This window comes from Magallana gigas, chromosome 1, assembly GCF_963853765.1.
Source record: "Magallana gigas chromosome 1, xbMagGiga1.1, whole genome shotgun sequence".
NCBI lineage: Eukaryota > Metazoa > Mollusca > Bivalvia > Ostreida > Ostreidae > Magallana > Magallana gigas.
This window is the reverse complement of record NC_088853.1, coordinates 13,942,581-14,064,476: the sequence shown is the minus strand read 5'-3', so window position 1 is coordinate 14,064,476 and position 121,896 is coordinate 13,942,581. Positions and strand designations below refer to the sequence as shown.

General features: G+C 32.5%; 8 protein-coding genes and 1 long non-coding RNA gene across 11 annotated transcripts; 5 read left to right on the top strand and 4 right to left on the bottom strand.

The window, feature by feature from the left end:
• Positions 1-4,219: 4,219 nt before the first annotated feature.
• On the top strand, positions 4,220-11,891 carry LOC105324616 (uncharacterized). Of its 2 annotated transcripts, XM_011423736.4 has the most exons (4): positions 4,220-4,369; positions 4,770-4,820; positions 9,945-10,389; positions 10,646-11,891. In XM_011423736.4, exons 2-4 carry the CDS (start codon positions 4,800-4,802, stop codon positions 11,806-11,808), a joined length of 1,629 nt encoding a protein of 542 aa, XP_011422038.3. In that variant the 5' UTR covers positions 4,220-4,369; positions 4,770-4,799; the 3' UTR covers positions 11,809-11,891. The 2 variants fall into 2 exon arrangements, with proteins under 2 accessions (XP_011422038.3, XP_034321582.2); XM_034465691.2 differs by lacking the exon at positions 4,770-4,820 and having other exon boundaries at positions 4,235-4,369.
• A 2,768-nt stretch (positions 11,892-14,659) lies between these two features.
• On the top strand, positions 14,660-18,214 carry LOC105324668 (peptidoglycan-recognition protein SC2-like). Its single transcript, XM_034465690.2, has 6 exons — positions 14,660-14,754; positions 15,552-15,792; positions 16,054-16,099; positions 16,202-16,429; positions 17,446-17,559; positions 17,921-18,214. The coding sequence occupies exons 2-6, from the start codon at positions 15,568-15,570 to the stop codon at positions 18,124-18,126; spliced, it is 819 nt and encodes a 272-aa protein (XP_034321581.2). The 5' UTR covers positions 14,660-14,754; positions 15,552-15,567; the 3' UTR covers positions 18,127-18,214.
• Positions 18,215-19,466: 1,252 nt separating this feature from the next.
• LOC136275618 (uncharacterized) lies at positions 19,467-20,473 on the bottom strand. The gene is made up of 2 exons (XM_066085223.1): positions 19,778-20,473; positions 19,467-19,481 (listed from the first exon to the last, which is right to left on the bottom strand). The coding sequence occupies exons 1-2, from the start codon at positions 20,432-20,434 to the stop codon at positions 19,467-19,469; spliced, it is 672 nt and encodes a 223-aa protein (XP_065941295.1). The 5' UTR covers positions 20,435-20,473.
• A 2,141-nt stretch (positions 20,474-22,614) lies between these two features.
• LOC105323062 (uncharacterized) lies at positions 22,615-39,272 on the top strand. 2 transcript variants are annotated; one of them, XM_066083631.1, is made up of 15 exons: positions 22,615-22,880; positions 24,625-25,395; positions 25,492-25,794; positions 26,194-26,460; positions 27,365-27,670; positions 28,572-28,856; positions 30,465-30,749; positions 31,260-31,295; positions 33,520-33,633; positions 33,795-34,007; positions 34,537-34,830; positions 36,354-36,540; positions 36,668-37,330; positions 37,478-37,682; positions 38,995-39,272. In XM_066083631.1, the coding sequence occupies exons 2-14, from the start codon at positions 24,792-24,794 to the stop codon at positions 37,680-37,682; spliced, it is 3,762 nt and encodes a 1,253-aa protein (XP_065939703.1). In that variant the 5' UTR covers positions 22,615-22,880; positions 24,625-24,791; the 3' UTR covers positions 38,995-39,272. The 2 variants fall into 2 exon arrangements, with proteins under 2 accessions (XP_065939703.1, XP_065939706.1); XM_066083634.1 differs by lacking the exon at positions 25,492-25,794.
• An 18,880-nt stretch (positions 39,273-58,152) lies between these two features.
• On the top strand, positions 58,153-67,215 carry LOC105323063 (peptidoglycan-recognition protein SC2). Its single transcript, XM_034465684.2, has 5 exons — positions 58,153-58,409; positions 58,571-58,616; positions 58,720-58,941; positions 65,365-65,478; positions 66,961-67,215. Exons 1-5 carry the CDS (start codon positions 58,179-58,181, stop codon positions 67,164-67,166), a joined length of 819 nt encoding a protein of 272 aa, XP_034321575.2. The 5' UTR covers positions 58,153-58,178; the 3' UTR covers positions 67,167-67,215.
• On the bottom strand, positions 59,777-62,582 carry LOC136275258 (uncharacterized). Its single transcript, XR_010713794.1, has 2 exons — positions 62,080-62,582; positions 59,777-61,676 (listed from the first exon to the last, which is right to left on the bottom strand). It is a non-coding gene; the product is annotated as an uncharacterized lncRNA (long non-coding RNA).
• A 21,742-nt stretch (positions 67,216-88,957) lies between the features above and the next one.
• On the top strand, positions 88,958-90,857 carry LOC105323064 (keratin-associated protein 6-2). Its single transcript, XM_066083579.1, has 3 exons — positions 88,958-89,062; positions 89,659-90,392; positions 90,793-90,857. Exon 2 carries the CDS (start codon positions 89,666-89,668, stop codon positions 90,380-90,382), a length of 717 nt encoding a protein of 238 aa, XP_065939651.1. The 5' UTR covers positions 88,958-89,062; positions 89,659-89,665; the 3' UTR covers positions 90,383-90,392; positions 90,793-90,857.
• Positions 90,858-96,588: 5,731 nt separating this feature from the next.
• LOC105323065 (keratin-associated protein 19-2-like) lies at positions 96,589-99,500 on the bottom strand. Its single transcript, XM_011422024.4, has 4 exons — positions 99,490-99,500; positions 98,388-98,493; positions 97,456-98,044; positions 96,589-96,677 (listed from the first exon to the last, which is right to left on the bottom strand). Exons 2-3 carry the CDS (start codon positions 98,477-98,479, stop codon positions 97,465-97,467), a joined length of 672 nt encoding a protein of 223 aa, XP_011420326.3. The 5' UTR covers positions 98,480-98,493; positions 99,490-99,500; the 3' UTR covers positions 96,589-96,677; positions 97,456-97,464.
• A 6,887-nt stretch (positions 99,501-106,387) lies between these two features.
• On the bottom strand, positions 106,388-109,544 carry LOC105323066 (keratin-associated protein 19-2-like). Its single transcript, XM_066083570.1, has 4 exons — positions 109,459-109,544; positions 109,041-109,224; positions 106,760-107,155; positions 106,388-106,471 (listed from the first exon to the last, which is right to left on the bottom strand). Exons 2-3 carry the CDS (start codon positions 109,181-109,183, stop codon positions 106,786-106,788), a joined length of 513 nt encoding a protein of 170 aa, XP_065939642.1. The 5' UTR covers positions 109,184-109,224; positions 109,459-109,544; the 3' UTR covers positions 106,388-106,471; positions 106,760-106,785.
• Between the last annotated feature and the right edge of the window lie 12,352 nt (positions 109,545-121,896).

Genomic DNA, 121,896 nt, shown 5'->3' with positions numbered 1-121,896 from the left:
ATAAAACCAACTTTCTGGATAAGCTGCTGTATATTTTTGGGCAGTTCGGACGGTCCGATACACTAAAATCGGGTCGCTGTTTGATGTTCTACGAAATTTCAGAGGAAATATGGGCTAATTTTGTTTGCGCCATTGACAGCAAAATAAGAGAGGTGCCGGCCATAAAGGCTCATTGTTGATGATTTCTAATCTACACACATCGATAGAACGCCGAAAAACTCCACTTTATCACAGGTCCTTGAGGACAGGGTCGACCCCCCCCCCCCCCCCCCCAAGATTATGGACCCCGGGACTTTATTATTATTTTTTATTAAATTACTAGTATCCTTTTATGACACATTTCTAATCTAATTTATTCATCCATTGCCCAAAATTACATAAAACAAACATTTTTGGAAAAAAATCAGACCCTCTGTACATATAATATGTACAGAGGGTCTGATTTTTTTTTCAAAAATGTTTGTTTTATATAATTTTGGGCAATGTATGAATGAATTAGATTAGAAATATGTCATAAAAGGATAATTTAATAAAAAAGAAAAATTAAGTCCCGGGGGTCTATATATTTGGGCGGGGAGGGGGGGGGGGGGGTCGATCCTGTCCTCAAGCACCTGTGCACTTTATGACTTAAAACACATCATAACAATTGTCCTTCAGGTTGCACACCACTATTAATTTTACTATATATATGCTTACCAAAATTACGCAACTGAAGATACGGGTAGCAAGTTTAAAACAAACTTCTGGGAAAATTCCTCTTTACAACTTTTAAAACAATTGTTCTTAAGGAAAATAGTGTTGTGATACCTACAGCGACCTTAGTAAAATCCCGGACTGCACGAAATAATCATGACGATGCCAGACTCAAAGTCTCACAGAAGACGATTTGGCTGTTTCTTTTAGCTAACGTACTTTTGTGCGGGTTATGAAGGTAGCGATCATTGCAGGAAAAATTTACATAACCCGCTAACGCGGTTTATATGTATTTTTCCTGCAATGTCGCTACCTTCATATCCCGAATGAATCACCAAAGAAAGCATTTTATTGTTTAAATAAATGTAGAATTTTGCTACTTTATATCATGTGCGGATCTAAAAAGGGGTGGCTCCACACCCTTCGGAAAATTCTAACTTTATATGAAAAATCATGTACAATGACTATACAAAAATTAGGCATCGGACCCCTTCCTTCGGCAATCAAAATTACCCTTCAAAACTTTCAGGATCCGCGCATGTATAATATCTATCTGACTCACGTATAGATGTGTGCTTTTGAGAGATTAGCAGTTAGCCAGTTATATTTTTTTGTGAACGCATAATAATCTTTGTTACTCTAAATATGGGAGTAAAAGAAGTTGCCTCCCTTAATCTTATTCGGCATACTTCATGATAAAACGAAATTACACTCAAATCAATACAGATTCAGTACTAGGAATACTAATAAGTACATGTAATAGAGTCAAACTTTGTACTCCTGGTTACCATGGTGACGCATTGATACTGGTTCTGCATGGCTACAGATACGTGTATATATATATGCGCGGATCCAGAATTTTCGGGGTTATTCAAATATTGGTTTTTATTTTTTCAATCATATGATAAACTATTTCAAATTTGTATGTGCATTTGTATCTTGACATATTTATGTATATGGCGTTTAACATAAATATATAGAAGACACTGTATTGAATGTATGGAAACATACATAATTATACATATATACATATACATATATACTATTTAATTGTTCATGTCTGTCTTAGCTCTTTCAATCATCCAGCTCTTTCCCTCTTGTATATGTTTATTGAATGTTTTATGTTCATTGGATGTTGTATGTCAACAGTCTTCATGTTGCCCCTTGAGGGCCCTTAATTGGTTAATAAAGAAATTGAAATTGAAAATTGATATTGTATAATCGATGCATGGGGAGGGGGGTATTTATTAAAGTCAAATGCATGAAGTCAATAAAGATTTCTTGACTTTTATTAGACTCTAGAGCAATAATATGAACTTATTCAATAAAATCATCATTAATTTTGTCGGACTGTGTTATGGTCAGTTTAGCTAGTACTGATTTGGAATGCCCGGAAGTGACCCGCAATTCACTAAAGTGGTAGTATCATAAGAACCCCTGTAAAAATCGCTACCTCAAAGATAGAAATATTTTGGGACATGCACAGATCGGTTTTCTGACATGATCTCCTTCCTGTTGATACCTAACAATCAATTATAAACTTGTTTTTCACATATTTTTCAACTAAGTACATGTAATAAAAAGTTATTCGGAATACCTTCCAAATGACTGTAACTAAATAACAATATATATTTACACTCCTACAAACAAAAACTTGAGTTTTTACACAGTGGTCTTTTAGTTACAGATAAAACAAACAAACAAACAAAACACAAAGGCTTAAATTTAAGCTCATAGAAAAGCAAGTTCATATAGAATCTTCAGATGCTTCCCATGCGCGGATCCATATTTTTTTCCTGAAGGGTGGGGGGGGGGGAGAGATATTTAAGTTTGCGGGGGATTCCGAGGCATATCTCGGTAAAATGTAAATAGATACACATATATCTACATAGGAGAAGGCATTATAAATATTGGCTACGAAATATTTGAATAAAATCATAACTATATCAGAGGGAGGGGATATTGCTATGCAGTGGTTTACCTGTAGGATATATTCCTGGCTATTTTTAGATTCTATGAAATCTATAAAAAGATAAAGGGAAAAACTCATGAAACCCAAAATATATAGAATTTTTTCCTTGAAAAAAAAACACCAAACCCCAATAGTTTATAACATTAAAAAACATATGTAATAGCTAACGAATTATATCTAAAACGTTCAGGTAGAGCTGATGGTGGGTAACTTATTGACCCCGCCTTTAAGAAATGATCTGTAATGTTTACAAAGACCTAACTGAACTACATTTACCTGGCCTAACCCCCTAGCTGTCAGTTTGTTTAACATTAATCAGATTGTGTGTAGGTGTTAAAGGTAAATTTTGTTATCGTCGTCATTTATGGCATTTCGAATCTTCACTCCGAAGAAATATCCGTTTTGAAAATAAGATATTAAACAGATTGTCTGTATTTTGCATATAACAGTAAGAATATCGTTGATGAAGTAAAGAATTAGGATAAATGTGCTAATAAAATTGAATTAAGACGACACGCTCCTCAATTTTATATAACATTTTCCAGGAATTTGTTAATCGTTTACTTCTACTCCGACAAGCTTTCTTGCAAAAAATTAGGATATCTTACCAGGCATTTCTGCAAAATACTAGAGATTGCAATTTCCTATATAATCTTCTTGAAAATACACTTGAATTGCTGATTTAAAAATAAATAAATATTACAGCACAGCGAAATTCACTATATTGGGCCGGGCTTTGAACTCACAACCTCTAGAACCTACACTCCTAGCAGAGAGTGGCCACGGCTCTAACCACTCGGCCTTCTAGGCATATAACCATATACAAGTAAATTTTAATCACTTTAAAAATCATTATAGAAATAATAATTTTTATTTGAATTCTTAAATCCAAGGGGATACAAAAAAGATGCTCGAGGAACGTGTCGTCTGACCTTAAGTTAAAAATGGAATGCATCAGCGAGCACGTGAACTCATTTAAAGCATTTAGAAATTACAAAAAAATTACACAATACGCGTGTACAACAAAACCCATATTGTACACGTGTGGTTATCCCCCCCCCCCCCGAATTTCTGTACACGAATAGTCTCTTACGTCGATCGTAAACAGAGTTTGGTGTTTAAATCGGGTATAGTTTTTAGTTAGATAAAATACTGTAGGCATACTAGAAGTTAGAAGCTAAAATTATTGGATAAAGGCTTTATCTTAAATCACAAGAGGAATATGTATACTGAAAAGTCCAACCAAATAAAAAAAAAAAGAAGTTTCATATATATTTTTTAACATCTTCAACTATACCCATTATACTTTGCGCCTTATTAGATTATTCTTTCACATGCAATGTTATCTCTATATGCGTAGAGCAATGCATCTTCAAACAACTGTTTCCAAATGTGTATTATATTACGGCAACCAAGCAGCATAACGCCGCGCCGCCCATTGCAGACATATACCCGGGGAGTAACACATTGATAGATATCTTGATAATCCCAGGCTACCTGTGCATGCATACACCTTGACACATATTTCACAAAGACTCCTGGGGATTTCATTGGAAGCTATATTTAAACCATTATTCAGAAGACCTAACCCGGAAGTTTCTTCAGGTACTTTGTAGTATTTGGAATTTGGATTTAAAACGAAACAACGATTTATTTAATACATCACCCTCCTAAAAAAAAAGCACAACGTGGGACACAATTAAGGTAAGACCGAATAATCCTTGTCCTTGCCCCTTAGGTATGGAAAGAAGGTCATATTGTGGTGTGGGGGAGGGTGGGTTGCAACAACATTAAAATCTCTTGTACATATAAACCCACCTTTTAAAACCTGCGGGTTGCCCCTCTTGGTTTTAGCTATTCAAGTGTTATATCTAATCATTGCTTAAAGGAATGTATAAGAGGTAATGTAAAACGATAATAAATTTACTCTTTAAAAAGCTTATAACTATTTAAAAAAAAATTCAGTGTGTGTATGAGAGAGAGAGAGAGAGAGAGAGAGAGAGAGAGAGAGAGAGAGAGAGAGAGAGAGAGAGAGAGAGAGAGAATATTATACACAGATAATAACAAAAGTTGAACAACCTTGTTTATTAATTAATACTTTTAGATCCACATGTAACTGATCGATGACGATGTTATGGAGCCATCACTATATCAGGTATGCAATTGTTCTGTCCAAGACGTAATATGTAATTGTGATTTAAGGTGATATGGGACACCTGTCGATACTGATGTGGATAAAAGGATGCTACAATCAAAATGCGTTCACTATTTTGAAATTTTTAAATTAAACAATATTTGACCAGAAAAATATATTCATATTTTTTCTGGAAAGGGAAATATTATGAAAGACCCAGCGGGAATCAAACTGTTGATTTGCAAATTCGTTGCTAGCACTCAAACCCATTGTGCTATATACTCTGATAGGTAACCATTTTGGAGGTAAACAATTATATAAAATTTTACTTGATTTTATTTCGATAGAAAGTATATCACCGTCTTCCATGCACATTATATCTAAATGTGCTGATCTGTCAATTTTAGAAATGAAAATCAATAGTATTGATCTGTCTGATTAACATTATAAATTCAACACATGTAAAACTGATAACAACCAACGGTAGAAACTCTCGGCCTAAATCAGAAGGATTCATAAGTGCATGCATATAGAACAGATTAATCAAAGAAAATAAGTCGCTATTGAATCGTGCTGTCCCCTCTGTTAGAATCGATATTGCGGTAAATTAAAAAAAAACCCAACAAACTTTCATAGCATTTTGAAACATGAAAGAAAATGCTAAATGTTTTTTTCAGAAATGGTGGAATAATATTTATTCACTGTAGGAAAGCCGATGACCGTGATATATATTCGGTCATCATTCGCAAAAACTTTAATCTCGTACAACAGCTTTATTTCCTTAATTTTAAGTAAGTTGTGATAGGCAATAGCAAGTTTTCATAAGTGTACATTCATTTTATATTGGAAGTTACACAGACATGCTAACGAATGAAAAAAAAATCTTGAATGAAAATTTCAATTTAACCGATCAGCTTGTCCGACATGTTTTGATGACTGTGATATATATATATATATATATATATATATATATATATATATATATATATATATATATATATATATATATATATATATATATATATATATATATATTACAGTCATAGGCTTTCTCCCCGTGAGTATTGTGTATAATCTGGTTTTTAGTTCATTGTGAGAGAGGAGGGTGTGTGGGTTAATTAATTTATATGACGTTACAGAACACATAAAACTTGAGTAGTTTCTAAGATATGACCAGAATAACATTTCTTCAAATATGAAAATGTACTCTAAATATGCAAACACTTCAGGATAAGTTGATAAGTGTGGGGGAGCTGTCAGATCAGTCACTACATTGTTTACACGGGCGCTTGTTTCTGGAGTAAAGTTCCCTCCTATGTCATAAACACGACACGGTTATTTTTTGAAATATGGTGGGAAACATTTATGACAGAAGCAAGTGTCTGCGATAATCAACATTGTTAAATAAAATGTTTACTTAATTGTAAGATATAACACGTGGCCATATTTTGTATGTGTTATACTTATAGAACAGCGGATTCATATGGCTATTTTTTCAGTTTCAATTAGTATACGTAACTGTTTTAATAACTCATAAATTAATGAATTTATCAACGACAAGTATTGGTTTTTAGTTTCATACATATTTATTTCCAAAAAAAAAAAGGTTCGTATGTTTGTTATTATTACCAGAATAATACATTAACATTACACACATTCAGACAAAAAAAAATCATCTGGTTCCATAGCAACGGAGTAGTGAAGAGGTCTGTCCCTTCCACGTTGAGAAACAACGATACCTCATGCACTGTAAAAACACAATTCAAATTTAAAATGAAAAAAAAAACCTTCCTTGGGTGTCTTTTAAAAAAAAATATCGTACGGCATATCAATTTTCTTCATTTCTTTGAACGCATGGAATGACTCTGATTATCAAATATCCACGATGACACATTTTGTCTGTTTTTTTTCTCTCCAAGTTAAAAAATAAATGTCTTCCTTGGCTGGTATTCAGAACTACGAAACCTGCATAATTGACAATGCACTAATAAAAAAAACCCTTTAGTTGGCTGCAAGGGTAGAGATGATGTCACGGGCCTTCTAATAATATGTACAACGCACGTAACAGTCATTTTACGGTTCCCGCGTCGGTCAAAATATCAATTTGTCCTTTGCTTATTTACGATCTAAAGTTAAAATATATTACAACATGACAAATAATTTCATAGAAAGTTCAAATACGGCAATTTATGTTAAAAAAAGATGTACGTAGCAATAACGATGCTTGATATTTAAAAAAAAGATATTTTTTATAATTTAATTCTTATCGGGTTGCAAAATCCTCGCATGTCAACATAGTTATGTTACATGTTTACATAACTATATTGCATGTCAACATATTTATTTTGCATATCGACACATTCAATAAAAAATAAATTGAAGGTATTAAAAAGTTGACGACAGAAGGTTATAATATGTACAAAAACTGAGTAGAATCTGATACATATGTAATTAACACACTTGAATTTATTCAGTTTATTTACTGAAACCATTAAAATGGAACATGAGGCTCAATGCAAGCTATACATATACAATTATGTACAAAAGTCAAAGACAACATAAATACAATCTAAGTAATATATAATCATATACATTATTCAAGGTAATATAAGTAAGATCCATTTCAATACTATATATATATATATATATATATATATATATATATATATATATATATATATATATATATATATATATATATATATATATATATATATATATTAACAAAATGGCGGAGAATAGACAGCGTCTTATATTTTCTGAATAAATAAACAAAGATTTCACAACAACTTTTCATTACACATGTTAACATTAACACAATTTTACAACAACAATTCGTCAAAAACTAACATATTGCCTCTAAAGCAAATTGGACTTGTCTCCAAGGCCTATTGCAAACACATAAGCCACAGTTAAACAAAATGTGTTTTACATTTTAACCCCAACCCCCACTCCATTATTTTACAGCAAATACTAAAGAAAATGCACCGATTCTGAACATTTTTTATGCTATAAACTGTATTTTTACACATGGTGAGCGCAAGCTAAATAGAATTCATACCAAGCTAAGACACAATTCCATACTCAATTATGATTTACACAAAATAAATATTATAGAAAGCGGTAATTGTCGGTGTGGATCACCCGAAGATGCTTACCATTTTTTCTTCAAATGCAAAAATTATACAATCGCTAGAGATATTTTTTTTCTTAATCTGCTACAACTAGATCATTTTCATATAATTAATACTCGTCTTTTATTATGGGGCGATGAGTCATTAATCCATTGATATTAACAAGCAGTTATGCTTATTAGTTCAATTGTACATCAACGAAACTGGTAGATTTGTTTAATATAGTTTATGTGCATGTTTCTTATTCTCGTATATATATCACTTATTTTCATTTATCATAATAACAATTCTATATCATGCAATAACAGTTGTAAGTTTTGTATAATTTTTCTATTTAATGGTAAAGACCTAGTAAGTTGTCAGAACTTGTGTCCAAACCATTTGTATATATGTATCTTATACTGTGGTTTCACCAATTTTCGTTGAGTACCAATTTTCGTGAATTTCGTTTTTAAGATGATCCATGAAATCAAATGTTCATTGAAATGCAATTTCTATTAACATTTTGTATTGATGGGGTCATTGGCCACTAATTTACATATCCTTGAAATTGTGATTTATCCACGAAAATTGATACTCTTGAATATTAATGAAACCACAGTATATATGTATACAATAAAATATGTTAAAATCAAATCAACTGTATTGGGGGATGGAAAGGGGGACATCGACCATAAGCTTTCCTACCCCACCCACACATATAAAACCAATTATATATTTAGATTTAGGTTTTTCAGGCTAAAGGATTTTCCAGTTTTTCTTTCGTTTTGTTTATTTCAAAAAGTAAAATAAACGTTGACTGCCAAAAATATAGTGTTTAATGTCTTAGGTTCTAAAATAGAAAAAAAATTCACTGAACGTTGAATGTGACAGAACAAGCTTAAGGTTACAACTACCTGTAATTGTAGACTCATGCAGACTCATGCATGACTTCTTGCACTGAATACACATGTAGCTGCAGTGGTGACAGTCAATGTGTTGGGACGACTGTGCATACAATAAGTCCATTTAAATCCTTTGTAGCAAGATTTCATGTTACAGCGGATTATGATGTTGTAATTCATTAATAATACAGAATAGCTCGTTGTAAAATAACGGAAACAATCTTATGGCAGCTTTAGAATTTTTTTTTTAGATATTTATCTCCAAGCGGGGGAGGGGGGGGGGGGGGTAAGTGTGTTACTTGGCAGTTTTCTAGCAGATAGATGACCATTTAGCGAGCTAACAAAGACAAGTCCTTTTTTTTAAATGAAGGACCAATAGTCAAGTTTTAAACGCAATCTTGCAAAGCGAATCCCCCTTATTCTCTTCTAACCAACATTTGAAATGTTATATCGCTCTAAAGAAAGGTGCGCTAGGATGAAGTTTACTAAATGGGTATAGTCCACTGATGCATTTTCCATAGGTAGTAATGTTAAAGCTCTGGCTCTGGCCCTAACTTTCGTTCAGCAACAAGAGACCTTTAGAATGAAAGCTTATCAAATTGTATCTCTCCTGATAAAATCTCGTGGTGTGAAATCAGATTCGTTTTTTTCCGGCAAATTGCGTCTGTATTGAAAAAAGTCTGAAAATAAAATTAAAAGTAGCGAATTTCACACAGTTTTGGAAAGAGTGTACATCAAACAATTTCAATTCTTTCCTTCAGATGATAATTTAATTTTGACACTTTTAAACTGCAAATCCTCTTTTCCGACATATGTTAGCATTCTGATTTAAAATGTCCCAGTAGATGTATATATACACTTTGCAAGTATAGGAACTATTTTGGCTCTTCATAGAATAAAAATTAAGCCGAATAAATTAAGATTGGGAATATAATTTATTCACATTTTCATTCATTCATCACAGTTTTCTAAGTTTTTTTTAGGCTTTAGATACCAGGTAACACATCTGTTTTGCGTAAAAATGGATCATAAACTTTACACATATGAAATGTACAATGTACTTCTTGATTTCCATTACAACGCGAATAGAAACATTAACTTTATATTCTTTATTTTTTTTTCCAAAGAGAGTAAAACCAGGATTTTCGGAAATCGTTGGCGAAAATATTGAAGTCGACCTTGATCCTGCAGGAAATCCCGTCAAAGCAAAATGGAACTTTTCAAACTCGTGCGGTTTGGCCTTTTCTGGTTCCCCTTTGGGTGACAACCGGAAGTATGAAATCATCTTTAGCGGAAGTGGGCACGCAAGAATCGGACTGACGCAGAACGACCCCGACCACATTCGAGACATCCAAGAGGCCGTGAGGAAAAATCAGATTTTGTTTGTTTCAGATGTTCGCTATCACAAACGACAATGTGTTGTTGATATTATGAAGAAGGACGGGATCGGTGGATCCAAGTTTGTGACCAAATACAAGGACGACAACCCACAAATAAAGGATCTTTTATCTTCAAACGACGTTTGGGCTGTTATTTATCTCAAGTTTGGAAATATTACTGCGGAAATTAAAGGTAATTTTATTTAAATGTTACAATTACTTTTTTTTAAAAGTTACCCCCCCCCCCAAAAAAAAAAACAAAAAAAACAAAACAAAAGGTATTTACAGTATCAATGTATCATTGAAATAATCATATTATTAAATCAAGTATCCCAAAACTAACATTAATTTTACATTTGAATAACGGGTATGTTTTCTTTAAATACAAACAAAATGATTTTTCTCACATTCCGAAATCTGATTATATTCTTATCTTTTAATTGCTAAAGACAAGGACAGTGGAGCAAGTTTAAAGTTTCATAAAAAGCGTGACAGGAACATCAAACCTACGGACTTAATGATTTCTTTAAGGTCATCCATCCCTTTCGCTTACGCATGTGCAGAAAAGGGCATCAGTAGGGGTCAAGGCATTCGCGTCCGTGTGGAACACATTAAAAACATGCAAAAGAAACCAAACTCATTTCATCTGGGCATCGGAATTTCGGATAAAAAGTTAATGTCTGGTTCATCATTAGACATTGCTCCTTTTTTATTTAAAAAATTAGAGAAGGATGAATGTTTGGGCGAGTTCTTCGTGTGTATTTCCAAAAAAGGAAAGTTCCATTTATGCAGAGGGGATTTGTGTATATATAGCAAAGCGCTACCCACAGAAATGAACCTTGAATTACCAATGTACGTATGCTTTGAGATTTTTCGTGTGCAGATTGAGTTGATGGACACTTCTTACTGTGAGCATTCGGAGGCAGTAGAGAATCCCGGAGAGGAGCCAAAACCAACAGAGAATATTCCTCCCGAAACGACGGATCCTTCCTACGTAATTTTTGAAATGTTCAACGCTATTCGGATAGTCGACGAGGACATAAAATCAAGGAAAATGACACCAGAAGTCCGGAAGTTTTCTGACGACTTAACAGAATATGTCAAGCATATTTCTCTAGATCGGTCAAATGCGGAATACCTCACACCAATTAGCACAAGACTAGCCGAAGGAGAGGGAAAACCTACCTTAACTATTAACGATTTATTGAAGAAGTTGGAAGGGATTGAAAAAACAATTGTGGAACAACATTTGGAGAGACAGCAAGACTATATGAAAATATTAGAGGCCATTAAGGTTAATCGTGAGAAAATCGCGGAAAAAAGAGTTGATAGCGGAGTCTTCACAAACCATCTCCAAAATACTTGTGCCGATTTCATAGCCAATGTAGATGCCTTTCCACTATGTGACCATTTGTTGCAAATCGGAATTTTCCACCAAATTCAATTTGAAACCATTTTGGATGAGCATAAGCTAAGTCGACAAGACGCCAACCGGTCTTTGTTTAGGATTTTAGTAAAGAAAGAGTACACGCCCGAACAGCTCCGAAGTATATGGAAGGCATTTAGTGTAACAAAACAGGACTCTTTACTTCCAAAACTCGATCCATCGTAACATATTGAACAATCTTATTACAGAAATTTGTTTGTTGTTTGCTTTGTTGTGTATGAAATGCGAATAAATACAATCAACTAGTAGATATCTTATTATCTGGTGATGAAAGACAATATGATTAATTTTCTGTCTTTTTTTTTTAGTTCACATTATGTTGAAAAAAAAAATAAACTCATCACGACGTGTCAAAACACGTTACCTAACGGACACTGTTTTTAACGGTCAAAATAATACGTACTCTCACACCATAATACCGCTGTATCGCCAGCTGCAATAGTTGAATTACGAATCTGACAAGATATTGCTAACAGGTATATATATATATAATATATACGTGTATAAAATAAATGGTGACTGTCTAGAAATATAAGCTATATTTGGGCGAGGGTAAGAAAACGTGACCTCTTCACGTTTTCGACCCAAGCTCAAATATCCATTATATTTCAAGACAATCGTGTATTTTGTTTATCCTGCAACAAAATATCACATTTTGCGCCTCAAATGAGCTTTGCCGTTACAATGCATTTGAACGTCGGTCAAATGCACGAGGCTATATTTGGGCATTGACCGAATATAGCTTTGGTTTATTGGGTTACCTTTATTCTGTCAATGCAAGGGGTAGTTGTAGGATAAAACATCGGGCAAGTTAAAATTTATTCAGACGAGGTACAATACCATTTGATCATTTACATCTTTTAATTGTATTAATGACTACAAACACTGTCTGGTATATATAATTTAGACTTCAACACACGTCTTTTGATAACCAAAAATGTTGCGGACTATATTTTGAAAATCATTAGCTATTTGTATCTACAGTAAAGAGCAATCACACATTTGTCCAATGGAAAGGTATCATTCCAGCCCAAATCAAGATGAAAAAGATTCTTCTTTCACTAAAAATGAAAATTATATAAGTTGAACGTGACATCGCAAATGCACCATGTTATTACTTTAAAAATCAAAGTACTGAAAGTACTAAAAAGCGCCAACCTAGCTTGGTTCTAAGAAAATTTACTGTGTGCAAGCGTAGGCGGAAATGAGCCTTATTGAAATTTTGGTTTATGTTTAATGAATATCAATTTAAAGTATCGAAGGCCAGATTTCTTTAAATATATGTTACTTTCTGAAGATGATGTGAATTAAAGCTGAACACGACTTGTATATGGATACTTGCCTGAAAAAAGATATGTTAAAATCACAAATTATACCTTTTGAACAGTAATTTATCACAGTTTTTGACATTTTCTTGCAAAGAATCGATTTTATCTTTCTATATTTTAGCTTCTGAATACGCACTATATTTTTTCATCACTGCGTAGCATCCCGTGCTGATGTACGTAAGCCCCGCAAACCAATCGTATCTACTCGGCCATTTCCGTAACCCAGATAACTGGTTCCCTATACCTCTTACCAGTTTAAATGATGTATATTTCTGCTCATAGAGGGCAGTTATTCCCTGCACCGGAAATAGAAGTCTAACGACAATAAAGCGCTGAGCTATGCTTAGCGCTTTAAAAAGGAAAAGTAAAAAAGATAATATTGATTTCAATGACTGTTCGACGTGACCGCTTTATGATATTAACTTCAACTTCCTGTTCACTGCCTCCATTGTTTGGCTTCCTTTACCTTTTAAAGTAGAAATATACGTTGAAAGCGGCAATTAACAGCAACAACGTCTTGTATACAGGTTTTTTTTTGCCCCGTGTAATTTTCGCCTTTCTAAATTTGCCAAAAAAATTCGCCCCATCTTGAATTCGCCCAGACACAGTTGTGTTCAAAGAGAGATATTATGAGACATTGAAGTTCACCCAGTCTTAAATTCGCCCGCTGACAACGAGGGCGAAAGGGGCGAAAATAGAAAGAGGGCAACTATTTCACTGTTTACAGTTTTTAATAGTTTAATTTGAAGCCGTCTTGCCTGTTATAGTTGCAACAACGACAGTCAAGATGTTTGCATATTTGCGCATAAACATAGTCCAATTAAATGCTTTGCATGTTACAACTGGATGGAGTTGATGAAAGGAAACCAGGCCGCTGTAAAGAAACAATGGTAAACTTGCTTTCATCTCGTTTTGTTTTTCCAAAAAAAATGTTTCTTCAAAATTTCTTTGGGCTTCAAAACGTTTACTTTGTATTTCTTTTTATTAATTTAGCATTTACTTAGCATTTAATGACAAATTTGGACATTGACTTCAGACAAATAATATCATACAATCATAAGGGCCGAAACATACCATTTTAAAATACAGTTAATGTACATCAGATCGAGAACGATAAACTGAGAATAAATATCAAATCCTCGACGTTCGTATCTTGTCACTCTTCGATACAGAGACAATGATAGTAATCAAAAGGCGCGTGTTCTCCAATAGAATAGTCTGCAAATCTGTTTGTTAGAGTCTAAATTCGATGTCTTTTCTACAGTATAAAAAAACTTTGGATATTTGTCTGTTCTCTTTCATTTGATCGCCTTGAAGTGAAATTTACTTTCAAACAACATTTTTTTCTTACTCAAACGACAATAAAATCTCGAGAAACATTATTTAACCAATACAAAAATAATTTTTCTCTCTAACTTAAACATTTAAGACAATGAAAACTCGAGAAATATTATTCAACCAATATGAAACAAAATTTTTTTTTCGCACTAAAACAATCATAACGACAATGAAAACTCGAGGAATATAATTTAACCAAACAACGTATTTATCAGCATTGACGCAAACTGATTCAGCCACATATGTGTTTTAAAATCTGATCTGTACGGAAGAATATATTTATCGTTCATGATAAACACGTGATAGCACATATTTCTTTCCGTAGTTTTGAGATATAGAATTGTTATCTGCGAGACGAGAAGGAAGAGTGTTTTGTGACCGTCCAACATATAAAATACAAGATCCGGGTCTAAAACAATAGAAACCATCCGTTTGCTGTCAATAGGTATGTTGTTTAGTCATTTAGTATTTTATGCCCGATTTCAAAGACAGGTAATATTTTGTTCCCCTGAAGAGCTTAATGGGGTTCAGTAAGTAAGTTTGGAGGGTATTTGCTACAACACAAATCTTATCTTACAAAGTGTTGACGTATTCCCGCTAAAATATAATATAATTTATTTAGTGCTAATTTTGTTATTTTTTCATGTGTATGTGTTTAATAGAAAATGAAAATAAAGTAATAAGTTGGAAATGACATTAAAATTAAATTTTTTTAATACGTTACCTATACCTACACCGAACTCTAAACTCAAATGTGTAATTTTGCAACAAAATAAATTTCTTTTAAAAAATATAACGATAGGACGTCAAAAGTAATATTTGTGATATGATATACATTTATGAACAGCGATTTAATGTTTCAGTCAAATATGGTTAAACAATTAAATGAATGAATCTTAGCATTCACCAAAATTTTGGTATAATTTAAGTCCATTTGAAAATAAATTGGAAAGTGTATACTAACTAAATCAATGGAGTTGTAATACATCTTTTGTTTATCGGTTTAACTCCCTCTCCCCCACCATGACCATTTGGTGATTTTTTTTGTCCTTTAAATTTCACTTATTAGCGTTTAAGGTAAATAAAGTAAGCAACCACACTCATTCTGAACAAAACCATTCACTTCAGACTAAAAATTGACGTATCCGATAATGCTATATTTCTTATTGCAATGTCTGCAGGCAAACTTTATTTTGTTTGATACCTTCACTCATTATCTTTTCATTCTATGATAAATAACAGAAGACACGTTCTAAAAATGGAAATAAAGGTTCAATTTATTTCCGCCTGCATCCTTTTCCACCTGCAATTTTCAACTGCGGATGAATGCGCATGTGCAACCGGAAACGTTCATGTAAGATCTGGTGCCGGAACAACACATTCAATTCTCGGGACTCTACCCACTGACTCCTGCCTCGCCTTCAAGGGACACCTGTCGACAGTTAGTGGCACTCACTGGGCCAACGTGGACTACCACGGACAGGCGAGTGACTTCGGAATAAAGTACTGTATTGATTTGATTGATTGAAAAATCCAGAAGACGTCATAGCCTGCTAAGTTGTTTAGTGCGTTTTGCATTTTACGGTTTAAGTCGTAAACGTGTATGTAAATAAATCAAGAAATGTTTTCTAAGTAGTCAATAAATAAACATAAGAACATATGTCTTAATTATGCAATATTAGAGGACAAACATATACTATTTAGCAAACTGAAGTTTGATATCACTTATATATTTTTTATATAGGACGGATGGATATCTTCAACTTACCTAACTTTCAGAACATGTTCACGTGAGTTAAAGAAATTAAAAATCAAAATATTGGAATTAAACAGCAGATTATTCAGTATACGTTTTGAAGCTTTTCAATATAAGTTAAAATGTATCTTTTAAGTATCAAACTCTCACAACACTGGTACGGGACCCCACTCTACAACCGGATGTCCTCCTATTGTTAGCCGCAGTGAATGGCATGCGCGAGCACCTGCGCATCACATCGGACCACTTCCGGCTGTTCCTGGTAACGTGTACATTCACCATGGAGCTACTCACGGATGTCACACAAAGGTGGACTGTATCAAACTCGTCCAGTCGTATCAGAACTACCACATGGATACACACGGTAATGACAAAAGTACTGAGTCACTGTACAGTTCCTACTTAATAAGTTATATTTATCAACGGTGTCTCTTAAACTTGTCATATAAGATCTACTATATGAATGCACGCGGTAAAGATGAAAATATCTGTAATATGTGTAATGTGAAATTGCTGCTCTATAAGAAAGATAATCCTTATAAATGAATTAGACATATTTCACATGTGCGATAAACAAAACACAGATGAATGTCATTTTAAAGGAACAATACTATTACATACTAAAAAAAATCCCATTCAAAACATAATATATTCGAGTTCTTTCATTGTTGTTAAGACCTTTTATTTTGTAATGTCTTTATTGTTAGAAAATGAATGATAAAAATTTACCCAGCTATGTTTCTTTCAGGATGCATTGACCACTTCTCGCTTTAACTATGTATACAATTTATATTCCCTTTACTTGTTGGCCAGACAGTAGATACAGTTATCCTGTTGTATTAACTTAGTAGATAATATATACAGTATTGGATAACCAGACGTTGAATATATACATCTATCTTGTTGTATTAACTAAGTACTAGTATACTATGATACTACAATATATGTTAGCTAGTCATTAGATATCTATCTTTTTGTGTTAATTAGACAACAATTTCTGCAATATACTTTGGCCGTGCAATAGATACAATTTTGTTTTGTATTAAGTTAACCATATCTGCGAATACACAGATTGGCCAGACAGGAGATGCAGTTATTTGTGTTGTATTTCAAATAAACCATATACATGTATATTTCCCTACATAATGCAGGTAATTTGTTGTAATAAATATACCATACATAATATATTATCTCCTCTACATGTTGGCCACACATTGGGTACAGCTATTTTGTAGTTTTAAGTAGACCATATATATGCCTCTTCATGTTAGCCAGACATTTGATGCTTTTAGTTTGTTGTATTAAGTAGACCATATATGTTCCCCTACATTATAAAGTTATTTTGTTGCATTAAATATACCATATACATTCCCTCTACAGGTTGGCCAGACATTGGATACAGCTTCATTATCGGGGAGGACGGTAACATCTATGAGGGGCGGGGCTGGAACACCATAGGGGCCCACACCTACAACCACAACTATGACGGACTCGGTATGCAGACTTTAAATTTTGCATTTTTTGTACTTTGAATTTAATATAGCACATTCATTGTCATTTCTAACAACTATACAATTCACTCACGTACTTCAATTAAAAATATGATAAATTGATAAGATAACATATTAAGAAAAAAAGATTAATACAAAAGCGTCGTTTATCCGATGTCATGTTTCTTCTCAATTATATTTGATTTCATTTTTTTCAACTTTATTATGTTAATACAGTTTTTACCATGATTAGCCACAGCGTTTCTTCTTAACTGTGGTCAAATTTCAATCAATGATAATGATAAAAATATTTTTCTCTAATCTTCACAATTATCAACATTGAAACATATCCTTGTCTCTTGAAGGTTTCTGCGTCATGGGAGATTTCACTTCTCATGTTCCTAACAATCTGGCGATAAACGCAGTCAAGAGTCTGATTGACTGCGGAGTGAAAACAGGAAGGATAACCCAGAACTACGTGTTGAAGGGTCACCGTGACGTCGGTCAGACCTCATGCCCGGGTGACAAGCTGTATGCCTTAATCAACACTTGGCTCCATTACCATCATTAGAAAATGTCCAAGGAGGCTACCGTGACAGTTTTTAATACTTTTGATTGTAATTGAAAATATGTGAATTGCTGAATTTATTTAATAATGCTGTTTGATGTTCTCCTTATACCAGAAATAAAACTTTACGTACACTTTACATTTCATATCCAAAAGATATGTATAAGTTCATATGTACGAAAATAGAATATTTTATATAGAAAATCATAAGACATGAAATGTGAACTTATTTTGATAACACAGTTATCATGACGACATCTGCTTATATAATAATTATATGTAGAATTTCAATGGAAAATAATGAATATAGGCTGGTAGGATGGTTCTCAACTCGCAAATGAGACAACAAAACAATAGGGACAGAAGGATTGAAATCCCAATTAAGAATGTATTTCTTACCCAAAAAATAATGGAAAAAGCAATTGGCCTTTAAACACTTTGTTTTTACCCTCCAAAAAAAAAAAACAAAAAAAAAAAAAAAAAACAACAACGAAACCCCCCCCCCAAAAAAAAAGCCCCAAACAAAAACAAAAACAAAACTTGATCATGGGCAACATCGCTTACCTGAACAACAGTTCCTTATAGTATTCTATTTCGAAGCATACCAGAATGCTATTTTTATTTTAAACTTTGAACCCCTCTCTGGGGCCCCTGTATTGGTCCGGGGTCAATGATTGGCTTTAAAAATTTATACTCTACACTTTATGAGGATCCATACATAGTAATCTATTAAACTGTAGCATTGTAGTTCTTGAGAGGAAGATTTTTAAACATGTTCCATCAATATTTTTATGTTAAATTTTGAACCCCTCTAGGTGATCAGTATTAGTCCAGTGGTCACAGCTTTAATAACTTAGAATTTAAATTATTTAAGATGCTTGCATAACTCCGTCCTACATGAAAAGATATGATTGCACAAATTGAGGCATTGTAGTTTTCCAGAAGATTTTAAATTATCTTCCCTCTATATTTCTATGTTAGACTTTTTACCCCTTCTGGGCCCCAGTATTAGATCGAGGGTAACGGTTTTTATAATTTAGAATCTACACTATTTTAGGATGCTTATATAGTAATCTAACAAATTGAAGCATTGTAGTTCTCGAGAAGAAGATTTTTAAACATTTTCCATTTACATGTATACTTCTACGTTATACTTTTAACCCGTCTTGGGTCCTTAGTTTTAATCCAGGGGTCACTAACTTAAAATCATTGAATCAAGGTTGCGCGCATAGTAATCGCACAAATTATCGCATTGTACTTGAAAGATTTTGAAAACATTTTATCTATTTATTGCTATGTTTGTACCCTCTTGGAGCCCCAGTATTAGTCCGGGAGTCACAGATTTACCGATTTAGAGTCTACAATAGATATGGGTGTTTGCATAGTTATCCTACAAGCCGTTGCACTGTATTTCTTTAAAAGAAGATTTTTAAACATGTTTCCTATAGATTTCTATGTAAACATTGAACCCCTTCTAGTGTCCCAGTATTAGTCTGAGGGTCATTGCTTCACAAATTTAGAATCTTCACAATTTTAGGATGCTTACAGAGTAATCTCACAAACTGCAGCATTGTTTTTCTCGAGAAGAAGATTTGTAAATATTTTTCATATATACTAGTGGTTTGGGGTCACGGCTTTTACAATTTAAAAAAACCAAGCTTTTGTCTGCAAAGAAAAAAGGGCCAATAATTCTAGTTGAACTTAGTGCAGCCCAAACAGTGACTTTCTCACAGTTAAGAGGTTTTTCCACATAAAAATTGGGTTTTGCCGAACCCCAGAATCTAAAATTCTGTTTATTAACAACATTATTGAGATGGAAGTGGGCTTCATCGGAAAACCATATGGCATCTGTTAAATTTTCAGAGTCTGGTCTGCTTAAAATCCAATGGGCAAACTCTAAACGACTTCTAATGTCTGTCTCTTTTAAATGCTGCATTACACTTATCTTGTAAGGAATCAGTTTTAAATCAAATTTGAGTATCCTATGAACACCGGATTTACTGGCATTGCAGTCTAGTTCATGCAGTACACGTCTAACTGATTTTTGTGGAGTTTTAGTAATAAGTCTATCAATGGCATCAATGTTCTCTTTAGTACGAACACTCCTTGGTCTCCCAATACCAGAATTGTTCCTTGTGTCACTTATAGTGCCTTTACCTTCAAACTTCCTCACGAGTCTGTAAATTAGCATTCCGTTGAGCATTTTCATTTCAGGATGTCGTTTTCTCATTGTCCTTATGACTAAAGTAACAGATTTACACTCATAGTAAAGTTTGACAATTTCTGCCAGCTGTTCACATGAAGGTTCCATCTTGATAAGTGTGATGACATCATTATGACGTCATAATTACCTGATCGTTAAACAGAATTTCCCGAACTTTTCAAAAATAAAATTAAAACTTATACACTAGATGTTGACAAAAAATCATTAAAATTGCTTTTAATCTAATAAAGTTATTGATAATTAAAAGTGTAACATATGTTTTGGGACACCCTGTAATTATGAATAATGTTAAGCTTTTGCTTTGTGTAATTTTGGCATTTATGGTGCAGTGGTTCTTGATAAGTAAAGTTTAAAACATTTTTCCTGTATATATTTCTATGTTTAACTTTAAACCCCTCCTGCATGGGACCGGTCCAGTTTTGGTCGGGAAGGGGAGGGGTGAAGGGGCACGATTTTTACATTTCAGAATCTTCATTATATATACAGACTTAGATATTGGAATTTCTTTTTTTTTTTTAGAAGATTATTCTTTAAGACACACACCCTATAGTCACTGTTTCGTAATTTTCTCCTGTTTGAAAAGGGTTTAGCCCTTAATTTTACAATTTAAAATCCCTTTCTATAATGATGCTTAATGCTTTGTACCAAGTTTGGTTAAATGTGGCCCACTAATTTTTGAGAAGAAGTAAAAATATGAAAAAAAGTTTCCAGACGGACAGACGAACGGACGGACAGTCGAACAACCTTTGGTTCCGGTGAGCGAAATACGATGCTTCATGTAAATGTATGCGCCTCCACCATTACTGAACAGCAATTACCATTCTTCGATCCTTAGCCATTTAGCCATATTAGATGACTCTTAATTATCTGAATTTTTTTTAAATTCACACCAAAAATCTGCCTTTTATATCAGCCGATATAATATGTAAATATGTTAATATAACGATCAATTACTCAACAAACTGCTTGGCTAAGTGGTTCAACGGGGGTCTACTAAATAAAGGTAAAGGGGTTTGAGCCACCGATACACCGGTGCAACATTTTTTTTAACATATGATCTCAACTTGTATATTTTTTAAATTATATATTTATTACATTTCATCCATCATGGGCAAATTTGCAATACGTTTGTAAAATGCATGGATACCATCAATTAATTTATTTTTATTTCATTTCTTTATAAAGATTGAAGAACAAAACAAAGAAAAAACACGTTAAGGCTGACGATCGGAGAACCTTAACACTAAAATAATAATAAGATCAAGAATTTTATCGCCTTTTTTAACCCTCATTAATGTATTACAACCAGAAATTAGTCTCTTTCAATATATATATCAAACGCAGAAATCTGTCTCAGAAGTTTTGAGATACGGATACTTATAAATAAACGTTTTTCTGATAAAATGTTCCATCATTCATATACGTAAACAAAGGCTTATCATCACAATTTAGCCAACAATACGGTACTCTGCTTATATCAATAGTACTTCATTGTTTGATTTTTAACATTGGTATTTTTAGTACATGTCATGTTCTTTAACACATTATGTCAATTGAAAATAATTCTAAAACCCATAACAATACAGAATGGAAGAATAAAACATTTCTTCAGTATCCCAACCCCGCTCCCTAGAAAAAAACTCCCAAAAAACAAAAACAAAAAACCCCAACAAAACACAAAACAATCAAACTCTGTTGCTTTACATAAAATAACTAGTTTTCATTTTATTGTTTTATTTTAAGAACATATAGCGATAACATTAATTTTTAATCAAACCAGGATTCCCTCATAAATTAACAATTCATTTTAAATTGCACAATTTATCCCCCCCCCCCCCCGCCGCCCCTCTCAAACAAACAAACAAACAGAAAAAAATGAACAAATAACAAAACAACAACCAAAAAAAGAAAACAAAAACAAATAGCATGAGGAGATCAGGTATAATGCACACCAAATGGTAAATTGGGTTTTGGGCAAAGCTGTATCTTCTACGTATCATTTCCGGTTCAGCTAGGTTCTTTAATGTCATATGCGGAAAGTAATCGGAATTTCTCGGGCCTTTTCGGCAGAGATCGAAAAACCATTTTGAATATATAATATAGGAGAAATGTTGAGACGTGATCTAGTCTTCACGAAAGTCAATGATATTTACTAAATAATACCACAGAAGCGACATACAAGGTATTCCAGCCGATACTTATTTTAATAGGAAGCGACCCCATTTGGTATAAAATTCTAACATCCATTCGGCACACCTCGGCAGATTCATTCCGGAATCGACCGAGGTGCGCCAAATCATCCAGTATTGTTAATTTTGCCAAGACTGGTCCTCTGTCTGTATCGCACACTGCGCTTATCAGACGGACGTAATCAGTCTAGTATTATGCCGAGCTCTGCCGGAAAGGCCCGATAAGTTATGAATGATTCAGACATAATAATACCTCAACAATGATGGCGGCTGTGAATAATGTCTTTAATTTGTGTACCAAATACAAAGGATATGGGATGAATAAGAGAATTGGCAGTGTTTCTGTAAGCAACTTATTACCAATTACATAAAATGTATTAAATGTTAGTCAAATGTGTTAGATTAAGAAATAATTCTACTTTCGATTTTAAAAAATCTAGGACAATGCCATTCTAATTTAGACTAGCTTACAGTGGTATTTTATAATTGTTTGTGTGTAATAAGTTTAAGATAAACTATTTTTATTACAAATGCTATTTTGAAAAAAGAAAACCCACAAAAAACTATGGTATGCAAAACTACAAACAACAAGAATTGTCTAAGTTATTCGCACGAGTGCTACTAATTGAAAGTTTAACGGTATCACTTTTACTACATTTTCCCGTCTGCTGTTGAAGTTACACCACTGCCGTGGTTTAGTATAGGATACTGAATTTATAGAACCGAGTATTTAACAGTTTTACAATTTGGCACATACTAATAGACACTTGTCTTTCATATGAATTTATTGGTGGGTAGAAAGTATAAAGTTTGCTGATTTGTTGTGTTGTGTATACAGGAGTGATACATGAGTGATCGAAAAATAAACTAAAAGCTAAAATGTCAATTTTTCAATGTGAGGTAAATATTAACACATATACCCGACGGGCAAGTGCTGGCTTTATAAAATGAATAAAACAGACTGATACTTTTGAAAAATACTGCCACAGATGTGATTTGGCATAAAATATTTAAGAAAATTGAATTTTTTTTCAAAAGACTTTTTTTAAAAGACGTTATCAATTATATTTTATAATATTTCATGCTTGTCAGTTTTTTTTTCCAAAAAGGCAATTTAACAGCGGATGTGTCCGTTTATACTGACAGATTGAGTACTGTTTTAGCAGAAAAGATTTTGTGTAGTTAACTCGATTTTCCTTTAAATTGTTCTTCTTTGAAAGCCATTATTTTGTTTTCTTTGCTCCTTGAATTATTTTTCCCTTATCCTTTACATTCGGCGAAAACTTCATATTTATCGATTAGTTGATTGATATGCAGAACTATTGATTATGTTAAACTATAGCACGCAGAAATAAACTAATTGATATTTACTCAAATCTATTTATAAATAGACTGCATGATTTCAAAATCAAGTTTGAATGCAAGGTGTTTAATACATCATTTTTGAAAAAAAAAAGAAAACCATTCAGAAATTTAAGTTTCTAACTTTTAAGTTGGTTTGAGTTTAAACACATCCCATAAGTTTTTTTTCTGTTTTAAAAAATCAACTTAATTCACTTTTCATTGCCATCGCCCCCCCCCCCCCCCCAAAAAAAAAACATCCCTACTAGCCTACTAGGTTTTAAACTCAACATTCATATGCATTTTCTTTGCCAAGTTGTAAATGTAATAAGGAATACTATGCTATTTCAACTCCCTTTCTTTTTTTAGCCACACACCTAAAAAGACTCACTAATTATGATTCAAATCACATTTTCACTTTAAAAAATGAAAACCCTTTGTGTTATTTCTTGAGATGCGCTTTGGTAATACATAATTTTGTAATTCTATTAAAACAACATTTCTGAAATGCATGGGTCCTAAGTAAGCTATTTTCGATTTCATATAAAAAGAAATTTTGAATTTGTATAGTGAACGAAATGGTGTTTAACTTTGGTACAATTCCTAATAATATAATAAAAATGCAAACTGCCAACCTTAACTTAAATACACTCGCTAAATGTTAATTATGAAAACCTAGTTAATACAATGTTAATTAAAATCATATCAAATGATATTATATGTACACTGTAATGTTAATTTTTCCAGTGAAAGAAATCGCTCAACACTCTTACAGCCTTTTAACGTGTTAAAGGTTTATGGCCATAAGCAAACACATCAGATGAAAAAATCAACAACAAAAACACGAGACAAACAAAATTTGTTTTGAAAACTTTGATAGACAGCTGAAATAAGGAAGTAAATACAATTTGAACATGACAACTCCATGTTCAACAGCTACGAACCATAACTTCAATATTGTTATAAAAGCCAGTTTGGAATTAATAAATCTGCCTCTTATAGACATTTTGGCTAACCATGTAAAGGATGTAGATCTTTTCAACAAAATCAAATCATGCCAAACTCTATTATCTGGAAGAAATCAGCTTCGAACAGACCAACGTAGAATATGTTTTCTCACGCCGCCTGCTAAACCTGATTACAAACAATTTGATGTAACTTTGCTCTACAAACTCATAAGGAATTTATGTCCTTCACTAAGACCAACACAAGGATGGGGAAATAAGCCACAGTCTACTGATACACAACTTGGTGATGACATCGAACGTCTCAGACTCTTCAGAAACAATTATTATGCACATGCAGTTTCCAATACAATTCCTGACACCGAGTTTGAAACTTTGTGGAAGGATTTAAAATCTGTCATCAGGAGAATTCAGTCAAACAGTCAAACGGCATGCAGTGTAAATTATGAACAGGAATTGATAGCGATAGAAAACTATAAATTTACACGTGGTTATTTGAAAAAATGTGAGGTTCTCTTGAAGGCCTTTTTAAAACTGCAAACAGACGAAAGAGGTAAGAATATTTTACGAAAAGTATTAGTTTTAACATTTGTACATTATAACAAAAAAGTGCACTTTTGCATGTTATTTACATGTATATGTTAATCAGATAAACCAGAAGTTATTATCGAAGGCAAAGATGAAGTATTGTGTGGAGATATAGCACGATTTGAAGCAGTTTTGAAACCAGACTCATCTTGTTGGTCAATCATATGGCAAAAACGTAGAGGAAAAGTCACAAAAACTATCGATACAAGCACGAAGAAGTACAGTGGCAGTACAAACAGAAAACTTGTCATTAAATCTGTTTGTAAGAAGGATGAAGGGGAATACCAAGTCTTACTCGCACACGAATCAAATGGAGACAGATACTTAAAATGTGGAAATACTATTTGTTTACATGTTTTCGGAGGTATACCATTTGTTGAAATTTAAAAGATTTTTTGTAGTCAGAAGGAAGATACACTTCAAATTGAAACCGGTTTCATTATAATCTTTAGGAGTTTTGAACAATCACCATATATACATAAGTACTTACGTATTTATGGTGATTGTTCAAAACTCCTGAAGATTATAATGAAACCGGTATAGTTTTGAATCGGCTTTCTGTTATCTTTTATCTATCTATCTATCTATCTATCTATCTATCTATCTATCTATCTATCTATCTATCTATCTATCTATCTATCTATCTATCTATCTATCAATCTATCTATCTATCTATCTATCTATCTATCTATCTATCTATCTATCTATCTATCTATCTATCTATCTATCTATCTATCTATCTATCTATCTATCTCAATTACAGAGGTGCCATATTTGAATGACCTTGCAGTTACAACAGGAGATGAAGGAATCATTATTCATTATGAAATTTCCGGACATTCGCCGGAAGTCCAACGAATAGATTGGAAAAAAAATGGCCAAGCACTGAATACAAATGTGTGCAAATATATTGGGGGAAGTATTAATGACAGTAGTTTAACAATCAGGTTACCTACCGAAGAAGACAAAGGACAATACACCTGCATAATTACCAATGCAGTGGATTCCGTGTCAAAGGATGTGATGTTGGGTAATGTTCATGTTTTCCATTAACTTTTCACATTGTCACTCTTCTCATACTAAATTATACGATTGCAAGGGTACCTAGAACAATACAACGACTAGATAGTTTGAATAAGAAGCGGTATTAGTAGCAGTCAACTATTTACATAGTGCTATATTCTATTGTCATGTGTACATGTACATAACAAAATGAAATTGGATACATGTGTATTTAGCGATGGTTAACTAATTAAAAATGATGGACAATTTTAGCTAAAATAGCGTAACAGACTATTATTATATCCAAACTAGCTCATATTATATACAGACCAAAAGGCAGTTAACTGTTTGCTATAATGTATGGTATATACATTCCATTTGATGATGCTTTATTATAGTACATAGTATACTTGTCAAACAATTAGGAACAGAGGATACGTTTTTTATAAACAATTAATAAAATGTGTTAAACTTAAATTTTACTTTACCATAAAATAAATAATAAAATAAAAATAAATAAAAAAAATTACGAATCTCGGATACATTAATTTTTTTAAACGGACTGAAAAAAAAAATTTGTTAAAAACTTGAAATAGTATTAATAAGAAATTAAAAGAAAGCTTTTAACCATACATACATGTATTTAGATTCCTCGTTCCGATCATTTAGCGTTTCAGTATTTTTTAGAAACATTCTCTGTAAGTTTTCTCAGGTCTACCATTTTCTCAATTATGAAAATGTTGCTATTACAAACTCTTTGAAAAAATGAAATATATTATAGCCAAATTGAGATAAATAGTAAGAATTATATGAATCTATGCTAGTCCTTAAATATTTATAATTTACATCATCAAAAATATTTAGCATTTATTTTGGACATCCATTTTCATCAATTTCAAATTTGCGTAAAATTTACCTTGATTATTTTTTAGACGTTCCAAGTGTTGATATTGAAGTTAATCCAACGGTTTATTTTGGATCAAACGCAACCATTACCGCAGTAGTTTCATCAACTCCACCACCAGAGCAAGTTATATGGCAGAAAAGCAAAGATGGAAATAATTTTCACTGCATTGACATCACAAAACCGAACTATTATGGAAGTAATGACATTCCTTTTAAACCGTTACTTGTAATTCCAAAGGCAACTTTCGATGACAAGCTGAATTATCGTCTTCTGGTTAGAAATAAAATAAGAGAGAGTATCAGTGAAACTGTGCACCTCAACGTTACAGGTAGTAAGTAAGATTTTTAAAAAAAATTTGCATAGTTAAATTTGAAGTGTAAATATGTAATTTGTTACAAACATGGTAAATAAATTGGTGTATCGGTCAAGTATACACAGTGTTGCAAATGCATATATAGAAATAATTTAATTCTGGTTGTAACACGCTTTCTGATTGGCTAAAATTATTATATATCGTATATAGAATGTTGCCTACGTCATAGTAAGACTAACGTCAAAAACGTATCAATACGGCTGACGTTACGTTTGAATTTTGTACAATTTTACGTCATTTTAAAGTTCAGATGACCGTTTTTATCTACATTGAAGAGTATAACAAATAAATTATAAGCAATGAATTCAATATTTATTAGTTTTATACGATATAAAATGGTTTGAAACAGTTTCTACTTTTTTATAAACCGCTTCGCGGTTTATAAAGCGTTAACTGCCCCAAACCATTTTATATCGTAAAACAAATAATATTGAATTCAAAATGGTTTGAAACAGTTTATGCTTTTTTATAAACGGCTTTGCGGTTTATAAAGCGTAAACTGTCCCGAACCATTTTATATCGTATAAAACAATCTCTATTAGTTTTATACGATATAAAATGGTTTGAAACACGCTTTTTTTTTTTAAATAAACGGCTTTGCGGTTTATAAAGCGTAAACTGTCCCAAACCATTGTATATCGTATAAAACAAATATTTATTGAACTCATTCCTTAAATTAATGCCAAAAAGAAGACAAAGAACTTATTTTTTTAATGCAAAGGTAACAGAAAAAATCAATCGATATGTGTTTTGTTTTACAAAGAAAACAACTTTTTGAATAAAAAAATCTGTCGTTTATGATACTTATGCTTTTGTCATTGCATGATATTTATCAGACTAGGACAATTTATTAACCTAGGTCCTCCCAACATAACGACAAGTCAAGAAACAAACATAAAATGCAAATGTTTAAAACTGATTGGAAACGTGTCCCTCTATGACGACTCTCCTGATATTTTGGAAGTGTTTTGGACAAAAAATGGAGAGAAGGTAGATACTCGGGGAAGTGGTGGGAGACTATCGGAGATGACCATTGGCAATCCGTCCCTAATCATCAGAGACGTCAACGTTGATGATGCTGGCAATTACCAACTCACTGCCGTCAACGCTGTCGGATCAACTACCAGTGACGTCATTGCTCTAGGTATATATATCAACATTTATATCATGCACAGGATAAAACTCTGCCTAATGTAAGGCGACTTAAGGTAGTAAACGTGGATAAAAGTACATTCAAATCAAAATACCCTCACCGATTTAAAATTTTCAAAGTTTACAATATTTTACCTAAATATGTTTTAAAAAAATGTTGGAAAGGTAAAAATTAAGTGATTTGAACCCATGACTTACAGATCCGTGGTTCGCGCTCTAATCCAGTGCATTACGTTGCAAAGTACTAATTTTGGAAAAGAAAACATTCATAAAAGTATATGTTTCCGGGTAGAATGAGAATTTGTACAGAGGAAAAAGTTTAAAAACACTCTCTAAGTGCATGTTTTACATGCGTGATTCTATCTGATTTCTACAATTCTTTTGTGTCAGTAATCAAAAGTTCAAGATTAACTCATTTAATATAACGGAAGAACTATTTTCTGTACAGCTTATTCTGGTAAAGATGATTGTAAAATTATTTCCTCCAACAAAATGATGATTATTAGGAATTCAAAAAAGAATTAGTTCAAATTTGTTTTTAAAATCTTAATTGCACGCTTGTTTTAGTTAATAATCAATGGCCAGGGAGTTTGGTCTGTATATCATTCCTTGTGTTTGTTATAAGGAATGTATTGTCGTTCATAGGAGCGGTTTCTGGTGTATTTTTTGTTTGTTTGAAGGTCTGGTTATAGTTCTCCTCATTAATTTATGCATCGGGATATATTATATATCTTATATATTATTGGGTCTTTCATTAGAAGCATAGTTTCCATGCCTATTTGTTTGATTACTGAAATCAATTATTTTAATAGCTTTTATAGGTGAAAATAAGCAACAGCTAAGTTTTATTCTTTCAACCCAAGATGCGGCAATGATTACCAACCATTGCCATTTATGAATAATTAATTAATTAATTATATTTATAATAGCATAGCCACAGAGCCGTGAATCTTGGTCTTGGTGTGTACCAAGTCTTTTGGTACTAGCAAAATTTCATTGCTCGAAGTGTGGAACATGTACTAATAGATGTATTAAAATGAAAAAAAAATGATAGTTTGGAGTAACATTTAAATAATAAAACGTGTTTTAAAATTGTTTTAGTAAAAATTGATATGTTAAGCATCATGCACTTGCGAAAAATCATTCAAAGCACATAAACGCATCTTGAAAGGTCGACAATTGTATAGGTAGTATACAGTCATTCTAAAAAAAACTGTTCAATATTTGTTTAAAAAAACCATTGCTTTCGTTTTTGAGTGTGTTAAAAGATAGTATTTTAACAAAATTCAATACGAGAAAAATGACTTTATGTAGCTTTGACCATGTACAGTTTTCAGATTATCACGCGAAATAAATTCCGCCTAAGAAATTTGTAATGTATTTTTATTGAACTTACCATGCTACATTTTTTATCGTAAGCATGCAATATTTATTTTTTAAATACATTTACTTGAAAAAACTTCATAAAGTTTTAATAAATGTATGATTTGGGTGTTTACTATTGAATAATATTATATGTCTATACCAAAAAAAAATGGACTTGTATTGCAATAGTTTTCACAGCAAAAATGAAAGATTATTTTTTATGTTATTTTGAAAGATGTCCCTGGAGTCTCTTTTGAAAACACGGAAAATAAGGAAAATGGTACCCAAAGGTACGTTGTGACAATTCAATCGGTTCCTTCACCTCTTTTCGTACAGTGGAGCTCAAAAGGCAAGAATGAGGATGTGTATACACCGATTGATTGTAATGGAGAGGACTACAAGGGCACAATAAACACTATTCCTCATCCAGTGTTAGTTGTGAAGAAAAGTCATCTTGAAAATTACAACTACCAAATAGAAGTGACCAATTTCTTTGGATGTACTGTCAAACAGATATCAGGTATGGTACTATAATGTTAGCTTGTACTGAAAATAAATATTTATTAAGAATTTTTTTTCACTGTATAATACATGCAGATGATAAATACTTAAATATACAATCGTAAGTAGGTAATAAATAAGCTGATTTGATAGGTAATTTTTTTTTCATAAGATTTTTATTTTTCTCAACAATCATTTCAGACGACATATAAAACAATTTCTACTAATAAAGACAGATATGCAAGTAATAATAGTGATAGAAATGACAATACTGATAAGATTTCTGGTTATGATAAACATTGCTCCAACTATTCATGGTGTTGTCAAACATGTTTTATGTACATAACTTTATAAAGTATTGGACAAAATTATTTCCTATTTTAAGTTACATATCTTATATAGGTATCTTGCTCTATAAAAAAGGTTTATCATGTTAAAAGGGTTTACAAATAGTTTAATTAGGAATTATGACAAATAGTGCTTTTTTACAGAATATGAGGCAATTGTTTATTTTTATTACTTTTCGTAGATAATCAACATCATCCGACAGAAAACGTAACAAAAGGTAAAGCATCGAATTTAATTATTATTTGAAAATCGCTCATAGTCTGTGTTCCATTTGTCTGCTAACTAATCGCAAAAATGTCTTACATAAAATTTACGTTGCACAAAAGATTCCACTAGCTTGCGATGAAAAATACTACTTGCAAAGAGGTTCAAGAAGCTCTTTATGTAACATCAGTTTAGTTTATAGAAGAATACATTTTAAACATCATATCAACTGTTTACAGGTTATAATTTTCCCTGACTATAATAGAAAACAATAATACTCCTAATCATTTCAATGACGCAATTTACGGCGGCTTGGAAGAGCCAGTTAAAAAAATTATTTGAACGGACAAATAAGATATTAAATCGGACGAATTAGGGAATTAGCTATTTGTTTGGACAAATAATTATGTTATATTACGATTTGTTCGGACGAATTAGGATTTGTTCGGACGTATTAGAATTTATTCGGACGAATATTTAAAAGTTATTCATGCAAATAAATAACTTCGTCTAAAAAAATATGTAATTTGTTCAAGCGAATCATTATTTGTCCGAACTAATCGTAATTCGTCAAAACAAATAACTTATTTGTCCAAACAAATGAGATTTTTTATCTGGTCCTTCCAAACCGTCGTATTATTTACACATTTCTCTAAAATGACTTTTAACAATTTCTTGTTTTTATAACAGAAATTAAACTGCTACTCAAATGGATTTTTATGTTAAAATCACTAGAAATTAGAGAGATACTGAACGTTTCTGTAACCTTCAGAGGGAGATATAGGGACAAATGGAATTATATATATATATATATATATATATATATATATATATATATATATATATATATATATATATATATATATATATCTCATACGTGTGGTGTATATTACCCGTGTGATAAACCTTTGCTATATCAAACGGGTGATGCTTTATCAAATACTTCCGGTCCGAACTATTTTTGACACAGCCCCTCGCCTCAACGCTTCAGTGTCATATTTTCGAAGATTTGCTACAGTACTTTCAACATAACTATATCTACTACAAAAATGGATTTAAAATGGATTTTGTTAAAGATTTAAATTAGAAATATGAAGGAAAACACATAACTGCGTAGCACAGGCGTCGGGACCGGAGGGCTACCGGCTATTGGGGGGGGGGGGGGGTGGCTGGCTTACCCCCCCCCCCCTTTTTGCAAAATTAAACATAACCGTAACCAAAAGACCCTTTTTCCTTGTTTGTCAAGATTTTTGATAAGTTTAGCCCCCTTACAACTTTCAATTTGCTTTGTGTAGTTTATAAAACTGCATATTACGTTAACTATGAATGAGTTCATTATACTGACGACGCGATGAAAACAGAGCGCCCCGGTTGTGTTTACACAAAAGAACTTCCCGAAATAATGTTTCATAAGACTTTTATTCCACCACCAGTAAGCATCCACATTCACTATTTTTATTTCGAATCATTTGTTTATAAAACATCAACAACCGTAACGGTTCCTCGTTCGATTCAATTCAAACTAACGAGCATTCCCAACTTCATGTGTGTCAACAAACTTGATTGTTCAAGTTTTCTGAGTATTTCATTTAATCAAGTAAATAAGCTGTAAGAAAAATTATTTAGAGCTAAGAATTCATTTCAAAGTTTATCTCAGTGAAACATTACATTAAATCAGTTATATTTATCTCAGAAATGACGTACTAAATTGTATTGCGCAAGGTCACAATAACCGTATAACACAACGTTGCATCATCGGTTTTAATTTTTGAAAAACATTAATGCATCATATAAGGGACTGTCTCGAAAGCTTCAAATTATAAATCAAATTGTATGAGATAAATAGAACATCTATATTGTGTGATTTTATATTTGCTTTATCCAACTCGTTGAAATGGTTATATTCGCTCGGCAAGCCTCGCGAATATATACACCGTTTCAACTCGTTGGATAAAGCAAATATAAAATCACACAATATAAATATCCTCTCTCTATCTCTATCTCTCTCTCTCTCTCTCTCTCTCTCTCTCTACATTCATTAAATTATTTTCAATCTGTCAAACTATAGATGATGATTAATTCATAGGTAAATCTTTACAATACTACCTCATGCTGGGAATGTTTCTTCAGATGAACAAGGAATCTGATTTTAGTCGAACACGAGGCAATTGAACAACTCCCAGATGTGTCGCTGCTTTGAGTATTCATCATAATAATCGTCTGTATTTGTTTTGTAGAAAACAAACTATACAAAGACCGGGACGAAGGAATTAAATTTGCTAAACTCAGTAATTATTTAGCGAAACATTTCCCGCATCAGGAATTCCAAAGCCTCAAATTAATTTTACTGGGTAAGTATTTATTCTAACTTATTAACTATAATTAAATAGTCACGTGCTTACATATACAGTTATTGTTTGCAAATGATAAATATGGTGTCAAAATTACATTATTTTTTGATAAACAGGAAACATATAAAATGATAACTTTACTAATTGTTTATGTGTTGTAGCTTCTGAGAAAGTCAAGAACGTATCAGCCCTAATGTCAGCAAGCTGTGCATCGGAATGCTTTACTATTCTTCACGAGGAAAACCTCTTCACTCAGAAGGATGTCATTTTTATGCAGTTCCTTTGCAAAGAGACGGGATGTGAAGAACTATATTCACAATGCATTAAATATGCATTAACCAATAAGGCATTGTGCTACTTTGAAAAACCTCCGGGTATGTTTTGATTAAGAAATAAATGTTCATAGAAAAAATTCACGGATAAAGCTGAACTTAACTTCGCACTGTTATTTTATTTCTGATGTAAAGAACTAAAAGAATAATCTTTTTGTGTCCAATTACAAGTAAAAAAATTAGAGTTTTTCTTAATTGTAGCTTAAAGTGTCAAATTTAAGAAGGTAAACAATAAATTTAGTAAAATAATTTATTTCCTGTTAAAATATTCTTTGACAATTCCATGACTTTAACATTTTATAGTACGTTTTGTTTCTACGTTTATACGAGTTTGTATTGTAATCAATTAAATTAACACTTGGTAGTTTAATATATTTTATTATAAATTTGTTTAATGATATGACGAATTCCCGAGTAGATCAACGGGGTCCATAGGACTTCGTCATAACCGATTTTTTGCTGTTAGGTTTAGTATTGAGTATATTAGCTTAAGTTTATTATGCAGTTGCACTTTATTGACTATCAAATAATGATTGATAATAAATCACGTTTATATTTATATTTAATTCAGACAATGGATACAAAAACGTACAGTTCCACGTACGAGGAAACCTCAATGATTACACCAAAGAACAGGTAGAGCACATTGTTGAAGCTGTTGCTGACATAGTGGAATGTGAGACACAGGAACTTTACGTAAATGGTGTTAAACCTTCAAACAGCTTTTTCCTTGTCCTGTCCTTAAAGGAAGATTACACCTGGAAACTGTCAAAAATGAATGAGAAAGACTCTCACAGACTGATGAATCTAAACATTGATTTTTTCATTATTGACTTTAAGACCATTTCCTTACAGAGTGTAAAAGGTAAATCATATTTTTTATGTCTATTGTTCAATTTCAATAATGGAGCTCTATAGATTAAGATGTCTAATTGAAACATTTTTTGTTTTGTCTGTAAAGCATAACAACGCTCATTTTCAATCTTTGAATAACGTAAAAAAATATTTTTAGCAAATTCTTAGGTAAGTTATTTTAAAAGTTTTCGATAGCTTACCTATGCTGAAAGCTTATGTTCGTTTCTCTGATCGGCCTCTGTCTGTTGTCTACTTGTCCGTTATTTCCTTAAATAGTTCGTCTGTCGATCTCTTCTTAGAACAGGTTTTTAAAAAATGTGCAAAATATATTTGGTAATTAGCGTCTAAATTTGTTCAAATGAAGGGCAACATCCCTTTTCAAAGCAAAACAACAACTTTAAAGAAGCTTAATTTCCTCATTTATGATTTTTTTTCTTCAAAAAATGACTCCCATAACATTTGTGAACAGGTCCAAATGTAGTTAAACCTTTTCTATAAAATTAGCATATGATTTATCATTTACCATGTTCTTTTTAAGTTAAGAAAGGCATACATTTGTGGCAGTTTGGAAAAAGAAGGTGTACAGAGAATTTTAACTTTGCTTTTACAATTACTCCTGGAGTCAGAGACATATTACGTTTGGGAGGGGTGTATGGCTAAGTTAACACAAAAAATCTCCTAAAGGAAATTTAGGATCAGATTTTTAATTAAATGCTAGAAACATCAGTTTCGAAAATCTTTCACCTCGGTCAAATTTTAGTTCGTTTGTGTCACAGTGTTACAAAAGTTTATGCTACTTTTAGTGAGAGCACAAGAGTTTCAAGATGGCGGAAAACGATGAGCGATTATGAGTTTGACGTATGCAAATTTGAATTTTTTGGGTTCATTAATCATATATTACTCACAGAGTAGATTAACTTAAACTTTTATATATTAACTGATATTTTTACATTTTAAATAGAGTTAGAGATACAATGTAAACGGTAAAAAATTAAAGCAATAGCTAATGCTGGATTGGTGGAAATGTTAAACTCTACAGGTAAAACGCGACAATGATAGTTTTAGTTTTTCTTTTTAGTTAATTCTTTGTTACTCATCAAATATTGCATCATTGAGATGTTTACTTCAATTTAAAATTGTTTTCAGACCGGGGGTAGGGGGGATATTTTAGGTTCTGAATGACAGGGAAATTTTAAGACAGATTTGTACAGATGAATGTTTTTAACAATGAGATTAAACTTGTAATTGTAAGTACATGTACTCTAAAATTAAGTAAACATGTAAATCTAAGACAGTTAGCCTCGGATCAGCTGAGAGGAGAAAACTTTTTTTTAACACTAGAGCAACATTCGTCACTTTATTCACATTCATTTAGTGTAGTCGTTGCGCAGGCACCAACATAAGTTACTAGAATCAGTTCAATCAATCGCGCCCTAGGTGACAGTCAGTTCAGGTACTTTAATTTTAGAGCAGTTAAGATGGAAGTTTCATTTCAGCTCTGATTAAATAAACAAAATGAAATACTTCTTTTAGGTAGAAGCCCCATTGGCACTCCAAAGAAAGAAATGCAAAATTTTCCGAAATGCAGAAAATTACAAACGTTAACAGCTTATTATTCGAATTCTACTTTGTCGACTCAAAATGAAGGAAGAGTTTTAGAAACTGATAGAGATAACAAAGGCAAACTTATTCTGGATCTAAACAGTTCACTGGAAAAAAGGTATTTGAATTTCTAGAAAATGTTATTTAAAAAGGACTCATGCAGCAATAATGAAACAAAAACAAAATATATTTAAAGTGATATCCGTGTTCTATAAAATATTTTAAATAGCATAAACGTTTTGCAGAGACAACACAAAGAGAAAAGAGAAATGTCAAATTTGTATTGGTATAGACCAGCCTCACGACAAACCCTTTTCAAGTAGTAATGTACAACATCTTGAAACAGAGTCCTCGCCATCAACATCACCTTTTGTGGGCAGTAGGGTTGATTCTGCTGAAGTTCAAATTCCTTACAAAAGTGATGACAAAAACACTACAGTGAAAAAATCACCCATCAAACGAAAAACATCAACGCTTTTCAATCAAATGACACTCTTTGAAAAAAATCTTATTGCATATAAACGTTTTTATCGTCCTCATCAAACATCTACTCAGATCGGTAAGAACCCAATGTACTCAAACACTGACAGCTGTGCACAGTCAATAGTAAAAAGACAACTACCTGAGTGCAGTACACGGGGCTTGAATACAAAATCTTGTCCCGCTAAGAATTGTATTCATTCACAAAGAAAAGATAATTCTCTTCAGACTGAAAGTAAGGGGAAGTTAAATTCCTCAGGAGAGCTACAAAGACAACAACAGTCCTCCTCAGTACAAACCGACCAAGGATGTTGGCATACATGTCTTGAAACGGTTTCCAAATTGTATACACGAGCTGAAAGAGAAAAAGCGAAGAAGAGAAAACACTCAGAGGCATTTGGACTAGACAAAATAACTACACCAAAAAGGTATTCTTTTCCGAAATAAGTACTTAAAAACAGTACTTATAAATAAGCAAAATTAATAATAAATAAATTTTCAACCGATTTGTCCAGGAAATGTTTTCTCTAAAAGTTATGAAAGTATACCGTTATTTTAAGAATGCTTTTTTGCAGAAGCAAACAATCTATTATTCGAGATGGTCTATTAGGTATTGGTATTGGCCAGCCTCAAGACAACCCCTTTACGAGCAGTGATAAACAACATATTGACACAGTGTCCCATTTAAAGTCGCCATCAACAGCACCTTTTGCGGGCAGCAGGGTTGATTCTACCGAAGATGGAAGTCTTTACAACCGTGAAGACAAAATCCCTATATAGGTAGTAAAAAAACACATGCACTTATATAATCACAGTGATCGACAGTTATCAAATAAGACTCCATGAACAAGAACTTTTACGTTTTGAATCTAATTCAAATGAGATTTTGCATCCTTTTTCAACAGTGATGACAAAACCCTTTAGTAAAAAATATTTATTCAAGAAACCTAAGATTTAAACAGTGACCGAAGGGATTACCAAATAGAGGATACACATAATAAATCTGATTAATATATCAGCTTTCGGGGAGAGGGTATAAACCTATAAAAGTTTGATAAAGACAAACTTATAGTTTCTCCTTATTATTGTTCTCATTCTTAAAGTGTTTTAGGCCAACATCGACAGTCTTAATATTCGACGAAAAGTAAACATTGAATAAGTGAGTCGCATAGTAGCCCTACTGGCGAAATGTACAAAAAGAACCCAAATATGACATTTTTTGGTACATAGGAGAAGGGCCTTCTTATAGTGAAATTATATTGAACAATATCCGAATCTTAGAAAAATTAGATTGCAAGTAAGTACACAAGCTTTGAAAAAGTAAAAGTAAATAATTTTTTAGAAAAATTTGATTGTCTGGGGGCAAGTAACAAATTTCTAAGAAAACCCTGTTGTAAATTAAATGGTAAGAAAAGGGTCACGAACACTTAGTTCACATATTCAATGGTTTAAAATCTTCACATAGAGAACAACTGATGTGTTAAGCTCTACCCCTTGTTTGATGTTTTAATGACCGTAATTGCGTGTGCAAAAACATCTTATTCAAGATGAATATTGGGGAAGAGAATAAAAGATGTTTTTCAGAGTTTTAATAGTTTAGAATCCAGCAGGCTAGACATTTTGATGATATAATTACTTAATATAAATGACACTGTGCCTCCTGCCTTTTTCAAATATTAGGATATTTCAAAATTTGCTTCGCTGATGATTTCTTTTTATTTCTTTGTTTGATTTCTGAAAATATTACATATTAAAATATGTCTGCCCCTTCTATTTTCAATGCTACGTGCATAATTAAGGATATATTTAATACTTCTAAATCACTATATTGATTTTAAATGTACGGAACATCCATGATTAAGGATGGTTATTGTTTCTTTCCATTCATGTTACTTTGAACAAGAAAATATTTTGATTGGGGCATGGGAAGGGGGAAATTAAAAAACAAAATCACCTTATTTACAAATGTGTAAATGGAGAGCGAAACAGAAAAATATAAAACAAATTCTTGTTACGTAGATATTGACTGGAAAGTAAACATACTGTAACTAGATTTTGCATGCTATTTTTTTGGTTCGTGATGTGACGGCAGAGTGCACCTGCGACAGAATGTGAAGTATCAACTTCGAGCAAAGAGACGCTGCGAAATAGGACAGGATGGCGAATCTAACAGTGGTTGTTTAATTGGTTTTCTGTGAACTGCCTCTGAACTCGTGATCTCTCGGTGCGCGTATGTCCCATCGGACTGTCTTATGTAATCGTACCAATCATTTCCGTCAACTGAATTTATGTTTAATATTGATTTAATCTATGATTTTTATGTGTAATCTATTAAATGTATAAAAGTTGATAATTGTTTTGACTGGTGTTCTTTGTAAGTATGTCCCTATTTTTAGATATGGGGTTTCCTTACAGTAAACGTTTGACGCACTTTAAACACTACAACACTTGTACACTGATAGACGTTTTGTACTCGATCAATAAGAGGTCTTTAGACCATAGTTTTTCATATGTTTAGACATTATTTTTCTATGGGATCGATGAAAAGATTTCCCAGGAAAAATACGATCAGCCCAAACTTTTGGTATATTTTTTAATCTGTTTTAATTGTCCTTGACCATTGACTTATCATTGTCGTTTTAGCAATGCATATAAGACGTCACATAAATTGATAATGGATAATTGGGTATGGAATCATAATAGATGACCAGCCTTTGTAATACTTCATGAGAAAAAATATAATTACGTTTTACTCATATGTGCATCTTTAAGTGTATAGCTAAGAGTATGTGCGAAGAAATTTTATAAAACATCTGCCTAATGGTTGTGAACCTGTGTCCCAAAAGCGCTCATCAGACGCAGTGTTTGATGTCATCACGTGTAGATGGTGTCCCCGATGATCTATTGATGATTTATCAGGTATGTAGAATTGATACACAGTGTTTATAATGGATCAGATATTAAATTAAGTATTTTACACAGCAAAATGTGCCATATATGTTTCACATACGCTAAACATTATCTGACATCACGTACGTTTAACGTGATTTAAGTACCACGTGTGCTTAAAGTATGTTAATGAACATATCTGAAACGTATGTTACACGTGTATTAGACATACATGATACATGCCATACGTTTAACGTATGTGGATCCAACATTTGTTTTTCATATGAATTACATACGTATCATATGTATATTGCTTAAAATTAAATGAATAGAATATTCTTAATTTTTCAGTTCATTCTTGATATACTTCATCTTGCGCTTGAATCACCTTAATTGATTACTCAGTAACTTCAGTGAATCTTTGGAAACATTCATCTTGCATTTTCAGTACTTGTTAATCTAAAATTAAAGTTAGAGAAAAAGACAGTTTCAAGATTAAAAATGAATTTAATTCCTTCAAATAATTACATTTAGATTTATTTTGTTGTCATTTTTCTGTGCTTTAATAGTTTCTGAAAAAGAAAACAAAGAATTTAACATTAAATTTTATTATATGATAAAGTTAAATTTGCAAATGCCTCAGTTGCTTTTTTATTCAACAATATTGTTAAAGAATAACAGGATTCATTTAGATTTTATTGCAAATACAACATGGAAAAAGCTTACAATTGTTAATACTTTTGTCTTTTATTTGCAAGCTCACAGAGAGAGAGAGAGAGAGAGAGAGAGAGAGAGAGAGAGAGAGAAAGAGAGAGAGAGAGAGAGAAATAGATAGAGAGAGAGAGAGAACGAGAGAGAGAAAAGAGAAAGTCAATAACTTGTTAAATTTGACAAAAAAATTTTGCTTCGTGTATATTCATCCTGAAATCTGTCCAACTCCACACTTTTTAATGTTTTTCCACGACAATGCTTGTTTGAACTTCTTTCTAAAATATTAATACAAACTTAAGTACATACAATCATCAGAGTTTTTTAAATGCAACATGATAAAAAATATAATTTATACATGTAAGCGGAAAACAATTTATACAGGGAAATATTTTTTGATGCCAATAAGCTTGAATCAATTGGGTAAAATGATATTCTAAAGTACACTTACATATAGTTTCACATAGTCCCAAAAAGGTGTGTGTGTGTAGGGGTGGGCAACACCTTGATAGTTCGCTTTTTGTTTGTAAATTTATTAAAGAAAAATCTTTGCTGCAACAAAAAGGGGGGGGGGGAGCTGGATACATGCCTGTATTAATCATTATCTATATAGAATTACCTTAATCTGTCACCAAATTAGCAACCACATTGCAACTGTCTTTGAACTCGAGAAGAACCTTTAGATCTTTTAGACTTATAAAACATCTATAGGACAGCCCCAATTATATCACAAGAGATGACGTAGCTACTCCAAAAGTTGTAAGAGGAGTTCTGGGAACCATACTTTAAAAAAAAAACACGTCATTTTTTGTTGCCCACTGATCCCCTTAATAAAAAAAAATTCTGGAACCTGATCACACTTCAAAATCACGCCCCCAATCATATTTTAGAAGATCTCTCTTCAATCAGAAGTTTGACAATGGATAATAATAATATAAATTATCTAAAAATACTAAGTGTTAACTGCCAGGGCCTCGGAAACAAAAGTAAAAGAAAAGATGTGTTTAACTACCTTCATAATAAAAAATATAACATTTCTTTTCTGCAAGATACACATTTTGTACAAGAGGACGAGGAAATGATACAAACACAATGGGGTTTTGAAGCTTACTTTAGTTCCTATAGATCTAATGCCCGTGGAGTGGCATTTTTTTTTAAAAACAATTTTGAATTTAAAGTTAATAATGCATTTTCAGATATTAATGGTAACAGTCTAATGTTAGATGTAACTAAAGAAAATAAACAATACTTGCTAGCAGGATTTGGGTAATGCTAAATGTAATGGTAATGCATTGCAATGCATTACATGTTTTCAAAGTAAAGCTAGTAATGTGTTATGCCACAAAATTAGCATTACAAGTAATGGTAATGTAATTCATTACTTTCCAAAATCTATGTAATGCTGGCATTACATGGCATTACTTTGCATTACTATGCTTATATGTCATGCATGTTCACTTTAAAAAATGTGATGAATAAATGAATAGCTGAAATTGAATTTGATTAACTTTATTATAAAGAAGAAAGAAATAATTCTTGAAATAAAAATATTTTAGTTGTATTAAAGAAGATTTATAAAATTTTATTTTTAAATTGTTCATATAACTAGATATAACAACACAGTTTCATGATATTTTAAGAGTGTTGTTTTTTAAGAGTTTTAGATCATTTAAACAATTTACTCCAATTAGTTTGCACTTCAATAAAGATGTGTCAACAACACACTATGCCCCCAGGATAACATAAGTATCAAAACAATCTATTGTTATAAGAAGTGCAAAACACCCCAATCCCCTTCCCTATGCCATGTCCCAATAGAATAGGGCACAGACATGCACCTTTAAGGGCAAAATGAATGCACTGTCCATCCATGATGAAAATCAAAATCACTTCCAATATTATAACCCATTTGAAAATAATTTCTCTCTCTCTCTCTCTCTCTCTCTCTCTCTCTCTCTCTCTCTCTCTCTCTGTTAAACATGTATATTAAGTGCGTTAGTTTGGACTGATAGATCTAGAAAATACAAGATTCATGTATTTTTTTCTATTTTTTCACTTAATATATCCTAAGATAAAGATTGTCAAACAATCTTTCAGTCCCAGCTTCCACTGCACCTGTAGAACGTTTATTTATAGTATAGCTGGGAAGATTTTCAAAGTAATAGGATGCAGTTAAAAGATGAAACCTTTGAAACTTTGATCGTAAAGTGCAACAGAAATCTTTTGTCTTTTATAAAAAGTGTCGTCAGCATAAAGAAATCCGATTAAAATATATTAAGAAATATAACTGGGAAAAACCCTCTGTCTATAAATTAATACAATTAAGTGTCCTAAATTATAAAGATTTGTGTTATCTGGGGAAATATCTCTATTTAGCTTTTTAATACCCGCAAAATTATTCCATAAATTGTTTTCTGTTATGCACGAATTCTGTGTCTCTATATCATATCTGACATTGTATCATGCCAAATGTCTGGAAATATTTTTTTACTTAATATGTAATTTGTTGTTCATAATGCCACAAGATCATTAAATTGAGAAAATAAAGAATGACTCTTGTATATGTAGTCATTGAATTTGAACCTGATACTGAACATTAACCTGTAGATATATGTTAAAGAGTGTTTCATATTATTTGAAACATTTGCAAAAACTCTTTATTAGCTTTACTTTTTTAAAACAAAGTAATGGTAATGGTAATGCATTACTTTACTCATGTAATGGTAATGTAATGCATTACTTCAAGAAAATCAAGTAATGGTAATGGCAATTTAATGCCCAAATTCATAAAGTAATGGTAATGTAGTGCATTATTTTACAATGTAATTCGCCCCAAGCCTGCTTGCTAGTAAATATATATGGGCCAAATGAAGACAATCCACAATTTTATAAAGATATAGGACAAAAAATTGAAACAGTATCAAATAATCACTACATTATTATGGGTGGTGATTTCAATATGGTTATGGATAAGAACTTAGATACTATAAATTATAAAAACTTGAAAAATCCCAAAGCTCGGTCTGAATTAATTAATCAAATGGAATCACTAAATTTGAGTGATGTATTTAGATGTGCAAATCCACAATTAAAACGATTTACCTGGAGGAAAAAAATCCAATTAAACAAGCAAGACTAGATTTTTTTCTTATATCATGTGAATTATCTCACTTTATACAAACTATTGAATATTAAAATAGTTACCGTTCAGACCATAGCCCAGTTGTGTTACATATCAAAACTACAGACTTTGTACAGGGCAGAAGATATTAGAAATTTAACAACTTTCTTTTCTCTGATAAAGAATATATACAAACAATAAAGACACTGATATTTGATATAAAAAGACAATATGCTGCTCTTGTCTATAACATTAATGAAATTCAAAATATCAAAAACTCAGAAATAGTATTTCAAATATGTGGCAGCCTATTTTTCGATACATTATTAATGGAAATATGGGGGAAATCTATCTCTTTTAGCACATACAAAAAAAGAAAATTAAAAGAAAAAGAAAAAAACTTGAAGATGAGATTAAAAACTTAGAAAAAAAATTAGATGAGTCGAGCAAACAAATATTGGCTGATAAGCAGATAGAATTTGAAACTTGAGAGCACATAAACTTAAAGGAAACTATATCAGATCAAGGGCACAGTGGATTGAAGAAGGAGAAAAACCAACAAGATATTTTTGTAATTTAGAATCGCGAAACTTTATCAATAAACAATTATCAAAGCTAGAAATTTAAAATGATCAAATTATACAATCACAAGAAGAAATTTTAAATAAAACAAAGTTGTTTTATGAAAATCTATACCAAAAAAAAAGGAAACTTAAGAAAGATATTATTTAGCTGAAAAACTTAAACATTACAAAGTCAAAAAACTAACAGATCAAGAATCAAATAGTTAAGAAGGTCCGGTCACCAAAGCAGAAATTAAAAAAAAAACTCTAAAGCAAATGAAAAATGAGAAAAGCCAAGGTGCAGATGGATTTACTGTAGACTTCTTCAAATTTTTCTTGGCAGACTTAGGTGAATATATAACAAGATCAATAAATGATTCTTACAATAAAGGAGAATTTACAAATACACAAAAATTAGGGATAATAACTTGTATACCACAACATGATAAAAATAGACAACTTTTAAAGAAGTGGAGACCTAAATTTTATTACACTCCTCTCAGTAATTTACAAAATTGCTTCAGGTTATATCGCAGAAAGGCTAAAAACAAAACTGCTTACAATAATAAATGGTGATCAAACCGGTTTTTTAAAAGGAAGATTTGTTGGAGAAAATATTAGAATTGTATATGATATTATGAGTTACACTGAATTAAATGATATTCCAGGCCTATTGATGTTAATAGATTTTGAAAAAGCATTTGATACAGTTTCATGGGACTTTATATTCCAAACTTTAACCTTCTTTAATTTTGGAGTTTCAATCAAAAAGTGGATCAAGTGTTTTTATCAGATAATATCCTCTTGTGTTATTCAAAATGGTATACTCTCCCAATATTTTAACCCTCAAAGAGGCTGTAGACAAGAAGACCCAGTATTTCCATACTTATTTATTCTTTGCGCAGAAATTTTAGGTATTTTAATCCGAAATAATAGAAATATTAAAGGAATTGAGATTGACGGAGAAGAATGTAAGATACCACAATATGCTGATGATACATCCTTGATATCAGATGGGTCAGCATCATCTCTAGATGGTATACTACAAACATTAGACTATTTTGCAGAAAAATCAGGCCTAAATATTAATTTCAGTAAAACAAAACTGATTTGGATAGGTAGCAAAAAATTCTCAAAAAATGTTTATCACCACACAAGATGGAAATTTAATTGGGAAGAAACAACGTTCGATTTACTTAGAATAATATTTTCTGTTAACTTAGATGAAATGATGGATCTTAATTATAACAACAAGGTGGAACAAATAGCAAAGTTAATAAAACAGTGGAAAAATAGAAAGCTTACCCCTCTTGGAAAACTATCAATTATTAAAACCCTTTTTATTCCAAAGATGAATCATTTGATACCAACTTTACCAAATCCCCCAACTCACTATATAAAAAATTTTGAGATTAAACTGTATGAATTTTTGTGGGATGGTAAACTGAACAAAATTTAAAAAGCTGCAGTTATACAAGATTATAAAGATGGCGGTCTAAAGATGATAGAATATTCAGATTATATAATTGCTCTCAATTCTAGTTGGACAAGACGACTAATATCATCCACGGATTCAAAATGGAAGAAATTATTTGAATCTGATTTGTATTTTACTATACCAGAACTTATGAATTTTGGAATACACTTTTGTCAAAATTCTAAAAGATAGAACAAGAAATAAATTCTGGAAGGATGTCCTTCAAAGTTAGATACTGGTTTATAAAGCAAATATTTCAAAACAATGTAAAAACATATCAAATGACCACTTATGGTATAATCCGGATATAACAATTGATAAAGAAACACTCTTTTTAAAAAATTGTTTTGATAATGGGATAAGATACATTAGTGACATATGTAATGCAGATGGTAGTTACCTTCCTTTTCACGATTTTAACACTGTTTACAATATAAAATTTAAATTTTCTACAATATTCAGGTCTTATTTCAGCAACCAGAAGTTATCAAAAGAAGGATGACAGATATATAAGAAAGGATTATAATCTAAGACACCCAAATACAGTAATAATTTTATGAACTCAAACAAGGGCTGTAAGGAAATGTATAATGCACTTATCTCAAAAAAGAAAGAGTTGCCCACATCTGAAAAAAAAATGGGAAGAAAAGGGATACTGCTTTACAAGAAAAGAATGGAACCTTATTTATAATTTGCCATTTAAATGTACTCACGAAACTAGGTTACAATGGCTTCAAACCCAGTTACTTCACAGAATTTCTGCAACAAATAAATACTTATGTAATTGCAATTTAATCACCTATGCTTCATGCTCTTTCTGTGGACAGTTAACAGAAACAATAGACCATTTATTTTCTGAATGCTACCTCATAAAAGAACTTTGGGACAAAATTAAACACTGGCTTAATGATTTACAGTTAAACGTGAATTTTTATAATAAATCTATTCTGTTTGGTAAATATTTGAACAGTGATATACATCGCTTTGAAAATCTTTTAATCTTGATAGTAAAACAATATATATATGCCTGTAAATTTAGTTTCTCTAAACAATTAAACGTAGAGGCACTGAAACATACCATTATTAACAGACTTTATGTTGAAAAATATATTCTTCTTAAAAACTGCAAATACCAAGTGTATAATAACTATTGGTCAAACATCTTCAAAAAGCTAGAATCATAGATAATTGCTTTCATCCGCTTTCTATTTTGTATCTCCTACCCCCTGCTTTATTTTTTTTTCTATTTTTTCCCTCCTCCCCATGGGTGATTTAATCAAAATCATATGCCGGTAAATCCTGATTTATGGAAACACACTTTGTTATATATGCATGTGTATTATGTTTGTGTCTATGCCAATGTACATGTCATACATGCATTTATTTAAGTCTATACAAGAATACAAGAGCAAGATTAATTTATAGTAAGTCAGTGAATTTCCTTTTTAAACTTATATAGATAAATCACTCAATTTCTACCCCTCCCTCATCCCCTCGCCCCCATTATATACCCCCAAAAAAATAACAACTTTCATGACAATATTAAAATTATATTGCTGATAATGTACATTTGTGTATATACATCTGTATAATCATATTATATTAGAGAAATGTATCAACCAAATTAATTATAAGTTTATACATGTATGTCTTATATCACTTGTATCTGTTCTTTCTTTTGTGAAAGTTGTATTTAAATAAAAAATTTTTTTTAGAAGATCATTTGGTTACTGCAAAAAATTGCAGACGTTTTTGAAACCATTTTTTTGTAAAAAAAAAAAAAAAACCATGTCATTTTTCAGTCATAAAATGACCCCAAGGACAAAATTGAAATATCCGAAACCTTATTGCGCATTATTAGAATACCTTAAAGCATATTCCAAGAGATGATTTGTCTACTGTTGAAAATGTAGGAGGAGTTCGAGGAAGAAGGTTTTTTGTGAAAAAAACATTTTTTTTTACCAATTATTTGACCCCCAGGCCTACAAGAGAATTTTTGAAACCTTTTTACAAAACAACATGACACCCGAAATCAAACTCCAAAAGTTCAGTTTGCTGGTTTATAAGATGTAAGAGCAGTTTGAGAAAGTAAAACTATGTCAAGTTAAGGTATGGATCTTCGGTCTTCATGACCAGGAGTTAAGCTATGTTGCCAGCATGGAGAGCCCCTACGCGGATTTCAAATTCCAAGGAACTTTCCTATCGAAGGTGAAATTCTAACTCACTGGGAAGAGCGACATGTTCAAAAGTGGGTATGCCCTCATCATGTGCTGGGTCACAGATCAGAGGATGTTTGAAATTAAGAGCCACTTTCCATATAAAATTATCTTATCTATAAGGGGACAAACCCTACCATCTTGGAGGCAACTATTGCCAAGGCAACCAGCTAGATAGTTATTGCCACTATTTTTATTTGCCACCACTGCATTATTCCTAGGCCTTCGACATTAGATGCTGTTTCCCTCGTTGGTGAATGCTGCTCCTTCAACTGTGGAGAATGTTCACCCAGTGACTAATCCTTCCTCATTTGCAGAGCTGTCTCGCTCGTTGTTGGAGCTGTATTCTCGCTCGTTGTTGGAGCATTGTCTTTCGATGGAATTCACAACAGTAGCAACACAGACTGACCTCATCAAGAACATATCCTTTTATGATTCTCTACAGAAACCCCAGTCTAGACATTATCATGCAGACTTATTTGTATGATGATTTTAATATTCTGGTCATACTTCCCAGTTAAGACTCTCTACAAGTTTATATCGTAAAATTGTGTATCAAACTAGATCAACAGTACTGCCTGTGATCATGTGTTAGCCAAGGAGTGCTTTAAACTGCTACGCAAACACAGTTTTTTTTTTTGCAAGCTAGAGAGTGAAAATCGTGCACTGAACTGTAACTTTTGAGCTGTTGGAACGCAAGGACCTCTTCATGGATCAGTGAATTGTGAGCTTTAATTTTATGAAAGGTGTCAAGTTTAAAAATGATATTTTATAAACTTTTATATGTGAACAATAATCGGAATCATATTATTTTGCTTTGTGATTTGACATGTTTGTTATTGTTATTTAAATGTTTTGTTATAGTTATTGTATGTATATTAATATAAAGTTCTTCTCTCTTACTTGAACATTATCGGGTTTTATATTTGGCAACCACATGTTATACATGTATATGTATAACAAATAGTTTATACTTTGAGTCAGTTTAAAAAATACTGTGTACAGTTTTATTATATTTTCTTTTTTAAATTTTAAAAGATAATAATTAACACACAATAGAGACTTATGAATTTTTTTTAAAAATAATGTTGCAGCTCATATTATATTATCATGTAAATTCTTTAAATATGACGTCATCTGCAAATATTTTTTATCAGACAGAAAAGCTAATGGATAAATAAAACACAGGAGTCGACAGTCTTATCAATACACAAGAAATTAAGCCAAACCAATTAAAACATATGCATGGGTCACAGGGTCTTGTGTTGTAAAATGAAACACACCTAAACAAGTAAGTACCTCGGAGGAAAAACAACGTGCTCACAAAGCTCAGCTCATTGCGTTTAGGTTTTAGACTATCGATTTCTTGTGGGACTATTCCAAACAGACAAATAAAATTCATATTATTAAGGAAAAAATAAAAAAAATAATATCGGTTTTCAATATAATTAAAAAAACGATATCATAGGCAGATTGTTGTTTAGTTTTTGTTTACTATAGTATTCTAAGGTCGACCCGCCCCCTTCACGAGAAAAATAACCCACCTCCGATTTTTACGTTTTGTAACCTTTGTTTATTTCTGTTGTGCCAAGACTGCCCGATGACTTATTTCATCGTTTCTTAAAAAAATCCGAATGTAATAGAGGACACGACTACGAAAGCCGAGAAGGATCATTCGAGATTCGAGATTCGAAATACGAGATTCGAAATACGAGATTCGAGATTCGAAATTCGAGATTCAATATCTAAATTAACCAATCAAATCAAGGATCTGAAAATATGTATCCTAGCGACATCAAACTGTTCTAAATAAAATTCATACGTACATGCTCTTATATACAAATAAATGCTATGTTCACTTCTCCCTACCTAACTAAATAATCATTTGTATTTACTTTTACACAGAATATCTAAGTAGACTAATAATAATGCAGTGTGCTTCGCGGATCTAAGTGGTTTTGTTTGCCCTGGTGCATTTCCACCTGATGCGTTTGAACCCCAAGGTATTTCACCACCATTAATAGTTTAAAACCCCGGTTTATTCACCCCTTTTGTGTAAAAATGCGGTTATGGTAGAGAACTTCATAAGTGTAGCTAATTTTTTCTGTATGGGGTCCTAGGCCTATTTTTAAAAAAATTACTATGTAAATGTAATAAGCTCCAATTTTCCCGAGGAGGGGGTCCAGATCCTTTGACCCCCTCCTTTCTAGATCCCCGCATGAAGATTAGTACATGTATCTAAATAATCTAAATATAAATAATCTGTCCTGTTTCACTAATAAATATAAGCATTACTTATCGTTTTTATGTATGCATACAGTGATACACTAGTACTATGATTATAAACAAATCATTGAGATATTATCACATCATACGGAATTATTAATCAATACAATTTTTTTTCCTTTTCCTCAGTAAACAACTTATTATGAGTCTTACTTTTGGAATTGTTTTCAATTTGGAAGGATGCCTACTCTCTACAATTAAAAGTAGGGATGATAGGGTGCCAATTTGTTCACATTGCCGATTTCTTGTGCAGAGAACAGTAAAACCCTTTATTTGATTGTGCATGAATATTTCAAAATTAATTGTTGTACATATATTTTGTTATAATTCATTCATTGATATATCAACAAGAAAGAATAAAAGCATATGTTTCACAGCCAAGTTAAGTTTCTCTGTAGTTTCCTACCCCCCTACCCACCCCCCCCCCCCCGCACCAAAATTGACAATAATTACATATAAGTCATACAAATGTTTACTTTTTTTGTAAGTAAATCTCTAAAGATGTAAATAAGCATTGCAAACAAAGATGTGTGTATTTAATATACTACTACATTACACTTAGCCAGATAAAATGTAATCAGGATGAAGCTACAAGGGGTGAGTGGTGCAAATTTACCAATTTGTCGCCACACACACAGAACACCAAATAAAGAAACTGTGAGTGGTGTGTGGAATGCATAAAAGATGGCGGCAAATTATCTCAAATAATCAGTGCAAAAACCCACAAATAGGCTGTTATTTGTTACATATCCTGCAAAAACATTGATAAAAAATGTTATCGTCCCATAACATAGCCGATTAGGTGAATGTGTACATATGGTCAACGTACATGTAATTCTAATATACAAGAAGGCGGACGTATCAGGCGTGAATCCAGAAAATTAAATTTCAAAAATGATCGGTTGAATTACATTAAATGCTTTGAAAATTGTTTTAAACTATCGCACGGGTCAAAATGCGTGATAGAAGCTATGTACAGTGTAATTGGAAACTTTCATTTTATATCAATATGTAGTATTACCTATTATAACAAATGAGAGTATAGCACAACTGCCACAAGCAATACATGTCCTTTACCGGCACCACCTCCCTCCCCATAAAAAAATGAAACAATTGTCGTTTTATTTGCTAAAATGTGTGTGGTTCAAGATTTTTCTAAAGGACATACCCGATTAGAATTGAAAAAAAGAGTCGTACGTTTAAAACTAATTTTGTCAATACATTTAGATTCATTTGGTTATATTTTGGTCCATTTGGGTAAATATATGCACCAGCGCAGCTCTAATTTATATATAATCAGGCCATAAATTCAAAATATTTTCAAAAATTAATAGCTTTAAATCCAGTGGATGAAAGAAAAGGAAAGCAAGTCGAACTCGATGAGTGCTAATATCTGTGTTGAATGAATGGTACAGTAGGATATGCGCAAAAAAGTCCCGTCTACTCTTTCCTACCCTATAATTATTGGAATATTAAATCCGATTATAAGAGTCAAATCAAAAATAAAGTACGGATATGTACCTGTTTATCAAAATTAAAACTACTCATAATTTATCTACAGTACATCGTTATGGAGCTACACAGATAGTTTTATATTAATTTGCCGAGCCAAATAAAAAAAACCTGGAAAACGAAGAGAAAACAAAGTGGGGACAGAATAACTGACAAATTAATTAGGACTATATAGCCGCCCCCCCCCCCCCCTCTTGAAATGTATATACTGAAAACAGATTATTGGCGTTCAACATTCGCACACAATTTAAAGAAAATTTCATGGTTTTTTTTATCATTTTCGCTAGCTAATGTAAGACATCACAAATACCCCAAGCCCCCTCACGGAAAAGGAAATGCTAGGTGATGAGAGAGAGAGAGAGAGAGAGAGAGAGAGAGAGAGAGAGAGAGAGAGAGAGAGAGAGAGAGAGAGAGAGAGTCGATGTAAATCACAGGTGCGCTAACACCGTTAACATTAAAGCTTGCTAGTTGGTCTGCCCTACCCTAGCTACCTCCTCTCTTTTCTCGTTTTAGAGGCTTAATTATTGTCTATATATGCTTGTAACAAATCAAATCAATTTCAAATTCTAAATCAAACTGAATTTGACACTACAAAACTCTCTCTGTGTCTGTCTGTCTGTCTGTCTGTCTGTCTGTCTGTCTCTCTCTCTCTCTCTCTCTCTCTTTCTCTCTCTCTCTCTCTCTCTCTCTCTCTCTCTCTCTCTCTCTCTCTCTCTCTCTCTCTCTCTCTCTCTCTCTCTCTCTCTCTCATATCGACAATGGCATTGCCATACCCTACAATACACTATTCTTATCTGGATTTTTGTCTTTGAGGTTGTAAATCATTATATTTTCTATGGTTTAAAACTTTATCATAACCTATATTTTGACATGTCGATTATTTTTTTGAGTTTCGTTTCATAGCTAAAACATTTAGATTAAACAGATCTTTCTTCGCGAGCCGATTTTTACACAGTTGGGGCGAATACACTTCGGGTTAAAATTGTTCGGGGGGAAATACATACAGGGCAAACAAAACCACTTAGATTCGCAAAGCCAACAGTGTTATTTCTAATTTAATTGTTTATACTGTGTGGGGTTAATTCATCAATGTTAATTTAACCATTTTATAACCACTATATAAGAGCTATTAAGACATTTATTTGTAGGAAAGAGCATGTACGTATGATCTTTATTTAGAACAGTTTGATGTTGCTAGGATACAGGTTTCAGATCCATGATTTGATTGGTTAATTTAGATATTGAATCTCGAATTTCGAATCTCGAATCTCGTATTTCGAATCTCGTATTTCGAATCTCGAATCTCGAATGATCCTTCTCGGCTTTCGTACACGACTCTCAAATCAGAGCAGAATTTTGCGACGCTTTTAGGTTTTCCGCCATGCATGCGTTCGTCGATACCGACCTTAGCCTCGTTTTCAGTACGATATGAATATTCATGACTATCTCATTAAGAATGAAGTATTCATCCTGCTATTTGATCTTCTGCCTCCGTGACGTAAAAATGTGACGTATATTTTGTTATCAACAAAACTAAAACCTATACCGTCTTATATCCGGATTCGTTATCAAATTAATTTTAAAAAGACACGTGGCTTCTGTTAATGAAACAACTTTATTCATAACTTAATATAAAGTTTAAAGAAATGGACATGCACTTTAGCAAGGCTTTTCTTCACACTTATTCACCTGCATTCATTTCAGAGACATATGAGTGATGAAGCAACATCAGTCATGTCCATGCAGATCATGCACGTATCCAGAAAGTTGTGTTTGCAGGGGGATGGGGGGGGGGTGGGTGGGCGAAGGATTATTGTGTTTGCCGGGGGGCAGGACATATTGGCGATAATTTCTCTATGTAAATTTAATGAATTTTCATTTTCCGGGGGACGGGGGCGTGGCGGGGGGGGGGGGGGGGGTCGGCACCCCTCCGACCCCCCTCCCTTCCAGATCCGCGCATGCAGATAATTTTTATGTTATTTAAATGCATGCCTTCACATATATGCAAATATATATATATTATTAACGCATGTGTAACATATGGTTGTTAGAAATCATGTTAATGTGGGTTTTTTTTCTTACACATGTGTAACATGTGGTTGAGATCTACATAATTATGTTAAACATATTGTTCACATACGATTAACGTATGTAAAATCCAAAGTATGTTAAACATATGTGATGTTGAACGTATGTTATCACACGTATGTTAACCATTCATTTCTCATTGTATGTGTAACGTACGCTTTGAATTCTCGTGTGTGTTAACGTATGTTTAACGTATGTTGTACATATGTTAACTTCAAACAAATTCTTACGATTTCACGCCCAACTACATATTGTGATTTATGAAATGTACACAGTCTGGATGGAAGCTTAGTAACCTTTGCAGTTTATAATTTTCTGTGTTTTCTCATGTTATATATCTTACAGAAAGCTAATGACTTTATCCTAATAAATTCATCAGATACATAAACGCAGTGTTGTCGTGACTGTTCCGGTATCCCAATAATGTAAAATATAAGCTAATGTTCGTGTAACAAAAAGGTGGTTAAGAACGTTTGTACGCGTAATGTACGTTTGAGTGGGCAATCTATGTTCATAAACACATATCTATGTAATTTTAGCATAATTAAAATCAACCCCTCACATTTTTTTTGGCAAAGTTAGACATATCCATGATAACCATCTTCTTATTTTTTTTTTATTAATTAGAGAATAGATGAGTTGAATACGTTGAATTCAAATCGCCATATTTGAGGCATATATAGAGGCAGTGTCGAGCATAGATTGTATAGCGCCTGGAGATAATGCAATGCAGGCTATGTCGTCTGCAAGGGCTGGTAAATGGTAATTTTTGTCAAATATCATTGGGTGGTTGAAATTTACTAATTGAAGGTCGTCTAGTAGGTCATTTATGAATACTATGTATGAAAAAGAAGACAACACGCCTACTTGTCTGACGCCTTGTTGAACCACCGTGATTTTGGTTTGGTTGACTATAACTGCACTCCCTTTGTTCTGATGACAGTCATCAATGATGCCCCATATCTTTCCTCTAATGTTAAGCTTATGCAATTTACACATGAGGCCATTCCTCCATACCGTATCAAATGCTTTACTGGTGTCTAGAAAGCTTATGTTAACATTACTACCCATTTCTAGGTTGTGATACAGTGTTTCATGGAGGTTAAATGAGGCAGTGAGACAACCTAGTTCTTTCTGAAAGCCTTATTGCTGTAAGTTTGGAAACGGTTTACATAAGGACATAGAGAATACTCTGGCTGATAACAATTTTTCAAATATTTTGAAAATATATGGTAACAAGGCTATACTGGACAGTAGCTGTTACAAGAGTTTTTAGGCTTGTAACCTCCTTTATGAATCGATAAGTCGTTGTTTCCATTGAGGTGGAACGTAGCCTATGTTAAAAATTACATTGCATAGTTTACATATATAGACATTTAACAATGAGATTGTCAGAATGTAAGATATGTTCGTTTGTGATACTGTCGTCACCTGGCGTTTTCCTGTGTTTTAAAGAAACTTGGCAGTAATGACGTCATCGCTTGAAATGTGTGATCTTTGTCAACAGAATGTATTTTAATTTGATCAAACATGAAATGAATTAATGAATTACATGTTTAAAGTCCTTATCAAAAGGGTCGTTTTCGTTAAATTCAATGTATGTAATTTAATTAATTAATTTATTAGTATAATAATAATTTAAATAATAATTTAAATGATAAAGATTTCATATTCTTTGTTGTAAGCATTTCTAAATGCACATTTGACGCGTTTATAAATGCGGAAGGCATCGTGTTGCATGCCTTTTGGTCTACCTTCTTGCATCAAGCAATGTTTAAACCGCGGTGGTGTGACCTACCGTTAAACAAGGTGATAGGAGATTTTATCTGTTCGCGTTATCAGCCACCTAACATTGCCAGTCACCTTTACTGATGTTTTGTTTTCATTTCACATTAAATATATATTAAGACTTCTGTGCCTTTTGTTGATTCTTCTACCATAAGTAGATGTAAATTTTGACTATATTTTATAATTTTCAATTGAAAGTTGATTAGTTGCATATTTATGAGGATATAATCAATATCTATTCGTTTTGAAAAATAAGAGCATTGCCCAGGATAAAACAGTTTAAACAAATGTACATATTTCTTTGCATTTGCTTAAGTAAAACTTTCGAAATATCAGTGAATACATCTGACAAATGAGAGGATAGTGTTTCTTTGGATAATTATACCAAAGGCAAGAAGTTGCTAACTGTAAATTGTTTGTAAATCGTCCGTCCGTCACTCTTTTTTCAGTGCAAGACAATTAACACATAATGTGTGTGTGGTAATATTACAAAAGAATTCCGATTCCGCCTATTTCTCGGTGAATGTCGGTCCTTTCAATCTTATTATTTTGGCCATATATTGAATTAGAAAATGAACATGTTGTGAGTCCGACTGCTCTTAAACCGCTGCTTTGAGTTTTGTGAAACTATAAATCTACTTGAATATAATGTGTAAATGTGTATATTAGCATGAATTTCTGATTCTATACTTTTCCTGCGAGTTTTTATAATTTTTAAATTTTGTTGTTAACGACAACAGCATAGATGTGCATACCTGCAGAAATTTTTAATGTGATGATTGTTTTTGAGTTTTATTTTTGCATTTTAAAAGGGACTTGGACACGATTTGTGATCAAAAAAAATATTTTTATTTTCTATGTATAAAATGGTTTATTTGTGCATTTTATATGATTGACCAAAATGAATGTTAAAGTCAAGTTACGAGCGAGATACAGAGGTAAGAATTAGTTGTTATATAAACAAAGCTCGAGTCTTAGGTTGTTTACAAAAAATGTAATGTAAAGAATTACCATTTCTTAGACAAAATGACATGTAAAAACAGTTTAAACTAATTCAGCATCTTCATAAATACAATTATCAACAAAAGAAAGATACATTTGATTGAAACTTACACCATTACCACACATATGTAAAAATGACAATATTCCAGCTTTTTTACAAAACAAAGATTAACGAACTCTGTAACTTGCTTATAACTTGATATTTGACTTTCAAATGTTGACATTATTACGGACGGAAGCGTTACAGATCTACAATCGAGAATTAGTGTACATAGGTCATGGTTTAAAGTGAATTTTGGGGCAACTTGGCTTACGACACATGCCAGACAAAACCTGTCAGGTAGAAGTTATCAATCAACACACACTGACTTGTTTAATTTGGGAAAATGATTTACACCTTGGAGCGATTTTTATGAAATTGACCACCTTTCAACACCCCCCCCCCCCCCCAGCAAAAAAAAACAAACCTGGATAGACGCACAAACAATAATAAGTATAAAATCAATCACTTATCAGCTTTCTTATTGATTACCTTCGATACTATGTCGGGTTGTTGAGCGATCATAGAGAGCAATGCGACTTAAAGTTTAACAACTCACTATATATCCGTATAAACTAATATTTTTACATAAAAAATGTTAGTCAATGACCCAGTCTTGTTTGTATGTTAAGAAATAATTGTTAGGTAAAAAGAAGTTCTAGCCGTCATATGCTGATTTACTTTAACCATTTTGCTTGCTGTAATGTACGTAGATTTTGAGGTCCCTCACTTAGCATGTTAGATCAAAAGACAAAGCGTCATACTAAACTTTGGATGCAATTGCTGTATCAATTAAGAGATACACTTTTTGAAGAAATAAAATCCTAACTCAGAATATGAATAAAACAGTTATTGAAAATAACTGAATATAGTTCAGTTCATCCCTTATATAACTTCATTTTGTCATGCAAGCTGAGAATTCTTTTTTCAGAAAAAGGAACAAAACATTTAATCCATTGTTTGAATCAATGAACAAATAAACCGTATAAGAATTGGTTTTATTAAATGTAAACATAACTGTGTCAAAAGCCTGAGATAAACCCTTCTGTTGACAAATGCTAGTGATAAATCCACGTTTACATGATAAGAATTCGTATGAGGAAACATCGCCATATCTACTGTCAGAGATTGTGAACAGGTATATAAGTCGTTTCCATATTTAGCATTTCTAAAACAATTCGTATAATTTTAATATCATCGAGATTATGACTAAATTTTAAATGCATGTACATGATATGTATCAGGGGATTACTTACATAGTTTGATATTATTTGATTGACTGATATATATGTCGGTTTAAAGCAAATACATGTAGCTTTGTAAGGAAACGCGTTAGCTGTAGGTAATCATCTTAAAAATAATCGAAACGCAAGTAGTCAATAAGATCATATACACAGAAGCTGGGATGAACAATTAACAACTCTTCCCCTACGCCTAGAAAAAAAATCCAACATCCCCCTGCAATAATTACTAATGTAATGATATTTGTTTTATATTGATAGAAATGTCCTGTATAAGTTTAAATTGTGACAGATCAAGATGTATTCTTTTCTTTAAAAAAATTAACAATATCATCCTTGTAGATAATGATGTCTTTATTTATAAGAGCCTCTTTCCTCTTACAATTTATCTGCAACATCGAGATTTCGATTGCTAGTCAATGTGCATGCGCGACAGACTATGTCCACGTCAGATCCGGTGCAGGTACGACTCACCACATCTTAGGTACATTGAGCACGGGGTCATGTGTCACGTTCAAAGAACACATGATGTCTGCTACGGGATATCAGTGGGCAAATGTGGACTACCATGGACAGGTTAGTTTATTTGTACCAAACGTCATTGCCGTATAAACAACAGTCGATATTTAGTAAAATAAGAAAATAAATCGCATTCTATCTTAAAAATAAAGAATTCTTTCTCCGCATACAAACATTACACATTTGATTACTGTTTTATTTTTGTGCCTATGTTTAAGAATGGTTGGATAGCGTCGGATTACCTAACCTTTAAGGAGTGTTCACGTAAGAATTCATCTTAAAAACAGTTTAATGGTTTCTTTTTTTACAATATTGATTTTAACCTCCGACTTTGTGTGACATTTAAGAAAAAAAAAACAATTTTCAGAATCATCATCCACACACACGGGTACACATTCAACAGCAGGATGCCCAACCATCATCAGTCGTAGTGAATGGGGTGCGCGCGCACCGACGCATCATAATGGACGACTACCTGCTACCCCTGGGCACGTGTACATTCACCATGGCGCTACTCCGGGTTGTCACACAAAGGCTGACTGCATTCAGAGAGTTCGATCCTATCAGAATTATCACATGGACTCACACGGTATGAAGTTGTGGCCAAGCTAAGAAAGGGATACAAAACTCTCCAATAAAAACATATTTTGAAGAACAAAGAGAATTATAAACAAAAAACTATGTGTTTGTAATAACTTTATTACCTCAATATTACTGGTGGTTCGCTATGATAAAATGTTGGGAATGTTTTATTTTATTTTTGAAATACACAATAGTTACATACAGTAGATGGTGACGATTCGGATTCAATATTTATTAGTTTTATGCGATATATAATAGTTTGAAACATTTAACGCTTTTTAAAATCAGGCGTATTGATACGTTTTTGACGTTAGTCTTACTATGAAGTCGGCACCATTCTTTATACGATATAATATGATTTTTTTAGCCAATCAGAAAGCGCGTTACAACCAGAATAAAATTATTTAAAGTTACAACCACTGGATGAAATATCTGGTTTCAGCGCTGCGGAAACCCTTTGGAAACTCTGCGGAAACTTAAGGTTACTTTAAGTTTCCCACAGGTTTCAGCACGAAAACTTCAAGTTTCATTAAGTTTCCGCAGTGCTGAAACTTAGGCTGTCCATGAATCCAAATGGTTTCCGCAACGGAAACTTACTGAAACTTGAAGTTTCTGCATAGTTTCAATCTCCATATACGTTTGGGATACATAATGTTTACAAATGGTTTCCGCGACGGAAACTTACTGAAACTTGAAGTTTCTGCATAGTTTCAATCTCCATAAACAATTGGGAAACATATTGTTTACAAAGGGTTTCCGCAACTGAAACTTACTGAAACTTTTTATATTTTTGCTTTCACAAAAGCTGAGCAAGGTTTTTACTTTATGTAAAAACAAAACAATTTCAAACAGTTCCAAATTTATTTTGTTCAAAAATCTGAAATTGTGTCCAATAATAAATAAAATACAGCCAAGATACAATAATGGAGAAACATCCATATGGCAATTCCCTTATTAGGGACTTTTATTTAAAAAATGATAAAATTGCACAAGAAAAAAACCTCCCATAGAAATCTTTACTTTTGTATGTTTTTTCATCTCGATTAAATGCCTATCAAATCTCCCTTTAAAAATGCAACAAAGATCTTACTTTTTTAAAAATATGAATGCAATTTACAAAATAACTGCACGTACATGAATAAACAAAGAAAACTTCACTGTTACATGAACATGATACACTTGTCTCAATTTGTTTTGAACTACAATGAATATGTACACCATAAAATATTTTTGAAAAGTCTAAAGTATCCATCTTTAAAAAAAAAATACACTACAAGATAGTAGTTGACTAATAATAGAGGTATGCCCCAGATTTGATTTGAATATGTCAATAAATTCCAAAATGAGGTCAAAGTGACCCACTTACAAGTTGGGATAAACCTTTTCTTTGTTAGTAATATAATCTAATGTTTTACAATAGAACAGGATTTGATATCATTTTATTGATAATCCATTAAGTCCAAAGTGAACTTTTCATTTCCACCCATGATGTACCAACTGATCAGATTTTAATATCATAAGCCTGTCAGTATTTAATAGATGACCCAGAGGGAGATATGAAAAGCTTGTTGGCCAATAAAAAGCTAACAATGGAGCAGTCTGTCAAATCATGTGCAAAAATATGATGTACACATTTAATTAATTATGCTGATTGCAACACACTTCATTCCTGATGAATATTCTTCTTTACACACGGTTTACCTTCCTACATTTCACTACTTTACCTTCATTAATATTTTTAAATCCAAGACATGAAGTAAAATATACATTGTTTATATATGACAAGTATTACTACATGTAGCATAAATGTATAAAATACAAAGTATCACACAGATCATTCACCTTACAATTCTCATCAATACCAGCATTTTACTTATGATATAAAAGCTAATTCCAATTATATATTAGTTAAACAATACAGATTAAAATAAAACCCACATGGAAACAACTTTCCATCCAAGTAATTTTGTTATATAAAAATTGTAATACATCGGGTATATGTTGTCTTTATATATTTTCATATACGACATAATTGAATATTGTTTGGTGTATTTTATCATTTCTATGACCCATGCATTCATCTCCTAATGCAGTGTTTTTACATTTAAGATTGGTTTCTTAATTTTTCATATATTGCTGCAAATAAAAACTAAGTTATCAATAAATGTTTAAACAAAGAAAATGAAAAAAAAAGTAGTTAAAACTTATCAACTTGGAGGTGTGAGGATATATGTTACATGGAGTCTAATATTTTATGCAATATTTGCAAATATAACAAATTATTTAAGAAAATGAAAGTTAACATCTGCAAGGTCTAATCAATCATTTAATAAGTCAAAACCATGTGATTTTCTAAGATTCTAGCTTACAGACAGACATTGTAATATACTGGTATTTGATCATATAAAAAAAGTACTTTTATAGTTTATAGGTTTTTTGAAATGAGAATACTTTACAGTTAAAAAGTCTTGTTCTGCAGAGGTTTAGTCGGGTCGTAGAGATGTGTCCATTCGAATCATTAAGGAGTGTCCTTGGCTGTTGTTGATGTAACCCGAGTCATAGTTTATGGAAATAGGCCTTTTTGGGGGACTTTCGAGCATTGTCCAGACCGGCGAAGCACTCATATGATCACATCATGGCTACAGCAGACTTAGTAGTTCTGGACAGTGGTAGCATTAAAATTCTTCTTCTTGCGATGAACTTGTTCGTTTCACTGGGCTGTACTTTATGTGTTCTATTTATCTTAAACATGAATAATAAAGTTTCATTTAGATTTTTAAACAATAAACATAAGTCATTCAGCCTAACATGTAATAAAAGCATTCTGAATAAAATTCTGAATACAGAAGCTACTATGCAGTTGCCAGTTGCTGTTTAAACTATGTCATATAATGACTACAGTAGTATCTGGTCTAAAATGTTTCATTTTATGTTTGAAGCTATGTTATTTTCATTTTGATTCAATTATTGTTTGTTGAACAATGGAAAAACTTATCAACAATAAGTGTGTTTTACCCCCCCCCCCCATCATCAACCTCCTTTTCAAGAACTTAGACCTGGATTTCCCAAAAATTACTACAGTAAATTATAAACATCCAACACATGTATAAGTTAATGGTGAAAATAATCAATTTCAAAGCAATACCTTGCGTTCACATCGTCCAACTGGTCAAAACATTCACCCGAATCACCGAACACAGGATGCAACTAATCACCGGAAACATTGACTTTGTATGCTGTCAATGCTGAAAAAGAAAAACGTGAAAAATTTCATTTTCCGGATTTTATTAATAAATTTGTTTCGTTACATTTAGAGTTTGTAAATTGTATAATGTGCGAAAGATTCATTGTTCGTCTTGTTTACCAACCAAGCATTCATATATTAGGGACGTTTATATAATTATATATGTGTATACCCTGGATAATCTTGATTATCATGCATATAAAGTTGGTTAATGGTTAACTTGGTCAAAACGTATATTTAAAAGAGATACGGTAATAAAAATTAAAACTCCGAACCAAGTTTGAAAAAATGACGCCATCTTGATTTGATGGCCCGAGATCTCGTTTACAAATGAGAGATAAATTAGAGCCTTGAAAATGTTATTGGGAGTATCTATATTGTGAATTAAGTTACCTTGACATGAGTTCTTCGTTTCTGCATTATCTCCTTGTTAATATATATAGAGGCTATTAATGCTTCTCAATTCTCCATTTTACAACAGCACCTTCTTGTCCATTTTAACCTTCGCTCGGAATCATAAAGTGCGCCAATACTGACCAATCAGAACCCGCTAAATCTTGGAAAAATGCATCCTGGGATAGTTTAAAATGAATGATGTTTAATCAAAATTATCATTTTTTACCGAATAGTATACTTTTTACATGTATATTTATTTTAAATAAAAACTGTCCGAGTCAGTATTTCCTGGTTAAATACGACAAAGTATTGGCGTGTGTTTGTTACAATTGTATTTGTAACACGTGATTAACAAAAAAAAAAAATGGCCGACCGTTTGTTTACAAATGTCTAATGAAATTAAACAAGTTTTAATGAGACATATGTATCAGATTTTGTCTTTAACTATATTTTATTTACATGTACTGATGATTTTGCCAAACTAAATATGATAGAGCCATATATAGTTTACTGACAAGTTAGTCTTGACTTGTCCAATTTTCACCGCGATTCTAAGCACGGTCATATTCTTATTCAAAATATAGAGGTGTGAAAATATTATGTTCATCACAGAGCAGGTTCTGCATGAACACACAGAAATCACAAATATAATTAGATGCCGATCAATTAACGGGGTCCGGTTAACAGCGTTCACCCGTACGGTGAATTTACAACTACGATGAATTGATTATTGCATGTGCATGTTTCATAAACATGTATCAATATCTGAGTTTACAGTACAGAAAGTAAATACAAAGTATAGAAATGCACGAATAACATAGGCGTCGAACCGGGGGGGGGGGGGGGGGGGGGGGGGCTAGGGGGGGGGGGGCTTAGTGCAAAGTTAGACTTAACCAATAGGCATATAGAGCCCCCCCCCCCCACTTTTTCTCGCCGGAAATGTAATTGTTCCTAAATTTACCTTGAAAGATTGAGAAGTTGGAGTAATAGGCATACTAGCCCCCCCCCCCCCCGACACGGATTAGGAATTTCATGATTTTGGGGGAAAAAAATTGGGTAGGGAAATTAATTTTCGGAAGTATATAGTATAGCTACACCCCCCCCCCCCCCCCCCCCACGGATTAGGATTTTGGGAATTAGGGTTTTTCCTCAATATTTCTGAGGATAAGTCTAGCCCCCCTCCCCCCCCCCCCCGACACGGATTAGGAATTTCATGATTTTGGGGGGAAAAATTGGGTAGGGAAATTTATTTTCGGAAGTATATAGTATAGGTATTCCCCCCCCCCCCCCCCCCACGGATTAGGATTTTGGGAATTAGGGTTTTTCCTCAATATTTCTGAGGATTAGTCTAGCCCCCCCCCCCCCCCCCACTTTCAATTTGCTTCCGACGCCAGTGAATCATGATACAGTCATACATGCAGTAAAGTCTAAAATGCATGTAAATAATTAAACAATTATCATATTAGACTCAAACTCCAAGTGGGTTTTACTGTTATTATCAACTGTAGAATTTTTTTAAAACAAATTCCTGTGTACATGTGTTGGCGTGGTATTAAAAAAGAAATGAATTAGCTCTAATCTTCAGGTTGTACGAATATTTGGTACGATTTGTAAAAATTTACAACGACTTTACCTTAATTTGTTTGCTTAATTAGTTACTGTACTGTAAGGTTCATTCAAATGATAACTAAATGATTTAAGAAGGAGTCTTACAAAATAGGTATATTAATTTATTTTACTAAATAATTATAATTTACTTATCAGTTTTACTAACTCAGGTACACACAAATTGAAAAAAAAATCCCGCCGGGCTCCAGTTATAAACTCACGCTTCGTACTGTGTATATGTTATGTAACAGTCTTTTGTTCACTCCTGACAGAAAAAACCCTGCAATCCACACAGAATATACAGGAAAATCACAGAGGAGGTCACCTGGACAAAGAATGTATAGTTACACATGTATACACGTGCCCGAGTACCTAAGATTAATGATTTCATCATATGCATTAAACAAGATGAGACATCAGTTTTTCTTTTCAAATTCAATTAATTACTTAGTAAGGTTCTTAATCGCCTTATTAGCCATATTTGAAGATAGTTACATGTATACATATAGTTTCAGTCACGCTGAAACCTTACTATACATTTTAGTATGTACGGATTCATTATCATTAGGCTAGAATTAAACTTCAACCTGTTGAAAATAAATGATATCACTTTTAAGTTCAAATCAATTTTAGTAATAGTTTCAGCAATGCGTAAACCATTTGGAATCTTAACTTAAAGTTTCAGCATACTGAAACCTAGCGGAAATGTTCTGAAACTGATTGATATTTCAGTAATAATTTACACAACTTTTCACATGATTCAAATTTAGTTTCCGCATTGCGGAAACCATCAGGAATCTTAACTTAAAGTTTCAGCATACTGAAACCTAGCGGAAATGTTCTGAAACTGATTGATATTTCCATAATAATTTACACAACTATTCACACGATTCAAATTTAGTTTCCGCATTGCGGAAACCATCAGGAATCTTAGACTAAAGTTTCTGCTGACTGAAACCTAACGGATACTTGCTGAATCGATATAATGGTTTCCGCATTGCGGAAACTATACATGAAACTTCAACTTCAAGTTTCAGCAAGGTTTCCATATAGTTTCAGTTTTGCTGAAACTTGATTTTTCATCCAGTGAACAAATCTACAATTTTGTTATACTGTTACAAACAGGTCCAGCATAATACTGCTTTAGTCAACACAAATAGGTCTTTTCATTGTTTTTTATAGGCTGGTCGGATATAGGATACAGTTTTGTGATTGGCGAGGACGGAAATGTGTACGAGGGGCGAGGCTGGGACACTGTTGGGGCCCACACTCTACATCACAATACTGACGGACTCGGTAAGAAATGGAATGATTTGTTACAATGTTAGTTGGTGCTGGTATAAACAAGCATGACAGATAAATGTTTACCTCACACTCTACTCCACGACACCAAAGGACTCGGTAAGAAATGAAATAATGTATATATTAGCAGGAGGGTTGGGGGGGGGGGGGCATGATGGAACTCACACTCAACATCACAATACTGACGGACTCGGTAAGATATGGAATGATGTGTGACCCACGGAAAATGTATAGGTCGATCGGTATTCGTTTTACAAAATTTATTAAAACTCCACAAACTTATTACAATATTCCGCGAGGTCGGGAGTCGGTGGTACGAGCGCCTAGACCGTCGCTCTCCAACTGCCGAATAATAAACATGACCAACAAATACTTATAGATAACAAAACACAGTTTTAACAATAGAAAAAAATAGAATAGTAGATATAAAGAGTTACTTCAATTAACGGATTACTTAGATAAACTGAGTGTCAATTAAGGGTGTCCAGATCAAAGTCACTCAACGTGAGTGACAAGGGAAAAGGTGTCATGTGCAAGGGGTACATTTCACACGGTGATAGATATACGAGGAGACCAGTAGGGATGGGGCACATATCCTATATCATAACATGGACAAAGTCGGAAAGAGATGGAATGATGGAAAAAGAGGGGGACCAGGAGGGGTATCTACCCTACATCATGATATGTACAAAATCGGTAGAGAGATAGAATGATGGAGAAGGGTGAGACTAGGGGTGTGTATACCCTACATCATAATGTGAAAAAAACTCGGTAAGAAACAGAATGATGGAGAAGGGAGAAGCTTGAAAAGGGTGTAATGGGACGCATACCCATCCATCATGACATGGACAGACTCGCAGAAAGTGGGAAAGAGATGGGACAGTGGGAGACATGTTGCGTCGTGGTTGGGTCGTATGGGGACTATATTGCAAACGGTAATATATTGATGTTGGTTGAAGGCAGGGAATGAGGTACAGTGGGAAGTCAACTTATGACAAAAAACGGACCAAAAACGGACAATAAACGGACACACATTTGGATAGGGTTGAGATAAAGTTTAAAAAAACATTCCGCATAATGAACAGCCATGGTAAACAATGGAAGGTTGGAAAAAACACAGGGAAACTCCTGCAAAGTAGAACGTTTTATTACAGTGCCCATTTGGAAATGTATAGCTTTTTATTGGTTTGAAAAAAGCATTACCTTGTGAATTACATATTGGTCTAAAACACTGTTAAAAATTACTATAATAATGTTTTATTTTTTTCGCGTCCCATGCAAAACTACTTATATTAATTAAAGCGAATTTAAAATTGCACAAATAAATTTTCAGTAAGTAACATTAAAAATAAATAAACTATAGATAAAATAATATCAAAGTTAGGACATTTTCATCTGAAGTTGTAAAATGCAAAATGCGTTATCAAAGTTGTCTTTCTTTGAATTAACAATTATAAAAAATGTTTTATCCAAAAGGTTTCTGTGTGATGGGAAATTTTATGACGCACGCACCGAACGATCTGGCAATAAACGCTGTAAAGAGCTTGATTCACTGTGGAGTACAAATGGGAAAAATTACCCACAACTACGTGTTAAAGGGTCACAGAGATGTTGGTCAGACCGCGTGTCCGGGAGACAAGCTGTATGCCTTGATCAAGACCTGGCCCCACTACCATCATTAGATGAAAAAAAATGTAATTCACACGGTACTTCCAATAAAACATTTATAAATTGAATGTTCTCTTGTGTCAAGAACTGGCTCATTTACCATCATATATTTCTGAAGAATCAAAAAAATTGTATATGGCTGTGTAGCTTTTGTCAAATGTAATAATAATGTATCGAACCTTATTATCGGAGTAAGCTCTCTTGAAAAGGTTATAACTTGACAATTGAAGAAAAAGATGAAGAAAACCTTATATCAGTTTTACACACAATTGGTATAATTCAACACCAGGTATGGTATGTTTAAATTAAGTCGATCAGATTTCACAAATACGAAGAGGCAAGAGGGGGTGTTAAAGATTCAAAGATTACAACTAGAATACACGTATCGTTGTTAAGAATTTGCCTGACGTTGATAATTGATCACGAACTAGCTTTACAATATTCCTAGACTCAAAATACATGTATGTCAAAAACGTATACGGATCAACGTGGAAAATCAATGAATCTCTGTAGAATCAAATAACGATACTGTTGTAGAAATCATATGACAACAGATTTGTTTTTTTTTTTTTTACTTGTATGTCTATTAATGCTGATGTTTGCATGATTTGTATGAGAAAAGAGCATAATTATAAAAAAAGCTATAAAACCAGTGATAAAATATTCGCTCTGTGAATATGCCGTACATGAATCTGGTTTGTAAACTGCCGTGGTGTCCAAAATATAGGTGTATGACCGCGGCATTGATTCTGTCTCTAGCAATTAAAACATAGAATAACAGTCCTAATCAATTATTCGTCAATGAAATAACCACAACAAAAAGACGATGGGGGTAATTAGAAATCCATTAGGTGAAAGATTTGCCAAATTAAAGTTGTCTGAGTTATAGAAAATTGTGGTCTGAACTAGATTCAAGCCTGTCTGAATGAAGACACTATATACGTTGTAAACCTAGCTACCTGAACGTCTCAGTGATAAATGATACCGACATTTATAGCAGGTTATCAACTGTTTACAGGCGGTCGTACACCTTGTGCGAGACACTAAGTTTACATGAATGAAAAGCAAGCAAACTATAATGTTAGAGCGCCTTGATTTTAAAATGTGCTCTTAAATTTTGTGCAAGCTAGTCGTGAAACATTAAAAAAAGTATGGTTTTGAAGAAATGAAAGTTCATTTTCGTATATTATAAAAATATGATCCCGTAACTAAGAGCTCCGCATCTTGTGTCCTTGCGAATTGAACCATTTTGAGGTCATTTTATTGAAATATTGTTTTGATAACAGATACTATTTAATGCTAATTTTACAAATTTTGCATATAAGTTATTTTTGATTAACTGTCAATTTACAAAGATAATTGAAAGAGCGACAATAAATGTAGCGAAATAAATTTTCTGACAATAATGGCTAGTGATTGTATAGCTATATGTTCTTATATTGCAAACTGCATTATATTCAGTACATTGAATTTACAACTGCTATTTAAATAATAATGCAATTCAAAATCAATTTTCCAATGATGTGTACGGTATATATACATTTAATTTGGATACATGTGAAGAATTGATGCATGTTAACAAACTTTTATTTGCTTGCGAAATATTTTTGCGAGGTTCGCGAGGGCCTCATTGTCGCGAATAATTCTCGCTGTGGAACAGTAATTTCTATATAGTTATATTAAAAGTAACAGGTGTGGATAAGGTTAAGTCGCGAAAATTAGTCGCCGTGAACCAGTTCATCTCGGATAAATCGCGAAATAAAGTCGTCGCGAATAATAGTTGGTTTACAGTATACCGAACGGTCTCCGAGAGGACACGATTATACATTGAAACGATGGCGATAAACAAATGGCAGCAATCAGTCATTTTTGACCCTCAAGTGACCTAGGAAGGAAGAGGAAGAACATCACAAAAAAGCTTTCCATTTTCCAAATCAATATAAAGACCAGACCTTAACCCAGCTGTGTACAATATTCATTAAGTCTTGGTGTCGAATCCTTAATGATAAATCTGATATGCCTCATTGTAATTTTACTTTTTGTGATGGTATCCCCTAAATCATTTGAACTATGTTCTGATGTGTTGGAAGATCGTATATCTCCTCCATGTAACTACTTTTTATTCTTTTAAAAATATGTTATCTTGCATTTATTTCCATAAAAACTATTAATATACTACACAGACTATAAATAATATACAAGCGACAATGTCGTTGACATATCATGCCAATTTTTTGCAGCAGGTTGGGGATTTATTAACTGCATGAGTTAATTATGATAAAATGGTTAACCCTCGTTGAATAACTTACTGGTGGCGATAGCTAGGTCAATGGCAGTGCATGTTAGATGTAAATACTTACATAAGATAATACTGATTTGATCAATCTTAGAGAGTTTCCATGCATATTATTATTATTTTTTTTTAAAATACAAATATCGGGTTAATTTAATTTTCCGTATTGATATATTTTTTTAAAATATGATTTTAAAGGAAAAAAATATAATAAATCAAAATATTGTAATTTTGATTATAAAAATTATTATGGTTCTTGTATTGAGTATTGTCAATTTGTAACGATGTTTTCAAACAAAAGAACTCAAAATACACGAATAATACTTACTTTCGTCTTTAATCTGAAAAATTAAAAAAAATAATTAAAGTATATCGGACAAATTATTTATCGAGAAAGTGTCTATTTTGTCAACCCCCACCCTCCCCACCCAAGAATAATGCAACGCACTAAAGACAGAAAGCTATCAGCAAAAGCTAGACCAATTAGGTTTTTAGTTGTACGTCACATTCAATACTAGTCACTGACGTCACAAACTGGCGCCTATAGTGAATAGTAATCAACGTGAGGCAACTGTTTATGTACGGTCAAGGACGCTACATTAAGTGTTATCTATGTTTAATTCCTATAAATGAAATGCGAAAACAAAAGTGGAAAGAATACAGTGATTTTTTCTCTCCTTAAAACTTTACACTAAATACTGGAAGTTGAATAATTATTAACATTTATCTGGTGTGGCATATAAGAAAAGACAAATAATACAGCAAATTGGTCTCTAAATCTTTCAATAAAATGCTGAGAAACAATGAGACATTTACCGTTTTTCTGATTACGACAACGTACACACGGTGATTGTGACCGGTCAGCAGATCTAGAGAATACTCAATCCTCCGTGCCCCTGATCCTACCTCTATTTGCTTTTAGAGGTCCGTGTTTGCTTTGCTCCTGTTTAATATTTTTCCTTTGGGATTTTGATTTTCAACAATCTTCGTTATCGTTATATGACATTGAATATTGTATACTTTAAAACTGAAAGAAAACAATGATGAGAATAAATTTCCATTTTAAAATTAGAATATTTTTGCATTATTTCTTAATGAATTTTAGCAATTCAGGCTTTACAAATAAAATTCAGCGCAATAGACTCAACCAAATACTGCAGATTAAAAACGCTTATTAATCATGTTTCAAAGTTTCATTAAATCAATGTAACATGTATATACCTCAACGATTGTTCCATAATGAACTACAACAGGTAAATTTACCTTGGCGAAAGCATGTCATTTATTTAATATCTCAAACAATATATGTCAAACGATTAGCGATCTGGTTATTTTAACGATAAATCATTTTTGCATTTTCACTTTATGTAAGGGAAATTTTTGAAGCGTCCTTTTGAAGATGTTTTTTAATAATATTTAATGATATTAATATTTAAATGACGTAGCTTAACTTGCACTGTGGCAGCATATTCAGGTATTCAAATCACAGTCAGGATGACTTTGTAAATTGTGAATTTATATAAAATGCATAAGATATAAAAAAAAAAACCGGTGTAATTACATGTATGTGAATCAAAGGTCATTGCTCTTATAAGAAGGTTTAATAGTCCACAGGTCACACAGGGCTTGGCTTTATGAATTGAAAGGCCGGCGAGATGATCAACAATAAAATATTTAAATTTTTTTTATATAATTATAAATTCTTGATTTCTATTTCAAGTTTTCATGATTTACTAGAGATAATTAGTGTATATGCGAACAACATTCTTTAACGTGCGTTTCCTACATTGTCCTAAATCTAGACGAATTTTAAAACAATGAGATACGTATATACAATAGACCTGTAATGATGGATTTCACGTACTTCGGGACACAATATTCTGTAAAATCCATAAACGTTATTGCTGCTACACTGATGCACTGAATATGAATGCAAAAATATCAGTATTTTAGTAAAACGGCATTTATTTAAAGAAACAGGTGGTTTTAAATCAATTTTGTTGACAAGTATTGCTTTTATATAGATTAATAAAGCGATTGAAAATTAGAAAACGTTTAAACTGGAACAAAATTAAAATTCTGTGCATGCATTTACAGGGTAATACTTTTTACCTGGCCAATGAAATACATTGCTATAAACATTCAGATGAGAATGCATACATTTTATGGAAAATTATTTAGATTGAAAGCAAATATCTTAACGTATTTACGACAATAATGGGAATTACTTTCACGATCTCTGACAATATTGGACAATTTTAAGAATTATGAGATGATCTAATTCGATCGGGGGTTATCAAATCTATCATAAATCCATTCGGGCTTAATTACTGGATTTGATCATCCTTGACCGGTTTTATTCACCACATAATACCCTAAGAATGATTCCTTATTACTTTAATAAACACACACACAATACTTTACAGTATCAACATTGAAATATATTTGTCTAAACAATATATGAATGAAAAAATGATACATATATATACATGTACATGTATTTCAATTTCAAATGCTATCAAAGAGCAATCGTTTTATGATAATACTTTTAAGGGAAAATTACTTGTTTATACAGGGTTTCAGAAATAAGTATGCACGTGCAATTTGTGTTAACCAAATTAAAAAAATGGGTAATTTTACTGATAAATTTTAAAATCAGCAAAATACATGTAAAAATTAATTCTAGGCGACCTTACATATTGTTATAAGATCAAATTATAGTAAGGTCTTGGAATATAAAAAAGCTCAAGTTTATCCTATTTGATAAATTTTGAAAGAATATACCTTAAAAAGATTACAAATGAGAGCTCTGTTAAGCTATCATACTGGCAATAAAAGAAAATGATATACAAAACACTAGGTTATTAGGTAAAATACAATATTTCACACGCATAGAGAAAAAGTCCATATGTTTGCGGTTTAAATTGCGTTTATTTCACTACGAGAAATAATGATTTGTTTTCTTTAAGAGAAACCTTATGTCACGCAGAGCACTCTAATTACATTATTATTTTGTATAGAAATAATTCAGGTATCTACGAAAGCCGAGAAGGATCATTCGAGATACGAGATTCGAAATACGAGATTCGAAATACGAGATTCGAGATTCGAAATTCGAGATTCAATATCTAATTAACCAATCAAATCAAGGATCTGAAAACACGTATCCTAGCGACATCAAACTGTTCTAAATAAAGATTATTAGTACATGCTCTTATATACAAATAAATGCTATGTTTACTTCTCCCTAGCTAACTAAATAATTGTTTGTATTTATTTTTACACAGAATATTCAAGTAGAATAGTAATAATGCAGTGTGTTTCGCAGATCTATGTGATTTTGTTTGCCCTTGTGCATTTCCGCCTGATGCGTTTGAACCCTGGGGTATTTCACCACCAATAGTTTAAACCCCGCGGTTATGGTAGAGAGCTTCATAAGCGGAGCCAATTTTTTCGGTAGGGGAGTCCTAGGCCAATTTTCAATAATTTTACTATGTATATTAAGCTTCAATTTTCCCGAGGAAAGTCCAGACCCCCTGACCCCCTCCTTTATAGACCTCCTCCGCGCATGAAGATTAGTATCTAAAATACGTTTTAATCTAAATATAAATAATCAGTCCAGGTTTCACCAATAAATATAAGCATTACTTATCGTTTTTTATGTATACAGGCATACACTAGTACTATGATTATAAACTAATCATTGAAATATTATCACATCATACGGAATTATTAATATATACAATTTTTTTCCCTTTTCTTGAGTAAACAACCTCTTATGAGTCTTACTTTTGGCATTGTTTTCAATATAGAAGGATACATATTCTGTACAATTAAAGGTAGGGATAATAGGGTGCCAATTTGTTCACATTGCCGATTTCTTGTGCAGAGAACAGTAAAATATTAAAAATTTGATTGTGCATGAATTTTTCAAAATCTATTGTTGTAGTTTGTTATAATTCATTCATTGATATATCAACAAGAAAGAATAGAAGGTATAGACAGGCATATGTATCACACCCAAGTTGAGTGTCTCTGTAGTTTCCTACCCCCCCCCCCCCCCCCCCTCAACGCATCAAAATTGACAATAATTGCATATAAATCATACAAAAGTTTACTTTGTATGTAAGTAACTCTCTAAAGATGTAAATAAGCACTGCAAAGATGTGTGTACTTAATATACTACTGCATTACACTTAGCCAGATAAAATGTAATCAGGGTGATAGCTACACGGGGCGAGAAGTGCAAATTTACCAATTTGTCGCCATACACACAGAACACCAAATAAAGAAACTGTGTGTGGTGTGGGGAATGCATAGAAGATGGCGGCAAATTATCTCAAATAACCAGTGCGAAAATCAACAAATAGGCTGTTATTTGTTACCTATCCTGCAAATACATTGATAAAAAATGTTATCGTCACATAACATAGCCGATTAAGTTAATGTTTACATATTATGGTTAACGTACATGTAATTCTAATGTACATGGAGGCGGACGTATCAGGCGGTGATCCAGAATTTTTTTTCTTCCAAAAATGATCGGTTGAATTACATTAAATGCTTTGAAAATTGTCTTAAAGTATCGCGCGGGTCAAAATGCATGATAGAAGCTATGTACAGTGTAATTGGAAACTTTCATTTTATATCAATATGTAGTAATACCTATTATAACAAATGAGAGTATAGCCCAACTGCCACAAACAATACATGTCTTTTACCAGCACCACCCCCTCCCCATTAAAAAATGAAACAATTGTCGTTTTATTTGCTAAAATGTGTGTGGTTCAAGATTTTTCTAAAGGACATACCCGATTAGAATTGAAAAACGAGTCGTTTAAAACTAATTTTGTCAAATTTTTTAGATTCATTTAGTTATATTTTGGTCCATTTGGGTAAATAGATGCACCAGCGCAGCTCTAATTTATATATAATCAGGCCATAAATTCGAAATATTTTCAAAAATTAATAGCTTTAAAACCAGTGGATAAAAAAATGAAAGTCGAACTCGATGAGTGCTAATACCTGTGTTGAATGAATGGTACAGTAGGATATGCGCAAAAAAGTCCCGTCTACTCTTTCCTACCCTATATTTATTGGAACATTAAATCCGATTATAAGAGTAAATTTAATTAAGTACGGATATATTTTGCCGAGCCAAATAAAACAAAAAGCCTGGAAAACGAAGAGAGAACGAAGTGGGGACAGAATAACTGACAAATTAAATTAGGACTTTATAGCCCCCCCCCCCCCCGAAATTTATATATTGAAAACAGATTATTGAGTACAACATCCGAACACAATTTAAAGAAAATTCCATGGTTTTTTTTAAATCATTTTTGCTAGCTAATGTAAGAAATCACAATTACCCCAAACCCCTCCACGGAAAAGGAAATGCTAGGTGATGAGAGAGAGAGAGAGAGAGAGAGTCAATCACACGTGCGTTAACACCGTTCAAATTAAAGCTTGCTAGTTGGTCTGCCCTATCCTAGCTACCTCCTCTCTTTTCTCCTTTGAGTGGCTTAACTGTCTGTATATGATTGTATCAAATCAAACAATTTCAAATTCTAAATCAAAATTGAATATGACACTACAAAACTCTCTCTCTCTCTCTCTCTCTCTCTCTCTCTCTCTCATATTGACAATGACATTGATACCCTACAATACACTATTGCTAGGATACAGGTTGCAGATCCATGATTTGATTGGTTAATTTAGATATTGAATCTCGAATTTCGAATCTCGAATCTCGTATTTCGAATCTCGTATTTTGAATCTCGAATCTCGAATGATCCTTCTCGGCTTTCGTAGGTATCTGTTTCTTTTCTTCAAAATTAGACTTCGAATTTTGATTGAAAATAATATCTATGAAAAAGTTTCAAAAAATACCCCAAATGCACTCAAAGTACAATGACCATAAAAAAAAAGATAAAATGTTGTCAGTTTCAAATACAGTGGAAGCATTTAATTTCGGTGGGGCCAATTTTCGTGGATTGTGGGTTTTTTTCATATTCGTTGGGATGTAATTTTGTGGATGCGTCAGTTTTTAGTTTCAGGTGGTAAACTAAATCGTTCATAATTAGTTTTCGTTGAGGATGTAAATTCGTGGGTGAGGGCTTCCCTCGAATACCACGAAAATTAAGCCACCACGAATTTTATGATTCCACAGTAGACTAAACAGGCGACGAATTATTATTATAAGTCGCCTGCTCTTGATGGTTCTTCTGCTTCTTGATAAACACTGCAATCGCTGCTCTGTTCTAATTTGTTGGCTGCTATTTGCGACAAAAAATTGCTCAATCAATATTCCTTTTTCTTATCACAAATACAATTTTTAAGACGGTGAAAGTCAATGCAAAATAGCTTTGTATTCTTCTCCTCAACAAAATATCAGGTATTGTTGACCATATTAATGACACACATCATTCTAAAATCACAGGATTTAACTAGAAAATGAGTAAAGAGTTGCGATAATTGTATATAAGTAAGAAAACCATTTTAAGTTTGTGATATTCACAAAACAAAACATAAAATGTCCATGGTTTTGATGTACCGATCACTCCAAAAAAAAATGCATTTACTTCTTTAATCCAGAATTTCAACAGAAGTTCTTGGAAACTTTCAATTTAATGATTCTCAACCGACAAAAAATGATTTCATGAAAGATTCGATCATCAGGCCTCCGTCTGTTGCATATACTCTATTAACGGGAACATTCTCTCCCGTTTTATTTTCGCCCCTTTAGCACTCGTTACGAGCTAATTATAAACAGGGCAAATTTCAACGTCTCAAATTATCTCTCTTAAACACAACTGTGTCTAGGCGATTTCAATATGGGGCAAAACTGTTTGCAAGTGTAGAAGGGCGAAAATTACGAGGGGCTAAAATAACCCTGTATACAGTAATATTTAAACGACTGCAAACATATGACGGAGGCTTATACAAAATCGTGCGTTGAGATCAGACGGAATTAAAAACCCATACAACGGTTAAAAACGAAATATCATGCGAAACAACAAATAACACCATGTTCACTTCCTTGCGTCTAAAAATAACCCTAAATCATGTTGAGTCGGCTAAGACGATATAGTGGCTCGTAGAAAATGTTCAGGCATATTGATGGCGTCTGGTTGAAACTTATCACTTGTAGAGATTTTTAAACTATTACCGCAAACAACAATTTATCAATTTTTGATGTGAGAATTTCAAAGCGTTTTATTTATTACGTTTACTTAAATCAGAGACCCACGATTAATATTCATCGTTCACTTTTCAAAGAATTATATTTAATATTATCGATTTCATTTAGTTATTATATCACAACAATTAAGAACAAACTTGACACCTGATAAAACAAAGTTGTTTTTTGTTAATTTCATTAGGTAGGCAAGTACTTGGTAAAATTTCTCAAATGCGTTAAAAATTTCAAGATGGCCACCTTAGTAAAAAGACTTGCTATAAACGGTTTACGGAAAGACATTGTTTAAATGGCTGTGTTAGGGATACTTTATAAAGTCACGTTGAATATATTTATTGAAACTTTTTTTTTTTGGTTAACTAAGACACAGTACCCATTGCATTATCAAATTGGCTGTAATACATGTTAAATGCATAACGAATGTTTTTTTTAAGTGTTGATAATATCGTATAATGTTTTGTATAAAGAATAAAATTCCAGTCATGTTCTATAGAATTTACAGGATTCTTCGTGAACTATACACCTTAAACAGTCTGCATGTGACTACTAAATTTCTACACATACATATGAAATAATAATGATGCATTGATGTAACTCCATCAGCACTCCGGCTTCCTTCCACATTAAGAACTCCCTCTTACTAAATTTATGTCAACGAAACATATAATATTAGCTGTAGAACTATCAATGGTTGTAAAATAAATAAATCTTGGCATGCTTTATGTAACGAGCCCCTGGTGTAAAAGAATGTGTTCACAGTACAGCCCAACCATCTATGTATGTAATATGTCTGGTATAAGTCAATAGAGAGAGAAAGAGAGAGAGAGAGAGAGAGAGAGAGAGAGAGAGAGAGAGAGAGAGAGAGAACATTTCCAATAGTATTAATTCACACCAACACCAGAAACACTTCGCGGGGGTGTTAAGGAAGCATATGGATTCTGAGTTACATGTAATTTCGTGAAATCACAAATCTTAGTTGTTATGTACATATTCAATTATCTAAGCAACGAAACGTAGACCAAAAGCAAATAAAAATACTGAAGTCAAATTTTTTTCAGAAATTAGTTTGTATTACGTAGATTTACACATTGATGACGTCATGACTAAAAGTTGAATGTCGTGTGAATTTGACATATGGAGAAATCACGTACACTTTATTCATGAGCTAAATGTCACGTGACACTGTTCTCATTAATATTTATGTCTTCAAATTGTCTCCCTTACGAATGAAAATTACATACCTTTTATGTATGAAATTTGTGTTATTACGTCAAAACTTTCATTTTTTGAATGAGAACATGTGTTTAGGCAATGCATAGATTATCTGTGTATGTTTTTGTCACCACAATCAGTGATTCACACTTAAAATTCACTTTGAATACCTCTCTATCCAACCATAGATAATCTAAAAATATGACTTTACCGGCTAAAATGAGTAAATAAATAGATAAACTGTAATATAATCAGAATTATCTTGTGTACGATCTGTTACATTGTTGGAACTCTCTTATGTAAGAAGTTGAATAAAGTTAGTTTATCCGGTTATGCAACATGGCTGCATGAGTTATTACATGGTGTCAGAAAATCCGCGTCCATCAGTCAGGAACAATGTCACACAGCGGTATCAAAACTTTACCAGAATTTATTATAGCTGAATCTAACTCTGGAGCGAAAGAATGGGAGGCTTACAAGCGCGACTTTCTTGTGCATTTAGATGCTCTGGGACTGGACGACAAACCCGGTAAGAGGAAAGTAGGATTATTACTAGCTAACATGGGCCGGGAAGCTGTGAAAATCTACGATTCGTTCACATGGGCTCCACAAATAGAAGAGGACAGAGACAACAACATCGAGGCACAACCGGGAGAGAATAAACATGATCTACAGACAGTATTCAAGAAGTTCGATCGTCACTTTGGGGTCCATAACTATCGAAACATTAAAAGGCAAGAATTCTTGAAAACCAGGAGAGGCAAAAATACAATAATGGATTACATATCCGAGCTGAAACGTAAAGCTGAATTTTGTGAGTACGGAGAGCAGAAAGAAGGGTTGATATGTGACATGATAATTAACGGTGTCAATGATATGAAATGTTCAGAGAAGTTAATGGAAATTCCCGCTGGCGAATTAACCCTGGATAGGGTCATTCAAACCTGTCGTCAAGTCGAATTGACCAACGTGCATCTGAAAAATTTGGACGCTGAAAACCCATCAGTGAATTTTGCGAACACAAAACATAACACAAGCTACGAGAAACCAAGGACATTCGGACAACCAGTGCAGCGAGGGCAGAGAGGAGGAAGCAGATACCAAGGTACGCATCCGTATTGTGCAAATTGCAGCAAACATCACGTTAAAGGACATTGTCCAGCATTTAACAAGCATTGTGATGCCTGTGGGCAGAAAGGACACTTTAAGCATTCAAACCTATGTCAAAGTCGTGCAGCACCACCAAGAGGTCATCAGAGAAGTCGGAGAAATTTCAGAGGAAGAGGACACCCTCCGCGGCGCTCGCGAGTATATTATGCGGAAGACAACACACCTCATGACAACTCTGAGCTAGAAGAGATGTTTAATCAGTGCACAGTACAAGATGTGTGGACCGCGAGTACAGATACTAATTCAGAGTCAACCGGTGATTGGAAAGTTACATTTGACATTGGCAACAAGAAATTAACTTTGGACATTGATAGCGGTGCACAGTGCAACATATTATCCAAAACAAGTGCCGAGAAATTTTCGTCCGTTGCTCCGATCACTGATAGTAACGTTATTATCAATGGCGTAAGCACCAAAGTTAAAGCATTTGGACAGATAAGCTTACCATGCAAATACAAGGACACAGAAAGACTAGTTAGTTTCCAAGTGATTGACAATCCTCGACCCTTACAGTTACTTGGTAGGAAAGACAGCATTCTATTTGGCCTGATTGCAAGAGTTAACAGTGTCAATGTCAGTACCGCTACTGAGCAATTAAGGAAAGACTATGCAGATGTCATTGGACAGGACATTGGATGCCTTCCTGGCGAATACGAAATAAAAATCGACAAAACAGTGGCACCCGTAATTCACGCACCAAGAGCTATTCCAGTAGCTATTCGTGATCAAGTAAAACTTGAGCTTGACAACTTAGTTCGTTGTGGCATCATATCTCCAGTAACAGAACCAACTCCATGGGTCAACAGTATGGTATGTGTGCGGAAGAAAAATGGCCGCGTGCGAATTTGCATAGATCCATCAGATCTCAACAAGGCAATTATGCGTGAACATTATCCAATGAACAGTATTGAAGATATTGTGACAAGATTGCACGGAAGCAAGTATTTTTCAACCTTGGATGCTAACATGGGCTACTATCAGATCAAATTGTCTAAGACCAGTTCTATGTTAACAACATTTAACACACCCTTTGGAAGATACCGATACCTTCGTATTCCAATGGGGTTGAAATGTTCCGGTGAAGTTTTTCAGAGGGAGATGGTGACTCATTTTGGCAGCATGGAAGGAGTAGAAATCGTAATAGATGACATATTAGTTCACGGAAAGACCTTGGAAGAGCACACTGACCGACTCAAAAAGGTATTGGAAAAAGCCCGAACCATCGGATTGAAGTTAAACTCAGCTAAGTGTGAACTTGTGAAACCGGAAGTTGACTATGTTGGCCATCGTCTCACAGGAGAAGGCTTGAAACCATCAGCAGGCAGAGTAAAAGCAATTCTTGAGATGAAGGACCCAGAAGACAGAGGGGAACTTGAGACAGTACTTGGTATGTTAGCTTACCTTGCCAAGTTTATTCCAAGACTAAGTGAACTCACAGCTCCGCTACGGAAAATGAAAACAAGTGAAACTTGGAACTGGGACGTTGAATCGAAACAAGCATTCACAAATGTCAAGAAAGCACTTACCTCTACAGATGTCTTGAAGTATTTTGACGTCACTCGACCAGTGACTGTTACCGTTGATGCATCAATGAAAGGCTTAGGAGCAGCGATTTTGCAGGAAAATGGAGTTGTGGCCTATGCATCTCGAGCTCTAACCTCAGCAGAACAGAGATACGCGCAAATCGAGAAAGAGATGTTGGCGGTAGTCTTCGGATGTGAACGTTTCCACAAACTGCTGTATGGGAAGTCTAATGTGACAATAGAAACTGACCATAAACCACTGGAAACCATCATGAAAAAACCCATTCATACAGCACCAATGAGGATACAAAAAATGATGTTAAGATTACAGCCTTACGAGTTTAATCTCATCTACATTAAAGGCAAAGAAATTGGATTGGCAGACTGTCTGAGCCGACTACCATTAGAGAACAGTGACGAAAGGCTGATAGATGATGAAATGATGGTCATGGTTGCTGAAACCTTATCGTATACAAACCATGAAACACTAGTCGAATCTACGAAGAAAGATCAACAACTACAAATTCTGAAACAAGTTATTTGCCAAGGATGGCCAGAGAGGAAATGTGATGTACCACTTGAAGTCATGCCATTTTGGGACTTTCGTGATGAACTATCTACTTACAATGGACTCATCTATCGTGGGGAGCGTACAGTCATACCGTCAGAACTAAGAACAGTAACATTGAAGACAATCCACAGTTCTCACCAAGGGATCCTTAAGAGCAAACAGAAAGCTAGAGAATTAGTGTTCTGGCCAGGAATGAACAAACAGATTGAAGATGTTGTCAGCAGATGCAGTGCATGTTTAACACATAGAAACAAACCACAAAGGGAACCAATGATGATTCATCCTATACCTTCACTTCCGTGGAGCAAAGTTGGAACCGATTTATTTGAGCTTGATAATCGTCATTTCCTCATCCTAGTTGATTACTACTCAAACTTCATTGAAGTAGCAGAGTTAGAAAGGGACACCAGAGCGAAAACTGTCATAACAAAGATCAAGGAGTGTATTGCTCGTTATGGTATAATGGACATATTAGTGAGTGACAATGGTCCACAGTTTGCATGCCAAGAATTCAAAGAGTTTACAAGAGCATTTGGGATCGACCATGTCACATCATCACCATTACATCCACAATCAAATGGACTTGCAGAAAGATCAGTACAAACAATCAAGAACATCTTAAAGAAATGCACAGAGTCTGGAGATGATATGTACTTAGGGCTACTTGATCTACGCAACACCCCCAGGGATAACGAAATCGGATCACCAATGCAACGTCTTATGTCCAGGCGAGCTAAGACACTGATACCCATCAGTGACACATTGCGAAAGCCATGCATTATAGAACCAAACCTAGTATCTACTCGTCTTATGGAATACAAACAGAAGCAAAAATTCTATTATGACCAAAGTGCAAAACCAAGACCACAGTGTGAACTTGGAGATTCCATACGCATTCAAACACCTGATGGTTGGAAACCAGCAACCTACGTGTCAGCCTCTGTACATCCACGTTCTCATATTGTTGAAGCTGGCAGTCAGGGAAGAACGTACCGCAGGAACAACTGTAAACTGATGAAGACAAGGGAAGACCCGCATGTGATCCAACCCAAACATGAAGGATTTGCGTCGCCCACTCTTGAAGTTCCGATCCTGAGAAACCCATCGGCAAACCATTTACCACCAGCAAAGCCAAAACCAGCATTACCAGAGGAGAAGCCAAAGGTTGAGCAGAAGTCCGAGCCAGGACAAGCACAAGATACACAGCGAAGATGTACACGTTCCGGACGAGCCGTCACAAAGCCAAAGTACTTATCCGACTATTCCGTGTGATTATCTATTATGTGAAAGGGCATAATAATCCCTAGTCAGTTAAAACTCATTTGTTATGTTAATTAATTACGTTTAGTTGATGTTACACTAGTCAGTGTATTTCTAGTCATTCTGAAATTTGTCCAGCCTAATTTGCAGTAAGAACAATATTGAACATTGGATCTGATAATATTTTATTTGTACAACTCATTTGAATTAACTTAACTATGTATTTCATTCGAATCTCCAATTAACACAATTATAAGCTAAATATAAATCAGAGTGTTGAATTTCATAAAAGGGAAGATGTAATATAATCAGAATTATCTTGTGTACGATCTGTTACATTGTTGGAACTCTCTTATGTAAGAAGTTGAATAAAGTTAGTTTATCCGGTTATGCAACATGGCTGCATGAGTTATTACATAAACAGCCAAAAATATCAGCTTGAAACCGAATAAAATTATAAAATGAAAAAATTCATTCAATTTATAACGATAATTCTTAATCAAAAATATGCAATATGCCTAATGATTCAATATAAAGACTGTATAAATGCCTATTATAGTTGCAAGTCCGATGGCTTACTGAGAAAGTCTTGAAAATGCTAAATTGGAAGTAAAAAGGAACCGACAAGACTTTTTTAATTTGAGTCTAAATTTCTGACACAACTAGTTTGCAATGTAAACTTTGTAAATATATGAGGAACTACTTTACCTATGAATGGCAAGTATTTTAAAAATAATTCCAAAATCCCTTCATGACGCCTTTCAACACTAAAACACACTTTATTCCTACAACGCCCCGCTTCGATATTTCAGATTCAAAAGGAACCGCCATCTCAATATCTAATGTAAACAAAACAAGCACATTCCAATCCCGGATGATGTAAATGACAGAACCAAATGAGAAGAAAATATTTTTGAAATACTTATTTTTTATAATTTGTGATTTTTCTCATTCCTTTCTATATATTCTATTGTAATGAAAATCGCCATTGTGATAACAATATGGCCGCTATGCAAATTAGTAAAATGTACACCATTTCTCCATATGATCGGAAAGCATTGTAAACATATTCAAAATATAACTAATCTAAGAACTCTAATAAAATATTGTGGTGTGATTTATTGAGAATGGAACATAAGAATACTGGGAGAGATAATAGTTTTATCAATCATTCGCTAAAAGGTATGTAAATTTGCTTTTATTTCTCGGCCAGGCTTTCCTCTGTCGTTGTTTACGATATAAAAATCCGACTAGAACAACACTACCCCGCATATATTGAACTTGGAATTTTATATGTATCGTTAGTTTGATCAATGCTTAAATTGAAAAGTGCTGCTAGAATCCCATGTTGTGTGTTGTTTTGATGCAACTTGCCGTTTTCCGTACAAACTTTATTAATGTTGGGAAGGTTTTACGAGAACCGGATGAATAACTATTGAATTAAGAAAAACATAGGATTCTAGCAGCAGTTTTGATTAAACTGAGATGTTTTGCCTTCACTTGGTATGTTTATTTTAATTTGGAAACTGCGGGGTAGTGTTGTTCTATCTCATTTTATGTTAAGGAATATACGTAAGCTATTTATAGTTGTCACGTGATAATGCACCAATGTGGCAGTAATGTACTACCCGATTTTATTGCACTGACATCTTTTTCAAAGGATAATACTAAGTTTTTAATCGTATTTAAAATAGTTATTTAATTTCACGATTTTGAATATAACAGTCAAAATAAGACGCTAAATTGCCCATATGCTTCCTTAACACCCCTGCGTTGTCATGTGTTTAAATTTTCATAATTTTGGCTTTATATTTTGCTATCATTCTTTTGTAGCCAAGTTTGCTAGATATACATGTATGTCGAAAAAAGCAGAAAAGGGCCAGTATTTAGATTATCCAAATGTTCACATTGTGAGCAATAAAACTTTGCATAAACAAGAAAAAACCTGGTAATTGGGCCGAACCGTTTATGTTCAGGCACCGTTGCCAGATTTTACCAAGCTGTCTGCTTAAAAGAAGACACAAATATTTTTAAAGATTGAATCTTTACAATGTTGTTTAACTAAATAAATAGATATAATGAGCAACATTATATGTTCACGTCCTACAACAAACAAAACCGGATGTGACGCGCAATAGGTCACCTAGGTATCTATCCATTAGGAGGTCAAGAGAGGGATAAACATTTTTTTAAGTAAATTGATTTAAAAAAAAATATTATTTTGGTTAAAAAACACCTGTTAAATCAAAAACAGGCGTTGTCAATTTATCTAAAAGAAGATAAATGTAAGAAAAAAGAAAAGTTTTAAGGAGAGGTTAATTACAAATCTTAACATGCATTTAAAAATACAAACCGAATTTCAAAAAAATGTATCAGTGCTAGAGCTGGTCGTTCGACATTTGAATCATCCAGGAAATGGATTTTTATTTAACAACGCAATATATCTTGCACCTTAATGTAACTGGTGTTTTTCTAGTAAACATGCAAACTGTGGTTTCTGAATAAACTTGTTGTGCATTTTAATGATATTTACGCAAATTTTCCCAAAATTTTAAATGGATTAGAATTTCTGTAATTTTTTAATGTCAAAAGAGTAACGTCCATTTTTAATGATTGATAGAGAGGTGAATTATTCTTATAAAATACAAAATGGTCCGTAAAAAGAGTACTGGTATTGATTGGTACGCTATTAGTTATTTGTTGTAAGTTGTAAGTTTTGAAACATTTATTTGGCTGATATGGTTCTCCTATTAATAAATACATATTTGTCAAGTTTTAGGTAGATGGGAACTCATTAACCACATAAGTCACTGGTTAGGTTCTGAAATAACAAAAGAATTTTTTTTCAAATATATTCATCATCTTTAATTAAGTGAATATACATCACACATTGGTGGTATGATGTCAAACATTAATCTAAAATGTATAATATTTTTTATCAAAAGTTTTCACTTTTTTATATTTTATAACCGACCACTTTTACTGGTAGATGTTTGAGCATAAGTTGATGTAGAGGTTGCAACTAATTTTTCTAATATTAAACATAAATCCAATATGTATACCTCATACCCTTAAGCTTTACATAGATTTACATTCAAAATCAAAATTGCAAACACAGCATGAAGCTAGTTTTAACATAATCTAAATGAATTTAAAAATGGTAAACAATCTTTACTACTATATTAAAATAATAGACTCGAATTTTTTGGCTTTAATACAGATAAATCAGAAGAGTTCTGTCTTTTGTTTTATATATTTTAAACATCATTGGTACTTAAAGATTGTCAATTTGTTTTTATTTTTCCTCAATCAAGCTTCGCAAATTATTAATTATCGAAAATTCTTTTTAAAAATCCGGAAATCATCTGAATTTTTTTGGATTTTACGATACTGCGCATGCGCATTACATTCACGCTAAATCACGGTTGGCTCTTTAGTTAATGTTTCAACAACATCAGATTTGCATGCATGTGTGTCAATTCGAAGCGATTAAAAACGTTAGTGAAAAAGTGTTGAATTCTTCATTAATATTAATATGAATCCAATTCATATATGAAAGGTATTTATAGCCTCAAAATGGTTTGCTATACATAATTTAAGTGTTATTTCCAATGCAGATTCATTAATTTTCTCCAAAAGCGTTTCGGAGCGTTTAAAATGCATGCAATGTACAATATATAAGATAGGATAATACTAAAGATCGATCAAAAGTGTCAAATTATATTAGGTAACAATAAGTAACACTGGGTCTCTGATGTAAAAACTTTGTTCTTCTTGTTCTTATTGTAAATGTAAATCCTATATTTTAATTTGATAGGATGGAGAGGGTAGCATGGATATGATTTTGAATTAAGCATGCCTGATACAGGATACTATTTAGGACAGGGGCTAAGTTGCAAACACCCTTTTATACTCGAAACAGTTTCAATCCTTCTTGAATTCGCCAAAACAGTGCCCCGTGTAATTGATACATTACGTTATTTGTAAGCGAATGGATTGGAAGATATTGGTTTATGAAGATACCATTGCAAATAAAATCAAGAAAAAAAAGTAAAAAACAGAAATCAGTGTTGATTGCAGTCTTTATTGAAGATAGAAGATATAAGATTACTGCAAGCAATAATACGAAGAGTCGTTTATTTTATTATGCTTAATTGCCCACTAATGTTATTATTAAAGGTCACGTGATCAAATCCTGTGAAGCCCGATGGTCTCCTCAAAAGATTTGATCACCTACCAACCAAGTTTATATCCCACTGAACTTTTTAGCATTGCTGTTTATTACTCATTTCTACGTTTGAAAATGCAAAATCGTCCAGAATTGTTAAAATTATTCAGGTTTCCAAAAATCCAACCTCAAAGCGAAAAGTGCGTGCTATGATCATTGTGACGTCCTGAACAAGTTCACACTGAATTAAACGTTTTTACTTTTGCGATAGGTTCAAATAAGGAAACATATGTAATTATATGTATATAGATTTGAAAGATTTTAGACGCTATGAATATTTACAACAAAAATTCAATGACATGCTTTGTTTAAAAAAGAAGAAGAAGAAAATAGATGACCCGGTCTTCTTGGGATGGCTATGTTATTTTGTTCAGACCAAGAGTTAGAGAACTCGAAATATTTTTATCCATCAGATATAAGAATAATTAAATTTGTTAGATAATATCATAGTTCTACATCACCTGTCAACTTATGAGCGATTCTGTTGATGTAGTGCTGTAATATGACCATTTTACTGTCCGTATTCTGGTCGGCAATTTTGCAAGGTTAATGATTTTTATTATTAAACCTTTAGACTTGAACAAGTCTACACAATTAGGAAAACTTACCGAGTGTAGAAGAACAATTGCAGTGATCTGTAATATGATCAATGGTGTAATATTTTTTTTAGAATTAAAAAAAAAACAACCCAACTTTTCAGCAGCTACTAGCAAGAGAGGTACATATATGCGTATGAACCTTTAATTTAAATGCATAAGGGGGGAGAGTCAGATAGCAATGTATCCTTCGAGAAATGACATTTTACAGGGTAGATTATGTCTGTGGAAAATATTTTTATTTCTCTAGGAATTTTGGGGTTTTTTTTATATTATAAAATTGATTAATTTATAGCTCTCTCTAATTATCTGGTATCTGATAATCTAGAAAAAGTAGAATATTATTATCACCCGCTTGTGACCTAGACGTTTTATTTCACATTACATTGAACAAAAAATACATCGGTTATTTTCAAACTGCTTTATTCAGCCAGGTAGTAAAAAAACACATTGCGTTGGTTAATGTTTTGGTTATTGTTTTGGCAGGGCATCAAACTTAAAGATGAAATTTTCTTCTCTAGATAACAATAAATTTGATATATCTGTGTCAATCAACCATAATCAAATCTAAAAGAGAATGAAAAAGAAATATTTATGAATGAAATATGATGCTTGTCTACTTTTGATTTCAAACCATTTATTTACATTTAAATATTTTTTATTTATTTTCAATAACGGATAATCGTAACACAATGCTATATTCTTTTCAAAATACTGAATGTTTCTATTACAAATGGATGCACTTGTTGTTTGGGCTTATTGTTTTCCATTAATGTAAACGAAATGTATTCAATTATGAATCTTAGCTTATTCAAAGGTGAATATTCATCTGGAATTTCGATTACTCTATTTAAACGGGCCCCACTTTTACTCGAAAATGAATTTTCCAAGTTTAATAACAGATGTTCTATAACTGTACTCAAGACACCGTTAGGTCGCATGGTCGAGTGAAATTATTGTAACTGAAAGATATATTGAAACACATTTTCTAAACCTATAACGTTGATCTCGTTACCCCCTAACCTTAAAAAAAAAATGAAGGTTGTATTGTTAAAAAAGGTATTTCTATTTTTATTTATTTTATGTTTTCTTTACTAGTATTTCAAAAGATAAATTGGTCAAACTCTTTCATTGCTTTCAAAACTGGTAAAACTTTATGATCGTAACTTAAAATATGAAATAAGTTCTACATGTATTCCTCATCTTTTTTATCCAGCTAACTTCCATTTTTACCTATCTAACATAAAGTAATTGACTTTTCAATACCTCACATTGATCTCAATTAAATCATAATTTTCTTTTATTAAATTTTGTTCTTAGAAGCTGTAATTTACAGCTATATGAAAGACTAGCATATAATCACTTACATATACTTACACGTTTGCATACATTTTGTCCTATTTCATTCACCCCTTGTTTGTAAAATGATGAGAACGGGATTATCAAAAGTCTTTTAGCTTCTTTCCCAATTCGTTATTCACGACAATGTACATGGGCGATGTGAATTTTTAAACGACGAATATTGTTTAAACTTAAATTTGTCCTGGCAGTGAGTATCAAACAGAACAAAGAAAATGAGGGGTAAAATCATATTTACTGTACACTAATTTGACAAAAGGAAGTTAATTAGAGGGCAAATTAATGAATAATCTACAACCCTTTACACAGATATAAGGCAGCCATTGACGTTTGCGGTTTCAGAAGACTAATTGATTACAAAAATAAGTAATTCATCAAAACAAAATTTTTGTATCGTTTAGACGATTTTTACTGGTCAGTTTTGAGATTTAAAAAGTATAAAACCAGATGATTTTGTTGATTTGACATCACCAAACAGTCAGGCTTCCAGACACAAAAAAGTAAGTTTTAAAGGGGAAAACCATTTTAGATCGATATATGCGATGATAAAAATCTTAATTTATCAAACCGACGATGATTTTACAAAAAAGATATATAAACGTTTAAAGATAACATACCTTATGTTTTGTTTGTTTATCAATATTGCGTGCACTGATTTATTTTAAAGAAATATAATATTACCGACAATAAGTTACATTACCCATGAAACTATATTAGTGTGAAAGCTAAAAATTAAAAATGGTTCTGTTTTTTGTTAACAATAATTTAGTATTTTTATCGACGAGTGAAACATGTACAGATTAAAAATAATAATAAGATATCTGCACAGAGCGGAAAAGAAATAATGTATTATATATATTTTAAGATCATGAAAAACGTGCGTCTCTTACTTTAATTTATACATGTACATGTATGTGTATTTTACAGAATTAAAGATTAAATCGCATTTCTCAATATAAATTGAAACAGTTTTGACACCACGTGTTAAATCAAACTGATTTCAATCCGTGTACTATCTGTATATATTCTTGATTTTTTGGTATGAGTAAATGCGAGGCCGTCGTTTTTATATATACATATGAATTTTGTTATATAGGTCTAACATGAAGGTTGCAGTCGCCATTTTGGTTCTAGCCCTTTCTTCCGTTTATGCTGGCAAAACAAAGTATGGCAGCAAACATGCCTACCCATATTCTTCTCCGTATGGTAGCCTGCAAGGAGGTTTTCTAGGACAGCCAGGCTTAGGTGGAAGCTTAAGTGGTCCATTCAACCAACTCGGTCGTGGAAGTCAAGGTCTCGGCGGCCTTGGAAACCTCAATCCTTTAAGTGGAAGTCTGTATCCTTATGGAAACCAGCTTCAATATGGAAACCAAAATCCTTATGGTAGCCAATATCCATATGGAAACCAGCTTCAATATGGAAACCAATATCCTTATGGTAGCCAATATCAATATGGAAACCAGTTTCCCTATGGAAGTCAATACCCATATGGAAACCAATACCAGTTAGGAAACCAAAATCCTTATGGAAACCAATATCCTTATGGTAGCCAGTATCCTTATGGAAACCAGTTCCCCTATGGAAATCAATATCCATATGGAAGCCAAAGTCCATACACTTTGGGAGGTGGTGTGTTAGGAGGACCTTTCTCCGGAGTAGGATCTGGTTTAGGAGGACCTTCATCTGGAGTAGGATTTGGCTTAGGAGAACCTTTGTCCGGAGTAGGATCTGGTTTACAAGGATTGGGGGGACAAGGTTTCTTAGGCAACCAGTATGGTACAGCTTATGGTTCCGGATATGGAAAGAAGAAGGTGTATTAAATAATCCAAGGTACGAAATATGCTTTTTGTTCCCCAGTAAATGCCCTCAAAATCGTTATTTAAAATTTCGTATGTAGTCAGTGATTAAACTGAAAAGTAGCCTTTGTCGTAATGTTTTAAGCACCCCTGTTGATGTGAGAAAAATATAAGAAAATACAAAACGCTTATAACGAAGTGCCAGAGACAGGCGATTTTAATTTGTTATTAGCCTAATTCGTTCTTTTCAGTCAAGTTTATATCATGAAAATAGGTCACTGGGATTGAAAAACACTTCGCTGTAAGCGTCAATTCATGATAAGCTTTATCGCGGTAATCGTATTTTACTGTATTTTAAAGCGCACTAAATTGAATAAGACTCTGTTATATTGTTAAATACACAGTTTGAATTAACACTCTTCTTTCTGTTGCAGATGACGATTAACGCTTCCATTGTTTACTGATGTTGGACTTTTTAAAATAAATTATTTGCATTTAACACATTTGTTATTCTTTCATAGATTAAAATAAACTAACAATTTGTGCTTTAAAAAATGATGTTAAAAAATCAACTTGTTGATCGTTGCGATGAGCGGTTAGTCAAAAAGCTCGTTCATGAACTTACGATATTCAATATTGAAATGTAAACCTTGGTTTATGTTTTGTTTGTTAACGAATTTCAACACGCAGCTTAGTGCTTATTAGTCTAATTTATCATAGGGATAATTGTTCAACTCCTTTTTTGATATTTTTGATATTTGTTTTGCAAAATTGATTCTATTAAAGAAAAAAAAATGTAATATATGTAAGTTCTTCCATAATATTGAACAGACACACATGGGGTAATCAATGCGGTTTCAGATTAATGGGATATTGTCACGATTTTTTGTCGAATTTTTTTTTAGAGGACTTTGTGCAGTATGGTCAAATATCTGCCCCCGATTTCAACCAATTTCTAAATATTATCGTATAAAAATAAAATCTACACAAATCATTGTATAGAGAATGCTTATAACTTAAATCTTGATTTTAGTCACCATTGCTCATTCGCTGTTTGTGTATTACGTCACTTAAATGACCTAAATCCCGCAAATTTGCAAAAAATGAAAATATTCTCATTTGTTCTCCATATTTTGCATTCGGAAATATAGAGCGCATGTCTGCTTAAGTGCGATTTTAACATATGTTTTTCGTCAGATAGTTATACACATTGTATTAAAAAATGATACTTGAGCAAGCCTGCGCTCGATGTTTCACAGTCGAAAACCATAGGAAATTACCCATATCTTGCAACAAAACATCAATTTATCAAAAATAATGCAATTTTCATGACGTCATTTCTACATTATGATGTCACTGTGGTGATAACCTTTTACACCTTTATTTCCAATATGATTTTAACTATCTTTCACCCTATTTTTAAAGCTCTTTCTAAGATTTCTAAGATGTTCGGGGCAAAAAATGCATAAAACCGCATATAGTCCTTACAACGACAATATTAATTGGCAACCGAAATTTGAGTTTCAATAATTGAATAATAAGCGAGTAACAGAGCATACAATTATTTACTGTGTAAACATTTTGAATGCTGAAGTAAAAATACCTGTTTCACACATGAATTGAATCTGTGTAACGTTTGGAACTGTTTATGCACGCTTAAAACGAATAAAAATGTAGACAAATTAGCTTGAAAATATTTTTTACTGGTATACTGATCTTTTGTAAACTAAAACAGGATACGGGCCTTGTTTACATGGCAAAGAATTGTGAGCCCTGTATTTTGCTTTTACCTTTACGACTGACTCTCAGATTTCGTTTGATAGTTAGAAATGCATTACTAAAACATTGTAAATAATAAAAACTTAAAATAGAATTTGTCCAAACTCGTGACCACGCCATTTTAAGTTGATTCACCAAATGACGTAAATATATATATTTGAACTTAGTGGTCACCTTAAAGGTATCACACCGGTAATCGACCAATCAAAATGAACTTAGTCAATTGTAGTTCCATATATACTTCAGAATTATTTTTTTTCTTGAGTGCATTTTTACATTTTCCTTTTCTCAGTTTTAAATTTTTTTGTACCACTGAGTAGGATATTTCATGTATTTTGTTAGGTGATGATCTTTTTTCACAGGGACAACTTCTTTCAGGGCACTTGCAGCAGCTTCCTGGGGAGTGTGCAGTCTGTTTACATACAAATGGAAAACACGTGGTTTTGAGGGTAGACCTGTTTGGAGCTAGATATTTTGAGAAAATGCCGTATCGCTTGCCCTTTTTATGGTGTTAGCTGATGAGATAGGTAACAAATAACATTTCCTCCGAGTATTTTGTCATGGGAAATACAAAATGATTTTTAAGATTTTTCCCCCTCTATAGTGCTATTTAGTGAATACAATTACCAGTGTGATACCTTGAAGCGACTTCTTCGTAATCAAATGAAATTACCGCTACTGAAATGTTTACATGGAGATATTCTATATCAATTGTTTCTTTTAAACTGACAAATCAACTGCCAAAAGTATATCATTGTGCATACAGTAATAACTAAAGACATGCGTTAAAGCAACGTTCGTGGTTTGATTCACGAACGATTAGAATTTCCGACGGATGTTCTAATCATATGTTATTACACCAAAAGATGTTTGCTCCAAAGGATGGGCGATATTACAAGACTTAGTTAAGTTCACTTTAAATACGTTTTACCATTAAGGTGACAATTTGGTCTTTTGCAAATTGACAATATATGATTAATCGATTTGAAAAATAGTTTATACGTTTTGAATGTAATTTTTTTGTCTTCAACTCGTGTGATTTATTCCATGGTAGTCGCTTTGTAAAGCAGATATATAAGATAATATTTTGTTTACTCTGTCATTAACTTAATTTACTGTCTGCTCACAAATTGTATACTTTCTTAGAAACATTAAGTTAATATGTTTTTGTCTATTTTCGTAGAGATTTTCTTTAAATTCATGTTAAAGTAAGAAAAAAAAACAAGAACCCATAGAGAAACAATGATATGACGTGTATATTTATGGTTGGATTGTGTCCATGTATCTATTTGTTTGTTACATTTATCACACACTTCCCCTCTTCACAACGTAAGGTCTTGGGATTGCGGAACTCAACACAAACCCTTGACATAAATCGCTATTTAGAAGTCGGGCTCAGGCCGTCGTATTCCATTGGCTCCAGGTCCTAATTTGGAGCCAATCAGACTGTTGTTTTCATTTATATCAGAAATGATATAAACAAATGTGGCTGCGGACATATGTCAGATAATAGCAAGTTTTCGATCTTCTTGACGCATATTTATGAGTGATAACCTAGACAAACATTGCTTATTAATGTTCTTCTAAACCGTTCACTCTGTTAGAACAGCTTTCTGAAGTTATAAATACCTTGCATACATGTACCTTTGGAAAGCGATGAAAAGTCACCATGTGCTTCGTTCTAATTAATATGTACTGATTATCTTTTACATGTTAACATGATATCGAGAGCTTAAAATTTTCAATAGGACAATTAATAATTTTGAATTTTTCGCAAATTTTTCATTCGAGAACTGTCATCCTTGTGTTCAACCCAAACTACGCATTAAAAGGAGTTATTCATGGTGCACTTTATTTTTAGAATTATTACGGAATGTTGAACGTGAACCCGATTTTTAGATAGCGGATTATGTCAAGGGTTTGTGTGAAGTTCCGTAATCACAAAGCCTTGACGTTGTGAAGTTGACATTTCCCCCTTTTTCTTGTTCTTTTAATTGTTTGTCTATTCACATACAGTGTGAACATGTTGTGCCGATTGCTTTTATTGAAAAAGCAATAAAAATAGATTTTAAAATGCATCTTTGTTTTTAAAAATGTGTTTCTATAAAGGGATAAAAAATGACAAAATTTATCAAATACTTTTATAGCTGAATTTAAATTTTAACAGCATATTCACACGAATAGCTTTGTACACTGCCTGCCCGTATTTTACTAGCAGATGAATATAGATATACGTTTAACAATTACAGTTGTTATTTGCCTCATATTTTAATTGAGTGAAATGTAGGTACAAAATCAGGATGTACATGTAAAAAAAAATATAAGTTATAGTTTTCAATGTCCAAATATATATTTATGCAGCGAAGGATGATTCGATGTTAATGTATTTGTCGTTTTCATTTGAATACTCCCTTCTCTTCCGTTTAAATAAAACGTAAAAAAACGCGACTAGAAAAAAATAAATGCAAATATGTTAAAAGTATTTAGATGAAAAAGTTGTAACTAGTTTCTAATCCATTACAGTACTTTTCCCAGGCTATAGGAGATTGATTGATTTTAGTCTATACAAAACGATCCCAATTTTACTATTTTGTATAGCTTGATTATTTGTTTAAAAATTGTCATATGATGGTAAGCAGAGTAATTTTGGGATAAAACAGAATAGTTTTTAAGGTTATGAAATCTGTTGATTCAAGTACTTATATGTGATAATTAATTAAATATTAGATGTTCATAAAAGTATTTGTGCTTTATGATGAAAAAAAATATGAAGATGTCATTAACATGTCATATAAGATAGATTTACCAATGCATATGTAAGCCATATTCAAATAGTCGAACCTTATTTCTATTCTACTATATTAAAATAATAGACTCGAATTTTTGGTCTTTAATACCGATAAATCGGAAGAATACTATCTTTTGTTTTATATATTCCAAACGTCATTGGTACTTGAAGATTACCAATTTTTTTTCTCTCAGTTAAGCTTCGCTAATTAATAATCAACGAAAATTCCTCCAAAAAAATCCCCGAAATCATCTGGATTTTTTTTTGATTTTACAATTTTGCGCTTATGCAATACATTCACACTAACGGGATCTTTAGTTTATGTTTTCACAATATCATATTTGCATGAATACTCAGAGATGATAATTCAAATACAGGTAAATTTTCATTGAAAATTTGCTATATATTCTGTTCATATATATTTCTGATTTTTTTTATGAAAGTATGAAATAACAAATATATATACATTTCAACTATGTACTTACTTTTGTCTTCGTGATGACAAAAAGTATTTGATTACATGCAAAAAATTCACATTATATTTCTTAGGAGAGTAAAGATAGAATATGTTTCATTGTAAAAATGAATAATGTCATACAGACCAAGTTTTACGATAGAATGCGTTTCGTGTATTGTCTCTGTAGCAATGAAAATACATGTACGTTGGTGAAAAAGAGTTGAACTCTTTCCTTATATGGATTAAAATTTTAAGATTAAAGGTATTTACAATCTCAAAAATGTTTATTATTTGACTATTATTTTCAAGGCAACTCCATCAATTTTCTCTAAAATCGTTCCGGAGCGATTCTGCATTTTTCTGGTACATTACGGGTATATGGAAGGCATTCTAACTGTGGTGAGTGCCTTTCCCGAGACACAGTTAGATTTATCAAACTAAGGAAAGAGTAGTGAAAATAATAGTATCATTGTACGCTTTTAGCTTTTTTATGTAAAGGTCAATAATATGGTGTGTCGATGTATCTAATTCGTAAATGTCCGATATACAATGTCAACCCGTGCACGCACTTGTCAAAGTCCCTTATATCTTTAAGGGGGCATGGTCACGATTTTGGTCAAATTTTTTTTCTTCTGTTCTTATTATTTGCAACGCTTTAAGAATGCATTTCTAATGATCAAATGAAATTTGGGTGCCAGTCGTTGAGTTTTAAGCAAGATACAGGGCTCACAATTCTTCGTCATGTAAACAAGGCTCGTGCCCTGTTTTTGTTTACATGTGTTAAATATAACAGTGAAAAATCTTTTAAAGCTGGTTTGTCTACCTTATTATTCATTTTAAGCACAAATAACCAGTTCCTAACGATTAACACATTTATTTTAGGTCTAAAACTGGAATTTTCACTTCAATATTCGAAATGTAAACAAACGCTTTGTTTACATAGCGAAGAATTGTAAGCTCTGTAACTCGCTTATATCTCATCAAATGACACTCAAATTTTGGTTGCGTATTAAAAATGCCTTACTGAAGCATTGTAATCATTAAAATCGAAAAAATCCTTTTTGACCAAAATCGTGACCATGCCCCTTTAAACTCCAGTACCAGTTTAATCCAAGGAAAACCGCGATGAGATATCCAATTCACACATATATAGTCTCTCTTTACTGTTATTAACTCCATGTCAAAAGTTTAAAACGTCAGACATAAGTCTGGATGCATGAATGATTTATTAAACAACAACTAATTAGACTGATCAACAAGATAAAAATTCGATCTGGACCTGTCGTAATTCAAACCTGAAACAACAAAAAAGATGATTAAATGACCTCAATAAATTAAAGACAAACTAACAAAAAATAATCTTGTTCAATGATTCATGGTGTTTTTATTTTAATTAAAGAATTTTATATACAAAAGAGTCCACAGGGTCAACACTTTATTAATCCCTTGTACGTTATATAATGATAAAAATATATATTTAGCTATGCATTATTATTCTATACCAAAAAATCCTGTCAAACTTTACGATTGATGATTGTATAAAATATATATATATATATATATATATATATATATATATATATATATATATATATATATATATATATATATATACGAATATTTTAAAGTAAAATGTGTCAAGTTCGTCCAGGCCAACCTGTATACAAATGCAAAGGAAGTTTACAATACCGAAAAAAGAAACAGGTTCCAGATTCAAAATGGATTAAATTTACCTCTTCTAAGATAATAGATGTTTATTAATCACAAACGAACGAATAAATGCTATAATTATTATAAAATTAAGATACAGTTATAGAAATAAAAAAGTTGATAACTAATGGTGATATATAAATTTTGTTCATCAAAAAGCGTTTTATAGGACTAAAATATTTACGACTATGTGTACGCTCTTTTGTAAAACGCAGCCTAGGTTTTTTGAATAAATGATAAATAAAAAAATCAACTTTCAAATATTACTTAAAAGTTCTGTATAACATTTTCAAAACCCAAAAATCAAATATACATTTTACACATGTTAAAACATAATGGTGTAAAATGAACTGTTCTTATTACCTGGTTTGTTTAATAGGTCCTTTTGTGTACACCATAGCCGCCTGACGAGTAGCTTCCATATCCGCTACCAATTGGGTTGTATCCATATCCACTGTTTAATGGGTTATATCCATATCCGCTACTCAATTGATTGTATCCATAACCGCTACTCAATGGGTTGAATCTATAACCGTTAATCAATGGATTGTATCCATAACCACTACTCAATGGATTGTATCCATATCCGCTACTCAGTGGGTTGTATCCATAACCGCTATTGAATTGATTGTATCCATATCCGCTACTCAGTGGGTTGAATCCATAACCGCTATTGAATTGATTATATCCATATCCGCTACTCAGTGGGTTATATCCATAACCACTACCTAATGGATTTCCATAACCGCTACTCAATGGGTTATTATATCCATAACCGCTACCTAAGTGGTTGTATCCATAACCGGTATTGAATTGGTTGTATCCATATCCAAGGTAATTATCATCTCCAGAGTACCCATTATAATTGTAACTGCTGTAAGGGTTGACACCATATTGATATTTATTGTTGTAGCTGGTTTGGTAGTGACTGCCCACTCCGGAATGATGAGGTCTAACAATCATAAAATAAAAAAAACCTCAATCAGATAAGCGATTGCAAAGAAAAAATATATACTACAATGATGAACAAAATAAAAAAATTACAAAACATAGCATAAAAAAGTGATTTGTTAAGTGATTTTCTTTTTCTTGCCTCTTTATTGATAACAATTCACAATTCTTTTTGGCGGATGAAATAATTTCACTTTCTATTTATTTTTTTTATCTTGTTATTATCAGGTAAAAACTGCAATGGAAACCAAATTTCAGCAATAAAAGAATATTGGAGTTGAACAATTTAATTGTTATGATAGTTATCTCACACGATGACATAAATATCATTATTTATAACATACCCATGGCCGTATCCTGTCTTTTTGTCATAAGAAGTCGTTGGAATAGCTACTGTTAGCGCAATGTATACAGCAAAAAGAACCAAACGCATCATTTTGGCAGGATACACTGACAAAAACACAACGATCTATAAAAAATCAGTGACATTTTTTAAAAGAAATATTTAATTAATTGAAAGATTTAAGAAAGTGCTCATGTTAATTCTATAATGATTTTGTATTGAGAATACAAAAACGTTCTTCTCGTAAAACAGATACGTAGAATCTTATTTCGTGATAAAAAAAATCATTTCGTTTATAAAAAATAAATGAATAAATAAAAGTGAACAAGCAAACCAAATTATAAAAAAGTTGAAATGTAATAAACACTGTGCCGGATAATTATGCCAGTGCCAAGGTGGCATTTTTGCACCCGCTTAAGCTGCATATATCGAAAAATTCAAATATGCCATATGATAGACCATTGCTTAAAGTGTTAACAACCACCTTTGTTATCAGTGTATCTCACCTGTCAGGTAAGATATTTACCTTTCAAAAATAAATTCCCATAGGAAAATAATTTTTCCCATAGGAAAATCAATACTCCTATAGGTAATTTGAAATTTCCTATCGGAATACAAGAACTTCCTATAGGAATTTAATTCCGATAGGATTTTATAAAATCCGATAGGAAAACTTAATATCCTATAGGACAACTACATGTCTGAATCAAATTCCTACAGGAATTGCCATTCTCCTATAGGAAATATAATTCCTACAGGACTTTTAACAAATCCTATAGGATTGTCAATATTTCCTGTAGGAGAGTCAATTCACCTATGGGAATTATCATTTTCCGATGGGATATAAATTTTTAAAGGTAAATATCTCACCTGTCAGGTGAAACACACTAAAAACAAAAGTGGTTATATACTCTCTAGACAATGGTCTATCATTTGCTATACATGGATTTTTCCGAAACTGCATCTTAAGCGGGTGCAAAAATGCCACCTTGGCACTGGCATAATTATCCGGCACAGTGTTAATATCTTAATGTAAAAAGAAGAGCTCTTAAATGCTTTTAGACTTGTTCTCACTCCAGTGTAAAATGCATGTCAATACTTACGCTCAAGCCCAGCTAGCAACGGACAATTTGGGAAAAAAGAAAACAGTCTTTATATAGCTATCAAGATATCTGGCAAAGACCAATGAAAACAATTTCTTTTAAATTCATGAAAATCATAAATCTTTAATTGTCAACCTTTGGAATTTTTTGACCACTGAGTTAATTTTATTAGTTTACAAATTATCTTACCTTATAAAGGAATGCAAATGCACTGTTTAAATTTAGAATGCAATTTTAAACAAAACAAAATAGGGGATTTTATCTTTTATTCTGATTTATGAACAGTCTAAAACAAACTCACAAATATTAATGAAATTTATCAGTAAATTGATTAAAATGACAGAGGACATTTCTACTTTTTGCACGATGGCATGTTTATTCCCAAACTGGTTTATAAAATTTTTAATTTGACACAGATTCATCAAAATGCTATGTCTCAAGGACCTTGAGATTTTCGATGTTTGTCTCAAACACAACTTTCAAAATAGATGGTACACTGTTTTTTAACTATAATCATAAAAAAAACCCCCAAACATTTCATTGTTTAAGGTTGTTTAGAACATAACCCACTTTTTCATCTAATCAGCAATCGCTAAATATTTTATAAATGACATATTCAATCGGTAAGATATGTTTCTATTTTCATAGCGACGTCACATTTGTATTCATATGAGAGATGATAGTTAATATTAGGTAAAGTTTACACGATTAAGAAAGGGCTCGGTCGGTTCTCTCCATCCGCTTTCTTCTTAATCGCATAAATTTGATTTAATATGATTTAACTGTTACATGGGACATGTTGTGAATACTATTTATCGAAATAAACACTAAAATCATAAATATAATTTTATAACTAGTTGCTACGGTACCTAACTGTTGGTTCAAGATATCGTTACAGAATTCTGTTAGAAATTTGTAAATGCACATGCGTAATATAGATAACGTATAATTGTTTCTATTCAAGGAGAAGAGTGTAATTAAGTCCCTTGAAGAGCTTGTCGACGCCAGGTCAAACGTATATATAATATGCTGCATTTCTTAAATTTTTAAAGCGTATATATTTGGTAAGATATTGTAAAATTTAAAATCTTTGGCCCGCTGAAAGTATTTTTATTATAATGTACTTTAATAAACAAATATAGACATACTAGACTTTGACCCGTGCGTGCATTGGTTGACATTGCATATGGTATCGGGCATGTACAAAATAGATACATCAAAACACCGTATATTGTTGACAATTGCATAACCAAACGTCAAACCCACAATAATGCCATTAATTTCATTACACTCTGCAGAGTTAGAATAATCTGTGTCTCGGGAAAGGCCATCAGTACTGTTGAAATGCCTCCCATTTACCTGCAATGTAGCAGCAAATAGCAGAATCGCTCCAAAACGATTTTGGACAAAATTGATAAAGTTGCATTGAAAATGACAGTCAATATGTTCACAAGAAAACATTTTGAAGCTATAAATACCTTCTTCGAAAAGTTTAATTCTATAATTGCAGAATTCAGCATATTTCAACGACGTTTTTTACACACCATGTTGACATTCGAAACTCTCGGGATTTTTTTTTATAGTAAATGCACTGTGTTAGATATATCTCTCGTATTTTCTTTAATGAACAGAAAAATTTCCAATGGAAATTAACACGCATTTGTTTTATCGTTTCCAAGTTTATCTATGCAAATGTGATATTGTGGAAACATAAAATAAAGAGCTTCCCGTGATTTAGCCACTCGGCACACCTCGGCCGATTCGTATCTCATCTATTTTGATGTAGGTTATGGAATCGGCCGAGATTTACCAAATGTGATTTAGCGTGAATGTAATGCGCATGCGCAAGATTGTAAAAACTAAAATATTCAGATGATTTCCGGAATTCTTCGAGGAATTTTTGTTGATTATTAATTAACGAAGCTTGATTAAGAAAAAATAAAAACAAATTGGTAATCTTCAAGTACCGGTGACGTTTAAAATATATAAAACAAAAAACAGTACTCTTCAGATTTTTCGGTATCAAAGCTCAAAAATTCGAGTCTATTATTTTAATATACTAGTATAGATTTCACATGCCACATTAAATGACGAAAAAATCACTTTAAAAAAGTAAGCAAACGAAATTATTGATAATAATATGCAAGTGAACTTCAAAATAAATTAATGTTTATAGTTATACAAAACATGCTCTTGATCTGCACAAAGGCCCGATGTATTCATCATTGTATAGAATGGAAAAAGTTAAAACTACACAAAGAACACAGCTTTCTGTCAATAAAAAAACCCCGTAAAACTTACATCGTATGATTTATCAAAAAGATATAGTGCAGCATTAATAAATTCAAAGGCTTTGTGTGCAATACTTTTCCCTTTCAATATATCAGATCTGCAATAGTATTGCCTTACTTATCGGCCTATCCAATTAAAGTTGCTAAAATGACATATTTTCTCCAGGGACATTGATTAAATGATTCCAAGCTCCTTCTCTTCACCAACGGTTGTCACTGTCACTTGATTGATCAAGAATATTTAGATAGATAGGTGCATTCAATAGCTTTAATTGTTTTTGTTTTGGTCATTTTCTTCCTTTTAATTATATTGACAAAAGTCACGTTACGTTCGTTCGGTAACATTTTAATATTTAATATTTTTCAGGTTAATAAATACACGCATCGATCTGCAAGTGAAGATAATGTATTCCAGAGTTTGTATGAAATTCACTTGTTTTACCAAAACTTGCTATTTAGATAGATATTAAGCACACGGCAATTACCACGTCTAAAGTGTCAACAGGTGGCTGATAATGTAATGGGAAATCATCATCGAAAACAAAAACCTCATTACACACGGTATCGGCGGCAATACCCCGAGTGATGTTCCGAAACATGAATAAATAAGGCAGTCAAAGTTTGTATGTATAAGTTGTTGTGTTTGTTTGTTTGTGTTTGTGTTGTCTAATGTAGTCTCAGAAATTGGAAATGCAAAATATAATTTGATACGTTTAAGGGTCTTAATCGCAAATCATTAGGTGTTGTTTGTCTAAGCCCTTAGTCATTTAAATGTTACGCAAGAGTATGCAGTTGTCAAAAATGATAATAAAAATCCAATAAATTCCTTAAAGTAATAAGCTCAATTAATCCATTATCATCTGTGTTGTGAATATCAATATTGTTATTGTCACAAAGAGTAAAGATATCATCATCATAGTCAGCGAAGTATTAAAATATTTCGAAATGATTAATTTTTAAACTACAAAATTAAAATTGTGTGCATTCAAAAGACTAAGACATCGGCAGGACTATAATATAATGTAAAACACGTAAATAACGAAATGCCAGAGACTCAATATAAGCGTGTTCGCTATAATCGTGTTTACTGTAAAGGAATATCTTAAATCTAGACAGCGCAAATTATAAGGTAAACAGATCATTTTTAGACATTAGATATAAAAGTCTTCTCATTTTTCATAATTTTATAAGGTTTTGTAACTGTTTGCAGTCACTGTACTTTCATGAATAACTTTACCAAATAATTTACTTTACATACCCGTACTTTCATGAATAACTTTACCAAATAATTTACTTTACATACCCGGTTCTGTGGTGTAATGCTATCCATTTCCCCGTAATACCAAGAACCAATATTACAATGCTAGTCAATTTGTAACTGTAGAAACAAAAACGGTCAAGCCATAACAGTTACACACTTTTCTAGGAATTAGGACAATATTGTGTATTTTATTTGTGCCAGACAATTGTCGCTTGAATTTGTCATTCTTTGTCAACTAATGTCCACTTATGTCAAATCATTATCAACGCCTTTGCCAAATATTTTTTGATAGGTTACACATAGTAATAGAGCGACAGATCGGAATTCCACGGGTTTCCTATACGGATTTTGTTTTTATGCAGATTCAGGTCTGATAGCAATAACACGAGTCCATGGTTCCAAATGGACATTTGTGTTGAAAAGATAAATGTAATGATTCTTCAAAAATACGCTGTAAATAAACGCTGAAATAAAGTTCATACTTAGTCGTACATGTAAATAACGCATTGTATGATACAGAACAAGTCAATGTTCCTTAAAATATAATGCAAAACGTTCACTTTATACATGCGTTACTAACGGAAACGTAAAATATATCAGAAATCTACCATACTCTACCACTAAGCTTTTCTAGCCCTGAAGTTTTATTTCAGAATTTAGAGAGTTCATATTTTTAACATAATTTTATAAATTATGTTAAAAAAGATTGCAAACATAAAATTTGGCATTCGGCAAATTGTTATAATATTTGCGCACATATTTCACCTCGCACTACCTTGAGAACTAAGCAGTGACAGCTTTGTGTGAATTAATTTCGTTTTTTATGCATTTTTCTTGAGAGAAAAAAATATATTCAGTGACATATTTATATGGGATGAAGTAATTGAAAAAAGTATTTGAAATTGAGAGTACTTAATTATATTTTTCAAAGTAATTGGAAGTAGTTTGTAATTGAGTCTGTCATCAATTACAAGTAGTTGATTGTATTTAAATACAAACCAAAAATATGTATTTTCAATAACTTTTCAAATAAAATGTACATTTCAATTACTTTTTTCCAAGTTTAAAATTTATAAAGGCGTCTTATAATGATGTTTATAGCTTGTATAGTATTACATGTGTGGCGGGGGCTTTTATTTATACAATAATTAAACGTCTAATGAAGTTTAATATGTTTATACAGCATGACGCACTGCCCAGGGCAATAGGTAAGAGCGAACTCCTCTCCTACCCAAGAACTCCTCTATTTTAGACGCAAGGGAGTCTAAATATCAGATTTTTGTGAATTATAGCCATTATTATTTATATACTGATATGCTTTATTGCCCAAAGTTGTACTTTCTGAATAAATATATTTAGGCAAACAAAAATTCACTGTAGAGATAATCTTGTTCAGAACCAAACATGAACTCAATGGCACTGGATGAAGCAAAATCTATAAATGATCATTAAACTGAATTCCAACCTTTGAAAACATTGTGGTACATAAATCCTTGAAAACACTAATGTTGTTCATATACGTTTATGTTCTCTAGATTTTTAAAAATAAAACAAAAGTAATTGAAATGTAATAAATTACATCTGTGATAGTAATTAAAAGAAATAAATTACATTTCAAAAAATAAAAATGTAATTGTAATTGCAAGTAATTGATAAAATTATCAACTTCACTGATGTATTCGTGAGTATTTAATTACTTTTAAAAGTAATTGACCCCAACGCTGATATTTATTCAATCATGCATTATATACAGCACATACTTATTCATTAATGCTTATATGTCTAGAGTTCTAATCGGGAAATACACTAGTATACAGTTGTTGACTGAGGTCGAGGGCAACAGTTGATCTGTCGGACCGGCTTGCAAACTGTTGCCCAAGGCCGAAAGATGCGGGCAACAGTTTGCGAGCCGGTCCGAGAGATCAACTGTTGACCGAGACGCAGTCAACAACTGTTTTGTTATACCCCTTCTAATCAATAACACGTTTTCGCGGAATGGGACGTCCCGGTCAACAGTCTTTTTTAACAGTCTATTTTAATAGTTCCAATCTAACAGTTCCAGTCCAACAGTCAAAATGCTGGACTTTTTTTCGTATAGAGTTATATAGTAACTGTTTTACAGGGGTATAACAATATACAGTAGTTGACTGTGTCTCGGGCAACAGTTGATCTGTTGGACCGGCTCGCAAACTGTTGCCCAAGGCCTAGGCACCTTTCATTTACTACATCTTGACCTTAAAAAGAAAGTTAAGCTATTAAGGGTAACTACAAAACATCGCAATTTGTGCTTATTGATGCATGTTGTACTGCCAGAATAACATTAACTTTTTCAATGATGCTGGCATAGATTTAATTTTACAAGCTGACCATTTCTTGAAAGGAGTACATTTTTCGTACTGCTTACCGACAACTTCACAATAAAGCGCCTTTAAACAGATGCATTAACATGGGATCCCAATCCCGATTCAGATAAACGCGGCCCAGCCTAGTTCCCCCAGAGTTACCAATGATATCTTGCAGGAACATCTCTAGCCCATGCGCAACCTGAATTTCCCCCACAGCATCTGGTTTAACAGTGCTTATGTTACATTAAAAGTTTAAAATTTATCAATTTAAACTTAACAATTTTTTTTCATCAACAACTTAAGTTTGTACCAATTGATTACTTGGTTATCTATGGTAAACATACACATTGTAAATAGTATAGAAAAAAAAACAAACATAGATAATGAATTGGCCTTATATACAATAAACATACATCATGGGCAGTTTTGCTCTGATCGTCGGAAATATGTTGAGGTGTTTTGAAAAAACTATAACGCAAAATGACGGAGTCGGGCGTGTCTACGTATTCTTAAGTAGCTTTCTTCCGTAAACACATTCTGATCGGTGAAATAAGTCACTTAGCTACGAAATCAAACAAAAATTGTTGCTTCATTCCGCTGCTTCGAAAGCATCCACCCGTGTACAACATAGAATATACCCCGGATGTAGTGTTATATGAATCGACAAATTCACTGTTGCGATTGATTCTAAGCTCATGCACTGAATCTTAGTGGTTTGCATTTTGTATTTTCGAAATAGTCAGCTGAAATATACATGTCAAAATGGTTTGTTTACTTCAACGTTTGAATTCAGCTTCCAACATATGCATAATGATTTTGTTCACATTTAAGCTAGATAATAAATTGTGTAATCAAGATATCATTATATAGTACATGTACATCTGTAGCTTTACAATTTATTTATGTAACAATTAAAATTAGTGTGTTTTTCCTTAACCGAATTTATATATGAATCTGGTCAATATTAATCTTAACGATCATATAATGAGAAGAGAAAATTATTGTTGTGTGCTTCATTTATTTAAAAAAAAAAAAATCATGTACATGATAAATGGTTGTTGGTCGGTCAGTCGTTTTTCAATCTGCTAAAAAGAAAAAAAAAACCAAAAATAAAATTCAAAAAAGTACATAAAGATTGAAAATTTCATCATATCCAAACCTTCTTGTTTCAGTTCTCGTGAGTTAGTGTATATGGAATTTTTGTGATGGGTGAGGTTTTCTGTCCATTGATTTTTTAACTAAATGGGCCATGAAACAAAGTATCGATGAGTGAATCATGGTAGCTAGATAACGACCTTTTTTCTCTCATAACCTTTGTAAGATTAAAATTCTACGAAAATTTGTTACACGGAATATTAATGATTCACCAGTACCGTGTTGTCCGTTGAGTATGCGTGGCTTAATATACTGCTCTCTTCCTTAATCCGGGTAGAACTTGTGGGACGGAGGTAAGCAGTGGATTGCCGAGGAAGTTATTGTTCAGATAGTTCAATCCGAATGGTGAATATGATCCGTATCCGTTGTTTAGGTAGTTGTTCCCAAGGTATCCTGGGTAATTGTAGTAACCCAGATTTCCATATCCGTATGGGTTGTAGTTGTTGTTCAATCCATATCTGTATGGGCTGTAACCACTGTAGTAGTTGTTCAATCCATAGCTATAGCCATTGCCGAATGGAGAGTATCCACTATATCCACCAGGATATCCACCAAGATAGTTGTTATATCCCAGTTGGTTAAAGTTGTAAAGAGATCCACCACCGAGTCCGTATCTAGAAAAACATTATAATGAAACATAAACATTCTAACTATTACTTCTAGATTAAGAGAGCTCAATGGTTGAGGTCATTTATAGATTTTATTGGTCTCCTTTAAAAGAAGATTGCTCTATAGAAAATATAGGATAATACCCAAATTCAAAAAGTAAGATATAAGAATTTTTTTCTTTGTTTGTAGCTCAATAAATCAAATCTTAAAGTTTTAGGAAGATCTAATGTCGACCATCTAGGGTGCTTAAAGTTTAAATGTGTCCGAACATCAAAACTTGTTTAACAACCATTATTTTATAATAAATGTTTATTTATCAATACATGTATGTCCATTTTCATATATATTTTAATCACAAACAAATTTGTTTCGCTTAATCATTTTAAAATATTTGCACATTGATATACAGTAAAACACGAGAAATAAGGACTTTGATATGGCATTGTGTCATATAAAGCATTTTTTCTGTAGTTCCCGAGCACATTAATAATAATATTTTAATAATCTATAGAATCGTTAAAATTTCATAATATACAACGAATTGCTCTATGATTAAAAAGTAGTAATACCTGCCAACATAGTTATTTGAATGAGTTTACTCCCACATCTTTTTTCACTGTATGGAATGTTTTTTGAAATCTACAGATGTATTGGTACTTACACGTTATTTAACTCTTATACACATCCCCATTATCCGAACTTTATTGTCGTTTTACTTATTATCACGAATTCGTTATAGGAATACAATGAATAACAGATAATGCAAGAAAAAATACACAGGTCACTTGGAGTGTCACTGTATTAAATTATACTGAAATATATAAATATAACGATGAATAGATTACACGTTTTTCTGACCATATTCATTTCCTTCTAATCCAATATTTTTGACGCTTATCACTGCGAATAAGTAATACAGATTGAATAAATAATAGATCTAAGGAAAGAAAAATTATCTCTCATAGGATATGCTAGATTCGACTTTAACTGTATTGAATTATTGTGAAATATACAGATGTAACGATATATACACGTTATTCAGGCCTTATTCATTTCCTTTTGATCCAAGTTTTTTACTCTAATCTTGTCATTGCTTATTAAAAATACAGATTGAATAAAATGGGATCTATGGAAAGAAAAAAAAAACACCTGTCATTAGGATTTCGCTAGAGCCGCGTTTTATGTATTGATACAGATGTAACAAAATATATACACGTTCTTCAAGCCATATTCATTTCCTTCTTATCCATTTTTTTTCTTTTACGCTAATCTTATCATTGCGAATAAGTAATACCAATTGAATGAATAGGAGATCAAAGGAAAGGACAAAAATCCCCTTCATTAGCTTTTCGCTAGAGCCGAGTTTTACTGTATTGAATTATGTAATGATATAAACACGTTATTCAGACCATATCCATACCCTTTTTCTCAAATTTGTATTGACGCTAAACTCATTATTGCGAATTTGTTATACGGACTGAACAAATAAAAGATCTAGTGAATGACATTCACCAGTCACTAGGACTTCGCTAGAGCCGAGTGTCTTTGTATTTATTCATCGTGGAATCTGCAGATGTAATGATACAAACACGTTGTTATCACCGTATCCATATACTTCTCATCCAAATTTCTTGACCCAAAACTCATAATCAAAGAATTGTACCGATAACAGGACTTCGATAGAGTCGACTTTTAATGTAATAAATAACTTTGAAATCAGATCTAAAAATACATACACGCTGTTCACTTCCTATCCACATTCTATTTATCCAATTGTCGCTTTACTTTTTATCACGGATTTTATATAAGAATCAAACAAATAACTTGCGAAAAAAAGTCACCGGTCACCAGTGAAACCATCGTGAAATCTATAGAGTTAATGGTACATACAGGTTATTCAGACCATATCCATATCCTTGTCCATATCCATATGCTTGTCCATATCCATATCCAGATCCTCCGTATCCAATTTTCTTGTCGTAGTCAGCAGCTGACAAAGCAATGCACACAGCAATGATGGCAAATCGCAGCATCGTGTTGCTTTCTGAGTAATGCCTACTTTGGGAACAACAACCTTCATTGAAGCAAAACAAAGCAAAGCGAATTAAAGTCATTGTATAATAAACAACAATTTCCAGTTAAAACAATCTCTTCAGTGCAAATGAGGCATTAGTCAATAAACCAAATTTTAAGCTTTTTGAAACTTTTGATGTCTTTTTGGATTTTTAACAATTTGTTAAAGTAGTTTTTGGATAAAACACATCTTTGCAACTTTCCTTTTGAATGAGTTCATTAAACCTGAACTTACCTTTGAACCAAGACAGTGGATAATTCGCCGCACATGATAACCTTGTATATATAGGAAACCCTCCCAACTGAAGACCAATCGCAAAAAAGTACCTCAAAAGAACAAACATAATAATTCTTAAATTGTCAGACGTTTTTGACCACTAAATTAATTACCATGTTATAAAACTAATGGCCATAAATTAGCCTTAGTGGTAATCAATGATAGAATCGTATATGACATTATCTATCAATCAAGCGAGTGGTGGAAATTAGCATTCATTAAACGTTTCTCTCCAGGATCAGGCTGCATCTTTTCAAATTTGCTATTTTTTTTGTCTTGTTTACACGATAAATTATGTTTGTGAAGTTCAGTTTTTAATTTGCACCTGTGTAATAGAGATTAACGAATGGGTTTTAATTTCAGGTGACATTGTAACGCACACAATACTAATATGTGATACATGTATATCACATTTCATTTGTCAAAAAAATATTACGATGAACATATTTGAAAATTATTATTTTAAGTAGTCAATCAAAACAATAATCGGAAAATTTGTACTGTAAGCAAAATATGTTATCGGGTGTAAAACGCATTAAATATGAGACTTACTTAGTTGGGAATATAAATGTATAGATGTAAGAAGTTGTTTTATTACACAAAAATATACAATTGTACTGAATTTATGCAAAACGCATTTAACATTCTCCTTTATTAAAACAGTATTGACAATAGGATGTTAAAAAAACACAAGAGGGGAATTCTCTTTTTGCCATTTTAATATAATCAGCATATCTTGTTTTCCAAATATCATTTTTTGACAAATATGAAAGACACAACTAACCAAATTATGGCCCACAAAATATAATTGTGCATGGTCTCCGAAATAATAAAGATACGAAAATTTAGATTAATTGAAATACCAAATTACATTATTCAGACGTTGATAATGATAAAAACTGTATGTTTGCGAATATGATAAAGATAAAGTAATTAGTGTATTGGTTTGTTAAAATTGGAAGATATCGCATTATATATGTTTGTTATGTTACTATCAATTCTTTCTGGTATCATCATGAAATAAAAACAAATGAATAGTGTAATGTACAACAATGTACATGTATGAGTAATTCAAAACTTTAATGCAAATTACAAAGCAATGGATGGCGCCGATCTTTAACTAGCATTTGGGCGCTATTCAATAAAGATTCTTTTCAAGTAGTAATGGAATTAAAGGTAAATGTAATCTCTTAAGTATCTCGATTGATGTTTCCTTTTTTGTATCGCGTGTTTCATAACGTGTGCGACCTCCACATCCCAAAAGAACGTGATACACATTCCGAGTCAAAATATTAGCATCAAAAACTTCACATCAAGCCTCTGTCATCTACATACTTCATTGAATATCTGTGATTAATGGTCGTAACTGTTCCTCTGTCGGTTTCTCTGTCATTGGCGGTTTTTTTAAGGAAAGTAAATTACCGTATTAGTCTAATTAATTTAAAAATTGCATAATGTCTTTATGACAAATGGTTTTATCTTTGTATTTTAATTTTATAAAAATGAGAACTTTAGCCTAACCTTGCTTTATTTGTAAAATTGGTAATAACCAAATTATATTTCTTTTTCATTTTTCAAACTGACAGCACTTTGGAAAGGATGCTGGCAAAATCTAGCGATTTTAGCCTACAAATACGGTTAAAAAAAGATTCAAAATGAAAGCCTTCAGAAATACTTTTTTTGGATATATTAGATGGAATTATTTTTTAAATATTTTTTTCGTTGCAGATGATTAATTTCTACCTTTTATATTGTCATTTTTATTTTGCTTTACAAATGTACATCAACAGAAAGAGCTATATCCAAACAATTCATATAAAAAATGTTTTACTAAAATTTTAGAATAAAAAAAGCCCTGTTTTTCAATTGGTACGCATATTACACCGCACATCAATGGCTTCCCCGCTATATATTTGATTAAATGTATTTTCTATCACTGTATTTTACAGTTAAAAAGAAAAAGTAAATCAATAAAAGAGTTCAAACATATTCCAAAACCGTGTCATTATTAATAGGTTTTATCAAATAAAAGTCCTAAATAAAAAAGTTGCTCTTAGGGCCCTGTAACACTCATCGATATATACAAAATAAATGTGCTAATCAATAATGTCATACTCAGCCTCAAGTCAGAGGTTTGACCTCAAATTCATGCACTTTTCTTTTAAGGATTCGAGTTGAGTGATTTGAAAATTTTGATAATGGCAGGTAAGATAATATTAGTGGTTTATTGTCTGTCATTGCTGGTAACACCTCCTACAAGCAGATAGAGGCCACAGTTTGGTATGTATTGTAAAGCCAGGTAGCACGGACGACAGGGAAACAGGCATTATTAATTATTGCAATAATGTTAACATTTTGCTCAAATATGAGTGAATTAAGAAAATTTGATTGAATACTTCTCTGTTACAGCAGGTTGCATACACACCACGTGCATTCCCTGTTTTTCACTAACAACTATGTAACCAATTGATTACTTGGTTATCTATGGTAAACATACACATTGTAAATAGTATAGTATATAAATAGTGCCTGTTTGGGAGGGTAACAGTTGAAATTGACACCCGAAGGAAACCATTGTCAACCGACGCGAAGCGGAGGTTGACACTGGTTCTCTAGGGCTGTCAATTTCAACTGTTATCCTCCCAAACAGGCACAATTTATGATATTATACTGAATGTCTTAATTTTAGAGAATTTTTATTTATAGCCATTGGTTTTTTTTTTATAGAAACGACGTGAATTCTACTGCGAACCGTACGCGCATGTATCAATTCGTTGTGTTACCCGTTGCTTAGTGTGTTGCTAACGCTGAGGGTAATAGAACGGATTATCAACTGCGTCTAAACCAATCAGATTTCAGTATTTAACATGAAAGTATAATAGAAAAATAAAAAAAAATCAGAAGAATGAATTGGCCTTATATAATAAACATACATCACGGGCAGTTTTGCTCTGATCGTCGGAAATATGTTGAGGTGTTTTGAAAAAACTATAACGCAAAATGACGGAGTCGGACGTGTCTACGTATTCTTAAGTAGCTTTCTTCCGTAAACACATTATGATTGGTGAAATAAGTCACTAAGCTACGAAATCAAGCAAAAATTGTTGCTTCATGCCGCTGCTTCGAAAGCATCCACCTGTGTACAACATAGAATATACCCCGGATGTAGTGTTATATGAATCGACAAATTCACTGTTGCTATTGATTCTAAGCTCATGCACTGAATCTTAGTGGTTTGCATTTTGTATTTTCGAAATAGTCAGCTGAAATATACATGTCATAATGGTTTGTTTACTTCAACGTTTGAATTCAGCTTCCAACATAAGCATAATGATTTTTGTTCACATTTAAGCTAGATAACAAATAGTGTAATCAAGATATCATTATATAGTACATGTACATCTGTAGCTTTAAAATGTATTTATGTAACAATTAAAATTAGTGTGTTTTTCCTTAACCGAGTTTATATATGAATCTGGTCAATATTACTCTTAACGATCATATAATGAGAAGAGAAAAGTATGTGCTTCATTTATTAAATACAAAAAAAAAATCATGTACATGATAAATGGTAGTTGGTCGGTCAGTCGTTTTTCAATCTGCTAAAAAGAAAAGAAACAAAAATAAAAATCAAAAAAGTACATAAAGATTAAAAATTTCATCATTTCCTAACCTTCTTATTTCAGTTCTCGTGAGTTAGTGTATACGGAATTTTTGTGATGGTTTCTGTCCATTGATTTTACAACTAAATGGGCCATGAAACAAAGTATCGATGAGTGAATCATGGTAGCTAAATAAAGACCTTTTTTCTCTCATAACCTTTGTAAGATTAAAATTCTACGAAAATTTGTTACACGGAATATTAATGATTCACAAGTACCTTGTTGTCCGTTGAGTATGCGTGGCTTAATATACTGCTCTCTTCCTTAATCCGGGTAGAACTTGTGGGACGGAGGTAAGCAGTGGATTGCCGAGGAAGTTATTATTCAGATAGTTCAATCCGTATGGTGAATATGATCCGTATCCGTATCCGTTGTTTAGGAAGTTGTTCCCAAGGAATCCTGGGTAATTGTAACCCAGATTTCCATATCTGTATGGGTTGTAGTAGTTGTTCAATCCATATCCGTATGGGTTGTAGTTGTTGTTCAATCCATATCCGTATGGGTTGTAACCACTGTAGTAGTTGTTCACTCCATAGCTATAGCCATTGCCGAATGGAGAGTATCCACTATATCCACCAGGATAGGCGCCACCACCGAGTCTGAAACATAAACATTCCAACTATTACGGCTAGATTAAGAGAGCTCAATGGTTGAGGTCATTTTTAGATTTTATTGGTCTCCTTTAAAAGAAGATTGCTCAATAGAAAATAAAGGATAATACCCAAATTTAAAAAGTAAGATATAAGAATTTTTTTTCCCTTGTTTATAGCTCAATAAATCAAATCTTAGAGTTTGAGGAAGATCTAATATCGACCATCTAGGGTGCTTAAAGTTTAACTATGTCCGAACTTCCAAATTTGTTTAACAACCATTATTTGATAATCATGTCCATTTTTATATACATTTTCATCACAAACAAATTCAATCAAATTTCAAATATTTGCACATTGCTTTACATTAAAACATGGGAAGTAAGGACAATGATATAGCATTGTGTCAGATACATTATTTCACGATTTTTGAAATAACCATAAGGATAAGTTTAAAATTTACGAAGTGATTTGGTTTTTGAGTTTTGAAAATTTAAGAATCGTAAAAATGTCCATAATTTACAACGTAAATTTCTATAAATAAAAAGTTACTAATACCTGCCAAGATAGTTGTTTGAATTGGTTTACTTCCCATATATTAGAAACCGTGTTTTACTGTATGGAATGTTTTTTGAAATCTACAGATGTATTGGTACTTACACGTTATTTACCTCTTATACACACCCCATTTATCCGAACTTTATTGTCGTTTTACTTATTATCACGAATTTGTTATAAGAATACAATGAATAACAGATCATGCAAGATAAAATTCACCGGTCACTTGGAGTGTCACTGTATTAAATTATACTGAAATATATAGATATAATGATGAATAGATTACACGTTTTTCTGACCATATTCATTTCCTTCTAATCCAATATTTTTGACGCTTATCACTGCGAATAAGTAATACAGATTGAATAAATAATAGATCTAAGGAAAGAAAAATTATCTCTCAATAGGATATGCTAGATTCGACTTTAACGGTATTGAATTATTGTGAAATATACAGATGTAACGATATATACACGTTATTCAGACCATATTCATTTCCTTTTAATCCAAGTTTTTTACTCTAATCTTGTCATTGCTTATTAAAAATACAGATTGAATAAAATGGGATCTACGGAAAGAAAAAAAAATGACCTGTCATTAGGATTTCGCTAGAGCCGCGTTTTATGTATTGATACAGATGTAACAAAATATATACAAGTTCTTCAAGCCATATTCATTTCCTTCTTATCCATTTTTTTCTTTTACGCTAATCTTATCATTGCGAATAAGTAATACCAATTGAATGAATAGGAGATCAAAGGAAAGGAAAAAAAGCCCCTTCATTAGCTTTTCGCTAGAGCCGAGTTTTACTGTATTGAATTATGTAATGATATAAACACGTTATTCAGACCATATCCATACCCTTTTTCTCAAATTTGTATTGACGCTAAACTCAGTATTGCGAATTTGTTATACGGACTGAACAAATAAAAGATCTAGTGAATGACATTCACCAGTCACTAGGACTTCGCTAGAGCCGAGTATCTTTGTATTTATTCATCGTGGAATCTACAGATGTAATGATACAAACACGTTGTTCACACCGTATCCATATACTTCTCATCCAAATTTCTTGACCCAAAACTTATTATTGCGAATCTGATATACAGATTGAATAGAAAAGAGATCTAGTCAAAGAAATTTACCGATAACAAGGACTTCGATAGAGTCGACTATTAATGTAATAAATAATTTTGAAATCAGATCTAAAAATACATACACGCTGTTCACTTCCTATCCACATTCTATTTATCCAATTGTCGCTTTACTTTTTATCACGAATTTTATATAAGAATCAAACAAATAACTTGCGAAAAAAAGTCACCGGTCACCAGTGAAACCATCGTAAAATCTATAGAGGTAATGGTACATACAGGTTATTCAGACCATATCCATATCCTTGTCCATAACCATATCCTTGTCCATATCCATATCCAGTTCCTCCGTATCCAATTTTCTTGTCGTAGTCAGCAGCTGACAAAGCAATACACACAGCAATGATGGCAAATCGCAGCATCGTGTTGCTTTCTGAGTAATGCCTACTTTGGGAACAACAACCTTCATTGAAGCAAAACAAACCAAAGAGAATTAAAGTCATTGTATAATAAACAACACTTTCCAGTTGAAACAATCTCTTCAGTGCAAATTAGGCATCAGTCAATAAACCAAATTTTAAGCTTTTTGAAACTTTTGAAGTCTTTTTGGATTTTTAACAGTTTGTTAAAGTAGATTTGGATAAAACACATCTTTGTAACTTTCCTTTAAATGAGTTCATTACACCTGAACTTACCTTTGAACCAAGACAGTGGATAATTTGCCGCACATTATAACCTTGTATATATAGGGAACCCTCGCAACTGAGGACCAATCGCAATAAAGTACTTCAAAAGAACAAACATCTTTATTCTTAAATTGTCAGACGTTTTTGACCACTGAATTAATTACGATGTTATAAAACTAATGGCCATAAATTAGCCTTAGTGGTAATCAATGATAGAATCGTATATGACATTATCTATTAATCAAGCGGGTGATGGAAATTAGCATTCATTAAACGTTTCTCTTCAGGATCAGGCTGCATCTTTTCAAATTTGCTATTTTTTTTGTCTTGTTTACACGATTAATTATGTTTGTGAAGTTCAGTTTTTAATTTGCACCTGTGTAATAGAGATTAACGAATGGGTTTTAATTTCAGCAGGTGACATTGTAACGCACACAATACTAAAATGTGATACATGTATATCACATTTCATTTGTCAAAAAAAATATCACGATGAACATATTTGAAAATTATTATTTAAAGTAGTCAATTAAAAAAAGAAATAATCGGAATATTTGGACTGTAAACAAAATATGTTATCGGGTGTAAAACGCATTATTAATGGGTTTTACTTAGTTGGGAATATAAATGTATAGATGTAAGAAGTTGTCTTATTCACAAAAATATACGAATGTACTGAATTTATGTAAAACGCATTTAACATTCTCCTTTATTAAAACATTATTTGATCATAGGATGATAAATAAAACACAACAGGAACATTCTCTTTTTTTGCCATTTTAACATAATCGGCATATCTTGTTTTCCAAATATCATTTTTTGACAAATATGAAAGACACAACTAACCAATTTATAGTCCGAAAAAGTATAACTGTGCATGCACTCAGAAATAATAAGGATACGAAAATTTAGATTAATTGAAATACCAAATTACATCATTCGGACGTTGGTAATGATAAAAATTGTATATTTGAGAATATGATAAAGATAAAGTAATTAGTGTATTGGTTTGTTAAAATTAGAAGATATTGCATTATAAATGTTTGTTATGTTACTATCAATTTTTTCTGGTATTATCATGAAATAAACACAAATGAATAGTGTAATGTACAACATTGTACATATGTGAGCAATTCAAAACTTTAATGAAATTACAAAGCAATGGATGGCGCCTATCTTTAACTAGCATTTGGGCGCCATTCAATAAAGATTCTTATCAAGTATTAATGGAATTAAAAGTACATGCAATCTCTTGAGTATCTCGATTGATGTTTCCTTTTTTGTATCGCGTGTTTCATAACGTGTGCGACCTCCACATCCCAAAAGAACGTGATACACATTCCGAGTCAACATATTAGCATCAAAACGTCGCATCAAGCCTCTCTCATCTACATACTTCATTGAATATCTGTGATTAATGGTCGTAACTGTTCCTCTGTCGGTTGCTCTGTCATTGGCGGTTTTTTTTAGGAAAGTAAATCACCGTATTATTCTAATGAATTTAAAAATCGTATAATATCTTAATGACAAATGGTTTCATCTTTGTATCTTAATTTTATAAAAATGAGAACTTTAGCCTAAACTTGCTTTATTTGTAAAATTTACAATAACCAAATTATATTCCTTTTTCATTTTTCAAACTGACAGCACTTTGGAAAGGATGCTGGCAAAATCTAGCGATTTTAGCCTAAAAATACGGTTTGGTATGTATACTTTACATGTTTATCTTTCAAATCTGTAAATATAGATCACTCAAAAACGCTATTGTAAAGCTAACGGATATACCAAATTACATTAACAAGGAAGCAAAATTTTTTCCGTTTCTAGCACTTTGTTATAAGCGTGATTTTTACTGTTTATCAAAAAACGATTCAAATGAAAGCCTTCAGAAATACTTTTTGTGGATATATAAGATGGAATTATTTTTTAAATATTTGTTTTCCTTGCAGATTTTAAATTTCTACCTTTCATATTGTAATTTTTTGTTTGCATTGCATATCTTAATATATCTTATGTATATTGTGATATCCAAATAATTCATATAAAAACTGTTTTACAAAAATTTTAAGAATACAAAAAAAAATATGTTTTTCAATTGGTACGCATATAACACCGCTCATCAATGGTTTCCCCGCTATATATTTATAGTTCAAACATATTCCAAAACTGTGTCGTTATTAATAAGTTTTATCAAATAAAAGTCCTAATCAAAAAGTTGCTCTTAGGACTATGTAACACTCATCGATATATGCAAAATAAATGTGTTAATTAATAACGTCATTTAGTCAACTGAATGCAAACTGAAGGCCTAGGGTTGTTAACAAGTGTATGAATGACATAAGCATTTCATTCGGTAACATGGTGGTTAATCAATATTAATTTACTTGATCTTATATATAATAGGCAAATTCAGTTTACATATACTGTAAACCAACTTTTATTTGCGTGCGAGAAATTTCGCGAGGCTAGTGAGAGCCTTGTCGTCGCGAATAATTCTCGCTGCGAATCAATCCTTTGTATAGTTTTTTAACAATACAGGTTTGGATAAAGCTTGGTCGCGAACATTAGTCGTCGCAAACCGGTGTATTGGCAATTAATCGCGAAATAAAGTCGCCGCGAATAAAAGTTGGTTTACAGTTTTGTAATCGGATCCTTTTCTTTTAAAAAAAAAATATACACAACGAAAGCAAGTCGAGGTACAAATGAATAAAACCGTTCTCAACCGGACCGTTTTTTTTAAACTCCATTTAACTTTAAGAGCAGATGTGTTTTATAACCTTGCCTCGCCGTAACTAACTTTCTTCAAGCCAATACTCAGTCTCAAGTCAGAGGTTTGACCTTAAATTCATGCACTTTTCTTTTAAGGATTCGAGTTGAGTGATTTGAAAATTTTGATAACGGCAGGTAAAATAATATTAGTGGTTTATTGTCTGTCATTGCTGGTTCTACCAACACCTCCTACAAGCAGATAGAGGCCACAGTTTGGTATGTATTGTAAAGCCAGGTAGCACAGACGACAGGGAAACAGGCATTTACCCATTCTTCGGTCCAGAACGTGGTGACCGTTCGGACGAGGTACTTGTATCTACACTCTATCACTTGAAAGAACATAGATGTCTTTGTACTCTTGTAGGTATACACAGTCTCCATAAAAAAAATAAATACATAAATACATTAATTATTAAAATTGCGGCCTGTACTTTCAATTATATTTTTAGGGCTGATAATATGTTAATATGTGATCAGTTAAGCCTTCAGTAACCATTAATGTATTTAAATAATTCATGAATTTCATTCATATATATATATCATTCAAGGCATGCGTATGCTGTCTGTGAGATGACTAGTACCTATGCTTTTTCAATACTGCCAGTGCCAATTTAGCAAATTGTGGCTAGTGGCAAGAAGGCAATAAATGCGAAAGGTTTGAACTCATCTGGCTATATTGATTAAAATGCAGTTAGAAACATGAAAGAGTTACATTTTGCGTATTTCTATGCCGTAAAATTGGAACACTTTGATAATTGGATTTGCTTATTTATTCTAAACAGAAATAGATAAATGATAAAAAATACAACTGCTATTGTTATTAAGCTTAGAGAATCATCTGTGATTACGGTTATGGGGTTGTGGAATTCCACTGAGGGGGACACTAATCTCGGCCCAGGACAAGGCTTTTCCTTGTGAGATTCAACTACTACACAGGAATATGCAATGAACGATTATTTTAATCGCATGATTTTACAACGATATCTGAAAACTCTTTGTTATGACGTTCATTTATTCTTTGTTTCGTTTTTTCCCTCAGCGTGTTACTTTTACAGTCAAGACGAGACCACATAATTTTTTTTTTATATGAAAACATGTTAAACGGTGATCAGTTTTTGCAAACCAATTACTTTCACAGGTAAGCACAATCTATTTTTAATCATTTTTTTTTACAGCATGCGATGTTTAACAGTGTCATTGTGCATGTAATGTACAGTGTAATACAGAAACATTTCGCACTGCTGTCTCGTACTTGACAGTAGTTGATGCGAGGGAACGTATATCGAACATCTTTCTATCTAACGAAGGTGGTTTTTCCTTATTTTTTTATGTTTAATGGTCTGTATCAGGAAGATTTTTACATCTTTGAATAATAATATGATTTATAACTTTTTTGCTTTTTTTTTTTTACATCATAATTAATTTCCTTTTAAAGACAGAATGCACAAACAATTAGAATGCAAATTAAATCCCCCGCCAATTTTAATATTTTAAACTCCTTCATTACAATACAAAATGATATGTTCAAAAAGCATTTTTATGACTTAATGACGAATTGCGTAGCGACAATTGTAAAAAAATCAACGTCTTCACCAGGATTATAGATTACATAGCATAGTTATCTAGTGATTTTTGTTTAAATTTAAAACATTAAAAGTCTTTGTTTAACCATATCAAACCATGACTAAGAAAATCTTACATATGATATGGAAGATCTTGCCTCGGGGCCATCAACATGTAAAGTTCAAAGCTCAAAGCCATGCCTCAAAACTTACGACTCCGATGAGATTCTGCAAAAACGGTGTGCCATCAAAGTTTCCCAGAGTAGCCCCACGGGTAATTTTTTGATATATGCATTTAATTTTATGGTACATTTGATGCAATATTCTAGTATCTAGCGTCCTTAACAACGTCACGATAGAACTATACCCTTCAGTCAACTGAATATTAATTAAGGTGCCTCACTACACCGTGAAATAGTTTCTCAAATCAGCAGAAAATTACTTGATTATGATAGAACGCATGATGGATAAGAAGTGTATATGTCAAATAGGCGAAAAAATGTGCAATTTTAGATTTAAAAAATGATGTTTTCAAAAATTTAATCCAGTAAACAAACAAAAACCCCAGGTGGATTCGAACTCATGACCTGCAGTTCACAAGCCTGATACCTTTTTTTTTTTTTGATCTTTTTCAAGCCTGATACTCTAACCACTGAGCTATTACGATATACACCTGAATCGATGGATACAAATAGTTTAACAAAGCATTTAAATCGCCATCTTGTGAAGTAGTGTCTTAAAAAGTATACGTCTCGGTGTAGTGAAGTACCTTAACTGAAAGGTAGGTCTCTTTAGGTTATCTTTAAAATAAAATTTCTGAAATTGAATTGTTTTTGGTTGAAAGATACATATTTTGACTACAGTGATCGATATCCTAATAAATCGTTTGAAAAATTATAAAAGAAAACATTTTATTGTTTTTATGTACATCTACCTCTGAATCGCTCTTATAAAATCAAGTACCAATGATACTTAATTTACCGTTTCGTCGATAAGCACGTTACATAGAAGAAAAATCTTCACCCATAAATGTAAAGGTTCTCATAGTAACGACAACTACTTGAAAGTTTGAGGTTAACCCGAGCATGTCCGAGGAGTTCGTGCTCGATCAAAAAAATCATTGTCCACGTCAAAGGTATAATAATGCAATACACAATTTACCGATAAAGGAATTAATATTTTTTTATATTTTAACAATAAAATGCTTTCTTTGGTGAATCATTCGGGATATGAATGTAGCGACATTGCAGGAAGAATACATAACCCGCGTTAGCGGGTTATGTAAATTTTCCTGCAATGATCGCTACCTTCATAACCCGCAGGAATCTTCAAAGAAAGCATTTTATTGTTTATATTTACATCTTTCTTTAACTAATTAATAAACTGATTATGAAAAATTAGTAAAATTCATTAAATTACTGTTAATGTACAAAAGTACGTAAGCTAAAAGAAACAGCCAAATCGTCTCCTGTGAG

What these genes read in the sequence shown, in the direction of transcription:
- LOC105324668 (XM_034465690.2), top strand. Translation starts at nt 15,568, where the DNA reads ATGGAAATAAAGGTTCAATTTATTTCCGCCTGCATCCTTTTCCACCTG. An exon ending in ACGTGGACTACCACGGACAG is followed by an intron (nt 15,793 to 16,053) that starts GCGAGTGACTTC and finishes TTTTTTATATAG; the next exon opens with GACGGATGGATATCTTCAAC. An exon ending in AACTTTCAGAACATGTTCAC is followed by an intron (nt 16,100 to 16,201) that starts GTGAGTTAAAGA and finishes GTATCTTTTAAG; the next exon opens with TATCAAACTCTCACAACACT.
- LOC136275618 (XM_066085223.1), bottom strand. Translation starts at nt 20,434, where the DNA reads ATGGAACCTTCATGTGAACAGCTGGCAGAAATTGTCAAACTTTACTAT.
- LOC105324616 (XM_011423736.4), top strand. Translation starts at nt 4,800, where the DNA reads ATGGAGCCATCACTATATCAG. An exon ending in TGGAGCCATCACTATATCAG is followed by an intron (nt 4,821 to 9,944) that starts GTATGCAATTGT and finishes TTTTTTCCAAAG; the next exon opens with AGAGTAAAACCAGGATTTTC. An exon ending in TATTACTGCGGAAATTAAAG is followed by an intron (nt 10,390 to 10,645) that starts GTAATTTTATTT and finishes TAATTGCTAAAG; the next exon opens with ACAAGGACAGTGGAGCAAGT.
- LOC105323064 (XM_066083579.1), top strand. Translation starts at nt 89,666, where the DNA reads ATGAAGGTTGCAGTCGCCATTTTGGTTCTAGCCCTTTCTTCCGTTTAT.
- LOC105323063 (XM_034465684.2), top strand. Translation starts at nt 58,179, where the DNA reads ATGATGTCTTTATTTATAAGAGCCTCTTTCCTCTTACAATTTATCTGC. An exon ending in ATGTGGACTACCATGGACAG is followed by an intron (nt 58,410 to 58,570) that starts GTTAGTTTATTT and finishes CCTATGTTTAAG; the next exon opens with AATGGTTGGATAGCGTCGGA. An exon ending in TTATCACATGGACTCACACG is followed by an intron (nt 58,942 to 65,364) that starts GTATGAAGTTGT and finishes TGTTTTTTATAG; the next exon opens with GCTGGTCGGATATAGGATAC.
- LOC105323066 (XM_066083570.1), bottom strand. Translation starts at nt 109,183, where the DNA reads ATGCTGCGATTTGCCATCATTGCTGTGTGCATTGCTTTGTCAGCTGCT. An exon ending in GGATATGGTCTGAATAACCT is followed by an intron (nt 107,156 to 109,040) that starts GTATGTACCATT and finishes ATGTTTTTCTAG; the next exon opens with ATACGGACTCGGTGGTGGAT.
- LOC105323062 (XM_066083631.1), top strand. Translation starts at nt 24,792, where the DNA reads ATGACAACTCCATGTTCAACAGCTACGAACCATAACTTCAATATTGTT. An exon ending in TTGTTTACATGTTTTCGGAG is followed by an intron (nt 25,795 to 26,193) that starts GTATACCATTTG and finishes TCTCAATTACAG; the next exon opens with AGGTGCCATATTTGAATGAC. An exon ending in CTACTTTGAAAAACCTCCGG is followed by an intron (nt 34,008 to 34,536) that starts GTATGTTTTGAT and finishes TATTTAATTCAG; the next exon opens with ACAATGGATACAAAAACGTA.
- LOC105323065 (XM_011422024.4), bottom strand. Translation starts at nt 98,479, where the DNA reads ATGATGCGTTTGGTTCTTTTTGCTGTATACATTGCGCTAACAGTAGCT. An exon ending in AAGACAGGATACGGCCATGG is followed by an intron (nt 98,045 to 98,387) that starts GTATGTTATAAA and finishes TATGATTGTTAG; the next exon opens with ACCTCATCATTCCGGAGTGG.